The sequence below is a fragment of the Coffea eugenioides genome, chromosome 2 (genome assembly GCF_003713205.1).
Source record: "Coffea eugenioides isolate CCC68of chromosome 2, Ceug_1.0, whole genome shotgun sequence".
Classification (NCBI taxonomy): Eukaryota; Viridiplantae; Streptophyta; class Magnoliopsida; order Gentianales; family Rubiaceae; genus Coffea; species Coffea eugenioides.
In genome coordinates this window covers 7,590,335-7,712,230 of record NC_040036.1, presented here as the reverse complement: position 1 = coordinate 7,712,230, position 121,896 = coordinate 7,590,335, and the positions used below count along the sequence as shown (strand labels likewise).

General features: G+C 35.0%; 9 protein-coding genes and 1 pseudogene across 15 annotated transcripts; 5 read left to right on the top strand and 5 right to left on the bottom strand.

The window, feature by feature from the left end:
* The first annotated feature begins 7,342 nt into the window (after positions 1-7,342).
* On the top strand, positions 7,343-10,783 carry LOC113763743 (scarecrow-like protein 14). 4 transcript variants are annotated; one of them, XM_027307653.1, is made up of 2 exons: positions 7,343-7,402; positions 7,824-10,783. In XM_027307653.1, the coding sequence occupies exon 2, from the start codon at positions 7,994-7,996 to the stop codon at positions 10,169-10,171; it is 2,178 nt and encodes a 725-aa protein (XP_027163454.1). In that variant the 5' UTR covers positions 7,343-7,402; positions 7,824-7,993; the 3' UTR covers positions 10,172-10,783. The 4 variants fall into 4 exon arrangements, with proteins under 4 accessions (XP_027163454.1, XP_027163456.1, XP_027163455.1 ...); XM_027307655.1 differs by lacking the exon at positions 7,343-7,402 and adding an exon at positions 7,451-7,532; XM_027307654.1 differs by lacking the exon at positions 7,343-7,402 and adding an exon at positions 7,545-7,638.
* Positions 10,784-13,810: 3,027 nt separating this feature from the next.
* LOC113763126 (ribosomal RNA large subunit methyltransferase E) lies at positions 13,811-16,229 on the top strand. The gene is made up of 6 exons (XM_027306856.1): positions 13,811-13,923; positions 14,156-14,242; positions 14,376-14,438; positions 14,582-14,683; positions 15,361-15,619; positions 15,713-16,229. Exons 1-6 carry the CDS (start codon positions 13,843-13,845, stop codon positions 15,832-15,834), a joined length of 714 nt encoding a protein of 237 aa, XP_027162657.1. The 5' UTR covers positions 13,811-13,842; the 3' UTR covers positions 15,835-16,229.
* A 4,531-nt stretch (positions 16,230-20,760) lies between these two features.
* On the bottom strand, positions 20,761-24,448 carry LOC113761869 (protein FIZZY-RELATED 3). The gene is made up of 10 exons (XM_027305027.1): positions 23,645-24,448; positions 22,954-23,076; positions 22,694-22,798; positions 22,395-22,574; positions 22,224-22,286; positions 21,946-22,140; positions 21,611-21,712; positions 21,434-21,496; positions 21,265-21,333; positions 20,761-21,141 (listed from the first exon to the last, which is right to left on the bottom strand). The coding sequence occupies exons 1-10, from the start codon at positions 24,170-24,172 to the stop codon at positions 21,088-21,090; spliced, it is 1,482 nt and encodes a 493-aa protein (XP_027160828.1). The 5' UTR covers positions 24,173-24,448; the 3' UTR covers positions 20,761-21,087.
* Positions 24,449-28,203: 3,755 nt separating this feature from the next.
* LOC113755576 lies at positions 28,204-28,856 on the top strand. Its single transcript, XM_027299551.1, has 2 exons — positions 28,204-28,513; positions 28,596-28,856. The coding sequence occupies exons 1-2, from the start codon at positions 28,277-28,279 to the stop codon at positions 28,854-28,856; spliced, it is 498 nt and encodes a 165-aa protein (XP_027155352.1). The 5' UTR covers positions 28,204-28,276.
* Positions 28,857-35,099: 6,243 nt separating this feature from the next.
* LOC113764023 (actin-related protein 5) lies at positions 35,100-41,974 on the bottom strand. Of its 3 annotated transcripts, none has more exons than XM_027308053.1 (12): positions 41,721-41,974; positions 41,536-41,606; positions 40,701-40,825; positions 39,801-39,845; positions 39,037-39,139; positions 38,669-38,778; positions 37,429-37,538; positions 37,246-37,336; positions 36,734-37,165; positions 36,403-36,530; positions 35,943-36,288; positions 35,100-35,849 (listed from the first exon to the last, which is right to left on the bottom strand). In XM_027308053.1, the coding sequence occupies exons 1-12, from the start codon at positions 41,819-41,821 to the stop codon at positions 35,349-35,351; spliced, it is 2,163 nt and encodes a 720-aa protein (XP_027163854.1). In that variant the 5' UTR covers positions 41,822-41,974; the 3' UTR covers positions 35,100-35,348. The 3 variants fall into 3 exon arrangements, with proteins under 3 accessions (XP_027163854.1, XP_027163855.1, XP_027163856.1); XM_027308054.1 differs by having other exon boundaries at positions 41,536-41,598; positions 41,721-41,844; XM_027308055.1 differs by lacking the exons at positions 41,536-41,606; positions 41,721-41,974 and having other exon boundaries at positions 39,037-39,144; positions 40,701-40,746.
* A 3,757-nt stretch (positions 41,975-45,731) lies between these two features.
* Positions 45,732-46,511, top strand: LOC113762983 (cyclin-dependent protein kinase inhibitor SMR4-like). The gene has a single exon (XM_027306652.1). The coding sequence runs from the start codon at positions 45,960-45,962 to the stop codon at positions 46,290-46,292; it is 333 nt and encodes a 110-aa protein (XP_027162453.1). The 5' UTR covers positions 45,732-45,959; the 3' UTR covers positions 46,293-46,511.
* Positions 46,512-83,475: 36,964 nt separating this feature from the next.
* LOC113761534 (peptidyl-prolyl cis-trans isomerase FKBP20-1) lies at positions 83,476-86,134 on the top strand. 2 transcript variants are annotated; one of them, XM_027304560.1, is made up of 6 exons: positions 83,476-83,662; positions 84,430-84,543; positions 84,765-84,898; positions 84,972-85,051; positions 85,634-85,726; positions 85,823-86,134. In XM_027304560.1, exons 2-6 carry the CDS (start codon positions 84,435-84,437, stop codon positions 85,971-85,973), a joined length of 567 nt encoding a protein of 188 aa, XP_027160361.1. In that variant the 5' UTR covers positions 83,476-83,662; positions 84,430-84,434; the 3' UTR covers positions 85,974-86,134. The 2 variants fall into 2 exon arrangements, with proteins under 2 accessions (XP_027160361.1, XP_027160360.1); XM_027304559.1 differs by having other exon boundaries at positions 84,414-84,543.
* A 703-nt stretch (positions 86,135-86,837) lies between these two features.
* On the bottom strand, positions 86,838-91,626 carry LOC113761470 (E3 ubiquitin-protein ligase SDIR1). Its single transcript, XM_027304470.1, has 9 exons — positions 91,366-91,626; positions 89,974-90,099; positions 89,803-89,857; positions 89,657-89,709; positions 89,346-89,574; positions 89,085-89,199; positions 88,486-88,531; positions 87,802-87,927; positions 86,838-87,120 (listed from the first exon to the last, which is right to left on the bottom strand). The coding sequence occupies exons 2-9, from the start codon at positions 90,049-90,051 to the stop codon at positions 86,992-86,994; spliced, it is 831 nt and encodes a 276-aa protein (XP_027160271.1). The 5' UTR covers positions 90,052-90,099; positions 91,366-91,626; the 3' UTR covers positions 86,838-86,991.
* A 9,224-nt stretch (positions 91,627-100,850) lies between these two features.
* LOC113763344 lies at positions 100,851-102,499 on the bottom strand (annotated as a pseudogene).
* Positions 102,500-108,833: 6,334 nt separating this feature from the next.
* On the bottom strand, positions 108,834-110,995 carry LOC113761498 (probable E3 ubiquitin-protein ligase RHC2A). Its single transcript, XM_027304511.1, has one exon. The coding sequence runs from the start codon at positions 110,697-110,699 to the stop codon at positions 109,515-109,517; it is 1,185 nt and encodes a 394-aa protein (XP_027160312.1). The 5' UTR covers positions 110,700-110,995; the 3' UTR covers positions 108,834-109,514.
* Positions 110,996-121,896: the final 10,901 nt, after the last annotated feature.

Genomic DNA, 121,896 nt, shown 5'->3' with positions numbered 1-121,896 from the left:
TAAAAACAATCAAACAAAAGTTATTTGAATACAATCTAACATGATGAAATAAATACAATTAAAGTAATCAAGTTTTCACTTTTGACACAAATACATCACTAATTTATTATTGTACTTGTACTTTTTTTTTTAGAAAAAAATATTATTGTATTAAGTGTAATTAGGGATTTAGTATAAATGTATTAGTAAATTTAGTATAACCAATTAATAATTTGTATTAGTACACATATAATTATTAATATAATTGATAATATCAATTATATTACATATATTAATATACATTATATAATACATATAACTAATAATATTATTATCATAAATTTATAACTAATTAAATTATATATTATATATATACATATATATATTATATATTTATTTTTTTAAAATAAGTGACGGGACACTGGTACACTCCCCCTCCCAATCCCCCGCTCCATTAGCCACCCGTCCACTTTGCCATCCTTACTTACAATCATCTGGTTAACGTCCCTGGTCTTGGGTAGCCTTACTTGACGTTGCAAAGGTCCATCAATCCCTTGACTGTTGACTTCATTGATTGTGATGAATATTCAGGCAAATTTGTTATGCCTACTTTATTTGGACATGATATCCCGATTCTCCACTACATTTTAATTTTATACACAGACAGTATCAATAAAATGTCAAGTAAAGTCAGACCACAACTTTATTTTATTTTTTCTAAAATAACAAAACAACATGATAGTTATTGACTGTTGAACTATTGGACTGACTGTTAGAGATAAAGCAAGACAAGCCATGACTAAAGTTGTTAGATCCGGACTGTACTGGCTAGTTGGATCAGTCCGATCGTGAATCGACTTCTTTTCAAATTAATTTGTAGTATAAAATGCTTGATAAAAAATCAGTCAAAATCATAAAAAATTGACTAAATCAATTACCCGATTCGACTGGTTGATCTGGTTTTCAATTTTTTCTGTCTTTTTTTCCCATACATAATTTGAGTTATCTAAATTGTAATACTTTAATTTATTAATAGGAATAAGAAAATGTAACTCATTAAATGTAAATATCAAAATCATCCGCTTTCTTAAATGATATCTAAATCAAGATGTTCCCATCCCTATGATCTCATTAATTTAACATTAGTGATTTCAACTTGCATTGATTTGTTTTAATTTAGTTTTTCAAGTAATTTGGAGAATAGATATATTTTAATCATGAATTTATATTTTTATATATAATTATTAGTTTTATATTTGATTGCAAGTCTAATATTTTTGAAACATTTTTCATGATTGACCAAATATAACCAAGAATTTAATTTTAATAACATTAAACTGATGTCAGCGAATTTTTTAGAACGATCCGACCAATTGATACCTGACCCAATAATTTAGTCGAGCCGTTATCCGGTCCAAATTTAACAATATTGGTTGATAGCATTTACAAAAGGTATTGGTAATTTCTGAATTGATAACAGTGCGCAATGTCTAGCAATGGAGAGGGTAAAGTTAGAATTGAAACTTTTGTTCTGAAAAGTGATTGCTTAAATAGGGGAGAGGAAGATTTATCTACAAATGGACATCTAGTGGATAAAGCTCGATATTTAAGGGATACTTTCTAGAATAGTCAAATTTTGCATGTATGCAAATATGGTAATTTACTAACTCATCTTTTAGCTGACTTAGCTCTTACTTTGGACAATCGAATTGTATGGTGGAATAAATTTCTATCTTCTATTGTATCTCGCTACTTTGAATGATTCGAATGAATGACACAGTAGTGTTTTTCTCCTTTAAGAAAAAAAAACTTGAATGGAAAATAGGTATAGCTCTAAATTACAGCCCATAACTATACTGCATCACTGTAGACGGTCAAGTCAACAAAAACTCGACACTTTTAAAGAGGAGGATATGAGAAACGTTATCAGTCATTCAAATATTATGAGAAACGATATTATTTTGGCTCACACTTAATAGATTCAATTGTTAAATATTCAACCTAATTTTAAAAAATTTAATTGTCCAAATTTTGTCATATCTTTTCATTAAGTGATGATGCGATACAATTTGAATCATTAAATCATTAAAAATCGCAATTATCCACATTTTGGCCTATCATCTCTGTGACAAACAGTTAACCGGGTTGGACCAAGGCATATGCGCTCGCCACCCGAACATCCGATCCGCAGACGGTGACGAAGATGAAGAATGACCCAAGAAAACGCCGTAAATTTGGTGTGGATGCATTCTTCCGATGAGCTTTTCTACAAGAGACAGAAAATTTTGGTCCCCAATTTTCATCTAGCTGTTCTATTTGTCTTTTATCCGGTGCCAACAACTTGTGAGCCGGAAAAAATTTAACGAAGGCCAAGTGGGCAACAACAACTGGTACCCACTAAAATATGGTAAGCATTCCACTCAACACTGGCATGTGCCTGTCATACTTGATTCTAGAAACGAGGACGTGGATAAATAAATGGGAGAATTTCATAAACCTCTCCTGAGGTTTTATGAAATATCACCTAGCCCCCTCGAGGTTTTCAAAATCTTACTTAGCACCCCTTGAATTAACATTTTGGTAACATTGGAAGCCCTTCTAACCAAAAGTAATATTAAAAAATTCATGTTTGAGGAGAGAGATTATTTTAGTGTCTTTAATACCCTTAGGCTATAAAAAAAATGAACATTTTATAAACCAAGAAAAAAAAATACTAAATTGGAACCATTTTAAAAGTAAGGAGATGAAAATTGATAAGATTTTATGTTACAGCCAATAGTCACTTCTACAGTAGGAAGAGATAGTAAAAGCAAATATTATTTTTTAAACTATTTCTACAAATAGAACCCTTCATAGTGTTGAAGGTAATTAGCATGTAAAATCATACATTTGAGCAAAAAAAACTTAGTAATAGATAAAATTCAACTTCAATATCATACAAAAAATTTACTCAAAATAGACAAACTTTTTTATGGGTGTGAAATATGAAAATTTTATTATAGAAAAAGTCAGAATTTGAAAAACTATTCGGAGTTTCAATTACTTTATTTCTCTTGCACTCTATATGAATAGGAATAAATAAATAAATAAATAAAGTTGTGAAACACCAAAAAAGGGAAAAATTAAAAAGAACCTGCAGCTGTTCTTCTCCAAATGCATTGAATATTTCATTGACGTTTGCAATTCAATTATACATACATATATATATGTATGTTTGTTTGTTTGTATAGACATTATTAAAGAAAAGTAGGAAATTTAAAGAAAGAAAAAAAAGTTTAGAAAATTAAAAATGAGGGTATTATTGACAATTCATTACATTTGATATTAGTATATGGCTCTGCTATCACTTCAAGAGTGCTAAGTGGGATTTTGAAAAGTTTAGAGAAGCTAGGTGATATTTCATGAAACCTCAAGAGAGGTTTCTGAAATTATCCCTAAATAAATATTCGAGTATTAAACTACTTATTCACCCCAAATAAAACAAAAATAATTCTTCCTCTTAAGAAAAAAGATAAGTTGATATTCTTTTTTTTAGTTTTTATGAGATGCAATCCATGTTGATTGGGGTTACTAATTCTACACATCATGTATATTGCCCATCTTCTATAGAATTTTATTTTATTTTATTGCTTTTTAAGTCCTCCATAAAGAATTTCTTCCCTATTCAGGATTGTGTATCCCAATTAGATAATTTGTTTTTGCCCTACAAAATTCATAAGAGATAATGAATCATTTTTCGTTTGTTGTGCAGTTTTACTGTGTCCCAACTCCGAAGACTCCCACTAGAATAATCCAGAATCCAATCCATAGGAGTAAGCATGGCCTGGACACAGTAGAATTAAAATTTCCAAAATACGGAATCTATTGGCTGGCGGGGCAATTGTTAACATGTGCAAAACGCAGCCTTCGGTGTTAACTTTCAAGCCAGTAATTATTGGACCTTTGACAGAATCTCAATTAATGGAGTTTGTCCCCTCCCCTTTATTGTGTTGGTTTTCAAAGGTGGTAGACACTAGTGTTTTTATGCGATACCGATTTTCGTTCTCTTTAAATAAATTTGGCTTCCAAACTACTCCTTCAACTTTAAAGAGTTCGAAAAATTTTACTAACTAGTATAAATGCCCGTGCTACGCACAGTAGATTATATTTTTGAAAAAAATTACAATCTATGGAGGAATTTAAAAAAAGTAAAATATTATAATCACGGACACATGAAAGTATATTTAAAAAAATGAAACTTTGTAACAATAGTTCAATATATTATAAAACATCTCCATTATTTATAAACTATCACTTTGATGAATGTTGGATCCTGAAAAAAAATAGAAGTCTATATCGTAAATTGAGCGACATAAGGGTCCAATTAAATATAATTGAATACTTAATTTGATAAGTAAATGAAATACTTACAAACATTTTGCCTTTGATTTGATAATCTTCTACGAAGGTGTGAATATTATTCATACCAATCACCTCTGAGTGCGAACGCCAGTATTGGGTGTTTAATTAATTATGTTGATTTCTGTGAAGTTCGTACTATAAATGAGAATGCACGATTTTTGCATGAATTAATGTGTTGGTCGAACAATGCACCTTTATTTTCCTGACAATTAAAAGCATACATAATTCAAAATTACATTTTGTTTTAGACAGTTTATAAATAATATTATATAAAAATATATACATATAAATAATGTATACCTTTGTTTTTAAATCTCTAAGATAAGAAACATCACAACGAAACATGAATCGTGCATGCTTGTCTTGAAGAGTGAAGTATAGGTTACCACTGGAATCTCTAACTTCTATGTTAACATTGTATCTGTTAAAAAAAAATTGTGATGTATCATGCAAAAAATTATATTAAAATTCAAAATATATGAAAATAATTACCTGACAATAATGTCGACTACATCATTACAATGTATACACACCATTTTTACAATATGAGATTGACATGATTGTCCACAATTTTTGCATAACTCATGGAACATATTATCTATGTTGATACTTTGAATGTAAGCAAGTATCCGAAAATATTTAACCTAAAACGATCCAACGAATGTATAGATTACAATTATTAATTCGAAACTACATATAGATACTTGTTCATTACTTAATTAATTGAGAGGGATTGTACCGTAGGTAGAACTGTATATTCGAATATCGATATTCTCTTAGCATTTAATATCAACAATGCTTGGGACATTGTAAAATTGCATGACCGCAACCACATCACTAATTTCTGAGCACATTTATCATTCTCAAACCTGCAAATTTTTCAAATACATATTCGTAAGGGTATGAAATATTATTAATAATTTAATATTTTGATATTTGTAAAACTTACCAACTGTGTAGGTATTGACCAAAATCCAAGTAGTAATTGACATACAATTTGCTTGCTCGAATAGTATTAAGTGACGTTCTTGCACAATGTGTTATATTATTGATAAACTATAAAAATTAAATAAAATAAAGTGAAAAAAAATTGAATTACCTTTATAATTTATCACACAAATACCATAGGCTAGCAAAACATTGTGTTTTGTAACAGTTTGAGGCAAGTGTTCACTATCATCAGTTGCAAATTTATCACATAAAGTCAACCGAACTACTGTCAAACTTCATTTAGAGAATTTTGGTAAGTATAAATCAAATTTGCAGAATATAAAATATTTTAAAGATATTGAATTTATTAACTAACCTTTTGTCAAGTAAAAGTATATCACACTTAGTTTTATCATTGATAGATGTTTGATAGTGTGAACCAACAGATACAACTAAACCAATTACATCTGCAAAAGATCAAATAGTATAAGTAATACCAGTTCAAATATACAACTTAAATAGAAGTATGGTTAATTAAGAATGAAATACCTATCAATTGCAAATCATTGTCCATGTGTTGTTCTGTATCTCTTAGTTTGACCAGATTAAACTTGAAACGGGGTATGGTTACACAATCATCTAAAATATTCACTATATTCGTATCGTTTCCAAATGATAATTGGTACTAATGTGGTGCAAGCCGATATTTAAGATCTGCCGGAATTACATATATATTTTGAAACCAGTATACCTTACCTTCATGGAGATGATCTGCGAAAATATTTATTGTAGTAGGAAGGTGGGTGAGGAGTGTTAGTTGGAGTAAGGTATGTAAGGAGTGTTAGTGGGAGTTAACTTCTTGTCTGAGAAAAAAGTGGGAATGTTAGTTGGAGTTAACTTCTTGTTTGAGGGAAACGTGGGGGTGTAACGTACCCATGATTTTTTTTACGAAATAAATTAAATGTAAAATGCTAGAAAAATAGAGTTGAAAGTGGGAAGGTTTGTGAATGCTTGTTGCTAAAAATCCCTTCTCAAATTTATATAGATATAGATTGTTTGCCAAAGCATTTCTGGTTTATGTGGATAGAAGATTATTTGAAAATATTTTTTTTATGATAATGTTACAATTTTTTTGATATTTTGATGTGTGTAAAATAAATTTTTTTTTGATGAAAATGTAATTTAAAAACTTGTTTATGACACTGTCGAAATTTAATTTACAAAGTTGGATCAATTTGTACAACACTCGCCGAGTGTGTTTGAATAACTCAATTTTATTAAATAATATTTCACTTACATTATAAATATATTTTTAATTTATCTTTTTATATTTTTAACCATCTTTTCATTTAAACAAAAATTATATTACAAAAAGTACTATAATAATTATTTCAAATAATACTAGTTTGTACAAACAAATCCACGTTGCGCAAAGGAGGAAGGGATAAAAACGGAAAAGAAGAACAAGAAATTGTGACCAAGATGCCAAAGAGAAGTTAATTTAGAGGGTCCCATCGGGGAAGGAAGGAAGATGACAAGTTGCCAAGTAGAGAAAAAAGATAGTCAAGATTTCATCCAGTTCTCCACTAGAAGCGACAAGAAATTAATATACTTTCTAAAACGAGGATAATTGCGAATTGATGCATGTACCCACTTTCCAAGCAATGAAGACATAATCTGTGGCATCCAAGTCCAGGTATAAGACGAGGTAACTCACAATCTTCTCGTATGGAAAACTGACGACCAAGAGAACGAGACGAAACAGGTTGAAAATAGTAAATAGTAAGTACCATAGAGCTGCAGAAAATTAATGGAAATCTTTTCTATTTTTGGCTGCAGGATAAATACTAAATAGTACTACTTAATGACCATTAAGAAGAAACAACCAGAGCAACTAGTTGACTATCTGCCATCAAAAATATAAAACTCCATTCATCAATCTGCCTAGTCCCCACTCCCAGCCTCCCCACTTGGATATTCAACGGCTCAGATTCCCTCTCTGTCATCCTCAGACCCTTTAGCTTGAATGCTAGCAAAAATGATCCATTCTAAAATTCTTCACTCGGTCCCATGCTGCCGCGCTTTCTCTCAGGTACTTGCTTAACATTTTCCTACTGTTTGATAGTAGTATGTATGCTGGGAAAAATGCTATCCTATTGCGCCGGTACGGATCCCACGGAAAGTTCTATGTTGAAAGTTCCGGTGTTCACATACAACTACTGGTATACAAGCACCCTAACCGTTGTTTATCTGATTTCGCTCCCATCTGGGACTTTTTGAAGCCATCAAAGATTTTGAATCTGATTTTGCTCTGTTGTTAGAGTTGGTGTAAGGAAATGTTATGTGACTTGTAATTTCTGAGGACTTCTTTTGCTTTTTATCCATTTTTTCTCTTTCCTTTAAAGTTATGCTAAAGATATGCTCTTTCTTTGATTTTGTCATTAGTTAGTTAAATCTTTCATTCTTCTTATCATGACTTTTAGTTGTACTTTTGTGTTCTTGACTTGTTTCAGGGCTCTAGTTTCTGGGTTCTGAATTTGATGTTCAAAGCTTGTACCTTGGAAATTCTTGCCGTATGTGCCGGTTCTAAGTAGTTGGGAAAAGAGTGTTTCAAGGAGAATCTGACAATATCGAGGTTGGAAAGCTCTAGGAGTTAAAAAGTATTGCTGCTGACGAAAAATCCATGGTTATGGATGGAAACTCAAGAGTGGGCTATGGGACCACCTCTGGAATTGAGCTTAATGATGAAGGTGTTTCTGTTGTTCCTAATCCCAATCTGATTGGCAGTTTAAGACTCGATGGTAATGTAGTCGAACGAAATTATGCTTCCCGTTTGTCAGTCCAATCTCACCTATATCCAAATGAATTTGTTCCGCTGTCAAGCGGTGATTCGAACGAGGATTATGATTTTAGTGATGCGGTACTTAAGTATATAAATGACATGCTTATGGAAGAGGAGATGGAGGATAAGGGGTGTATGTTTCAAGAGTCGGCCGCTCTTCAAGCGGCGGAAAAATCATTCTATGATGTTCTTGGCGAGAAGTATCCTCCTCCACCTGATCATCAGGTCCCCAGTTCGAATCTGAGGGTTTCAAGTAGGGAGGAAAGCTATCTTGGGGGTTATGGTGGTCTTATTTGGTGCCCAAGTTGGAATAATGGTACTAGTGGATCGGATTCTACTTACGTACAACATTTCTCACCCTACAGTTCATCAAATAGCAGTGGGACTGTCGCTGATGGGCATATCGATTCTCCTGATAGTATCCTTAGGATTTCTGATATATTTAGTGATAGCCAGTCTGCTATGCAATTTAAGAAGGGGGTTGAGGAAGCAAGCAAATTCCTTCCTAATGGCAATGCTTTGCTTGTTGATTCCCAAGAGAACGGGTTGTTGGATAAGGACCAGAAAAAATGGCCTATGACTGTCAAGGTAGAGAGGAGTGAAAATGGATATTCACCTGATGAGTCGAGGGGGAAGAAAAATCCACTTCATGAAGATTTGCAACAACAGGGAGGTAGGAGTAACAAGCAGTCAGCTGTGTTCACTGAATCAACTGTGAGGTCGGATCTGTTTGATAAGGTGCTGTTATGCAGTGAAGGTAGAAATGAGTCTGATCTCCGTAAAGCATTACAGGATATAGCGGTTAAAAATGTTCCACAGAACAATAAATTAAAGGGTTCTAGTGGTGGGAAATCTCGTAGCAAGAAACAAGGGGCTAAAAGGAACATGGTCGATTTGAGAACCCTCTTGACCCTTTGTGCGCAAGCTATTGCTGCTGATGATCGAAGGACTGCAAATGAGTTTTTGAAGCAGATTAGGCAACATTGTTCTCCAACTGGGGATGGGATGCAACGATTGGCCAAATATTTCGCTGATGGTCTTGAAGCACGTATGGCTGGCTCCGGCACTCAGATCTACAAAGCCCTTATTACCATGCCTACATCAGCTGCTGATGTCTTAAAAGCTTACCAGCTTTATCTTGCTGCCTGCCCATTTAGGAAGATCTCTAATTTCTTCTCCAATAAGACAATTTGGCATGCTGCTGAGAAAGGCTCAACGCTACACATAATTGATTTTGGTATTCTATATGGTTTCCAGTGGCCATGCCTCATACAACGCCTCTCATCTAGACCAGGTGGCCCTCCCAAACTTCGTATCACGGGGATTGATCTTCCACATCCTGGATTTCGACCAGCAGAGAGGGTTGAGGAGACAGGTCGCCGTCTGGCTAATTATGCTGAGACTTTCAAAGTGCCATTTGAGTTCATTGCTATAGCACAGAAGTGGGAAACTGTTAGGATTGAAGATCTGAAGATCCGTGAAGATGAGGTGCTTGCCGTGAACTGTCTCTATAGAATGAGGAATCTACTCGATGAGACTGTTGTGGTGAATAGTCCGCGAAACATCGTCTTGAACCTCATTCGGAAGATGAAACCGGACGTTTTCGTGCTAGGGATAGTCAACGGTGCATATAATGCTCCTTTCTTTGTCACTCGATTCCGAGAGGCTCTATTTCATTATTCTTCTTTCTTTGATATGCTAGAGGCTAATATTCCCCGTGAAATTCATGAGAGAATGCTGCTTGAGAAAACAATATTTGGACGAGAGGCAATGAATGTCATTGCATGTGAAGCTGCTGAGCGGATTGAGCGACCAGAGACTTACAAGCAATGGCAGGTTCGAAATTTACGGGCAGGATTCAGACAGCTTCCATTGAACGAGGATATCATGAGGATGGCAAAAGAACGGGCAAAGTCCTATGACAAGGATTTTGTGATTGACGAAGATAGCCAGTGGCTGTTGCAGGGTTGGAAGGGACGAATTCTGTATGCTCTCTCTTCTTGGAGGCCAGCTGATTGAATTTGTTGGTTATTATTCTTGAAATGACAGATATCATCGAATCCTCCAAATCTTAATTTTGCATAAATGCATTAGTTTTTGAAGACGAGGTACTGATCAACTTCTGGACTAGGTCCTTTCTGGTTAGATGTGAAAAACTTCTCAACTTCAGCAAATTATCAGTGTCAGCATAGATAATGCGATATAATCGAGATTGTTTTTTATTCTTCGTTCTTCAAGAAGCTAATTGGAAGCAGATTTCCCAATTCTTGTCTTGGTATATCCTGCTACGGGGACTAGAAATTGGAAATTCCAGCGGTTGTCAAGTCGACATAGAATGACTAGAAGCAGTGTTATGTTGTCATAGGATTCCTATAACAGACATCCATGCTTGTGCTGTGTGACAAGATTCGTAGAAGTCAAATAAAGTAGAACTGGAGAGCTTTTATACATGCATTCTCTGGTATCTGTAATTAGCAGTCAAGTTCAGTGAATGAAAATGGTTAAAGATTGTTTTAGAATTTTTGTTGCCAGACAGCCAAAGTAACATCCTCCTACAACTGTTCATTGGAACTTTGAGGGCCTTTTAACTTTCATAGTTGTTGCCTTATGAAGAAGTTCACATTGATTCAACTGCTCATGTTCTTAAAAATTAGTGCTTGTTTCTTGTCTTTAGGGGCAGATATGCTAGTCTTGGCTCGCTTCAATCAGCTTCTTTGAGGACGAGTGGAAACATCCAGTTCACTTGCACGAGCAATTGACTTGTATGTTTTCTCTTTAGTTGAAGTAAGTGCATACCTGAATCCAACTGTTTCTGTTCCATTCCAAATCTTGGAATAGACTCATGAGAGTAGGTGAGTTTTGTCATGTCTGATGTTGTTGACGATTTAACAAACCAATGCACCGTGTAATCATGCATCAATTGGATTGGCTACTACTAGTATATATGTTTTGAAAAGTTGTAATGTATGCGCCGACAAGATAAGCATTTTCATTACCGTTTGTTTAGACTAAGCCTGCGGATAACGCTCCAATAGATAGACTTGGCAGACCACCCATTAGAATTCTTGCTAAACGCGGAGACGCGTTACTCATCTCACATTCCAGGAAACATAAACAATGCTACTAGTACTAGCCATCTTTGAAAGGCTCCATTTTGACTGTTAAAACGTGTCAATGCTTCATTGCTTTAGGTTTTTTTTTTTTTTAATCGGACACAATAGATTCTATTTTACATTTGCTCGTACTCTATACTAGGGAAAGGGGAATTCAAAGGGGTCAAGCGAGGAACTCGGAGGGGACTGACTACTACAGGCCTAAATGGATACCTACGTATCCGCTGATGAAATATTTTCGGGAAATTCAGGATATTTAGTATGTAAATCAAGGGATGAAATTCAGGATATTTAGTATGTAAATCAAGGGATTTGATCGCTTGATATACACCCAAATAAAATTTTAAAACTCTCTTCTGGAACCATTAATTTAATTGTTTTATTAGCGTCAGTGCGCACCATTCTCATGAGACCCAAAAGACGTTCCCCAACATTCTTGTATCAACGCGTGTGATTTAGCATTTGTGTCTTTTTTTAAGGCCTTCTCAACACAATGATAATGAGTGTTTGGATACCTCAATTATTTCAAATAATATTTTGCTTGCATCACAAACACATTTTCCAACCTACCTTTTTATATTCCCAATCACCTTTTTATCTCACATACATCACATCACAAAAAGTGTTACAGTAATTATTCCAAATAATATTTCAAATAATACACTATCCAAACAAACCCGTCACTAATTAACCACTCTTCTCTGTTCATCCACTAGGCTAAAAACAAAATTAATAATAACAATAATAATAAAGGAATGCTATATCTAAAATATTAGAAGTTTATAGACTTCGTGATCATACATGCGTGTTGACATAGATTACCTAATTAATTAAACAACTTTTACTAACTATTCAGCTATCCAGCACTTGTTTTTTTTTTTCTTGCTTTAAATGATAGTAAGTAGCCATCCAACACTTGATCCGTGGATATAAATTAAAAAAAAAAAAAGAGAAAAAGCTTAAGATATGTCGAAGTAAAGATGTCGTGCAAATTATATAGTATTCAAGCTTCTAAATGATTAATTCAAAATCCGTGATTTCAGTTAAAAAATAAATTAAAAAAAAACCCTCTCAAACGTAACATTGAAGACATCAGCGACATTGTAAATATTATTGGTGATGGAGAACATGCAATGCAGATATCATCCCTACTCAAAAACACCCGAGTTCCCGGGAACCTTCCCCTATCCCTAGTTATGGTTGAGTTAGCCGGTTTTCAAGATTCATCATGGTTTGCCCATTGACTAGCCACGATAGAGGCTACCTGCCATAACATAATGGCAGGACGAAGGATTTTTACCTGCCATAACTAGAGAATTGTTTGAGTCCCTCCCCGCAAGATCTCAGCAAGTCATGCATGCATGCAAATGGTCCGATCCGATCTTTTCAATTTTGGGCACTGCGCGCAGGAAGGAACTTACTTGCCATCTACTCTGTCTTTTTTTTTTTTTTTCTGCAATGGAATAAAACACACACACACACAAACAATGATTTGACACGCAGCAGGCATCAGCAAACCTGCCCGAAAGTAATAAGGGGGACCCACAAGAAACACCCATCCAGCCAATTGGTGACAGGAAGGTGCTCCTATGAACTTTAAACCCAGAGTAAATATCCCACGATCAACCGATGTGGGATGGATCTACTCTGTCAACCTTGCTATGCTTTGTCCTAAATTTTGTATTAACACTGACCTAAGATGGGTCATAATATATGTTAATTGAAGCGTCTATGTTTCTAGCAGCTCTTAACAAACTAGAGCCATTTTCCAAGAAAATCTTGAGATATAAACAATGATGGAGTCTATTGACCTATAGTCAATAGAGACAAAATTGTACGCTTATAATGATGTTGCCATTATGTCAAAAACAAAATTTTTTTTTATTCGATTTGAGATTATGTGTCTTTAATAACAAAATTTTGTTATTAATTGTTATTTAATAGCTTTGAGGCAATTTAGTATATAGAATAGATGAGGTGGTTGCTTCGGGAAGTAATAATGTGACGGTGGGTGAGGGGGGAAGTGTAAAAATTGAGGGGGTGCAATTATGAAAATAACCTAAAAATTTGTAAAGTCTATTTTTTAAAATTTGCAACATTAAGGGAGTGCAATTGCTCGCTCTGAGTAGAAGGTGGCTCCTCCATCCTTGAATACAGAAATAGGAGGGTTTTTCTTTTTTTCTTTCATTTTAAGCACCTAATAGCATAGGTAGCCCATCGAATCTTTTACTTACATCCCATTTAAGGCTAATATAGCATGCAGAATAATACTAAGGAAGATGCATCTTAATACAATTCAAATTTTTAATCTTAGAGCCTGTTTTTTGTACCAAAAAGACAAGTTGGTGAAAATGAGATACTCAATTTATTCCAAGTGGAGTCGAGCAACATAAATTTCTGCGTTTGGGCCTCCAAGTTGAGTTTGAAGTAGCATGTGTTACTTTTTCTTCGGACCCGATCCAACATCGACTAGCCCCACCCCAGACTTTCAAGTTTCAAAACGTAAATAATTTCCATAAGCCCTATTTTAAACCCCCAAGAAGGATGTAGCAGCAAAAGCAGAAAAGGAAAGGAACCATGAGTGGAGCAGCAGGATCGCCCGATTTCTTCTACAGAGAAGCTCAACGCCTTGGCTATGTCGCTCGCTCTGCCTTCAAGGTACAGTTCAATTTTTTCTCCTTCCCCACTTCTGTAAATTTTGTTGAATTTTTTTTCCCACAAAAGAGCTAAAAATGAAGAAATCATAAAACTGGATATGAAATGCTACCAGAACAAATTGAATATGAAATTTATAATCTTAAACACATTACGAGAAAAACCCATTTGGTAGTTGGATTTGGTCATGCTCTGACATTTTGAAAAACTACAAATTCTGTGATGGGAAGGGCAGTTGCTGCAAATGCAGAAACAGTACAAATTGATAACGCCTGGTTCTTCTGTTCTTGACCTGGGCTGTGCTCCTGGTGCTTGGCTTCAGGTTCTACCGTTTTTCTTTTTTTGATAGTTTGATCTTTCTTTTCATCTAAAGTTGGTGTTTTTTCGGATTGATGAAGAAAAAAGTGGGCTTCTTGGATGGCTTTTAGGATTATTTATCTGTAATTGCGATGCAGGTGGCATGCCAGAGCTTGGGACCATTACAGAAAGGCGGGGCTGTTGTGGGGATCGATCTTAAGGTTACTGTCAAGTTCCAATCTTTATTATATCTTGGTGTATTTGTGAAACTTATTTTGTGAATGTATGCTGGTAGTTTCGTTAAGCTTGGTGGGGTAATGAGAGATTGTGACTTAATGAGAGTTATGGCTGTGGTGCAGAGCAGAAGGTGAAGGTTCCGTCAATGCATTGTGATGCAAGGGTTCAGACTGTTTGTGCTGATGTAATGAGCTTACCCAAAGATCAAATTAGGGCTCTCTCCCCCAAGGTATTGTCAAAAATTGAGTTTCATGTTTGCAGTTTGCAGTTCTGACTTCTGATATATTGTGGTTAACTGAAATAGAAAATTTATTTGATTCTTTTCTTGAGTTAGAAAGTGCATTGGTCATCTTGGTCACTGATTAAGAAGAACAGAGTATATACTAAGAATCTATGATGATCCTCCCTCTCTAGAGTTAGCTGAGTTTTGGCCTTCTCTCAACGGATTCCATGATAATAGATGGAGTACCCAATATTTGGACAGAGTTGATAACAACATTGCAGTGAATTGGGGAGTTATTGGGCAAGAAATGCGTCTTCCTAGTTGCAATCTAGACGTCTGTTTTCTTTGCTTTTACCATATGGACTCGAGAGTAAATACTTGTAGTGATTGCTGAAGAAATATGCTACTTATATCATGCCAAGAATTATGTTACTAATTTGATTTGGGGCCCGGAACCTTCTGGCATTGCAATAATAATTATGTTTGTAGAAAAAGGGAAATTTTCTCCTTATTTTGCACATGCACATATTTTCTCTTTCTCGGCATTGTAGGTGTCCTTGTATTCTGCAGCTCTATGTGACATCATGGCATAGTTGCATTTGTGATGATATCTGTGAGTCAGCTCTATGCTTTCTGGAGGCAAACTCCTTAGCTGGTCCTTAATTGGTTCCAATTTTTTGCAGCAAAAAGGGTTCTCAGTCATTCTGTCTGATATGTGTCCGCTGGTTTCTGGGATCAGAGCTAGGGATGCAGCTTTGTCTGCAGAATTGGGCATGCGAACACTTGAATTGGCTGTTGGGGAGGCTGGCTTGGTGCAAGCTGATGATAGTATTGAACAAAAGGAACAATCGGATGTCTCTGGTTCTGATCCAGAGCATCGTGGGATTCTGCTGCCTGGAGGCCACCTTGTTGTAAAGCTTTTGGAGAGTGAAGATGTTAAAGGTTGCTTTCCTGTTACTCAGAGCAGTTTATTCTTATTGGTCTGAAGTAATTTGCGTGTAATATACTTATGAAGTATTATCATTTGCTTTGCAGATTTTAGCCACATCTGCAAACCCCTTTTCAAAAAGGCAGCATGGTTGAGACCTAAAGCTACGAGGTCATGCTCCAGAGAAATATACTTGATTTGCCAAGGATTATTGTCTTTGAAAAAATGAGATGTTTGACGCTGCTTGTTTCTTCTGGATTTAATAGAGCATGAATACAAATGTGAACAGAATGCAGAAATTCATAGATTAGCGTATGCCAAATTGTTGGCAATAGTGTATTCGATCCTACCTGGAAGAGCTCGAGGCAACGTTGTAGATGATATGTGGATTTAGTGCAAACGGGATGGTTTTAGTTTTATTTTCACCCTTCCAGTTGTTCTGAGCTTTAAACCATGTGCCATATTTGACATGTACCCAAAATATAGCCTTGACAAAAGAGTGGAGTCTCTGCTGCTTTTATTCTTTGGTCTGCAAAGGCTGATAACAACAGTTGGAGGCTTTTGAAGCTGGGGATGAAGAGGGCATTTATTCTAGTTTTGCATGCTTTAGTGGATTTTTGCTGCTTGCAGGTTCCTTTCGCTTTGTGTTGTTTTAGTTGGCTCTCTATTTTCTTTGAGAGCTCAGTTAGCTTGAGCTGAAGTGGGAGCAGAGATTGAGGCAGAGGTCACTGTACTGATATCTTGGAAGCAGAATTGTGCAGAAATAATCTATTCATCGGAACATAAAGAGATGTGCCAAGTGGTTTAAATTAGCCGCACCGCAAAATTGGAAGCCTAGCCATGTCATGATACAGCAGGTGTCTGAAAGAGTTGGACCGAACCAAAAGATCATAAAGCCAACTCTATTTCTTTTGGATAATTACTCCATCAGGGGTAAAAGTGACATCCAAGGGTAGCATGAAAAAGGTATCAACGAATTGCAGCCAAAAATATGTGCAACCGTGGCAACCCATTAGCATAAAATCCATGTGAAATGACCAAAGAATCCACACACCAATGGTGTTGATAGGGGACGAAATTCACTGTTCATCCAACCGATTTGCATCTTTATATTGTTAGGATAGGATAAAATACAGATGTAAAGACAATATCACGCGTCAGAATCTACTCATAAAATTAGACGCCATTAAATTTGACATTATCCAAAATTATTCAATTTACATTGCTCAAATCTTTGAATTAACTTCTTGCATCTTGTGTTGAAAGTATAAAATACCTCGTGGTCATCATATCACTGTCAGATGTCTCAAGTTAGGCAAATACTAGTAAAAAGAGAGCTACATCAAATGGAGGCAAGAACGGTAAGCGTAGGTCTGACGATACTACTGACGCTGGCAATGGCAAGCTCAGCAGTGGACGGCGAACCCATCGGCAAGGAGTCGCCAAGCTCCGAGTGCCGTTTCCGATGCGATGTTGCCTGTGATTTTGGTGGGTTTATCAATGAACAATGTGTGGAGAATTGTCTCAAGAAGTGTCCTCCAGAATCCATCGCAACGGCATCTCATGCAAAGCCGTCTGGCTAGTTTTTTCTTTCGGAAAATAAGCTTTACGGATAAGCTTTTGTGCTGTTTGAAATTTCGGTCTCTTGTATTAGTGATCATATGATAAATAAAGCCTTAGTTTCTTCCCTTTAATTTTTGTAAAAAAAAAAAAAAAATTGCAAATCAGCTCAAAACGCAATGTTCCAAGGATTAAGATCGTTGATAACTAAAGTTTAACATTTTTTTTTTCATTTTTCTAGGGGGAAAGCAAGTTTTGTTATCTTTGATTTTACGTACACCAAAAGGATTTAAAATCACTTTTTGAGTTGTAAGTTGGGGTTCAAATCTTGCACCCTAAGTTAAAAGAATTCAAAGAACGATATCAAAACACCCATTTTATTTAGATGGATAGAATAAATGTTGCTAACTTGATTAACAAAAAACTTGTATAGTTTATAGGCCACTAAAGGGTTCGCCAGTGAGATATTTTTGTGTGGCATGATCCACAAGATTGGGTCTAGATAAAGATTTTTCATTTTTTTTCTTTAATCAAACCATGCTTTCTATATTATTCCTATTCCTACAATTAAACTGATCTGTCTAAGTGAGGGCTCAATTGAGTCACGAGGAACAACGAGAATTGAATTATTATCGAATTAGATGGACACTCTATACACTTGTTTGGATTTAGAGAAGTCATATTTTAGTGACAAGTAATGAGAGGTAATGATCAAATCCTTGACCTTCCATCTCACAAAAACACTTAAAAAGGCATTTGTGGTGGTCAATAATTCAAAATGGCTGTTGGTTAATTTTTCAGGTACAAGACATAACGTCATGTCAGAAATTTAATGCGGATATGAAGAGAGAACTATGATCTGAAGTTAAGCTTTTGTTCCAACTTTTACCCTATCCATTGTGGTATAGCTGCCAAAATTTTTTTTTACATTTGTTAAAGAGGTTAATGTTCATGAAAAGAAATTCATTACTAGAGGTAAGGGAAAAAGGGAAGACTACCTGATTAATGTGCTTTTCAACTGCAATGGATCTTAAGGACATGGATTTTCATTTGATTAACTTTAACTATGTCCTTTTTGTGAAATGCCGAAACAAAATACAGAAAGGTCAAAGCATCATTACTAGAAAAGATTAGCATGTCTGGCTTTTAATTTCGTAGAAATGGTTAGCCAGCAGTAGCGTTGTTGAAAGTAGGCTGTTGTCCCCAAACACCCCTCTCCCCCAATTTAATTTTGTTAATTACTCTACAGGAACTAACACCCACAAAATCTTCAAATAGAAACAAAATCAAATTAGCATTAATCCCTGTCGTAAAAGGCATTAACAATCAGGTAAAGAAGGAATGTAAAATAATGTGAAAAAGAAATACATTTACAATCTTTCCTCAGTTTTTTGAGAACCGATTTAGACTCAAATAAGTACCGCTAGTGTCCCCACTGACCAATAGTTTGGTTCCGCCATTGTTGGCCAACTTATTAACAAGATTTACTGCCTGAAATACATACACAAGGTTGCCTTGTACTATATTGTATACAAGGTATTTGTACACTGCTCATAGGAAGTGTAATTGATTTGATGCCATTCAAAGCTACTCAATTAAATGCCCAAATCTTGGAATTAACTTCTTGAACCCTTTTCTTTATTATAGAGTATGAATTAAGTGCTAAGATATGTTATCAAATGTTATTATTATCTTTAGCGAGTCACAAAGAAGAGAACTAGCAGTAGATAAAATGGAGGCAGGGAAGATTGCTGTAGAACTCATGACACTGTTGACAGTGGCAATAATAGCACAGTCAGTGATGGGCAAAGAATCATCAACAGTTGAGACTGTGCCGCTCGATGAATGCTGCCGATACAAATGCGATGTGAACTGTGCTCGTGGGGGATTCATCAACGAAACCTGTGCAAACAATTGTCTCATGCATTGCGTTCCAGATACACCAAATCAGTGCTGCCGCTACAAATGTTATGTTACCTGTACTTCTAGAGGATTTCTCAACCAAACATGTGTAGACGAGTGTGTTCAGACTTGTCCTCCACGCTCCACTGCTCTGCCATCTGGGATGCTTTTCAATTGATGAAGGAGGCAGGGCAATTGCACCTCCCGTTTTTATATGTGCAAAGCCAAGATGTGTTCTTTGGACATTCTCAATTTTTATTCATGTATTAGAAATTTTAATGGTAAACGGACGTGGTGGAAAACTATTTTTGTGTTACACAAGTACTAGGCCTAATCAGTATACCCTTACATTACAAGTTTAATGCATTGTCGCTTGTCTACGAAGGATTGATGGAGATTGAATCACTGTCGGGTCAGACGGATGCATAAAAAGATCACATATTGTGACAATTGTTGAGAGTCAAGAGTTGAATGCTTGACCTTCCATCCCACCAAACCTTGAGGACTTAGTGGTGGCCAGCAACATTTGGGGTGTTGGTTACATCATCACTTGATAATGTGTGGAATTTTGGCACACGGGATTTTCAGTGCCACTTTTATATTTATGCCAAGTGTCCTATTTATTTAATTTTTTCTACCATCACGTGATAAGTGAGATTTCTTTTCTTAAAAAAAAAAAAATTGTAATTGAGGATCGGCAGTGTACCCTCTCAACTTTGACAGAGTTTTTTTTTTTTTTTTTTTCAAAGTTCGGAAACTCTGGAAATTTTTTAAGCTATTCCCTATTTTCACATTCAAAAATTTTTAAAATTCTTTTTCTTGTCGACATTGCTCCTTTAAAATTTTGACAAGTCTTTTTCTTATCTATATTGTCCGTTCAATAATATAAAAAATTCTTAATTCTTACACTTTGAAAGAACGTTGGATCTAATTAAGATTAGAGATATTGATGTAAAATTAGAAGTTCGAGACTGCTATTACGTTTCTAAACTATCGCTATATTATAGCACAATTTAGACTTCAAAATATAATTAATTAACATAAGGGAAAAATGTAAAATGTTGATCGTAACTACATTTGACGTGACGTCGAAAATTAATCCCTGAACCTAGATCCCAGCTGTGCCACTGTTTGAATTGCTAGGGATCCGGTCGTGGGAGCAAGCGATTTACATGCAAAAGACATTCAATTACAAGCAAGTTGTTCAATGTTTTCAAGTATAAAATGTCTCCCGAGTTATGTTAGAAAATGTGTCCTGTTCTTTTTGCAGCTTACGAAGACAGAAATGCAGCCAATGGAAGCGGGAAAGACTAGTTTTCTTGGTCTGATGATAATTGGGATGGTGGTGGCGGCGGGGGCAATAGCAGACCCGCCAATTCCTAGAGAAAAAATCGGTACGGAGGGCGTCTATGAGGACTGCGCCGCCGGGTGTGCTAACAAATGTAACGGGGACGGAAATATTCATCCAACATGCATACTGGATTGTATCAGAAAATGTCCACCCCCAACATCCCGTCTGAATGATTGATGATGATGATGATGATGATGATGATGATAAAACTCAGATATAAATAGGAATTCTAGTAGCTGATGTGGCAAATGCATTGCAACATTTTTCCAGTTGGGAAACTAGTTAGGTGCCTAGGGATTGTTAAAATATTACAGACCATGTGATGATGGCAAAGCATGCTAGTTCGATAGATAATATCTATTATCTGGAGAAATTCTCCCTCATATTTTGTACCGCTCATTATGCGGACTAATCAGTTCATTAATAGTATCTTCTAGGTCTATGCTTTTACATTTTTCTTTTGCAAAATTGCAAGATCAGACGAATTTATAGTATGAATTGGAAAAAAAATTTGTTAATGTGTTGCCTCAAAAAATTTCAGAAGAATTCCATTTTTCTTGCCAAACTTTTCAATCGTAAATCTGTTGGTGAAAAAGCGTAACATGTGGACAGCTTGCTACAATCTCCTTTTGCCCAGCAGCTTGCACCCTGAACAATTATTCTAAATTGTCACCGAATATGAGTTCTTCCCAAAGACCAAAGCCCCGTATCCTGCACCTGTGCCTGAAAGATTACTAGTTAGATGCATGCGCCGTATTTGGAAAGGCATGATAAGAGGAAGTTCTTGCATGATAGCATATCTTGATCATAAAATTCTATTCTACGGCTACATGGTGGTACACTTACAGGTGTTTTCATAGATGGGAACACATTCCAGAACCGTAATGTCTCATCACCAGCTCCAGTCACGATTGTCTGTGGGAAAAAAAAGATTGTGGTATTCATTTGTTTACTTTGATAGGTTGCATAAGAGAAATATATTCTCAACAAGACCTTCTGTTTCATGCTGCAGTACCTGGCCATCAGGTGATAAAGCAAGATAGAGCACCCGCAAACTGTGGCCAGTTAAAGTTGCAACCTGTCGAAGTCAATGCAGAAAACAATTTATGGAGCTTGGAAAACATATTCAGGGTGGTTTCCTTCAAAATCAAAGAATATTGATTGTTCAAAATTGGCCCAGGAAGTCTACTACCTTTGCCATTGATGGATACTTCCATACCATAATTTGATTCTGCGAATACCCATGAGTGCTGACTAGTTCATTCACATTCTTACTCCATGCTAGATTGCATACCTACAGGTATGTATGGAACGGAACGCATCAGAAAAGCATAAACCCTCTTCACAAAATCCCTCTGGAAATTCAAGATATGCTGCATAGTACTTCCAAACGTTGTCTTTCTTTTCTTCTTTTCCCTTTTTTTTTTTTGGGGTGTGGGGTGGTGGTTGGGAGTTAAATGTGGCAGCGTAACCATTCTAAGCAATCAAGAATTCTCTTGGCTATTCAAAAAAAATTTTACCACAAACCTGGCTTCCTGTATCCACACTATTTAATTGATTGCCATTGGTAGTATTCCAGAATCGAATGCACCTATCAGCAGTTCCTCCACCAGAAGCGAGGAGCCCACTCTGGTGAGGAGACCAGGTAATCGCCTTTACAGCAGCAGTGTGCTCTGTGAGTCTCAAAATTGGCTGTTGGGAGTGCTGATTCCAGACCAAAAGCTGCACGTCACTTATAAAAGAAGAGTATTACAGCATTGCTTAGTTAATTCTGTCAATGTGAAGAGAACATTCAGCTTGCCTACCTGATTGTCATTTCCTCCAGATGCGAGTTCCCTATCATCATGAGACCATTTAAGACCACATACCTGAGTCGGGGGACATTAGTAAATGTTAGCTATCTTGACATTCCCTTGAAGTACTCATTGGTTAGATTTGAGTTTCTACAGGCAAATGACAATATGGCTGTCTGTTACCTCAGACTTGTGGCCAGAAAGTTTGCTTATAAAATCATTCGGTACTCGGATATCATGTTGTAGTATGTTCCGATCTCTGCTTCCTGAAGATAATATGCGTGAACTCCACGCTAGGACTCCAGTTCTTGTTTGATGCCCAGTCAGGGTTCTGACCCTTTTGCACTGAGTTCCATCCCAAACCTGAGGATAGCACTATGCTCAGTCGCTTCCAAATTCAAATAATATCCGAGACATCAAAAGGTGCGCACGATGTACTACCCCTCCCCTAATATGTTAAAAAAAAGAAAAAACCATTATACCTGAACTTGACCAAGATTTGTGCCAATTGAAATGTAGGAACCCTCTCGGGTCCATTGGACTGAGCAGACACCATCATTAGGTCCTAAGTCGCACAGCTTTGTTACCTAAAATGGTTTGGAAGGGAATAGAAATATGGAGTTGAGAGGAAAATCAGTAACTGCTGCTTTTGATAAATACTTTCTTGTTTGCAGCAAATTATAATAACATACTTCACCCTGATGAAACAAAGAAGATTAAGATCTTTTAACCATCAACTCACCTTACTGTTTGAGGCACTCCATAAATAGACACAAGTTCCTAAGCCAACTGCAAGGACATTTTGAGATGACCAATCAACTAGGTTCAGATAGAAGTCATCTTGAAGTGCTGGCGCATCAAGAACCTGCAGTCGTAGAGGCCTTAATGATTGAATAATACTCTATCACTCTTTGCTTCAAGTTAAATGAATAAGGGCAAAAGCTTAACTAAACGCCTAACTGCAGCCACCAGAAGGGCAGCCCTCCTCGAGACATCAAGCCAAAATAGCGTAACAAAGCAGAGAAAATTCTCTGGACCATCAAACTATTGCTAAGCTGCAATTCCTTTTTTCCAGACAGTATTATGAACATGGAAAAGCATTGAAAATCTGTACCAAACCAAAGACCGCTATAATCAATTAGTACAATTTTGCCTAATGGTGTTCAGGAGTAGATTAAAGGAGGGTCCCCCAGGTAAATAGGCAGCCTATCACATGGTCGATTAACAATCACTATGCACTTTGCTTCACCCTTTTTGCTCACTTCCCCAATTACTTAATACATACAAAATCTAAAAATTCCACGCTAACGTTTCTCAATCCTTTTTTGACAATTTATCGCTGGATTTTCACGTATTTATGTTAGTATTGTTAGGGGTCGGCAAAATTGACAATTTTTAACAATCAAAATTGAAGGCTAAAGCAAGTCGTATACCTTGTGGGGTGTCTTGGGAACCTTTCGAGGCGGTTTAGGAGGGGTTGAAACCTCAGCGGAAAGCCCACTGTCCTGCCCCAGGACAGAAGGCGAATAAGGAGAATTAGGCCCAGAAACCTCAGTCTTAAACCGCAGCATATTCTTGTTTGGACTCAATGGTGACCCCTTACCTGCAGGAGAAGAAAAACAACCAAAATCAGTCCCAAAAAGCTCAGATTTCAGCAACCTCGAATAAGCCTCATTGCCTCCTCCTCCTCCGTCCTTCACTGGCGACGCTTTCTCTATCAGCCCAAACGTGTGCAGCCTCGATGATGATCTACAAGGAATAAACCTGTCACTGCAACTCGTAGATTTTGATGAAGGGGATGAAAGATTGGATATAGTTCTTGGTGACATTGTCATAGGTGATGGCAAATTCGATACTGATCGGGCCGGGGAGGCGGGTGAGAAGGCCTCCAGCCGAAGAGAGGTCTCAGACATTGTAGCTGGAAGGTTAATCCCACTTTTTCTTCTTTGAGTTGAATCCATTTTTCTGTTTCTGAGTTCAACTTTTTCCCTTTGTTGATCTGTAACTTCTGCTGTTTTCTTTCACCTTCTAAAGAATAATTTGAAAGAGGCCCTCTCTGTTTGAGAAGAGAGTTTAAGAGAGGGCTTTTTCAAGAGTTTTAGTTGGGAGGAGGAGAATGTCAGCAGGGAAGGGTGGGCAGTGTAGGAATGGAAATGGAGTGGACTGAGCTGGTGGGAGGGGAGCTTAACGGTTAGTTTTTTAAGAAGTTTTTTTTTTTTTTTTTCGTATTTTTCTGTGCAAGGAAAGGTAAAGGGCGTTTAGGGATTTGAAGAAGATTGGTCATGTTCTAACGGTCATTTGTGCCGGGGAAGCCTTGTGGAACTTTTTGTCATATGGGCGGAGGAGCCTTAACTCTTTGATTATCTGATTTATTTTTTGGGTTGGTTTGCGAAAAAGTAGCCGTTCGTGGACCGGGCTGATGTTGTTATTCTTTACTGGAGAGTTCAGTGGAGATATCAGCTCTTAGTTTACCCCTTTTTGGAAGGACCAAGGAAGTCATTCATGGAGGGGAAAAAATCTATAAATCTGAACGAGCAAATTCGGGGAGATTAGGTGATCAGCCATGGAGTTCACTATATCTTGTTCATCAAGATGAAATTTGTAGATCACTACATTCATCTGTCAGTAAAATTATTATCCTTATAAAGAGATTGCGGTTTATTTGCCAAAATATATTTACTTACATCATCATTACAATTTTCAACACACCTTTTTATCTTCTCAATTACCTTTTTATCTCATATACATCACATCACAAAAAGTGCTACAGTAAAAATATCTCTAATAATTCACAATCCAAACAAACATCTCGTATTATTATTATTATCAAGGTCTTGTTTCTTTAAAGTGGATTTGAAAGGAAAAATAATTTTGATGAAAATAGACTTTAGAATGTGACATGCATCTAACTAGCAATTCAATGTTTAAATGTGATACACATCCAACCATAATACAATATAGGGTAAACAACAAAAAAGCCCCCTGTGATTAAGCAATCATACATAAAAGCCCCCTGTGATTTCATATCATACTAGTCGATACCCCGTGGTTTGAATTAACCTAAAAAGTGGACGGAAATCGTCAAATATTTGGCGTGTGTCTTAAACGAACTGCAAAGGCGCGTGCATATGCGAAAAACATATTTCCACCACAAACTTTCACCTGATATGCCTACTTTAGCCTTCACTCTTTAATAATAAAAGACCAGCTTCCAAGTCTTCCGAGTCTTCATGTTCGGCCAAAATTGAAGATTGAAGGCAGCATTCGAAGCCTGTGCAAGTAATCAATCAAGCAGAGCTTGCAGGCTAGCAAAGGAATTGCAGGAAACAAAGCCTTAAGGTAAAAATGTGAACTGTATCTGTATATATTCGGTCTGCAAATTCTGAAGGAAAAGTGCAGAAAGTACCCCAAGATGTCTTCCTCAAGCTCTCGACCAACAAGCGGGGGAAATGGAGGCAGAGGTCTTCGATACCAGTACAAGGTATGTAATTGTCGAAGGAAGGCAAAGCTAAAGATTGTTGAGAGTCAGGTAATAATTTAGTAATAATTTAGCGTGCTTCCAAGTTCACCTAGCAATAATTTAGTTAGTCCGGGAAATGCCTTACTTATCAGGAAGTACACGTTTCTTACCAGATGCAGTTTCTTACGGAAATCAAGGAAACAAGGTTTGCTTTCACAAAGATATACATTACCTATGTCCACATCTTTCAGGTTATTTCCACAGTTTAGGATGGGATGTGCTTTACAACCTAAATTGAGGGGCCATATAGTATTGGCAACCAAGACTGATGTAGCAGTAGAAGAGACTGATTTGCCTGGAGCTGATAAAGATACTGGTGAAGTCTCTGAAAGTCCATTCGATGCTATTGAAACAAACGAAGATTCCTCTGCCGAATCAGATGGAAGCTCCACTACTGCTCGATCTAAGCGAACAAGACCCGTTAGGAAGAGTGACATGCCTCCTATCAGGACTGAGGATTTGATTCCTGGTGCAACTTATGTAACTTGTGATTTATTTGTTTGGCAGCTACACGTGAATTTTTTGGAGTAGCATTAGAATCATTAAAGGTTTCTTTATTTCTACTCTAACAATTAGATTGCATGGATCTTGCTTGCAATTAAATAGGGTAAGGTGAACTTGACCTCTTCCATATGATTATTTGCTCTTTCTTGGGTATGTAGTTGCCACTGACATGCACTATATTGGAAATACAATTTTATGTAGTGAAAGGGAAGATATTATACATCTTATGTTTTTCTTTCCCAGTTTGCAAAATGTGCGCACTACTTAAATAATTTCTTTGATTTTGCATGAAGGTTTTAGTACCTTGTCTCTGGTATTCTGCAATCTAAAATTGCATATTTCTGTTTGTTCTAAAACATTTTTGTGGAAATAGAGTTCGTGCTGCTTTCTGTTTCTTTTGTTTGACTCTGCTGTTCAGCCATCTGCATCAATTGAACTTCTTAGTTATTTGGGGTAAGTCCAGACAGGGCCCTTGGGGGTATGGGTTGGGGTGGGTTTTGGGATAAGACAGACTTTATCTAAACTTGATGGGTTTTTGAAGTCTTTGTCTGCAATTTTCGCTTATATCAAAAGGGTATTTTCGTCTATTCACTCAGCTCCGTCTGTTTTGACGATTTCCGTCCACTTTTCAGGTTAATTCAAACCACGGGGTATCGACTGATATGATATGAAACCACGGGGGACTTTTATGTATGATTGCTTAATCACAGGGGATTTTTTTGTTGTTTACCCTACAATATATATTGTTAGTATATATAAAATTAACTCTAAAAAAATGTGACTTCAACGATCTATCAAAATAGCACTGTAAAGTTAATAATAAATTAACTCTAAAAAAAATGGCAGCAACCATCGACCAAAGTAACACTGTGAGGTTAATCAAGGAACTTCAGACAAACGCAACTCTACCGAAAGCTATGTTTTCAGAACCGGACCGGATAGCGATTCGGCCGAGGTCAGGGGTCAGGGGTCAATGGGTTCGACCGGGGGTCGATAGGGGTCGAACCGGATGACGTCATAAATAAAAATTATTTAAAAATTAAAATATTATATATATAATATCTAATAATATATTGATATTAATAAAGGTATATTCATATATATTTGATGTTTCAAATATATTTAACAAGAAAATACAAAGAAATTAGAACAATCAAGTAGCAATTTATATTATTTAATAAATATTAACAAGTTTAGAATTAAAATTATGAATTTAATTGAAAAATAACATCAAATTTTAGGACAATATTTATAAAGTATCAAATATTTGAGGTATATCAATAAGTTTTAACAATTTAGGGGGTCAAAACATAATATTAAAAAGTTTGAATTTTTTTATAAAAAAATTACTGTTGAACCGGAAAATCGGTTTTTTCCCTGTCAAACCCGGTTTTTGACCGGATTTTAAATTTCCGGTTTTTAAATATGACTCGGACCAGCTACCTGGCCGGTTCCCGGTTCGACCGGCCAGTCCGATCCGAGTTTTAAAACAGAGACCGAAAGAAGCCAGAAATCGGCGCGCGGTATCGCTTTAGTTTTCAGCAGTAGGGATTGAACTGTATGTGTGTACAACTGGGCTAATTTCTTAGATTATAGGTAAAAAAAAAAAACAATCCGCCAAATGCACCTCTGACATGGGATATTTCTCATTTTATAGCGGCCGTGCTGAGTCAGCACGTCCGCATGCGAAGAAAAAAAAAAAAGTTAGAACGGACGTGACTTTTTAGGAAAAATCGCCAATTTAGTCCCTAAACTTTTTTTTTCCGTCAATTTAGTCCCTATATATTATTTCTAGCCAATTGGATCCCTAAACCTATATATCGGTTCCAATCAAGGATCTTTGCAGCGGCGCCACCGTATAATTTCCATTAGGTTCATAATCGTGCAATACAAAAGGGACATTTTAGGGAATTCCATTCTGGCGCCTTTTCCAATTAAAAAGTAAACGAAATGTAAAGCCCAAATCTAGGTACTACCTCTCTTGCACCAAAGAGAGCTGTCCAATTTTTGCAGACCCGCGTAGAAAAAGCACTGTAATTCAATGCATTCGAGAAAGAATTGGGACAAAGCATCCTCAAGCTCAGCCAGTGATCAATTTATTAACACCGTCAAAGGATCAAATGGTTCAGAAACAGGAAACTCGATTTATGAAGGAAACGAGAAATACTACAGTGGAGACAACATCGTGCGATGCTATTGCCAAGAACAATGCCGAATTGTGACTGCTTGGACAGAGGCAAATCCATCAAGAAGGTTTCATGGTTGCAGAAATTATGGGGTAATTTTTTTGTATGTGCATAAAGTTTAGAATTTGTTAAAATATTTCTTGTCTTTTAACTATGAAATGGTGGTAAATGCAGAAACGTGGTGCTTGCAGATTTTTTTTGTGGTATGATCCACCCATACCCCAAAAGATGAAAAATATAATGGGTGCACTTTTAAGGGACCTGAGAAGTGTTGAGAGAGAAAACGCAGCATTATTGATTGAAATGAACAAGTTGAAGGCAAAAGTGAAAATATTGTTTATAATTTGTATCTGTTTTGGCGTTTTACTTGTTTTTGTACTTGGAGGCAAGGAAAGGAAGAAACAAGGTTTGCTGGAATTGAAGATGTTGCAGTAGTTTTGAAGAATGTATGGAATTGTATGGTTCATCTGTACTTTAAAATGAAGTAAATACAATTGAGTTTTCATCTATGTTTGACTCTGTTTTGCTTCTGGATTTGTTATTACTCTGTTTTGCATCTGGATTGCTCATGTAAGTTTCTGTGACAAGTTCAATGTTATGCTGACAATGTTGACTGAAGTGGAAGAATTGCAGAAGTGATGGCCATTAAAAAATTGGGTAAACAACAAAAAAGCCCCCTGTGGTTAGGCAATCATACATAAAAACCCCTTGTGGTTTCATATCATACCAGTCGATACCCCGTGGTTTGAATTAACCTGAAAAGTGGACGGAAATCGTCAAATATTCGGCGTGTGTCTTAAACGAACTGCAAAGGCGCGTGCATATGCGAAAAACAGATTTCCACCACAAACTTTCACCTGATATGCCTATTTTAGCCTTCACTCTTTAATAATAAGAGACCAGCTTCCGTTTCTTCTGAGTCTTCATTCAATCTGTTTCCAGATTATTCAGTAACTACTGTAGACACCAAATTTTTAGTGTATTTTTATTTACTGTTATTTTTATTTTTCATGCTAGTTTTTATTTACTTTTAGTCTTTTATTTTTGTTTTAAGTCATTTTAGCATAGAATTTATTTTTAAAAAAAAAAGGGGGGGAAACCCGCAAGCGGGTTTCAGGCTATTTAACAAATTACTTAAAAAAAAAAAATTTTTTACATGCAAGCTGCGTTGAGTTGCACATGCCCATCGGAGGGCCCTAGGATGCCCAGCAAACCTCTCCTCTCATCCTCACCCTTCAGGTGAGGGTTTGAGAGTATGTGTTTGATATAAATAGAACAGAAACGCAGCTTTTAGTCATTTTACATAAGGGGGAAACCCGCAAGCGGGTTTCAGGCAGGCTATTTAACAAATTACTTAAAAAAAAAAATTTACATGCAAGCTGCGTTCTTCAAAAGGGAAACCCGCAAGCGGGTTTCAGGCTATTTAACAAATTACTTAAAAAAACCTAGATCAGGATTTCCAAGACCTACATTAACCATTTCCAAGACATCTTGTTTTCAGTCTCCACAATTGCATAGGCAATAGGATAGATGCAATCATTAGCATCAAGACCTACAGCAGTCAAGAGTACTCCCGGGTGTGGTCCTCTTAGGTGGCAGCCATCAACACCAAGTATAGGGCGGCAACCTTCCTTAAAACCTTTTTTCAAGGCTGCAAAACAAATATACAACCTCTGGAATCTTTCTTTTCCACTATCCTCATCAACCTCTGTCTCGACATGCACTGTGGAACCTGGATTTGAGTTCAATAATTCCTCACAGTAGTCCCAAATCCTTGTGTATTGTTGCTGATACTTCCCTTGAATCAGGATTTTGGCTTTTGCAAAGGTCTTGTAGACTTGATCCTTTGTGATATTCACATTCAACTCCTTATGCACCTTCTCTTTAAATGCACCAACTGTAACTTTTCTATTCATGCGCAAAAACTCCATGTAATATCTAGCCAAAAAACCAGAGTTCGCATGTTTGTGATGGAAAGTTCTACCACACTGATGTTGTGGTCCCATTGTTCTAATTACGAATGCATCAGAATCTGGTTCTTTTGCAGCATAAGTAAACCACATGCATTGTTTATTCTTGCATTTTGCCCTGATTCTTTTATGGTCATTTTTCTCCCAAGTATGCTCCTTACCCCACTGCACAGAATATAATTCAACAGCTCTCTTAAAGAGCATCTTTGTGTCAAACAGTAAACCAACAAACAATTTAGGTTTCTGCATGTCAACTTCTGGCCTAAATCTCACATATTTCGGCTTACTTCTTGAAGTGTTTTCATCTGAGGAATCATGGCAACTGTGTAACTCCTCTGTGTTTATGGAATCTGATTCCTCTTGGACAGGAATTTGGTCCCCGTCATAAACATCAAAATGCAAGTCAGCAGCAAGACTTTCTTTTACTTTTGCTTGTTCTTGCCTATGTGATTGTACTGGTACTTTCTTCTCTTCAGCATTTGGTATACCAGCTTTCCCTCCAACACCAACATTACATATGACATTCTGGCCATCAATTGCATTGTCAACAGTAGTACTACAATGATTAAATATTATGTCATCCTCATCTTTACTAAAATCGTAGTCACTATCATGAAATCCTTCACCATCATCACCTGACTCAGATTCTGCCTCATTTTTAGCCTCAGCACCATCCTCTTCTTCAGTTCCAAGACATTTTTTGTTTTCATTTTGGATTTTTGGGTGTGTATTTATCGCAGACTTGTTTCGTTTACTTTTTAATTGGAAAAGGCGCCAGAATGGAATTCCCTAAAATGCCCCTTTTGTATTGCACGATTATGAACCTAATGGAAATTATACGGTGGCGCCGCTGCAAAGATCCTTGATTGGAACCGATATATAGGTTTAGGGATCCAATTGGCTAGAAATAATATATAGGGACTAAATTGACGGAAAAAAAAAGTTTAGGGACTAAATTGGCGATTTTCCCGACTTTTTATTGCCTGTCGGCAGCCGTGCCCAGTCAGCACGGCTGCAGACATCCAGTCAAAAAAAAAGGCGTCAGGCACCCGCCTGACACTCGCGTGAAAAAGCCCGACAAGAGGCATTGCGAATCTTTCATCCTTATTTGGCTTAAGGGCTTACATTTGGCATCTTGGTTGCAGATGGTGTGCACTATCAAGGTGGCTTAATTGTTCAAAATATAAGAGTTCCGTTTGTATTCCTTGTTTTTACCTCTATTTTTTAAAAATTATTTTTCACATTCCAAATGTTACAGTAAATGTGTATTTCAAAAACAATTCCAAAAACACCCATATCCAAACATTATATCAAAAATAACTCCAAATATACATAATATCTATATTTTGTATATTTCAATTATGTATATTATATATATATATTATATTAATATAAATTGAAATATACAAATTGTAAATTATATATTTATATATTATATATTATATAAATATTTATATACATTAATATTATACATAATATTGTATATTATACATAATATAATATAATATACATAATATGTAATATTGTATACATAAATGTATAAATATTTATACATAATATATTATGTACATTATATTATAATATATACATTATTAATGTACTTTCATTATTATGTACATTATTGTGTATAATAATGTTATGTATAATATATAATATACATAATATGTAATAAGGTATAAATGTATATTATGTATAATATATTATATTATGTATATTGTATTATATACATTATATTATAATATATAAATTATTAATGTACTTTCATTATTATGTACATTATTGTGTATAATAAAGTTATGTATAATATATAATATACATAATATGTAATAAGGTATAAATGTATATTATGTATAATATATTATATTATGTATATTGTATTATATATATACAATATTATGTATATTATACAAATTGAAAATTTTATATTATATATTTATATATTATTTAAATATTTATATAATGAAATATACATTAAATATTACAAATTGAAATATTATATAAACACCATATTTATAATATTATAATATTTATAATTAATATTAATGTATATTATATATATTAAATAATTATATATTATATTTTTTTTATTCATATTACAAATATTTTATTTTATTTAAAATATATTTTTATATATTTAAAATATATTTATATAAATATTATATATTATAGAAATTATATATAATATATAATATATTATATATTATACATTTATATAAATGTACATTTATACATAATATATATATTTATGTATATTTATAATATACATTTATATTATGTATTATATATAATATAATACATTTATACATTTATATTAATATACATAATATTAATTTTACATTTATACATAATATTAATATATATTTATAATATATTAATTTATACATTTATATAATGTTCATTTATAATTTATAATTTATAATAATATACACTTATACATTTCTAAATATATTTATATTATGTTTAACTGCATCAGTGCAAGAGACCAATTTCTAGCTTTGCTCTTCTTAACCACCCTGCATGCCGAGAAAAGTAAATGGTAGACAGCTATATGATTGACAAACCCAATTCCTAGAGCTCCAACGTAGTAAAAACAAGGGCTCCGTTTGGATTAGCTGTTTTTTGGGTTGTTTTTCAAAAACACCACTGTAGCATTTCGAATCTGAAAAACAAGTCCGTTTGGATTAGTTGTTTTTGGGGTTGTTTTTCAAAAACTATATGAAAAACTTTTACTGTAGATTTTTTTGGATTATTTTTAGAGGTATTTTTGAAACATATTTTTGAATATTTTTAGAATATTATAATTTTTATATTTTTATATAAATATACATTTATGCATTTATAATAAATTTATATTTACAAATGTATAAATGTATATTATTATAAATGTATAAATTATAAATTATAATTTTCATATAAATATACATTTATGCATTTATAATACATATATGTATATTTATAAATAAATATATTTACATATTCATATAAAAATATATAAATGTACTATATTCTATATAATACATAATATAAATATATTTATAAATGTATAAGTGTATATTATTATAAATGTATAAATTATAAATGAATATTATAAATATATTATAAATTATAAGTGTATATTATTATAAATGTATAAATTAATATATTATAAATATATATTAATACTATGTAGAAATGTATTTATATAATTAATATAAATGTATATATGTATTAATATTATGTATAAATGTAAAATTAATATTATGTATATTAATATAAATGTATAAATGTATTATATTATATATAATACATTATAAATGTATATTTAAATGTATTAGTGTATATTATTAAAAATGTATAAATTATAAATGAATATTATATAAATGTATAAATTAATATATTATAAATATGTTTTAATATTATGTTGAAATGTAATAATATAATTAATATAAATGTATACATGTATTAATATTATGTATAAATGTAAAATTAATATTATGTATATTAATATAAATGTATAAATGTATTATAAATGTATTATATAATATATAATATATAATATAAATGTATATTATAAATATACATAAATATTTATATATTATGTATAAATGTACATTTATATAAATGTATAATATATTATATATTATATTATATATAATTTATATAACATATAATATTTATGTAAATATATTATAAATATATAAAAATATATTTTAAATAAAATAAAATATTTATGATATGTATGTATAAATATATAATATTAGAAATGTATAATATATATAATATACATTAATATTAATATAATTTATATATAATATACATAATTGAAATATACATATTAATATATATTATAAAACAAAATTGCATAAATATATTTATAAATTTATATATAAATAAATGTATTTATATAAATATATAATATTTATTTCAATTGACATAATATATATAATATTATACATAATTGAAATAAATATATTTATATTAATATAATATATATATATATAATATACATAATTGAATATACATATTAAAATACATAATTGAAATATACATATTAAAATATATAATTAAAATATATTAAAATATAATTGAAATATACATGTTAAAATACATAATTGAAATATACTTATTAAAATATACAAATTAAATATGCATAATTGAAATATATTTGGAGTTGTTTTTGATATATTGTTTGGATATGGTGTTTTTGAAGTTGTTTTTGAAATACACATTTACTGTAGCATTTGGAATGTGAAAAACAGTTTTTCAAAAACAGGCTCAAAAACACCAATCCAAACGGACCCTTTAAACAAGAATTTCAGTGAGCTCTGTAAGTAGTAATGATACATAAATTGGTTGAAGGTCAATAGAGAAATCCATGTGTAAATACTGTACATAAATTCGTTTAAGCTATTTTTTTTTTTTTTTTGAATGTCAGATGGAGCCGTGTTGACTGTGCACGGCTCCAACTGACTGCTACGACTGACACAGGCTGATCACACGAAAATTTTGTAGAGTTCTGACAGTGGTAAAATTTAATTTGCTGCCGTGCTGACTATAGAATGAGAACAAACTCATGTCAGAAGTGTATTTAGCGGATGCTTTTTTTTTATACAAATATTCTAAGAAATTAGCCGTACAACCGCCACATTTTTTGGCTTTTTTTTCCCTTATTTCCTGAATTTACCGGTTTGGCAGCTTGTAAACTTCTGGAACACAAGTGCAAGAGGGAGGCAGAACCTCGCAGATTAATCACGAGGCTACGGAAGTACTTCGTATATTATATCCGGGACAACTACAAAAGTTCCCTACTAGTTCATCAATGAGCAGAGCCGGACAGCTCGGAGAATTCAGATGCATCAGTCTATACCCATAAATATAGATGAATGGTGTAAAATAGCAAATTCCCAAGTTATGAGCACTTCTCAATAGCACCAAGCCAAGGAAGCCCCTAACAATATATAAAGTTCATCTACAACAATCAAAGTGTGTAGTTGAATTGATATCTCCGCAACCAATCTTCGCCCTTTTCATAGTAATCCGTCCTACTAAATGTCTGATTGGGGAATTGCATGGCAGCAGCATAAACAGAAGCTCCACGCCATGCATCAAGACTTGGATCTGATGCTCTGACAACTGTTATAGGTGTTCCACATGGCCTAATCATCCTAATCCCAGCTTCCAAGCGCTCAGCCATTCCCGGGTATTGACAGCTCCCACCAGTCATAAGGATTGATTTTGTTATTCTCTCTTCCAACCCTTGGTTCTTACACGGCAACCTTCTTATTGATACCCCAGCCATCTCATCCAACCCTGACTGATCTATCCCAATTAAGTTGGCCTGGAACAGAACCTCAGGGCACCGGAATCTTTCTACTCCTAGAATGAGCTGGAAGTCTTCCTTAGTTAGAGGACGAAATCGTGGCGGCTCCGCAGTCGAGGATCCTGACTCTGATTTGGGAAAAAATGTCGGATCTATTTCCTGTACAAATATGACAGGCAAAAATGGATGAAATTGCTACAAGAAATATCTGTAAGAACACACAAGGACGTGAGATCTAAAAAAATCACAAACCCGCAGTCTTGAAGAGACGCGAGCAAGGTCTGCTTCATCCTCATTTGACTTCTCATCTTCTTCATCATCATTATCTCTACTCATTAGCTTGTAAAGTTGCCAATCTTCATCTTTGATACCAAAAGTGTCCTCGCCCTTCCCTCGATCAAATGCAGCTGTTGTCAGGAGGCGCATCCTTTCTCTTTGAGCAGCATTCAATCTTTCACCACGGCCCACACCTCCAGAACCATTTTGGTTCCCATTTGTGTTGTTGCCATTTGTCTTCAAGCGTTTTCGCTGCTCCACTTTCTCAGAAAGCTCTCGGTATTTAGCACGTAAATCCTCCAAATAACGTTCTGGGTTCTCTCTACATTCAGAAGCAAAGCATAATGTAATAATAATACAACGTAAAAGAGACTACATATCTACAATATCATCAAGCAATGATTAGACAAGTTAACATTGCGAATCAAAAACATACAAGCGCTTTTCCTCCTCCATTTTCATTTGCTTTTCTCTTTCTAATTCCTCTTCAATCCGCTTCTGTTTAGCTCGTTGCCTGGCCTCAGTTGTGGATTTGAGAAACAACTGCTTCCTTTTTTCTTTAAGCTGCCATGGAAACAAGAGTGCAAAATTTAAATTTCTGAAAGTTACGAACAGAATATGAAAACCATACTGTGGTTCCAATTTAGCAGCCATTCACTGGTCTTGTATCTTATTTAACTAGGAATTGCTGTGCAGTAGAAAATACCAAAATCAACAGAAACTATAAAACAAAGATCTGTTAGAACACATGGAATCGGAACACACACCTGCTCCGGTGTCAGCACATCATCAGGCACATTGACAAGATTATACTTGTCAGCCATGGAAGCGTCCATCTTCTCCTCAGTTTCAACTTGTTCACCCTTTGCTTTGCGTAAAGATTGTATTGCCTTTGCCAGATTAGATTCTATTTCCTGTTTAGAGGCATAGCCAGTCTCTCTGAGAAATGCAGGAACATTATTCTCTTCAACCTGCTTGAGCTGCTTTAAGAGGAATTCCAAACCTCTAATGTCATTTTCAAGCTCATTAATTCGAGAGGACCTCTTTGCTTCAGCCATCTCCCTTAGTCTTTGACCCTGTCTCTCCTTTAGAGCTGCCTTTCTAGCTAACTCTTCTTCTGAAGGTTGTTCTTCCGCTGGTGCAGGAGTCCAAGGAAGCTGCCAGCACCTGGTCTTTTCTTCAGCTTCTTTAGCCCCTTTCTGTTACAAGAATTGCTTAGATGATTGCAGAAGCAAAGCAGAGTAGTTGCAGACAAGTCAAAAAGACCAAACTACACTACCTGAAATATTCGGACTTCTGATGTATAATCTGGTGCAATGTAACAGTGTTCCATCTTAAGGTCTTCAACTTTTTCCCATGTGAGCTTAGAACTGTTTGAAAAAAATAAGCAATCAAGACTAAAAAAACAAATGAAGAAAAGTTTCAATTGCATTTACAGAGGGATCGGCATTCTCAAGCTTACATGTGATGGGGATATTTAAGTGAAAGAAGCTGCTTCAGATAATCGGTAACATGGTATCCACCAACATTAGTTCGGCAACATGCTTCGTAAGCAGGTTCTCCATTTATGAACTGTGATAGGAAAAATGGATAAGAATTCAAACTTACACATATACATTGTAGACCATTGCAAGTTGTTAAGGTGCAGTACTTCATATAACACTAGGATAAGTATCAGAGACTGAATACATTAACTGGTATTACATGCAGGTGTTAATGTTCCACTTTGTTATTCTGGCTTCATAATTCCCCACAGTAAACCATTGCTCAGCTATCAAACATTCCTAGTCCCCAGTGAGAAGCATGCTGCTCAATTTGGTTCATAGCTCAGTGATTCATCTTCTTCTAGCTTGAGCCTTAAAGAAGCATCTTGAGCTGGTTATAAGCAATCCTGGGCTAAAATATTATATTCAAGGCACTACATATGCCAAACACCAAACTCTGCAAACCTTGCACCACAAATAATCTCGAGCAATCCATCCCAGACCTTTGGTTGCAGGGGTGTAGGGGAGGACCACCACCCTACTTATCCAAGATATTACCTTTCCACCCCTTGAAAATTTGGAATTCTTCAAACTACTCCTTTACAAAATTAAAGTATTGCCCCCGTAGAGTTTGAGAATATTTATCACAAGTCAATTATAGGTTGCCCATTAAAAGTAAAATTTCGGCATCCTCCTATGAGCAACATGCGAACTACATGATGCTGTACTTGGCTGAATCCATGATGCCAAGCTCAAGCTTAGGTGTTTGGCTGGTTTGTAGGACAGGCCTACAGGTTGTGCATATCCAACGAATAATTCGGCAAATACAGATAGATAACTAATTCTTTAATAGGTCATAGGCAAAGCATATTTGTGTTGATCTACAAAAAGTTAATGGCAAAATTCATGAAATTATTAAGGATGGGTGTACCCTACATGCACAACATGTTTCTTCCAGAAGAATATAATCTATTCTATCTAGGTCTTTTCATACTTAATACCAATTGTAGTCTCACTGGCACCAGATCAAGATAGTGACTTGGTATGGCACTGCACTTCAGAATAAACTAACCTAACCTTTAATGGAACAGCAAAAGAATTGTGGCGGTGACGCAAAGTTGAGATTTGTGATGGCTATGTTTCTGTACTCAATGCTCCATGTAATTGGAATTATCCACAAAATCACTATGAACTTCAATAAAAACAAGTGAAGCATACCGGAATAGCATGACTAGTCATAAATCCTGAGCAAATTGCAAGACCATCACTATTACATATTCCAAGTTGTTGGTTGTACTTGTAGCTGAATGCGGCATCGACACCAAATGCTGCTAAAGGGAAAGTAAAAAGTAAGTGATACATTAAAATAGCAACAGTCCAAGCACTCATGGCATCAGGCCATATAAAACGAGAAATACAAGTACAATATGCTGTGACCATGGTGTGTCAATCATGCTACATCCATAAAAAGATAAAACATGCAGTTGACAATAATATTAAGGGTTTGCATCCCTGTTTCACAGTCTAACTAAAATATTTGCCCAAACAAGCAGAAGCTTCAGTTAACTAACAATTGGCAAGCATACCTATTGAAGGAACTCCATAAGACTCAAAAAGAAGTTCTGCCATTCTACAACGAGACTGGATAGGATTGCAAGCACACTCAGTGATCAAAACAGGATGGTCAATCTGTTCTGCCATGAAATCAACTACATGAATATTACCAACGCTGATATCTAAAATCAAGAAATTCAGGAATCAAATATGAAGTGATAAATATTGCAAACAACATAAATGAAGTCAGACATCTATAAGCTGCACAAAAATAAACATGAAGAAATGAATCAAATTGACATAAAAAGCTTATTCTAAAACACAGAATTTTTGGGATGTCAAACATTGCCTGCTTGAACTTGCAAAGAAAGCTTGTAAATTCTTTAAAGAGATCAATGAAGACATTCAATGCTTTGAGCCCACAGTATTTACCTCAGTTATATATAAAGTGCAAATCAGAATCTCAACTGCTTATATGAACAGTTGACTTTTGACACACAAAAAATCAACACGAAACATTTGGTCTGCACGAAATGTCACAAAAGTTTATTAAGTAAAACTAGGGGGGATGAATGCAATGACAAACAGATCTCCAAGAATAAAGCTACTATCTATTCACGCTATACAACATAAATAGCTTTGCAAGCAAAACTGAATAATCACATAAAATATGACGACAGTAAGAAAAACCAGCAGCTTCCGAATTGATAAACCTCGCATTGCATTTTACATCAGATCACACCAAAAATAACTTTGATATAGCTGAGTAAAGAATTGAAAGGTGATGTAGCAGTACCTGCGACTGATCAGCACCTAATCGATCAAAACCGAAGTCAAGAATCTATACATGCAAGAAAAAACACACAACTCAGCAACTTGATCTGTGAACATAAAGTAGATGTAAGAAACAAAGATGTTTCAGTTTCCAATCAATGCAAAATAGCATCATACAAACATGTTGAAGGTAACTTGATGGAACATATTAAGATATCCAAAAATTTGGATTAACGAAAAGCTGAAAAAATAAAAGGAAAATTACATTATGTGTCATGTATTCTGCCTTATTCTACATTCATCTACAGCCCCCAATCAGAGTTTCTTTGTTTTGTTAAACTTTACATTTTGTAAGATGTACAATTGCTATAACTGAAGCTAAGCGTTTAGGCGTTAATTAGTCAGTTCAGACTTGTATAAAGAGTAAGGTGGATTTCAGAGGAAACTGCTTGAATATCAAACATACTGCTTATATGACCTCAGGTAATATTATATAAAGCAGTAAGAGGCTAGAATGATTTGGGGCTTTTGTATTCTTAACAAACTCCAAAGATTGGTATATGGCTAGTAAATACTCATAAAATCAAGATGGTAATTCACTGAGAAAATTTCTACAAAATGACAGATATAAGTTTTGTGATGCAGATTGAGAAAGCAAGTTATTAATATGTAACACATAACACATGCTTCTTAGGAGTCTAACAAAGTACCGACTTTTAGTATCTCATTATTGACAGGGTGAAAGTAACTGCTAACTGTGTGACGTATATGGACACAGAGGGTGTGCTTTCTATCCTATTAGAATTATGAAACAAGTTGATCACCATTCTACAGTAAAGAGTATTCATTGGAGAATATAGAGTGAAAAGTTTCAGCAAGGTAACTTGAAACCCAGTTACTACTCAAAATTAATGAAACTTACATATTCCATAATCTCAAACTGATACACGACATTGCCATCAAAAGCCGAACGAGGTCCTGAACGTGTGCAATCAAAATATCTTAGTAGCGCTGGGTTATGATCACCAACAACTGTGACTGTTTCACCTGCATTAGAAAGAATGCAGAAAAAACTTTTAATTGATGTAAAATCAAATTATAAAAGTAGAAGTTCGGAACTACGTGTAGATTCAAACATGTGACACTACCATTTTGAACCCATGAGTCCAAAACCTCTGCAATCTAAAACATGTGAATGCAGAGGTTTTGATCTTTCCATTCAGATCATAAATTATAGGTTGAGTGGAACAGGAAAGACCACAAATGTAAATACATAAATCATTTGACTGTATTAATTACACTCAATCTAGTGTTCCAGCAAAAACAAAGAAACAGATATACTGCCCTCATGCAATCACAGGAATAATAATAATAATAAAACTAAAAGAATTCAATTATAGGAGAGCACCAAAAATTGAGGGTGGAAGACATTTGAAGCTCATTCATCTTCATCAAAAATCAAAACTTTGGTAAAAGAAGTTTGGCATGCACATGACCCATAAATTTTTGCTTATGTTGAACGAGTATATAAAAGAGATATCTAGCCTACCCGTTAAAAACAAGTTTTCCATCATTCATGTCATGCTCAAATAAAAAAAAAACAAGAAGAAGAAGAAGATGGGGGAAAAATCTAGCACAATGGTATATTCAGTTCAAATCCAACTTCAGAGGCAGGGAGATTAAAATTGGCATAATGCCGAAAAATTACACTAGTGAAAATTACAAATATATGTGAATATATGTATATCAAGAGATACCAGTGGTTTTATGGCGAGGCCTCTGAACAATGTTCCGGAATATAACCCGAGGCTCATCCTCCCCTGCCCAGCTATCACAAGACCAAATCATAATTGAAGGATGTAATTTATCGGTAATTTTATCAAAACACAACTTCACAACGCAAATTAATCTAAGCGAACCAAAGAATTAGGGCTTTTTTTACCCAATGCGGAAATATGAACCGCCATTGTCGATGACGATGGGGATAGTTGAATCGAACTGGCTGTAATCCGTCTGCCTCTCTATCTTCGATATGAATGGCATTTTTCTTTCCTTTTCTTTTTTGGTGGTAATTACTGTAGATGTGGCGGGTGAACCCTAGTTACTTTCCCACCTCAACTGCAAATGGTGAGGAGGTTTTATGTGCAGAGAAAGAAGAACCTTTTCATGAAGCGGCTTTCCTAGCGTCTACCTGGTGAGGGCGGACCGGTTCAGCTCTGCGTCCATCCCTCCTCCAAGTTTACCAGTTTAACTGAACCGGTTAAGTTACATTGGAATGCCTCGGGATTGAAGATTTTTTGGAATAATCTTTTTAAAAATATTTTTTGACATAATACATATGATATAAAAAAGTAATTAAAAATATATTTATAATGTAAACAGATAAATTTGTGTAAATGATTTCTTATTAAAATATGGACCGGAGTAAATTTCTAGAACTCTAATCGAAATACACATTTTTTAAATCAGATGGACAGGAGTAGAATTCTAGAACTAGAATGGTGAATTAATAAATTCGAGTTATTTAAAGTTTACGTTTTTGCACTCAGAAATAAACTCTAGTGTTGATTTATTTTTTAATCGAATTTAATATAAATTTTTTATTTCAATAACTTTATAAGCAATCTCATTGACCTGAGAAATAAATAACAAAAAAGGAAGTTCGAGGATACAGATAAATTGTGATATTTAAACTAAAAGGTATTTATAACTTGTATCAGTCTCATTTTATTTGTTTATGCTTGCACAAACCATCACTTTTGTTGCAGTAATTGACTGTACAGATTTTCACTAAACAATCTAGTATATTTTAGTGCAAAATACTAAATGATCGCAATAGAAAATGTTTACTCACGTGTCAGAAAATTTGACCAATATGTGAACTAGTTGGCCTTTCCGATTGAACTCAATTGATTTCCAAACCCCAAGTCAACTTACCCGCCGTTATCACTGGACGGAGCAAAACACATCTTTCAACCATTTTTTTATTTTACATATATTATATTAAAAAAGTGATTTAATAATTTTTTTAAAAAAAATTATTTCAAATAATCTACTATCCAAACACACTTCCTAAATTATTTTGCAAAAATCAAAATAGATCCTAAACTTTATTATGAGTCGATTTAATAAGTGTTGATCCTGTGTCGAAAAGTTTATTTCTCAAGCAATTGCTTTCTTTCTTAAAATAGAATAATTTCATCAAATTGAGATTTCATATTTTTGATAGAGAACATTTGATGTGTGCATAAAGGTTTTAATGTTGTAGTATAATACAAGTATTTAAAATAAGTATTTACTAGTATTAACTACCTTTTACTATTTAAATTAAGTATTTACTCTTGACATGCTTTGTTTTCAATGGTCTTCCATCTTTCCAACAAATCTTTGTTGACTAATGACTTCCTTCAGCAAACCAGGACCGGTCCAATATCACAAAGTTCAATCAGTTGCCAACCAATCCGGTAGACCAAGAAGGAATCGATCCTTGGCCCAGTAGTGCGAATTCGGCCCACTTGTTGAAAGCATTACCAAGCCCGTTTGGTCTGTTTCTTTGGGAGTTCCTGGAGAAAAATTATAGCCTGTGTTTGGATGGAAATTCTATTTCAAATAATATTTTATTTGCACAACAAACATAATTCTTAATTAATTTCTTAAAATTTTATCAATCATCTTTTTATCTCACATATATCGCATTTTAATAAGTACTTTAGAATTTTTTTTTTTTGTGTCAATTGTCACTTTATTTATAGTATTCTATACTATCCTAATCTAAGGAGGAGACCCAACTGGGTATAGGGGGACCGGTGGAGACTGAATCACGACTGAACCAGACGAATACACTATACATCTGTCTGAATTTTTTTTTAAGAAGTCACTTAATGTGATAATTGGTAGAAGGTAAGTTTGAATGGTTTAATGATGGCCAACAGCCAAAAGACTGGTGGTTAGTAATTATTCAAAATACAATTTCATGTATATGACAGTCAGTTCTCATTCCGATGTGCGAAGATCATTTTTGGAAAGAAATTAAGCTAATTTTCCAAAAATTAGAAAAGCTAACCCAAAAGGCTCAACCAATTGTCAAGACTAGAATTCCCAGGATGGAAACCTCAAAAATATACTCTTATGAACATCTATTGTAAAATGTATATCATATAATACGAAAGAAAACGTTTGTTGGAAAAAAAATATAATATGAAAGAAAACAAAGAGAATCCACCCCATCATCATAAAGAAAAGAAAAAGAAGAATCCAGTTCAATCAAAAAGGCCTCTCGAGCAATCACGTCATATCAGGAGCGAAGATAAACTCGAAAGGTAAGGTGGAAAATGGAAATGAACGCACGCCCCTCTTCAGCTTCTTTACCCTTCGAGTCGCCGTGGTGCCAAAAGTCCAAACTTTCGAGTCACTTCGTAACACCACGTGGAGCTGCATCCTCCAAAAGTAGGCCCAGTCCTGAGTCCACACGAAAACGACGTTATCAGCCCTTCTTGTTACACATGTTACCATCTGTAGCCCTTAGCCTGGCCCATTAGCCCAGTACTTGTTTGTTGGTCCGGCCCCATTAAAGAGAATAATATTATCATATCAGCATAAGGCGTCGAATAAAGTCTTATCCTTTTCATCAAATTGATCGAGCTCGCTAAAAGCCTAAAAGCAAACCCCCTCCATAGTCCCCACTCTATAAAGTCTAAAGTCTAAACGAGAGGTTCAGATTCGAACCACCGGTTCCGTGCACCTTCGCGCGCTTCGTCTTGAGGCTTACGCCTTTCCAGTCTTTTGTCGTTTGCCCTCCCCCAACAATACAGCCGCCTGCACGGTTTTTATTCGCCCCTTTATCTCTCTCTTGCTTAAAAACTTGATGATTAGCTAAGTAAGGTTCCTACTTGTTAAATTGGAACCCTCCTAAGGTTGTGTTTGAATTGCAAATTTTTTGAAGTTTTTATAAAAAAAATATACTATATTAATTTGATATATATTAAGTAAAAATATAATTGAAAAATATATTTATGAAAAAATGTAGATATTTTATTAATGAAAGATCCCTTTCCAAACAAGGCGTAACAAATTAACGCAACAAAAATAATTTACAGGAGCACTTATTAGTAGTTGATCATGTTGATTAAAATCTCATTTTTTCTATTTTGGCTCTCAAGGAAAATGAAAATGTGTATCCATTATAGTTAACTTTTTTAGTGCATTAAATAAATCAATCAAAATGGCTCATAATTTATTTACAAGATACAAAGACATTCATCAACAAGAAGTTAGAATATCTCTTGAATGGAGTAAAAAATTTTTTTAAAGAAAAGATATCAAAAAATCTCTTTTTATCAAAAAATCTATACGTTTTCGTAAACATATTTTCCAATTACCTTTTTATCTCACGTATATTAAATCGTTACATACATTTTCTACAAAAACTTTAAAAAATTACAATCCAAACACAACCATTATGCTTTATGGTGTCAATCATCCCTCAACTTCTTTTAAACTTTTCACTAACTTGACCCTTGATCTCGTTCTACCGTGGTGTAATTACACAATGAAATTGATTATTTCTTGCTTTCCGTGCAAATATTGCAAATTTGGGGAAAGGAATCAGTGCGGTTGGGTTCCATGCGATTCGGTCTAATTGTTATACTTTATATATTATTTGGTATATAATCATATTACATTGTTATATTTTTAGTAAAAAATGATGTATAAAAATAAAATACTTAACATGAATTTAGTATAATATTTATACATAAAAAATTTGAACACAATTGATAATTGAGCAGAACTTTACAAAACACAACTACACCGACACCTTATCCGCAAATTTGCAACCATTGCCGTGCAAGCGAAACGGGTCATTGCAACTTGCCACTTGGTGGCGAAAGGAAAGGATGTAGCTTTTTTGTGCCACGTGGAAGCCCAGTGGGACGAAGTCATGAGTTGCTTCCACCAAAAGATTGGATGAGTCAAAATGTGTTATGCAAGAATTACACTTAGCAGTTAAGCTTAACAGCTTCCGCAAGAAGCCATGTGCCGTATATTGCCAACCATTACTGCCACCTAAATTTTGCTCTCTGTATATATAGAGTGAGACCCTGATCCGGTTCATATCTATCCATTTTGTTTCGTTTGCATAGTAGCAGCTGAGTACCTTTGTTGGTTAGCCCGAGAGGATTGAATGACGTTGAAGATGGAGGTCGGTGGCGGATATGATCATTTTGGGATGATGAAGGGGGAAGAGGAGGTGGAGGAAGGCTATAGGACACCGACGCACGAGGGGTCCAGGATTCCGGTGGCGGCGGCGGAGTGTCCGCCAGCCCCAAAAAGGAAACGAGTTTACATGAAGAAGCAGAAGCAGAAGCAGCAGCAGAGGAGCATGCCCCAGAAGCCCAAGGATGGGTACTTCCAGCATCCCGACCTTGATCTTCTATTTAAAATGATGTCGACAAGGGAACCACATGTCCAAATCCAGTCTTGTTTTGAAAGGAGACCTGATAGCGCCTGCTATTAATTGTTTGTTACTCATCTTACTTTTTGTATATTAGCACTAATGTTGCAGAACATTACTGCTGAAGTTGGTTAGGCCTTAGGAGTTAGGATTTAGGATTTAGGATTAGTTTTTTCTTTTCCTGATCCAAGTACTTTTTTGGGTCATCTATGTTTGTAGCTTCTGTAATTTTCTAATTTATTTGTGGATGGTTTTACAAATATGAGGAACTAACATTGTCAACGTTGAATTGTTAAAGCCTTCTATTAAACACAGCCTCCCACCGTTCACCCGGTTCTCTGTTTTGGGCATTTTTTTTTTTCCTTTTAACTATGACATGGTTTGCAGGTTCTCCCTTGCGGTTAACAGGGGAAATGATGCATTCCGGCAATTTTTGCTTCACTACCTGCCAGAGCCGTGGAACAAAAAGTTCAATACTTTTTGTTAGCTAGATCAAAGTCCACCAGAAGATAAAATTAAAAGAAGGGAATTACCCAAAACATTAAAATTAAAATTAAAAGAAAGGATTAATAAAACAAATTATAGAAGCATTGGCTCCATCGATGCGCTTAATGCTAACAGTTTTTGTAGATTCTTTTTGGATGAAAAAGTAAGAACTACTTTCAAAGGCGCCCCTGTAAGATAATCCTTAAAATAACAGAGGCTTCTAGGCTTGTGGTGGATACTCAAGCAGCCTCTGCAGAAGTTTTCAGTCTCTTGTTGCTAAAATTTCTGGTTGTCGTTTTAAGCCTTACCCATGATGTGAAAATGAGATACAATATTAAATCTGAATCTTATATTTTTTTTGGCCAAATCTTGGCCACGGACCCTTAAAAATAATTGCTTTCTTCCCGCAATCGTTTCTGCCCCTCTTCCGGGCTTTCCTTTGGGAGAGGTAAGCTAGATGTTCATTAATAACGAGTTCCCTAGAGGCTAGAGGACTCTTGTTGCCCCATCAGAGTCGAAAAGCAGTCAGATTAAGCACCCTCTTTACCGTTTAACAGTAAGCTTTTCGCAAGCAAAATGCAAAGACTCGGAATTCAGCTGTCAAGCTTGTAACAGTGGTCATGCTTCCCAGTATTTGCTAGAGAACACCAATTTAGTCCCCTTCTCCGTCTAGCAAATTATTCGGTAGGCCTTCTATGCTGGCTGGTCCCTTCTGCACTCAGTCTAACCATGGCTACTTCTGAATTGACATGAGTTTTTCCTTAGCGGTGTTGTTTTCTTAATCTTTTGGAATTTTCTTTATGAGCGACGACTTCTTAGCGTCCCTACCCGCAAGCCGCAAAGGATTTAGTAATCATGCCCTGCCTCTGAGAGGTCAGCCTCGTTTTCTATAAAAAGCATTTTTGTATATGTTTTTTCTGGAGTTCGAGCATCCACCAGTAGTTTCAGGCTGTTGAATATTTCTACAGACTCTGCTTGATTGGTGTGTATCTTCTTCTGAGTATTTATCTAAAATTTTACTTATTTTTTTGAAAAAAATATATTGATTTTTGTTGAAAATAAACCAAGAACACTCTTCTCCCTCCCTCCATCACCTGTCAACCACCATCGCGAATTTTTGCCGCTCACCATTGTACTCGCCTCTGCCACCAATTTCGCATTTAATGTATTTTTTAATGCTTTCGAAACCGTACGGGTCTTTGATATTTACTGTAGACAGTGTTTGAATCAAATTTTTTTTTTTTTTTTTTTTTAAACAAGCAAAAAAGGGCCACCCAGACAGGCCCTAGATTGCAATCATCGACTAAACGAGTTCAAGATACTTGTGTGTTTAGAAAGACGATTATTTAGATTTTTTTTTTGAAATATTATTGTAACATATTTTGTAATATGATGTATGTGAAATAAAAAGATTAATTGAAAAAATAAAATGGAGATTCAGAAAAGCATCTATGATACAAGCAAAATATTTTTTTTATAAAAAAAATGGTGTATCCAAACAAAAGCTAATTATTATAGAGATAGAAAATTATTTGGGAAAACTTTTTAAAATAATTTCATAATATATATATATATTTTTGTAATGTATGCAAATGAGATTGACAGATAAATGGAAGCATGTATATGATGTAGTAAAAAAATTTATTTTCCAAATAAAAAACCATGTTTTCAAGGCGATATCATAATTCATAAATTACAAGTATATAATCTTTTTCTTCTTAGAAAACTATGATCTGTTTTGTAAACGAGAGGTTGTTTGGATTGCAACTTCGGCAAGTTTTTGGAAAAAAATTACAGTAGCATTTTTTATGAGATGTGAGGTGAAAAAAATTAAGAAATATGTAAAATGAATATTCACAAAAAAAATTCTTTTTTGGAGAAAAATTAACAATCCAAAGAAGGCCGTTTTCTGAAATACAATGTAAATGCAATGCAAAAAGTGAATGACGAATCTACATCTACAAATTTGTAATAAAGAACCAGTCCCGAGGATACACTTAACCTGCGGAAGGATATTGGCAATGGGCCGAGAGTCTTTTTCTTTTTCGGTGGGTCTCAAAATCAAATGGGTAAATGAATGACGTGAACCATTACCGAACGGAGACTTTGCTCTGCATATGTGAGCAAGAATTTGCGCAACAAAACAGCCACATTTCATGCAGAGACAAGCCCATTAAAATTGACTGATATGGCCTAAGCTGGGGTAGGTGGACTCGACAGTCCAACTCCAGGCTGGATGATCCGATCTCAAACTCAGGTCCATGGCACAAATTCTAGCAAGGACAAAATTTGATTGCCCCGTGGTGCTAAATGGACAGACCAGAAATCGTTGCTCTTCTTTTCTCGTGCTCATGCAAATGTATTGTCAAAAAAAGTATAGAATCTTCGGAGCTCAGTTTCTCACAATTCCTCCACCCAACTCATTTCTTCTGGCAAAATCTTTAGCCAAACTTTTTGCATGGATCGGCTCAACATAATATGCAACATATGTGGGCTAAACCATGTGGTGCTGTTTTTCATTTTCATTTTTATAATAAAAAATTTGGATGAATTCGACTCGATCACTATCACAAATTAACGCATGACTCTGAAATTATAAGTTGCTTAGAGAAATTTTTACAAATTATTTGTCAATGTAGCTCTCGTGTCGATAACAAAATTTAAACACGAGCTATTTTATAAGAAAATTATTTGATTTTACCAATTGAACGAACTTATCTACGCTTTGGTGTTGTATGTGATCCATAAGAAAGCGTATGACAATTGTCCCACTTGAATGGTGTGTGGGGTCTTCTGCACCTAATCGACATATCGAGAATATGCAGTGGCCCAAAAAAATTAAAGCACATGTGATAATGGGCCATAAAAATTCACAAAAATTATTTACAGATGTTAAGGTTTGATGTCACTATGCCGACTCCAGTGATTGATAGGATATGTAGACAATTTGTTGGTGTCAGTCATTTTGATGGCGTCAGATGGAAGTAGAAATCACAAGAGAGATCCTTAGGAAGGGACGTTTTGTTCGTGAGAGCGAATTCAAGCGTTTAAGGCTTAAAGCGCGCAAAAGCCAAGTAGCTAACCAACGAACCATCCGAAATGGGCCTCTCCAATTCTAATTTTGTCCAATTACGTAACAGATCTAAAATTCGCTGTGTGTGTGTGCGTGTCCAAACTACTCTTGATACACTTATCCACCATTAATATAATTTCTATCAAGTAATATATATTTTTTATTTTAACTTTCAACTTATTTAATAAATCTTAATTTTCATTGGTAACTACCAATTATGGTTTCGAATTACTACCAAATAACTATTTTTTATACTTTTTATTTTGGTAAAATTTCTATATGTGTACTCCACAAATTTGACAAACATTTTTCTTACTAGTTGTACATATATTAGTGTGTGCCTTGGATACTAGTATATATAGTGTAACGGTGCGTGGTGTAAACATACGGTATCACTTTTAAAATTTCTAATTTACCTTTAATTATAAGGGTAAACTGATACCAATATATTGTTAAAAAAAATTTGTCACAATCGCTTCCTCACACTAACTCGTTTACATCCCTATTTTTTTCTCCACTATGATTTTAAATACAATAACTTCCTCTAAAGTAGGAACTTTAGATTTTTTTTTTTTAGATAAATACATATATGTCTGTCATGATATGTAACTTAATATGAAAAAAATAATCATACGTTTTCTTGAATTAAGCACCCACTTAGGGTGTACTAAAAATACTAATAAACACAAATTTTGTGCTCAATGTATGCAAAACTCTGGATTACAACAAAATTGTGTTATTTTATACAACTTGACGGAACTAAACAAAGGTTGAACGGGAGAGATATCAATCCATCAATCCCCTTCTTCGCATCCCACAAATGCCAAACTCCCGCATCTTTATGCATGTGATGGCAGTCACCGATATGGTACGATCACCTCACGGTCTCAAGCCCAGCTGCAATCATCCTTCGTTGCAACTCATATACAAATTTAGAATTTGACTCTTAAAATCTGTTTAAACTAGCGTAACAAAAGAAAAAAAATCTGTTGGAGTTATGCGCTATTTTAAGCTAGAATTATCCAACATCAAGTCTTCAGTACGAGAAAAATCAAAGAAGAAGGGATTCCATTGACATTTCTCTCGTATATTTAGACAGTCCACTTCCAGTCTTCCACTATTCAAGTTAGACAGTCGTCCTTGAGAGTAAATCAGTAAGCGTTGCTTATGCAATAGTAAATGAGAGTGCAAGCCAGTAGACCTTGATCACTATGGAGAAGAAGTTATACTGTGAAAATGGGAATGTTTGAAGTCAGATACTGGCAAAATATAGGCTTCATCATGTACAACACATTACTTCACGTAAAACAAGAGAGAATTGCCTACATTCTCTCAAGGCAAAAAAAAAAAAAAAAAAACCCATGTTGTCTAAGAAAATTACATTGAATTAGACTTCATTCAAAACGTCGACTTGTGTTTCAAAGTACTTTAATTGCGTACTGCAAAAGATCTCAGCAATTCATATAATTTGTTCATGAAACTGATCATGAACGTCATGTCACTCCATGAATGTTAATTGGTAAAGACATTTAAGGCCTTATTACTTATACAGAGACTAATGAATGGATGCACAAAAAATGAATTGTTACACCATGTTTGCTTTCTCAAGTCTGATGAACAATAAGATGTGCGTCAATAAAACCGAAAATAGCAATTCCACAGAGAAGCACATAGTTTACCTTTTGAATATGAACCCCACAGATAGTGTCGAGTATCAACTCTTCCTCAGATTCCCGCACCTAAAGCCAGCCTTTTCTCATCTCTCGATATGTGATCATGATGCGATTCATAAATTTGTGGCATACACGACTACCTAAATATTCTTCATTATCATTATTCAATTTCGCTGCTTACGGCCTCTAAAAAACAAGTTGATCTTTTGAAGTTATTGTTCCCAGAGATTGACTCCCTTCACTTCCATGGGGATAAAAAGGGTTCCTAATTCCGGATGCAATAGCCATCCCATTTTATCAGCATATGCTATATTAGCCAGGTCCCAATTTACTTTAAGACATAATAATATTAAAGTGTGTTCCACCATGTAGGGGGAGGATCAAGATAACGAACGAAAAAAAACCAAAATCATGTTAACATGACATGACTTCATTCACGATGAAGGGGGTCAGGTCGAAAATAGTTCAACCAGACATTAATAACGAGCAACGACACTAGCGTCTCATTTGTACCACGCCATTCGACTGGTATTAAAATCTGAAAGAGAGAAGACAAAGATATGGTTGCACTTGCACGGGATTCAACAAGCAATTAAGTTTGACAAAAAAGGGAAATTGAACAAGGTCAAGAAATAGGAGGCAGAAAAAGTGTACGAGGCAGTTACTCTTTGGTGGCATGTGTTGAAAGAGGGCCATAGACACGTACAGGCTGAGGACTGGCGAGTTTCCAAATGAAGAAAGCAATCTCTAACTTGTGCGGTGCTGCATTGTGATATTGTCCAATATATATTAGGATGTCCTGTCCTCTTCAATCCATCAGCGGAATTTCTGGGCTCGACTTTGATGAATCAGATCAATTACTTAGCTTGCGAAAAACCAAGCAACTCGAGGTACATTAGGGTTTCCGTCTTCCTTCGGTTCCTCCACGAAGGTACGAGCTAAATTTGATTTCATGTTTTTTTTTTGTTATTTTTTTCTTAGTGTTTGAAGGAATTATTTTGATTATGCGACAAGAATAATCAACTGAATAAATTGCCTAAAGATGTATAAAACTAGGAGATCAGAATAAAGTAGTCAAACCGTAATTTGTTTCTTGTTTCTTGTAAATTGTAATTATCTTGTTCACTTTGCAAATCAAACAAGGCCAATTTAATAGTTTTAGGAAATGCTAAGCTAGCGATGATAGTTTTATTGATTCATATTCCTGATTTTGAGAAGGATGCTTCATGCATCGCTAAGTAGTGAATACCTATCCACCATCAATTTTACAAGAACCTAAAACCTTAACAGAGACTAAGGGTGCATTTGATAAAACTGAAATATAAAATATGAAATTTGAAGTTTGAATCCATTAAGTTACTTAAATTGTTAAGTATTAAATGTAATATATTTGAGCGTATATTATATTTAATTATAAGTGAGTAGCTTATCACATATTTTTTGAAGCAAGTTTTGCTTAAGAAATTCAGTGCCACTTAATTAATTCAGATGTTCAATTTTTGGTTATCAAATGCGTCTGAATATGTTAAGATTTGAATCCATTAAATTTAAGTACTGAATTAAGTTATCAAACAAGATCTAAAACAATCTAGCATAGAAATAGTACGTAGCTGGTAAATGAGGTCGAAATTTGGGGATGGCGAAGTGAATATATATATACAGTTGACAAAGCTCCCAAAAAAAAAAAAAAGAAACTGTCAGAGAGCTTGAAATTTGGCGATAGAGAGGAAATGTTGTAGGCCATGGGAAGATCAGCAAGTAGCCCACACTGGCGTGTAAAGAAGAGCTCCGGCAAATTAAGAAGTAAGCATATCTGCATAACAATTTGTTTCCTATTATTTTCACCTAGATTAAGTGACGCTAATGTGAGCACACCTGAAACTGATAGACTCTCAGATGCTATTTGTTGTCTTTCTGATGAGGATCAACTGTCAGCTGTAAACAATCGAGTCTGGGTGGCATGTGATGATAGGGTAGAGGAAGATTTTTAATGGACCTGACCACTAAAAGGCATTTGATTCATTATGAAGATTCAAAAGGTAAGACAAGTGCGATTTGAAATACAAATGTACGGGTTCTTTTGATGTTGAAATTTCTCAGATTTCCACTGAAATATAATCATAAAATCCTGGGACGAGCATTGGTTTTCTTGTTGCAATGTTGTACTCGTAACGCTTGTCTTTCACTGATATATTCCCACTTTCTTGTTTATGGAGGAGCTGTATTACTTGACGATCCCAAACTTCATTACAAAGTGAACATTTTTGCCCTCCACCTTAAACTTACTAATTGTTTTGTTTTAAAAGACTTTAAAAAAAAAAAAAAAAACAGTTTCCCGGGCCGTAAAACCTAACGCGTGATAGAATATTTCTATCAATGTCTTACTAAAATAATATATATATATATTTAGCTTCTGGATGATTAGCAGTCAAAGGTGAAAACTGAATATCGTCTATTTGAATAAATTAAATAGTTGTATATAGTTACATTCACCTTAATGAAATTAAGTGCCAAAACAGATCTTTTTTATATTAGTTGGTGTAGGAAAGTTTCTGTTTCCGGTCACTATTGCTTAAATTACTTTGTTATTGATTTACAAAAAAAAAAGGAATTATTTTGTTATCCTTCACCAAACCAAGGCTCTATACTTTATCTTCATTTTTTTTTTCATTCAATAAAGAAGAAGAAAAGCAGGGCGAGTTGGGTTGGGTGGTTCGGAAAAAGGAAATGTAGTAAGTAGGAGGTTATGAGTTCAAAACCTCCCCTCTACCAAAAAAAAAAAAATGAAGAAGAAGAAGAAAAGCTTTTTGATAATGCGATATTCAAATATTACCATTTATCTCTTCTAGAAGAAGTTTGATACCTATTAAACTATATGATTCTTGGGAAAAAGAAACAAAGAGATTGGAGCTTAAGCTGACGATTTCTTCATTTACTCTTTTAGTTGCATAACATAGTGGAAAGTAAGGTTGCGTTTAAATTGCTATTTTTTTAAAGTTTCAATTGAAAAATATACAATAAATCCTTCAGGAAAAAATATACAATAATAATTTGTTATATGTAAGATAAAAAAGTAATTAAAAAATATATCAAGAGATATTTTCAAAATTTTTGGGCAAAAATTGACAATCCGAACATCACCTTCATATTTGGAACAAATATTTAGAGTACGATAAGTTGATCAGTGAGCCATTGCTTCATTCCGCAAAGAACTAGTGAAGGCGTAAATCCGGAGTGGACGTTGTAGAAGCTCTGAACTAACCAAATACTTCTACGCATTAGCCTAGGCAGAAATACAGGCAAGCTAAAACGGGCGTCCAGGAAATCAAGGAAACCACCGACGCCTGGTGGAAATGCTCATCCAAGAGGAAGAGGGTGGTCAAATCAATTGTAGTATAACTTTTAAAAACTGTGCTCCGTACGAGCATAAAAGAGAGAGAGAGAGAGAGAAAGCGGAGGTAAATCAGTGAATGTCCCAAGAGCCACGACACCGCCTTACTCCCCGGACCCTCTGTTAATTTGAGTCCAATCAATTAATTTGGTTAAATATACCGTGTCTCATAAATATCCTCTTTTTTTTTTTCTTTGGCTGGCCCAATAGGTAGGTTGGTTGGTCGGTCAGTCTTGACATTTTTGCAAACAAACACGCAACCTTTGCTAATCACAGCAATTGTAATAATCACACTCGTAATTCATATCCTGGGATTGTGTTTATGCTAACAAACAAGTGAGGGTTGGAGGCATACATGATTAACGAAATTATTTATTGAGTGCTGGAGATCACTCTAGCAAAACAATCTAAGTTGCCAAACGCTTCGACAAGTTTAATGATGTTCTTGTCGTAAAAGATTAAAAAAAAAATCATTATTTGACATCAGCCATTCATCTTTTGGTGTTTGATTGTGATGGAAACTAGTATGAAAATCCATGGCTTATTAGTTCAACAGTTACGATAAGGTGGATATCAGCTGGAAAAATGGCAACAACCTAAGAACATAACTCTTGATCAGGAGGCCAAACTTGCTCAATGCGTAAGAAGTGGCTAAGCTACACCGATACAACTGAGCCGTTCCTAGGATATGTGACTTGACCTAGTCAATGACGTGCCATAAATGATTCACTCCCTCTACGGATTTAAGAGAAATGGAGTAACAATTGTGGAAGATATGTGTAGTAAGAATAGATCAGGAAATATTAGAATTTTATATTTTATAATATAAATCATAAAAAGGTTCAAGATCTAGAGTTGTTACCCTGGTCATGTTTTGTCCCCTCTCTGAGAGAAGCACACTCTAATCGGCCAATATGATGAAACTTCAAGATGTTTTAGTGTGGAACAAGATATTTGCAATTTTGAATCAACACTTCAATCTTTTTAAGTGATGAAGGTAGACTAGGGTCATAATTTTTCGGGTTATTGTCACTTTACTCCGTTAACGTTTGGTGTCACTATCAATTTTCTCTTTAACGTTATCTTTTAGTCACTTTAAACCCAAAACTAATAGTCAAACTTAATAGAATTGGTTAATTAAAGTGAAAAGACATGTTTAGCACTTAAAGTTATTATCACTTTACCCCCATAAACTATAGTCTCATTATCAATTTACCCCAGAGAGTTATTTTTTAGACAATTTATCCCCCCCATTGTACCAACCTAGCAAGTTAAAAAACTTTAGAAGAAAATACCCTCCTCTTTGTATAATAAAAATAATAAAAAATTTAGAGCGGCTCTTCTCTTTTTTAGTATCAAGAAAAAAAGTCAAAAAAATTAATCTCTTTCTTCTTGACAATCTCATTAATTTTTTAAAAAAAAGATGGGGAGAGTGAGGGAGAAAGAGAGAGAGCTCGATTCTTTTTTTTTAAATAAATACAAATAAGAAAGAATTAAATACTTTTATTATTTTAAAATTATTTGACTTTTTTGTTTACGATTAAATTCCAATCCTAATCCTAACAACCTTAAAATAATATGATAATGTTAGACTCTTTTTTATTTTTTTCTTTGCAAAATCTAATTTTCTGTCTTCTTCTATCTTATCTCTTTTTCTTTTCCTAGTATTAATAAGTGTGAAAAAAGAATTTTGAAAAAAATCCTTTATTTTTATATTTTGGATCTTTTAAAGTGAAAAAAGGAAGAATAACCATTCCAAATTTTTTATTTTTAATTATATATAAAAGGGTTAATATATTTAAAAATTTTTTACCATACTAGTTAGATTAATATTGAAGTAAAATGCCTAGAAAATAATGTTAGAAATTAAAACGATTATATCACTATAATTTAAAGGGATAAATGAATAATAACAATGTAGTAATGCTATAGAATAAAAGGGTATTTTTGTCCAAAATTTCTTAACACTTTGAGTTGAATTACTTAAGGGGGTGAAGTGACTAAAAGATAATATTATGGGGTAAATCGATAGTAGTGATATAGTTTAAGGGAATAAAGTGATAATAACCCTAATTTTTCGTATTTGAAAAAGTACCTTATTATCGCAAGCTGTAGAAGAGCAAAAGAAGATAACTAAATACACTAGGTTTTATTGCTCACGTTTTATACATCCACAAATGTAGCTTGAGTCAAGTCACGGAGTATGAGAATTATGCGCAAAAATATGTGTGAGAGACCAAGTTAGAAGAAAGTTTTCTGCTCAAAATCTGATAGAATGAAAAATTTAGGACACCATGATAGATGTAGAAGCTGATGCACGTTAAACCTGCAAAAGATTGTATTAAAAAAAAAAATACATGCAAAATCATCCTGGTACGGCAAGGTGGAGATATTATAAGAGTTCATACTAGAAATTATTAGCACTTACGGCTATGAAAACCATAAAAAAGAAAAATAAATGTTGCTATCAAGGGGTATTCACTCGTACATGACAATTCAGGTTTGAATTAGGAACAAATATCCATCACCTAGTTCAACGCATCTACAATCCTATGAATTTGGTTACAAATGGTCTGATCATGAATAGGGGCTCAAATCATGAAGGGTTCCTATAGCGACAGCCATGTCATTTGTGCTAATTGCTAAGGAGGAATCATCAACACATAAGACTTGTGCATGTACAATTGCCCGAAAGTGCCAGGATTAATTAGCTGCCAAAGACTTCCATGTATAATTGGCCAGAAGCCACTGGAGTGATTCTTTGTAAGATTAAATGTCAACTAAGCTTTACAGAAGAGTGTTTAGCTGGCCTTTAGATCCAGCATTGAAATGTCTCCTATTGGATGCGTTAGATTGTAGCTTAGTTAAAGAAGCCTAACGTTTGGAGATGCTATGAGCCCTAATTATTTCTATGGGAATCAATATGTATAATTTCTTTTATTGAATCTTAATATATAATAAAAAAATTCTGGAAAGAAAGGAAGCTGTGCTCGTAGAACACAATCGGTGCTCTTAAAATATTTATAGCTTCGAACTGATTATCTGGTTTTTTTTCAGTTTCATCTTTTATTTTTCTTTTGTTTTTCAATTTGTCAGGACAAATATTTTAAGACTCAGGGACTGCGTTAAAAAAAAGAAAGATAAAAAGTCAATTTCTGAAATCTGGCAAGAAAACAAGCAGCTACCCAAGAGACAAGGAACAAGACCCGATAGTCTCACTGGCAATCGCTTTCAAGGATTTGTATTAGTTCGTTAACTATAAAATATAAACCAATTCTAAGGTGCGAAAATTTCAGTAGACCAAGTAGCAAAAACTAAAAGAGTACTGGCAATTACTTGTCTCACAACGTTTGACTTGCCTCATCTCACAAAAATTTAAGCTATAAAAACGTTTGACTTGCCGGCCTGGTACAAAATATCTCTTCGTATTAGTCCAGAGATTTAAACCCAAAAAATAAGATGAGCACTTCTGTGAACAAATTTCTACCAGTCTGATCAATGGGGAAATCGGATTTTTTCTGTCTATTCTTTCGTTGCTCACATTTGAAACTACTCTCGCTTTAGACTTGGTTTAGTGCATGCCAAGCGAAAAATATATGGACAACCAAAAAAGGGCAAAGCAAATTAATAATTGTACTTTGGTCGCAAAATCGATCTTGTAATTTAAGAGGATTGAAGGGCTTCAGATTATCTACAAAAATGAGGAAGACATAACAACTTTAGGTAATACTAGCAGGCAAGAGAAAAGGGGGGAAAAAGGTTAGATTCATCTACCATAATACTCGATCAAGATCCATTTAAGCCCACTTACTTCATAGGGTTCCATCGAAAATGAAAAGTCATAAATGACAGAGGTGGTAAAAAAAAGAGAAACTAAAACACGTAACCTTCCAAAACCTACTGAGATCAGATGACAACCGATATCATGATATCATTTCAATCTCCATCAATTCTCCCAACCTGAAAATGCTTGTAGAGGACGTAACAAATCTCCAAACCTGAATGGCACCATTACTAGCTAATTGGTTCTCTCATTTTCCTTTCATTTTCAGTCAGATGCTTTTACTCTCCCATGACATCTTTGGAAATGTTCAGAGTCAGTAAGTATTAAAGATACAGATATATTTTGGTTCCTAGGATTGCGATGGCTAACTGTTGTGATGTACTCTCTTTATCTCTCTCCCCACAAATCTATTGACACCCAACAAATCCTAATATCTCCTCCTGATCTACTCTATAAATAGTCACCATCTCAACACCCCTGACCCTCAGTCCCATAAGCTTTATTCCTTCTCTTCCTTTCTTCAACTTAATCTTTAATTAATTAGTTCATCAGCTGTAGACCCTCTTTTCCGTATTTTGATTGTAAAAGTTTATAGCTTTACAAGCTAGAGTACCTCCTCCAAATAGCTTTCCTACAAACTAGATCTCTTTGTATTCAAGGAGGTTGAAGCTTTGAATTCACATCCCTTTTTCCGCGTTTTCTTTTTCAACTGGGGAGGTGCTTGAGTCATGATTAGGGTTTTCTGTAGGTTTCGTTTGGTACCCCTTTTCCTGTATTGCATGTATTGATGAAGGTGATGAGGATTCACAAAGATCTGATTATGACCCAGTCAGTTTTTGCGGGTGGAGCATCATCAAGATTCACGAACCTTTACTAGGGTTTCTTTGGAGTGGTGATTGGGGAATGTAATCATGATTATGATTTGGTCCTTCCCTTTGACTCCAAGAACTCGTTGCTTTCGGGAATCTTGATGATGCTGCAGCAGCAATGAATGGCTATATATAAATATATATATATATGCGCTTATGTGCTGCTTTTCATTTGCCTTTCCTTTGTGCAAAGTTTTCAACATCAACAATCGAGTATCAGTGTGCAACCAAGGCCTATTTAAGCAGAAGTGCCGGACATAATATGGACAATTAGGGTTGTTTTGGATCTCACCAAAGCAATCTTAGCCGACCATGTGGGGGTAACGTATATGTAGTTTGGGTTCTAATGCCTTGGTTTAAACTTTTCTTAATCCAGAAATCTTCCGATCTCCTTTTTCCTTGGTTGCCCTCTTCCTAATCTTGTTGATCATACAACTACACGGACGTAGTAGGTATGTTTATACTTTATACTTGTCATCTATGCTTTTGCTTCTTGGGGATTTTGCCCAACAAAGTTTCAGGAACCTCCCCCTCCCAACAAACGATTGATCTTGAATGTCCGCCGGAGTGCTTTCCCCGTTTGCAGCTATATAATTATTTTGATGAAGTATCGCTCATGCTTGAAAAAAAATCCCTCATACTTGAAAGTTCCCATTCTTCTTCTTGTTGTTGTTTTTTGTTTTTTTGGGGCTGTTGCACTTTTCTTTTCTTTTGGTGCTAACTTTCGCTAATTTGTTTTTCCTGTTGAACTTCTCACTATCAGATATATCTGTCTGTCTGTCTGTCTTTTTTTTGGGGCCTTCAAAATTGAGTCCTGCGAAGTATCAATCGGAGAAATAGGTAGCCAGTGAACATTGTTGTCGAATTTCGATATTCGGTTTGCAACCTTTGCATGATTATGTTTGTACCTGTTTAGCATGGAAAGGCAAAAAAAAAAAAAAAGAAAAAGAAAAGATGAACCGGAGTAGGGGCTAATGTTCAGTTACAAAATTCTGAAATCTCAGCATAAACTCGCGCAGTATAAACGGATGTTTGCACGTACCTGCACTTTTTGCGGGTGTTTCTGTCGTACACTTGCACTATTTACCTAGTCGTTGTAATCATCCTGTTAACGGGTTGTGTGCTTTTTTGCACTAGCCCGTGATAGGGTATATTTCCTCCTCTTCCTCTTGACTTTAAACTTGAAGAGAATTTATCGATCTCTTTTTGGCTAAATTCCACATTTTCCAATTTTTTGAGTCAGAGGACATTCTTGCATAGCAGGCAGGGTTTAAGAAATTTTTGTTTCAATTCCAATTTGAAAGCATGTGATTTGTAGGAAAATCCACTGTCACATTTGAGTTAACTAGTCTTATCTTTGAAGTTGCATGGTCCCAGAGAACAAATCTTGCAACAACCCGATTTCCTTCTTCTGGGCTTGATGATATCATATTCTCCCATGTCAATTTTGTGTGTATATATATATATCTTCCATTATGGTGATGATATCACATGGTGCCATGTACTTATGATTATATATATATCTTCCATTATGGTCGACACTCGACAGTGATGTAGCAGCAGGCAAGGGAACGTCGAAAAGATAGCCGTGGCCTGAAGCGGACAAAATCATAAAGTGGCACTTGATTTGAGACGAATTTACTGCATGATAGTTTCTGTATTTTTGGTGGTTTCTATCTTTGGCTTTGATTCTATCCACTACCAGAAGCCAATGCAGCTATCCAAATTTCCTCAGGAAAGCTTGCGTCTGTTTACGTTGTAATACCATCTCCTCTCTGTGTGATACAGAGACTATTTTTTCAAGGTTGGACAATTGGCTGAGAGATTTGTTCACCCCCCCTTTTGTTTTCTTCTTGGTTTGGTTTTATCTGATTATATCACTTTTTGAAAGACTAGCTAAGTGGTTGTGCTTCCGTTTCTTTTCTTTTCTTTTTTTTCCCTCTTCTCTCTACGGTGACATTTTGGGTTGCAAAATTCATCACTTCGTTGCTTGTTGACCCAAGAAATATTCGAGTTAGGACTGAGGATAGAAAAGTAACTCACCTGCAAAATTCATGACAGGAACTCACCTGAAATAAGTGCCTTTTCAAAAGATGGGTAAAGACTCTAATCTGCCTTCACAAGCGGAATGGAACTGTTGAACTGCATCGTTTCCTTTTTTTTTACAAAAAATTAAATATGATATCATTATTACTTTTTTTGGATTGGGTCAAAACGAATCGAATCAAACATTTGTCGCATTAAATATCTAGCAACTGTTGTACTAATTACCTGAAGGACTGAATTTCGAACATTTGAAAAGTAAAATCTGGAAAATTCTTCGAATTTCTTTTGGAAGAGTGGGGTATGTTATGGATTTGACAGGGAATTTTGATCTCTGACTCTTAGTGTGATCCTTAAAAATGATATTGTTATTTAATGGAAAAGTAAGAGCTTTGAATCCTTAGGCGGACTTAAGAAAACAAAAAGAATTCAATGCGTAGGAATCCGATCGAAAAAGGAAATACTCCTGTCTTCACATGCCTTAGTCAGCCTCCTTTTTCTTTTTTTTTTTTATCCTTTTAAACTAACAACACTAAGGCTCCGTTTGATAAAACTGAATCTGAATTCTGAATTCTGAATACTGAAACAATTAATTTGCTGAATATTAAGCACTGAAAAGAGATATATGAATATCTGAATCTTAATGCTGAACATATTTATACTGTTTGATAAACATTTATAACTTAATGCTTAATAAGCTAAATTGTACAATTTTGCCCTTCTATGTTTTAATCCAAAAAGGAAATAGAACCTATGATTTAATTAGCTTAAAATTGTTAGGTATGAAAATGACAATATTTATGTTTAAATCAAAGTAATATAAAAGAAGAAATATATTATGGAAAAGTCCAAATATCGGTGCAAATATATTTTTAAATCAGAGTTTGATAAGAAAAGTCCAAATATAAGCAAAAGGAAGCTGCAATAAACAAGTTTTAAATTCACACCAAATTATATAGAAATTTAATTACTTCAATGGAAAAATGTTGACGCAAAACAACAAATAATCTACCTTGGAAATAATGAATTTGAGATCGGTGAGTATGGTAGCAATAAAAAAATTTGGGAGGAAAAAAATGACAAAATTATGCAGGAGTAGAAAGATGGAAAAAGATAAGGAGTAGACAGATGTGAGAAGTATGGAGAAATTGTAAAAAAATCATTAAATAGAGAGAAAATAGAAGTAGAAAGCCATTAGACAGAGAATGTCAAGTTGTTTAATTAGATAAGGATTTTGAATGTAATTAACAAACAAGGATAGATTTGGTAGATAAAATAAAATAGTTGAAATAAATCTCTTGATTCTTATCAAATTAAGCATTCAGTTACAATTCTTGTGCTGAAAAAAATACATACAAATTCAGCACCACTTAATAAGTTCAGCAGAAAAATTTTTATTTATCAAACACCCAAAACATCTGAATGTCTGAATGAATTCAGTTTCAGCACTTTTTTATATTATCAAACAGACACTAAGCATGATGGAGTATCTCGGACTGGGCCACAGACTGATTGCTTGCAGCGTCCTAGTGGGACGAAGTAGGTGGGCTGTTTCCTGTATTCCTACATTCATCTCTTTGGTAACATTTCCTTCATTGGGCTGAAGACCAGATAGACAAAATCCAAAACATTAATCTGGGCTTTCCTGATTTTTGGTTGGTAACACCGGCATAGTCATCTTCTTTTCGGTCAACTTTTTTCCTGTTGAAACCCTGTGTAAATGCTTGATGTAGCAAGAAAATGTCGACCTGGTGGAATCATAGCTGAAAGTTCCACCATGGAGCCGAAAGTTGGTTGTCCTGCCTACCAATTCGCACCAGAAAAATTTTGATTATCAAAAGCTATTGAGGAAATAGATCATACAGTAGTATCAGCGACATAGTGTGTGTAGAAGAATGTGCCAACACAAAAGGTTTTGGTGTATATAGTCCTCCTCAAATCTGATTCCAAAATAAGACGATCCAATTAATCCCAAGATGTGTATGAGCATGAAATAAAGCATTTTATTGGCCACTTCTTAGGGTTAAAAAAAGTGGCTAAAGAATTAAATTCGACTCAAGAGAACGCAAATGAATTATAACCCATTTCAGGATCTATATTCATTGAAACATAGCACGTAATAAAAAAAAAAAAGACTTGGCTTCCTAAAGTAGTCAAAACTATCCGGGCATAGGTAGTAGTAGAGGTGTCAAAATGGGTGACTTGGGCGGGTTTGGGTTGGGTAAAATGGGTAATGGGTATAAGTGAGTCAACTCATTTATATTCATTTAATTAGATGGGTATAAATGGATAAGTCAAAAAATGAATTGGGTAACCCAATTACCCATTTATAGCCCATTTATTTTAACTTTTTGTAAACTCATTTAAATTCATTTTTGCAAACTAAGTTATCAATTTATACCACTCTTTGTACCCATCATTAGTTTTAAATATTTATTTATAATGTTCAATAAACTTAATTATCAATTTTTTTTCATTTATACTCTATGTCACAAAATTACCTATTATTTAATAATTGAATAATAAGAATATAAAATTTTGAACTAAGTACTATAAAAATTAATATAAAAACTTAATCCAAAAATTTTGAACCCCAAACATTTTTTTCATATATAAATTTAAAATTTCATTTTAGAAAGATAAGAAAATAGGCTAAAATTTATCATAAATTAGTAATGCTGAAAAGTGAGCAAGTTAACAAACTAAGAGAAAATAAAATAATAAGATAAAACCGACAAATAATAATAATAATAATAATAATGAAACAAAAGTAGTTAACATCATGACAAAATGAAAAATTTGAAAAAAAAAATGGGTGGGGGAAAAGAAGAGACTTGGGGGGAAGAGAATTCTAAATGGGTTAATTGGGTTTGATGGGTTACCCAATAATACCCATTTAATAAATGGGTATTATTGGGTAACCCATTTATACCTATATATAAAGATTTAAGATACCCATACCCATATATTCATGGACGGGTATGGGTAAATTTAATTAAGTGGGTTGATTTGACACCTCTAGGTAGTAGTATATTGATTATTCATCATCTTATCTTATCATTGCCTTGAGCCAAAGGCTTTGCCAGTATAATACGGACAAGAATTCTTCAGATGGATATATTAAACATATGAAACAAATTTATCAGGGATTACCGAACCCTGGTGCATGTCTCCCCTTGACCGCGCCCAGCCGTTTAACCAAAGTAGTAGTAGTAATATATAGAGTTGGCAGTCTATGAGGTTGGAGACATAGTTTAACAGAGGTTGTACGAATGTCAAACTCACATGCAGTCATATGGAGTTTGCCGCTAGAAAATCTAAATACGAACGAATGATACTGTTGCTCAAATATGTATGTATATATGTATGTATATATATGTCACAAAGTTGGCGGAATAAAACTAAAAGTGTCCATCGAAATTAATAAACCTGCCTGCCGGAAAAGAGCTAGCGTATGTCTGATGGAGCAAGTTCATTAGGTTCAAACAGATGATGGTCTTTTAGGTTTGCACTTGTTCAATTTGGTGGTGATGAGAAGTTGATCAAAATGGTCTCCCCTCGTTAACTGATATGCATTACTCATGTGTAGTAGCTTGACCAGAGATTGTGTACCTTTACCAACTAAGTTACATTGACCTCAAACTCAAAGCATCGATCAGCTAGCTTTCAGGAAAGTCATTGACGGCACCATGCATGAACTGAGCATCGGATCTAAGGGGTGCCGACAAGCATGCTGTAAACCCTGCTATAAAAAATAAAAAATAAAAAAAGGGAAATGTTCTTTTGCATGTGAGAATTTTTATTTACACTCTCTTTTTTGTTATCTGCATTCCCACTATCATTTTTATTATATAATTTTTATTTATTAGACTATGTTATATAACAAATGGTGGGAGTGTAAATAATATTTTCCTAAAAAAGAAATTGGATGCAGCACCTGCTGATCATGGTTTTAACCTTATTCAAATGGTGCATGGCCATTTTAACTCGGACTGGGCTTACTAGGCACCTTTTCGTTACGATCTTCTTTTCACTGAATCAAACCATCGAATGATATTGAACAGAAAGACCATACCACGACTCCAATACTGTATATATATGTGAGAAATATATATAGGAAACTTTCTGAATCACGAATCCTGATTTATCACAACCCGAACTCCATTGGAGCCTTATTTTTAAAAAAAAAAAAAACTGCTCGTTAAGCCAATTCACATGCATGCTCCTCTCAAAGCTAGCGCGAAAGCCGCAAAAACAATCTTAAATACTTCAACTCTAAGAAGATAAAAGAAAACAAATGTTTTGGCAGAGTAAAACTTCATAAATATGCTTAATTATTTTTTATATAGGTATTCATCTTTCCTGCCCAGTCAAAGTAAAGTCCACCACCCCGCCCCCCCCCCCCCCCCCACAACAAAAAAAAAAAAAAAAGAACGAGTTTTAGTGCGTATACAGATTTGCAAGCAACTAAGCACGTCATCAGAACATTTTAACAGTGGAAAAAGTGTTTCAAGGTTTCTAAACACAGTATGTACGTAGATTACAAGAAGATCGATGACATAGGGTGCCTACTGCAAGCATAACGAAATACTAATTCAATATCGAGTGTTGCATTGTACCAATAGATGATCTCGTAACTTGTATTGTACTGTGATTAACTAGGGAGTAATATAGACTAGACTCAGTGTCGATAGATTTATTCTTTCGTTTTTTTTTTTTTTACATTTTGTTATATATCTTGGTAGACATGAATACCAATAACTTTAAGATTTAGAATAAAGCCGGGGATGAGATTATATCATGCATGTGTCAACCAGTGTTTTGAAAACCGGACCGGACCGGTCGGTTGAACCGCGAACCGGTCATGGCTCCGGTCCGGTTCAATGCTAAGTTTGACTTTGTCAAGAAATCGGTCGGACCGCGAAAACCGCCGAACCGGATTTGAACCGGTTATTTCCGGTTTTTGAGTTTTCCACTTTTTTTTTTAGTTTTGCAAAATGTAGTTATTAAGATTTGAACTCAAGACCTTTGTAATAGAAGACCAATGTAGCAACCATTGCACCATCACATCTTATTAGTTTTTTTTGATAACTTATTTATATAAAACAAATACTCATATTTCTTTTGTTCCATTTTTCTTACAAAATATCATCCTTTCATGGCTCTTTCTTTTTAATCTTCAACTCTTTCTCTCTCTCTCTATCATCTTTTCTTTTGCCACTCATTTTTTAATCAAACCTCTTTATTTTTAATTTATTGATGTTTTCTTCCATATTTTAATTTTGTTTTTGTCCATTAAATTTAAAAAAGTTAAAAAAGAATTATTTTTCTTTAATCCAATTTATTTAATACCACAACCACTCACTTTTATCTCATTTTTTGTTTCTTATCAAATTTGCATTTCTATTTTCAATTCTCTTGATTTTCTTCGAACTCCAAACTTCCTTTTTTAAATTGTAAATTTAAATTCCAAAATGTAAATTAAAATTTAAGTTCACAATGTCTAAATTCTTATAGACGTGGATTTAAGATTTTTTTGATAGATATAATTGAAATTGAGATGAAATTTATTTGTTTTAACTTATAATTTAAAAAATTTATTTTTAAAAATCCAGGTTATTCGAAAATAGTAAACTTTTCATCATATAAAGTATTAAATTATCCATTACATGTCTTATTTTGTGCATATATATATTTATATAAATTATTTTTTAAAAAATTCATTGAACCGGGGTTGAACCGGTCCGACCGGTTGAACCTCGACCCTTTCACTTCATCGGTTCAATTAACGGTCCGGTTTTTAAAACATTGGTGTCAACCTAAGGGTTTTCAGTGTTTCGCTTTAGTATGACTCAAAATTGTCGTATTATTACCAGAATTATATTTTTTTTTATCATTTCTAACTTGTGGATAACGCCGTCAATCTAAAAGTCTAGAGCATGATGGCCACATGGTAGCATGTGGTACGACTTTTGAGTTCCATACAAAATTAATCGTATCTACCAAATTAAAAATGATCAATTGCTCTCTTTGAAATGGTAAACTACGAAGTGGCTCAAGCAAGCACACATCAGAGAATCAAAAAAATGATTAACTCAATGTCAGCCTTTAATTATCACTGCCTGGAATTTTGTAATGAACGAACGAACTATACAATGGGAAGAATGTATGAGAGGTATAGTATTTTTTGAAGTTCATGCACCCGATTCTGTGGACATTGCGTAGTTTGTGGAAGCTGTTCCTTTCTGCACTGTTCGGTTGCACAAAACAGCACCAGAAAGTGTTTTTGCCGCCTGGGCAGAGCTCATGATTATTCAGTATCTAACCACTTACGCTTGACTGAATTGTCTTTAATTTGTCTCAATTTGATGAATTGGAAGCTGACTTAGATTTCCACAATCATCCAAAAGAACTATATTGTTTCCGCCGTTTGGTGGGGTTCATTTTGCAACTTCAAGTTAAATAATTGCTAATAAAATGGAGTAAGTATCCAATCCACGCAGGATGTTCAAGATTCACGTCGAACAAGAAAATTAGTATTAACATGTCGACAAATTACGTTGCTGTCAAATTTTCAAAAAAAAAAAAAAAGAAAAGTGCTCTGAAGATGCAAGCCGTTCCACCCAAATTACTACGTTAATTGTTGGGATATCAAGTGTGAATCAATATCCCACATCGGAAAGAGATGAATAGAATGAGGAACATATAAGTGGGAATGATCCATAGACCCAATGCCTTAAGGTTTTGGGTTGGATTTGGTGTCAAACCCATGATTGTGGTTTCCATTCTAACTCATGGTTAAATTCTCCCCGAGTTTGGCTCTCTCAGAGCCCAACAAGTGGTATCAGAGCCGATGGTTCGGTTGGGCAGTGACTCCAGAATAAAAAGCCAGTGGGAATGGTAAGGCGTGGCTTGGATAAGAGCGGGGAAAAAAAAATCATGCAGACCTGCAGTGAGGCAAGGGCATGTGAGCTCTTGAGCAAGAATCGTACACTCCAAATTGAAGTGGGTTTGATGGAGTGGATGGGCTAGGGAGAGAGGTCCGATGTGAAAGAGATTCACAATTGAGGGGGGATTGTTGGGATATCAAGTGTGAATCAATATCCCACATCGGAAAGAGATGAGTAGAATGAGGAACATATAAGTGGGAATGATCCATAGACCCAATGCCTTAAGGTTTTGGGTTGGATGTGGTGTCAAACCCATGGTTGTGGTTCCCATTCTAATTCATGGTTAAATTCTCCCCGAATTTGGCTCTCTCAGAGCCCAACATTAATTAGTCAAAGATACCTGAAATTAACAACAAAAATTGCTGAATCCAACTGATTATTGGAGTTACATTCCAATTACACCATTCCACATGCACATTTTACGTCTTTGCCAGATGCCTAAACAGTGGAAGATATAGCAAATCCCAGGAGAAGTCGTCTTAAAACCGGCATTAATTGATCAAATCATGTCTAACTCAACAAATTAAAGGAGAATGTCATTCAAAGTTTGATATGTGCAGCCGAGAACGTATGTAGATGAATTTCCGATAAAACTACTGTCTTATTGAGTATTGCGTAGTGGAAAAAGAAAACAGAAAGGCCAAAAAGAGGAAAAAAATTACTTCATGGGACCATTGGTAATGCGCCTTGTAAGTTGTAACCAGGGAAGGCAATGACCATAAGACATACTAGTACTGTAGATCGACACCCCACACGTGCTTGGGAGAAAATCAAGAGGTCAGGAGACTGGAATGAGGAAAATTCATTTAGCCGCGCGAACCTTGGGATTATTGAATAATTGTACTTTACAATTTGTAATGCGACTAGAACGGTTAAAACACCACAAACCGCACCTTATTATCGAATACAATGCAACTCCTATCAAAAGTCAGATTATTGCAAGAAACGTGGCGTTGACCAAGGAAGAAAGAGCCCGCAAGACTTTTGGTCCGACTGACCAGAGACCAAGCTCTTACCCAGTGCTGACGGACACGTGTGCAACCGGCAAAGCACGCTTGGGCGTCAGAGAATGGCATCTATTCTCGACGAGACTATAGCACTGTATTGTTATTGTGTGGTAATTGTACATTGACGGGGCTCCCTGCCACAAATCAAAGAGAACTCTTGGCTCAACCAGGTAGGGTTTATTTTATATCTACCACAACTAATATCCGAAAAAAAATAAAGCCAATGTTTTCTCTATTAGCTGTATGATTTTTAAAAAGAAAACACAAAATTAATGTCGAAGTCAGATTATATCAGCCAGTGTTTTTTCTTTTTTTTACTCCTACTCATTCATTTTTGTCAAGAGCTAATATCAAAATCAGATTCCATATGAAAAATTGAGTGAGAAGTTGAATTTTTGTGATCAAAAGTGGTAATGGCCGACGACAGCACCATCACTACAATGGCCAAAAACAACCATGGCTACTGTCACATTCTTGGTTAGGTAAATAGGATGAAGAAGAAAGAAATGTGAAGGACGTTTTCCTTTCTATTTGCGATATTCCAATTCTATCCCTGAAGTTTATGAGACATGAAGTGCACATAATTTTTTTTCCCGGTAAGAAATGAGACAAGAGACAGAAAATGTACATTTTTTATTTGTGAGTGATGAAAAATCATCATTTCAAATATAATGGACGTAAAAAGTACAAAACCATTATTTTCATCATCATTTCATATCTAAGAGACGTAAAAGGTATAAAACCAATATGAAGGACTATTTGTTTGATTTTTCCTATTTTAAATAATCTCTTATCAAAACACAACTATGTTTATCCTCTTAAATAAAATTTTGTAAGAGTAAATCAATTAGTGTCTGAAGCCAGCACAAGATCCTTTAATAACTTGTTCAACTGTAAAGACTTCACATGAATGATGTGTGAGTTGTACAAATCTGCTAATTAAGGGCGGAATTTGGGATCACAGCTGTGCCATACAAATTTGCCAAAAGAACAAATTCAGTTACTAATCCAATTCCGATAGATGATTTGGTGTAATTTTAAGCTTCATCGAGGAGGATTGATTTCATTGAGGAGAACTGGTTTCATATTTAAGTTAAATAATTTAACCATGAAGTTATCAAACTAGAATTTGTTACGTCTTGTAGGAAAATAGAATCCCCCACTTTTGGGCTTGTTTTATCTTGATTTCTTTTCCCCCCTTCTCCGTGGCAATATACTCATCCGGGTAGCATAGCAGAAATGAAATGATAACTCGACAAGCGTTCTACGGAGTGATTCATTTCTCCATCAAATTTTTTTACCTTGTCCAGATGAAACAAGTATTCCCCAAAGCTAGAAATGAACAGATTAGATAGGACTCCATGAGCTGTCCAATATGATGATGTATCGGCAATCTTGGCGTTCATTCACTTCACCAATTAACCATCCCTGGGTCCATTTGCTGCGTAGCCAAAAAAAATTCCATTAACTGCATCATCAATTTATCCCGTCCCTCTGATCAGTCATCTTGTGGGTCTCCATCTGGTGATTGATCAAAGCAAAGCAAGAATAGCATATTTCGGCAGCTATCGACCTCGGAGAATTATTTTATTTTATTTTTCTGGTGAAGCAAAAATAATTATAACTCATTTACAGAAGTTGTTATAGATCGCCTATCCCTCTCACATCTCGGAGAATTATTATTGTATGGATGATGAAGCTCCACACCCAACCTCACCTCAGCCTTTTGTTTTTTTTTTTTTTGGCCCCAGTTTTTTAGAAAAAAAAAAAAAAAAAAAGGTACGGTGATATGGGCTGCGGAAGACTGGAAGGTAGCACCTTTCATAAGCTTGCAAACAGCGCTGATTGGTGACTAGTTAGTACGCGGTACATTTCCGTTCGAATGTCATGTATCTGCAACTTATTAGAAAAAATTACTGAGATAAAATTGAGGAGTGAGCAGTAAAACGAAGTAAACGACACCGCCCGGACCTGACCCTCTGTTGTTAAAGCTTATCCATGCAAATGCTTTTGCAGAGCCTCTTCCTGCTGATTCCTGACTCATGTGGTTCATACACCGCACTATTCCCAGTCCGCCACAGCAAGAGATAAAGAGGTCATGAAAGCATTGATGATAGGGCGTCTGTCAGCTTCCAACCAGATGATGATGAAAAACTCTACAAGCCCACCACTAAAATTTCCACGGAAATTATAATATAGGTGTCCTGTTTCTTTTTGTCCCCATCAAGAATATTGTACTATGCTCTGTTCTTTCTCTTTTTTTTTTGGGGGGGGTGGGGGTACAATTGCACAGTAAACCTGTAGCTACATTAATTGTTCGTCGGTTAATATCTTTAATACTAGCAGTTTTAATATGACTTATTTTAGTCTACAGCAATGTAATAGTAGCTTTATTAGTACTATGTGAATATACGTAATCCACCTTGAAAAAGGGTGTAAATCCCTCATATTGGTTTTCTTCTGAGACTTCAATTCAAACTTCCAAAAACCCCAATTCTCTGCCCAGTGCCTTCAATCCTATGAGCCTATGATGTTATCTTTTATCCGAAATGGGCATGCCACGTATCCTGGTTGTACACGTAGATCATCTTGGACTCTATCTCAATTCTGCATCAAAATTCATTGGCTCTGCGTTTTTTCCTGTTGCATCATAAAAGTCTGCACTATGAGCAATGCACAGTGACAGGCCCCCCTACCCGCTCTAGAGCTATAAGCTTAGTGAGATTTTCTTGATAGCGAATTAATTTGTACAGTAACGTCTCTCAGTTTCACTGAATTAAGCAAGCTCGCCCCCCTGACGTGTATTTGGAACCATGCATGTTATTTATGTATAATGGTCCATAAATGCACCATACCAGATTAATTAATTTATATACTCGTACGTCACCCTAAAGAATTAAAAAACATTTTAGTAATTATAATTTTTTTAAAAAAATACACAATCTAAATAGTGTGGGGCTCTTGAGGAAAACAAAGCCCAGGTGATACCCATTGCCACACCCATTATCTTATACTGCAAAACCCTGCCTTCTTTCTTCTATGAAAACCCGTTATAAATACCAACCCTAGCTTCTCACTTTTCGACCCATGCCCTTGATGAACCTCTCCAGCTGACTCATCTTTGCATAATTCATTAGAAACCAATCACCCCAAATACCCACTGTTCCACGCATATTTCTTTGCCAAAAGCAGACCCAAAGTTCCAAAGTTGAAAGCTGTCTTCCCAAGACAAACAAAGGTTGCTTTTTTCGTCATCAAAGTTGAAGCTGAAAAATGGCTAGTTCTATTACAGACGCTCCAACCCAAGTAGCAGCACCTCCACCCCAGTTCTACTTCGATGAGAAGTGGAAGCTATCAAAGAAAGAAAGCTCATCAAGAAGCTGCCGTTCCTCCAGTTCCTTGATCAAGAACCCCTCCACCACAAAGAGATGCGCTTTCACAAGAAAATGTGCCCGTTTGGTTAAGGAACAAAGGGCCAGATTTTACATCATGAGGCGCTGTGTAACTATGCTCATTTGCTGGCGTGACTACAGTGATTCTTGAAGGCCAGAAAAGAGAGGGTCAATGCATTTCTCCTTTGATTCTCTTTCTTTCTACGAGATTGTTCGTGGGTTTTTTTTTTCTGGGCTGTCAAGAAATTAAACTCTAGTCATGAGCTTTTCCAGCGTCCGAGGAGGAAGAGAAAGAAGAAGAAAGAACATGAGAGAGTCACATAGATGATGAGAACAACACGTAAATACCGCCAAAGAAATTTTCCCTTGATTTTTTTCTTAGTTACCTTCTTATCCTTTTTAACTAGTAGTTTTTTAGAATTTTTTTTGGACCCAATCTCCAGACCCTAGTGAAGGAGAGATGGATTCTTGATGTTACTACTGTTATTGTTGTCCATGATCATTAACTACTGAGATAGAGAATGTACGGAATTAATTACGAGTACTGGGATTTTTGTGATTTTGTTCTAACCTCTCGCCATGGTATGTATTACTCGTGCTCCTACTGTACTACTGATTGCAGGCATGTGCTTTCAACAGTGATTATCAACGCTACAAAACTATTTGCTTAGTTGTAGTTTCAGTTTCTGTAACAGTTGATGACTGAAACGACGGGGGCCGGGCCGGCCTGTGGTTTGCGACCTCTCTTCTCTTTCTCTGTGAAAAAGAGGGGAGAGGAGAAGAGATTATATTACGACATTGCTGCAGTGCAATGTGTGGATCCGGTGTGCTCGGCTGACGCAGATCTGTATTATTTTAATGCATTTTTCAACAATTGTGTCAGCAATTATTTAATGGCATTATTAGGGTATAATGGGGTTGAATTTAAAAATTCCCTGCAGAGTTGATTGATGAACGTGGGTGAGAGAAGGCTAAATCGAATTGAGAGTTGCCTTTATATATATATATATATATATAATAGATAGTAGAGAGCACAGCTACGATGCATCCTTCTGCATGGCTGAAAATTTTGCACTTGAAGAAATGGTACAAGGCAAAAAATGAATTGGAGAAATAGTACAAGGCAAAAAAAAAAAAATGCTATAGCGGTTATTAGACTTTTTGTAAGGTATTTGTTGTTTTGGATTGTAGTTTTTGGTAAAGAAATTTTTTTATTTTTTTTGTGAATATATTTTTTATTTCATATACATCAAATTGCTATAATACGTTTTCTATATAAACTCTAAAAAATAGCAAGAGCCTGTTTGGAATGCATTTTTTGAGAGATTTTGAAAGAAATTAGTGCAAAGTGATTGGAAAATGTGAGAAAGAATACTCTTGTGAAAACTTTAAAAAAAAAAAATTGCAAAAAATGCATTCCAAACTACGCCCAAGTATTTGGTCAAGCCATCAATGCCTGTAAACCTAGTCCTAATTATATTTACGACAAAAGAGATGAGATTTCAAACCTAACCTTTCTTTTGTCTAAATATTTTTAGGCACACAAACGACTTCTGGCGATTGACATTATTACTAATTTACAGGAATTTTTGCTGAAAAGAATACCAAGTCCTGATAACCATATATATACAATTGGCTGCACATCATACTTTACTAATTGATGATTTAAGATGCACAATGCGTATGGTATTTGACAAATAATTACTATTAAGGGCAATCTGCAAGATACAAGCTAATCTGTACCTCATACTCGTTTCTTTCTTTCAGTGAAAACTAATCCTATATGCTTACAAAACCCTTCAAATTTTGCAGAAGTTTTTTTTTTTGAGCTCAGAAGCTGATTTTGTATTTGTAGTTAAGAACACCAACAAGCTATGAGACCCTTTCGTGTTGAATAAATGTAGCGGCATGGTAATGCCACAAAGTCTCGAGGATATCTTTGTTAGGTATGTTTGACTTCGTACGTCTTATTTGATTAAAAAAATATTTCAAATCCTCATGATTTAATAAAAATTTTAAAAAAGATACATTGTAACAATTTTTTTTGATATAATATATGTTAAATAAAGAAGTGATTGAAAATATATTCATAATATAAGTAAATAAAACAAAATGAGTTTCCGATACACCAACCTATGAATTAGGCAGCTATGACTACAATTAATTTGGTACCACCTATGGACGGAGAAGAAGAAAGTGGGCCTTCAGCTGGATTGCTGTCAGCTTCTACTTTACACAGGGCTGATAGCTGGACATGTAATTGGGCTCGACCTACAATGTTGTACTTGCCCAAATTACCGTTCTGTCCTGATTCCTTAGATCGTTCGGACCGTTTGACTGGCAGTGGACCACTTTTGACTTCTCTTTCTCAGGACTTTGCCCGTGGTGCGGAACTGGAGATTATGCCCTTAGAATCGTCATCTTCACCTGACCAATTTAGTGTTACGTTTTATTTTTCATTTTTGGATTTTAAAGATTATTCCGCCTGTTTCAGCTTACACACACACACTCTCTCTCTCTCTCTCTTTAAAAAAAAAAAAAAAAAAATTAACTGGTTGCTTCGTAGCCTATGCTTACAGTAGTAATTTTTATACGGTTTGATTGTCTGAGGGCATAATGGTCCATCTGGCTCTGTTTCTTTTATTTTTTGCTATTTCTTTATTAGTTTTATTTTTTAGACAAGATTCCATGTGGATCAAAACGCGGGCAATCAGACTAGTGTTCCGTCGTGGATTTGACCAGACTTGGGGGCTTGTAGGACAGTCTGAATCTCCAAAACAAGTCGTAATTGAAAGCCTGAAAACTTGGTTTGGAATTTGGGTTCAAATTAAATAGTACCACAAAGTGAATGGACAAAAATAATAAAGGTGTAACAGTTTCGGGAAAAGAAAGGTAGTACAATTGCTGACAAGGATTCACGAGAGCTACACATGGGAGGGGGGTCACACTTCGCAGCTCGCAATTTCACCTACACACCAAACTCTCGACACGGCAGGAGGAATTGACCAATTGCCATCCCATATATACTCCACAGATAATAACGGATCACTCGAAAAAAAGGTCATGTAATGTTCGCTCCTTATCAATTATTTTGTTTTATATGTCAAAAATAGGATATTTTTTAAGATTAGCGATTTAACTGTGATATTTGTACTTTTATTTTCAGTATTATCTTTATAAATTTAAAATTTGAATTGAAACGATAACATGCATATAATTAAAGGAAAGGACTAAAAAGTGTTTTAACTTTGTCAACATAACAAACATTTTAGAATATTTCAAAATATAAAATATGATATTTTCAATAAGACCGAGGAAGTATATTTAAATTTTGCGAAAATATGAGAAATGCATATGTGAGTAATCTATATTTATAGTTTTGAGGATCTGTCTTGACTCCTAATAATAATAATGGAAGTAGGTGTCAATAAACAAAATTTTTATTGTTTCAAAAAAAAAAATCTGCAACGGTTTCCTTCTACCATGTAATAGTCTCGTCTTATTGTGGAGATCCTTAATAGTGGAAAATTAATCCGTCACCAAACTTCCCTACGGAACAGCCAGAATGGACTGAAATTAGTTGGGGAGATCCATATCGCAAATTTTGCCCATAAAGCTATTTGATCTTATCGTTCAGGTGAACGATCGCCCAAACTATCCACATATGAAGCAGAAAACTGTAATACCCGTTTGGATTTTTTGAAAAAAGTGTGTATAAAAATTCACTGTAGCACTATTTTGATATGTAATCTATAGAAGGTGGAAAAAAAGTAGTTGAAATATATAAAAAGAAAATTATTCCAAAAAGTTTAGAAAATCTAACATAAAAAATGAAATCCAAACAACTTCATCGTTGTACAAAATCATATATTGATGCCTTTTTTTTTTTTCCGGCAGCATCAGAAATTTAAATCCTCAACCTACCTCCAAAGAGGAGTTTTAATGCAATATTTTTTTTTTTGGCAATCATAGCATGCCTTCGGGTTTTTTTACTAGGCTGTATAAGGGGCAGCTCCTTTGAATTTTTTGTATTGTAGGTAGGTTTGAACTCCGGTCTATCGTTCAAAAAGGGACTGAGTAATTGGTTTTAATGCAATATTCGCAACGTAGTGTTTTTTTTTTTACACCCGCCATGCAAAAAGTTGGCCAATTGGCAGTTTTGGATTGTGGATGGCCCCGTGATGTTAAGTAGAACTCCAAAAGGTTGGCCCATAGCGACACACGAGTAAGTAACCCGACCGGGTTGGTGTGTGATTGTGATGTCTAATCTCCTCTGAGAGGGTCCCCAGTTTATCGTATTTAGTTAGTCATGTAGTTTTCGCTGAGGCGCGGACTAACATATTAATCGTATCTATACTATACGTAAGGTTTAGGAACAGATTTGGGATTAACATTTATCGTTACTTAATTTTTTTTAGTTCTTATAAAAATTACTTTCACTTCTAACTATCTATTACTATTCATGACTATTTTTACTTTTAACTATTTAAATATATGTTTTCAACATAACTACCCCTAAACATTATAACTATCAATGTAAGATTATTTTATGAAAAATATTTTAAAATTTAAAATTTGCTTCAGTAATAAAAATTTAATGTAAAATGCATGACCATAAATGTTTTTTTTTTTTCTATTGCACGCACATAGGGTACGCATTGAACATAGGGTATTTTATAAGTCCAGAGTAATTCCAAAAATTAACTCCATTAATTGGATAGTTAAATGAACCAATCTAGAACATAACTTGCACTTATTCAATAGTACCATGAATTTGGATATGCCATAACTCATTGCTGTCCAGTTGTTTTTATGATTATAGTTCTAGACGTTTTCATCGTGAGGAGGGTCATTCCAGCGTATTTAAATAGTTATCATATCCAGTTAAGGATGGGTGGTGCTATCAATACTATGTTGATCTCCATAATAAAAATAAAACGTGGATTAAATTGTAAAAACAAGTAAATGTCACGTAATTTTAACACAACTAAAATGTACAAATTCATATAAACAGTAACCAATCACAACATCTTTTTTTCATAAAATTATACAAATAATTTGCAATAAGTTACAACTGTTCAAGAACTTTCAATCGTTTCTCCTCCTATCCCATAAACGGCAGGACTATTACTTTTATCTTCAAGAATAAAAAATGATGGCATCCCTAGTCCGCCAACCTCCCCCTTCAAATGCATGAAATAGGTTTAAAAAAAAAACATTAAAAGGAAAGCTCTATAAGCATAAATTATAATTTAAATTACAGCTGATACATTCACGACTTTCTTGAGCAATTAATCCAATGAAAACATTTCTGTGCCGTCACGAAGGTCGTCAGGGTTGAATAAATTTTTGAATGCCTTATGAAGAAAGCATATATACTAAAATAGCGGCTATTTAATTCAAGAAGACATTTCATGTTTATATTCTAGTTATTTTCCAAGAGAATTCCGAGATTCGTCCAAGAGAATTCCAAGATTCGTCTTTTTCGCTCGTTATCAACCATGAGTTTAATCGGAAATATGTATAGTCAAAAAGGGTGTTTGGATAGTCATTTTTCGTCGAAAAATTACTTCGTTTTCCGTTATCACATTTCCCTATTACTTTTTTTCCTCACATACATCAAATCGCTATAGTAATTTTTCTACAAAAAATCCAAGAAAATGCAATCCAAACAATCCTGATCGACATATTTGCTTTTAATTGCACTGCAATGCAAGCTAGTTAACGCGACAAACTGCTGCGCAATATACCTACCGGCAAACAGCTTAGTTGAAATTGTAACTATTTAAACAGCAAATAAAATGATTTAAACACCAATTTGTCTATCTGCTCTGCTGGATCCAGTAACATCTGACGACACATGGGTGATGGAGGATGTCAGAGCCAAACGGCCCAAACCCGTAGGGAGCCCCAAGAAAATTCCCATCCTCTCTCAAAAAAGCATTTTCTCTAACTTCATTCTATTATTAAAAAAAAAATTTAAAAAGGGGCCAGAGTATTCATTTGATTTAGTCAAATTCTTATATCTATTAATCACTTATACACAATTTTTTTAGACTCTTCTCCCCTTAAATTAAAATAAAATTATATTATAAAAATATTATCGTTATCGTAAATAAAATAACTTCATTTTACTATCGAATACTCAATTCGGATGGACACAGAGATTAGTCCCAATCTCAATCTCGAGATGTTGACCTCTCTGGCCATTGTATTGGCTGTGTTTTTTGGTGAAAACGATTCACTGTACTAGGATTTACTACATTTGCTTCACAATAATTTACTGTTGAATCATCCTTTGATTTTGTTTTGGTTCATTTAAAGTTTTAAACTCATCACGGTTCACTACAGTTAAAAATCAACTACCAAAATAATATTAATAATATTCGGACGCTGGAACGCATGTGCCAAAGTGCCACAAATCTTTATAACCACCAGAAAAATAAAAAAAGGTGCATGCAGTTAAGCGTTGCAGAACCCAAATAACACGTATCAATTAAAAAAAATGTAACTTTATTTATTTTTATGGATTAATCTAATATTTATCAACAATGTATACAGTATTTGAGCATGAATTTATGTCACATATGTATGATATGTATTTAAAGTTGCTTATATATATATATATATATTATGAGCGTGTATACAAGATTAATTAATCATATTTCTGTTGTCTAAATTTTTAGAAAGAAAGTAGGTCACATTCCTAATTGATTGGTTGATACGATGAGATAGTAGTGTTTCAGTTTGATATCCAATTATTCACGTACCATAATCCTCTTAGGATGGGATAATCCTCCGACATCAAACTTAATGTAGATTGTGATTGATACCTTAAGACTTCAATGTCCCAATGTAGATTCGATGAATTATTACAACCAACCACGAGCCAAAAGTGACACTACTAAAACCAACTGCTTTATCCCCTTCGTAACATAAGAAAAGCACGCTAGAATTGCTGCTGCTTCAACCTATTGTCACGCTTCATACTATCGTTTTTAGGTTCTAATTGATTCACAAATAATTGAATGAACAAAATGGTGAGATTTTTTTTTCTTCCTTTTTTCAAAGTAGGGTAAAATGAGACTTAAAAAGCAGAGAGACAAAAGGGAGTAATTAAATTCTGAATCTCTAATTTCTGCCCTACCAACTTTAGCAATTAAATTAAAATCTCATAGGCAAGGGAATTAAGCTAAAGTATCATATTTTTTCTTCATTTTTTTTTTAACTTTTGGTAATGACATCGACCGGTGATGTCACTAGTCAAACATCCATGAATCTTAGAGAATATACGAACGAACCAAAAAATAACCCATAAAGCTGAAGTCCTACTAGTATAGTTTTCTCTCTTTTTTTTAAATTCTTCAAAAAAAAATTTTTTTTTTTTTTTGGGAATATCAAGTAAGTAAGGATATGACGTAAGATGAATTGGAGCACGTTGGACCACAAACATAATTGCCGTTCATCAGCCCACAGTTTGAGAAAATGCCAAATTTACAATTCAAATCTTTAGGCGTAGAGCCGTAGACTAATGGATTCGCTTTGTGGACCTAACTGCCTAAGTCGAAACTCCCAAATGTTTAAAAATCATAGCAACACAGAAAACGGTCAGGTTGGGTCAACAGTCACATCAAACGTCTTACCTGCGGGAGAAAATTTTGTTAGCATTTCCACGTGGCAACAATCGGCAGGATAGTCGAAGAGATAACATCAATCAAATGGTGGGAGGCTCCTACACCATCCGTCACATGGCCATTGTCTAATGGACCCATCCTCACATGATCGTCTGTTTGGAGGTGCCGCCCTCGGCAGCATCTGATAATACTCTACTATACTTCTTGTTATTTCGAAGCTAATTTGATCCCATTGATACATATGGTCTAATAGACACCAAACTCAATTTCATCAGAACAAACAATTTTAACTATATAGAATAAAGAACAGCACTACCATTCACGAAGGCCGTCCTGGTTGTGCTGTTTAGGTGCAAGGTTTATCTTGTAGAAATAAAAAATGTAGAACTTGTTGTGATGGTACGAAACAATTGCGTTGATAGTATAATAAATTGAATTTGAATATGCTTGTGTAATATAAAAAATTTTAAGAATACTTAGTGAAATTGTCAGAAATCTCGTCGAGTGATGAGGTTTCTGAAATTATCCCTTGAATTATATGATCAGTATTTATTAAGCTAAATGGTCGTTACAACGTATTTTGAATTCTCCGTATTACTCAAGTGGGAGCCTATTAATTTAAATTGCAATCTAAATGAAACGTCTTGTTGAAGTTTAGAAAACACATTTTCATTACTCGATATGTGTTAAGACTGCAAAAGCGGTCTACAATATGGTAACGTCCCAAACGAACAATATTTTATTTTACTCGTCAAGTAATGAATCGTTGATCCGCTGGAATTTTAGTAAAAACTTGCGATTTTGATGGCACATATCTGCAAGGATTTGATCTGTTTACTGAAACCATTTGATCCAGGTCAACAAATACACTGGACATAGACGTATTACTTAGAGATCCATGATAATTTAGTCCCATTTCGAATCCCGTCGATTGTATGAGCAAAGGATACAGAAGATAAGATCGGGGAATAAATCGGGGTTAGGATCCCGGTGTCGTTTGACTGCATCAGCGATTCAAGAGAATCACCAGTCACCCTTCAATGGTCAAGCTGTTCACGTGCGATTTCTGGACGTTGGTCTCCACCCCTCAATTCTCCAAGATTCACGTGCAGTCCATTTTTGTACTTTGAGGAAAAAAAATCTACTTTTCTCATTTCCTTTTTATTTATTTCATCTGGGCCAGATCCGATTCTTTGTGCCCTTTGTGGGAACTGTGATAGATATTTTATGTTGTTGGCTAAATCAGATGGGATGGGAATCCATTAGGATTGAGGCTCTTAAAGGTCATTATTGCTGGATCTTACTGGGTAACTTGGACCTACGCAATCGAAACTATCAGCCCCCAGTCAGTGGACCTTTGGGCCATTGATGTAAGATAAGATTGCTTGGGCGGCTGGATTGGGATGGGGCTCACAAGTGCCCAACTTTAATTGAATGACACTTTGAACGTGACAAGCTTTGATCATCATCCCACTCTCTACTCTCTAAAATGTTAAGAAAAAAAAAAAATGGAGAGGACTAATCATAACGACAGCCATTTTCTCAAGAAAAGTGCATATTCCTTGCTGTCCACCAAGAAAACAAGGAAAAGAAATAAAAAAAAAAGAGAAATAAGGCTAAATGGGCATGCCACATAAATGACAAACCACTAGTAAAACATAAGGTGAGTTTGAAACTATGTCCTAAAGGTAGAGCTTGTGTTGTATTTATCTATCTAAGTGGGCCTCAGCCTTCTTGTGACCCAAGGGAGAGATTGAGTTCATTGAAATTTGACCTTTAATTAGTCATGAAACAAGTGTAATCAGACTTTAAGTAATTTCAATAGGCTTTGACATGATTTCAGCTGGAAACATAAAAGCGAATCAACTATAATCCAAAGCATGCTTTAGAATTGAAGAATGCCTACTTATGATTGAGTGGCATGGCAAACCGGATTGATAGCCTAACTTTCGAGATGTGTTCCAATTGTGAATGGAACCATTTAGATTCAACCCAATCACAAAGATATATAATCCATTGACGGACGCCACTAGAAACAAGAAATTTGTTGGACCTTCTCGATCGTTTTGTGAAAGGTAAATTGATCAGTCGAGGATATCTTGATCTAATGACTAAAGTCGAGACTTTAAAAATTAATAGTTTCGGGCTCTTTGTTTAAAAAAAAAAAAAAGTGAATTGATCAGACGAAGACGTATTAATATAAAATTTAACCTATATAACATTTCTGTATGGTCATATTTATTCATAGTTCATATGTTTGTCGGTACTAGGGGTGCAAACGAGCCGAGTTCGAGTCGAGTTTTGACTAATCGAGCCGAGCTCGAGTTAATTTTCTGAAGCTCGAACTCGAGTTCGAGCTCGACGAGCTCAAAATATCAAGTTCGAGCTCGAGCTCGAGTCAAATTCGAGTCGAGCTCGAGCTTAAAAAATAAAAAATAATTATAATTATTTTATTTTTAAAAATAAAAAATAATTTTTTAAAAAAATAAATAAAATAATAATTTTTTAAAAATAATAAAATATTAGGGATATATATGTAATTTTACTATTAAAATAAAAAATAAAAAATATATATATAATTGAGCTCGCGAACCAACGAACTTAATATTTTTGAGCTCGAGCTCGATATTGACGAGCTCGATTCGCGAAACGCCCTAGTCGGTACAAAGACATCTAACGAGAGGATGGCACCAGAAGCAAAAGACAATTGTCCAAAAACGTTATAGGTTTGCAGTATCTCTACCTATTATTAGATGTCTCTCGTGGGCTTCTGGGCTAGTAATATGTCTGTTTCCTTTAAAGAAAGACTAGACCCTTTGTTGGGCCTGTATCACAACCATACATAACGACTGCCTTGACTGGATGGCGCGCGTGGAGACGCAACAAACCCAATTTCTGCAGCACTTTCCAAATGGTATAAAACGAGTAGCGACTAGCGAGAGAGAAGGGATAAAAAGTTGAAAAACCGACCAACACTCAGCACAGAATACAAAAAGCGCCTGAAGCTTTATGGCCGGCGACTCCCTCCATCACCATCATCAAATCTCCGATCATACCCCTCTGTTTTCCTCCAACTCCTGCCCAACCCTTCCCCTCCGATCACTTCCGCTGCTTCCTTTTCCGTCGTTAAGGTACAATTTTCTTCCCTTCTAAACCCTAGTTCTCTTCCAAGATTCCTACTTTTCGTTTGATTTGTACTTTTTGCAGCATCAACTTTGCTGCCTGCATTTATTGCTTGCCAATTTCTTTATCTTTATGCTTTTTTTTTTGGGTACTGTAAATTCACTAATTAAATATGAATTTGACCACTTTTTTCCCTTTTCTGATTAAAGCTGAATTTGACTGGGTTGATCGGGTCAAAGCTCACCAATACTCTTCTAAATTGTATAGTGAATCCTATAATTTAGATGCTTGCTCACCGATAGTTTAGTAGTTTGGTTTATTGATCCTTTCTTGGTGTTTTGTATTGGGGAAAGAAACTGCGGTTTAAATGTTTCAAGGAAGTTCTCTAATTATTTAGCTTGGAAAGTATTTTTCGGGCATCCTGATCGTGATTTGTTTTACCTCTCAAAAAAGGATTTCTTCCGCAGTAAAATTCTAATTCAAGCTAACCAATGACTTGTTGACTTGTACTGAAAATTCATCCAAATGACGTTTTATGCACAGATTGTTCATTTTTCTATCCTGCTTGCCTTTTTTTCTCATTTATGTTTCATAGACTATGAAATTCAGAAACTTTATCCAAAGATTCTCACCCTTTGTGCGTGGAATTCACTATAAAGTTCAGCAGTTTGAGTATTCAACTTTCAGTGCATGGTCAAAACAATTTCCTCAGATAGCGTTTTATGTGTTTAATGCTGGTGTGTACAACTAACTACCCAGGTTGGTTAAACTTTAGAAACCATGAGTGATACGATTGATTTAACTGGAGATGGAGGTGTCTTGAAGACCATTGTTCGGCATGCCAAACCTGATGCAATTGCTCCATCGGAGAGTCTTCCACTTGTAGATGGTAAGTTCATATGAACAGAATGTCAGTTTAAACATATCCAGCAGTTTTGCTAGTCATACAAACTAAGGGCGTAATGGAATTAATCCACCATGGGAAAAGTTTTAATCTGGTTTCCCATTGTAAGAATTACTTTAATTTAGTAATTGCTATATCGGTTAAGAGGCACATAGGACTAGTGGGCTTGACTGATAATGATTAATTGATTTTTCTTCTGGATGCAGTTCATTACGAAGGTATTCTTGCTGATACTGGTGAAGTTTTTGACACTACCCGGGAAGATAATACTGTTTTCACATTTGAAGTGGGCAAGGGCTCTGTGATTAAGGCTTGGGATGTTGTGTTGAGAACTATGAAGGTCGGTGTCCTGTTCTCATAACATAATTTGTTGTCCAGATAAATTACTTCTTGCATATCATGGGTTTCTCCAGGTTGGGGAGGTTGCAAAGATTACATGCATGCCAGAGTATGCATACGGAAGTGCTGGTTCTCCCCCAGAAGTACCCCCTGAGTAAGAGTTTCCTTCTCTAAAAAATTTCCCCCTCTTTTAAGTCCAGCTTATAATTTCACTTGACAACAGAAGTGAAACGTTCTAGATGTATCAGGCAAAGCATTAGCAGTCCAAGTTCCACTGAGTTTGTCAAAGATAAAGGAAGCCAAATATCTTTTTGGTTTCCATTGGCTTATTGAAATACTCCAATCTTTTTGGGTCATTATGCTCCTCTACTTGCGTGAACTGGTTAAGTGAAGAAGACCACTTACCCAAAATGTGGTCTCCGGCGTCCATGAAATAGTGACTGTCACTGCAAAACGAATTGAATTTTTAAGTGGTGATATCTGGAGAAGTATCATCCTTTGTAACTTCCCAATTAACTTAACTAGAAATGATCCGTTACATCTATTTTTGGGTTGCTAGCCGGATTTAACTTTCCAAACTATCTAATGCTGGGAACTGCCGTTTTTATCTAGATGGCATGCCTAGTGATTGTGTTTACCTCGTGAAGTTTCACTTATTGAGTTTGTTTATTCTTGGATCACCTTTCTCATTCTTGTTTAAAACTAAGTTGCATTGTTGTCAAATGATGTGCTGCAGTGCGATACTCATCTTTGAGGTGGAGTTGGTGACGTGCAGGCCTAGGAGGGGTGCAAGTCTGAGTAGTGTTTCGGATGAAAGGGCTAGACTGGAGTAATTTATTTCTTGTCAATCATTCACATTTCCGTTTAAGTCAGTGCAGTATGAGATTTAGACTTATTCTATCTCTTTGCTCGTTTTGACAACCAGGGAGCTCAAGAAACAAAGGGAGGTTGCCGCTGCAACCAAGGAGGAAGAGAAGAAGAGGAGAGAGGAAGCTAAGGCAGCTGCTGCTGCTCGCATACAAGCCAAGCTTGAAGCCAAAAAGGGTCAAGGCAAGGGAAAGGGTAAAGGAAAATAGAATTGTCTTTTTACAATTAAGTTGCAAGGAATTAATCAGAGATATTTCCCTAGATTGAACTTTAAAATATCTGAAGACGATCTACTGTGGTGATTTATAAAACTGTAACCTGTGATTTATGATGGGTTAGCTTCTGAAATTTCTTGGCTGTTTTGTCGTGAGTTTTGCGTTTACAAGTTCTGATGCACTCGTTAGACGATTTTTTGGTGTTTTTAACTGCAAAGTTTGGACAGACTGTATAAGATGATTGAAGCTTCAACTGAACAGATGAACGAATGCTACCGTATATGATTAGGTACTGCAAAATTGCAGTGAACTGATTCAGTGAAAACAGTCGCGGCCTCAGTTTGATTAAAATTGCAATTGTTGTCTTATACCAGAATGATTAAAATTGCAATTGTTGTCTTATACCAGAATAGGCGATATTTACTGGGCCAAGAGCACCCCCTCGAGTAAAAGCTTCCACAGCCGGTTGACCAAAATGAGGATCCCAAATTGCATGAGCAATAGGTCTTACGTGTAAAGGGTCCTGTACCCATGACTCAAAATTTCCTTGCCAAGCTACATGAAACAGATTTCCGGAAGTCCATAGAAAAATTATTGCTAATTGACCAAAGTGAGAAGCAAAAATATTCTGATAAAGACGTTCTTCAGTAATATCATCATGACTCTCGAAGTCATGTGCGGTAGCAATACCAAACCAAATACGACGAGTAGTGGGGTCGATCGAATGCCATAACCTCCCAACATAGTCCGGTGTAGGAGATTCATGTTACCAACCATCTACAAAGTGTTGATTTTTGGTGCAACTCTGCTGTATACCGAACGAAGCTATCATTAGGTAGGTCACGAATAAAGTTGGGGTTGAGAAATTGTGTTCGGATTTTGGATGTTATCAAAGGTAATTTAAAGCAATTTATTCTCATGCTATGCCAAAATCATTACAATAATGGTAAACGGATTTATAATTTCAAAGCATGAGTAAGCTAAGACATTTAGTATGGTTACTGAGGAAGGACTACACCATGTATGAAGCATCCATTTCTTCCTCTTGGCCATTCGGATGCCAGCCTGATGCAGCTCGAAACTTGCAAACAGGGCATGTTCCTTGCTGACACAGCCATGGATCAATGCAGTTTGCATGGAACTGCAAAAGTTAAAACCAGAATCTTAAGCATAGCATTTACAAGGCCAACCTACCCCGTGACATAATCTGCCTCTGTGAATAAGTATTCTTAATTTGAAATATACTTCAAGGTCATAAAAGACCAAAACATTAGATGGCAAGGTCTTAGATCTTTATCAAAATCATGAGCGTCCATTTCTATTCTAAATTAAGGAGCTAGAAATGCCAAAACGTATTGAGCTTGATTTCAAGGATTTACGGTATTGAGAACTAACAGAATATAAGCATAGCTCCACCCATGTTGCAGTGGAAACTACTGTGTCAAGGATATTGTCTAGCAGGGGAAGTTAATTCCGAATAGAGAGCAGTAAATAACTTACTCTTCCTGGTATCCTAGAAACATCATAGTCATTGGAGCATTGCACTGGCATACTCACTTTCAATAGTTCTTCAATTTTGAAATATGACCAAATTTAAGTCTTCCCGCAGAAAGACCAAATTTAGATCTTCAAGTTGACATTATGACACTTAATGTACCAGAGTTGCAATTGTAACCCATCAGGCTGTGTTCACAGCACAGGTCGTTTTTTGAGTAGTTAAACACCAGAAACACAATAAGAAACTCTAAATGATGTATTCAAAATGACTTCCACTTAGTAAGAAGGAAGAGGAATCCAATGTTGTTGCAAAACAAAGACAAACCTGATGCAAGCATGGCAAAGTGCGGACAAGTTCTCCCACATCAACTTGCTCCAAACAAACACTGCAAGTCAGTTCATCATCGCAGGCCTTTGTGCCCCCAGCTGCATTGGGAGGGTCTTGCTTCTTCTGCTTGTGAGTGAAGTAGAGAAGTTATTACAGTTTCTACAGATCATCAGAGCAATTTCCATATATCATCCAAGCGACCAGAGAAATTGTATGCTTGGATACAGAATCCATCTCTGTGTTTTTGCGAGGAAATCAAAGCCTCTAGGATCGAAAAAAGAGATTACCTAAGCAAATCACCTTAGGGTGAATAATGATTTGACCTTTTTCACATTCTGCTGGAAAGTACACAAGGAATATAGTGGATAAAAAACATCTGATTGATTTTCGAGTACTTACATGCTTATTATTCAAAAACCATGTATCACCAAATGAAACACAAACTTTGGGCAAACAATGTTAGCCTCTCAAAGTGAACGAACCTAATGATAAAAAAGGGAACTCGTTTTCTGACTGATAAAAACAAAAGATAATGTTACATGGTTCAAAATATACAGCTATGACCATGATGCAAATAAATCTGGTAGCATACACAGGGGAGAAGATAAATTTTCATATCTTAAAAATAGGTAGAACTATCTGAATGATATGATATTTGCGCAAAAGGAGAAAGGAAACCACCTCAACTGAGGATGAAGAAGCCGCCTGCTGAACTGATGAGCCAGCACTGTCCAGAAAAGCAGAATCAAGACATGTTAATTCCAAGATAAACACAAAGCAACTATACAAGTCATCCATGTATTTAGGGAAATAAATAAGGAAACAATGTTTAAACTTACAGATACCCCCATCCCCAGTCATCCATATATTTAGGTGAAATAAATAAGGAAACAATGTTTAAACTTATAGATACCCCCATCCCCCGTCCTCCTTAGTGAGAGGCTGAGACTTCATATAAATATGCCAAGCTAACTAGGCCAAAGTTCTGCCAGTCCTGCAAGGCGGATATCTTGCAGAAGCAGCTATCAACTATTTTGTGATTTTTCAAATAAAAGTTGAGCTGCTGATAGACAAGCTCAATACAAACACACAAAAAGAAGGTTGGTTGGCACCCTCCTAATTATAATCATCTAAATGTAGGAGTAGGTTATGCAAGATGCAGCACTGACACAGGTGGACAGGACCAATTAATGCTAGTGCTTCTTATTTGGAGAGGGGGGGAGGAAGGTGCATAAAGCAGGATTAGGAAGGCAGGGAGGGCAGGGACCATACTGACTTACCTTTGAGGGCCAGTAACCTTATATTTGTGAACAGGGAGAGCATTTATCTCTTCCTCAGTCATTGAAGGACCCGTTGGAACATTGTCAGCATCTAGTGCCCTTAGAGTTTCGTAATCTGAATACAGCAACAAAACATTTGGTTCATTTTTCTCCTTATTGTTTTAATCAACAAACCGACAGATATTAAATGCGAAAAAAAAGGATGCCAAAATTTGTTTTTCTTTATTTCACCTGTGTTAGAGCAAAATCAAAGATTCTTACCAAGGTCATCAAATTCCCGGTCTAGAAGTGCAAGCTGGAGTCTAAGACCATGTAGTCGCCCTCTGGTTGCGAGGGCAATGGAAGGTGGCATATGCAAACGCAGCTCTGTATGACCAAGAAGGCCACTAGCTGCCACAGCATGAGCTTGAGCCTGAGCTTGTAGCTGCTGACAAGTTGCATACATTCGTAGGGTTGTTGCCATCAAAAAGACAGCAAGTACCAGCCAGAGCTAAAAGGAAGCAAAGCTTAGGTTTTCATAAGTGCCAAATTAAGATAGAGTCTAACAATTCACCAGTGAAGAGAATACTAACCAGAAAGTTGGGTGACATTTGATGGGAGTTAAGAATCATGAACAGCAAAAGAACTGGTTCATAGAAAGAAAAAGAAATTATATTTTGCAAATTTTCAGTGAGTCACTCAAAACCAAAAATTCCCAAACTGTTAAAAAGGTAAGCACCTGTAACAAGAAATGCAAGAGAATTGGTATTAACTGGTCGGGCTCCATGAACACGCTGAACAAAAGGAGTAAAAGATGTTTGGAAGCATAATCAGTTTTACAAGGCATCTTGAACCGTGTAACTTTACAAATGATGTAAAGTAAATTTTACAAATTGTACAAGGTTAATACCACTGTACGACGCTCCGGAATAAGCCCTGGGAAACCAGTTTCTACATCTGCTCTAGTGCCTCGGAACACAAAACTCATGGTCTTGTTTTCCAAAACGTGGATCTATCTCCACAGAGACTCCAGAGACTTCAACAACCAGAGGATGAAACAGAGAGTGAGAGCAAGAGAGCGGGAGAGAGCAAAAATAGATTTCCAATCAAACCCCATTGACATACTATCACGCCTCACAAGGACACAAGCATGACATGCGACATACAGCTAAAAGTAAGTTTTTTTTTTTGGGGGGGAGCCTGGAAATTCAAGGAAGATCATGAGATTTAAAACAGACCATTCCTATCCTTTCAAAATTCCATCCATTCAAGGAAAACTGGCAAGAATTGCATTGAATGAACAATGCTTTAATTGTCTCTCATCTTCTTAACTATTTTCTTTCCTGTTTCCTTAAAATTCGTCACCATTTTCTTCCTTAGCTATTTCCTTATCTCTATTTAAAAATTCTCATGAAAAGCTTAATAAACAAGTGTCCCATTTCATGATTCTTGGTTTGAAGATAATCACTTCAGGACCTGGTGCTGATATCAAGATAATCGTTGTATCAGTAGCATAACAAACACTAGGTCCTTAGTATTAAAAGGAGCTGTTATCATCCTTATCAGTTTTTGTTCGGTGAAATCCTGCATGCACTCTCCAATGGCATGAGTTGATGCCTTGTGCGGCTAAAATCGGAACTTCCTAAAATGCCATACAAGTCACTAAAAAGAAAAACAGTTCAGTAAACAGATGCACAGGAGCCAACGCATAGACTGCCCATTAACTCTTTTCACAGCAGTCCTTCATCATTGAGTTACTCAGTACTTTCAACAGAAATGACCTAGAATTTAGCCCAAATACAGCAACATTCATACAATAACAGGACAACGAAGATTTAAGGAAATACAATTATTAGTGCCATTATTATTTGCATTTACATAACATAAGAAAGTAGGAATTCGTTCCCAATCCTGTCCATTTACACAGAAACCCAATTTTTTGTCATATATCGGATCACAAACTCCCATCAATACTCAAAAGCACAAAAAAAAAAGCACTGTCACAATTTCGGAAGTAGAATCACTAATTAATTAGATACCCAAACTTAATTTTGATTAAAACAATCTACTTCTTTCTGCGTAGAAGGGAAAAGGTTAGTACACAAATTTGGTAACTAGGGTTCAATAATACACTTTCTCATCAGTCACAATTCTCCAATTATTGAGCAAAAATTCAGCTTCAGTAACAAAATAGATAATAATCTCCTTCTAAATTGATCATTGACGAAACAAAATCATAACATTTCATCAAAATCGTCAAAATTCCAGCTACATAAATATGCGGAAATGATAACGGACTTACAGGAAGTGGTTGAATGGAGAAGAAAGAGATCGAGATGACTTAGAAGAATGGCATTCATAAATTAAAAATGAAATCTTTCGTATCTCCTCCCCTAGTCCCCTTTCCCTCTCTAAAGTCTCTCGTCCTTATTACTCTCTACTCTTTTTCTTTTTTATTATTTTTTGGTTATTTGCGAGGATTTTCTATTTTCGTTCAGGGTCAAGAAGGACAAAGAATGAGTTTGGGACGCGAGAGGGACAAGAGCTGACTCGGTAACTGTTGGCTTTTTCTAAATTTTGTCTCTTTTCTGGTGGTACATTTTTTCACCCCACTAAAGCTATGGATGGTTGGAAACAGTTGCTCTGCTTAAACCACGGAGCTGGAGCCTGTCCAATTCGGTTCGATTACTATAACTAGTGCTTAAACCACGCTCTAATGTATGTGCAGTTAATAAAAAAATATATTTATTAAAATTATCTCTTTAAAAAGTATTTTTAAATGAGTTTTTTGGGTTAAATTTTATTAAAAAGATAATGGAAGTGGAGCAAAATATGTAGGTTAGGAGCAGAGTATCAAAATAGTTGATTCGAACGGATTTGGATAGATCGTAATTAAATAATGATATAATTAGATTAATTCATTTATGTTCATTTAATAAATGGGTATGATTATACCCAATTACTTATTTATGATTCATTTAAAATTCTACTTATTTTTTTATTTGTTCGCATGTTGTTTGATAAGATTAATGGTATTTTATTGTTATTAGATTGGTAAGAAATTTAAATTTATTTGCTTAGCACTTACTAAACGTTAAATTTAAATGTATAATTTTTTTAAATGAATATAAATAAGTAAGTCGGGTCAACTCATTACCTACTAATTAAATGTATTTAATTGGATACCTATTTAGACTCATTCAAAATTAATGTACAAGTTTGGATGGGTCAATATAATTTGATTGTGATTTACATCTCTAATTAAGAGTTGTGTGAGGAAGTTGTAATTAATGGATAATTGAATAAATAACTATCTTTTGATTCAAATAACTATCATGTGATTGGGGAGATTATTTTTGAATAAATTTGTCATTCTAATTAAGTGTATATTAGAAATTTTAAAAAGTGACATTGTATATTTACATCATATAGTGGCGTTTCCCTTTATATATTATATAGATACTTATAATATGTGATGTAAAATTTATACAAATTTGATACAATTATGAATTTTACAGCACTTATTTGTATGGATTGATAAATTTTATAATGAAAAAATCGTTCAAAAGGTTCCTCACATTCACTAAATGATATTTTCGTCCTTTACTTTTAAAACAATAAATTTACATCATTTACAAAATCAAATCGTTAAATTTTGGTTCTAACTTAAGTTTTTGACCACTTTTAGTTTGAAATCACCACTTAACCCCACATAGAGTAATTTTTTATGTATAAAAAGATCAAATCCCACTTTTTTAGTGATAAAAATAAATATGAAATAGATACGGTCCCACCTTTTTAGAGAAAATGAATATAACTTGGATTTGATTCTACTTTTGTGGGGACAAAATGAATATGGATCAAAATTTTTGATTACGAATAGAATATTAGTTCTTTGCCACTAAAAAAAAATATCTTGTATAGGTCACATGGTAAATTTAGGTCTCGTTTGGAGTTGCGGTGCTTTTGATAAAAAAATACTTTTAGAAGCTAACAAGTATATTTTAAAGTATTTGATAAATATCATCCCATAAAATTAGGAGTAGAGTTTTTGATGTTAATAGCACTTTTAACAAAAACTCAAATTTGGTGCATTTAGAATAACTTTTATGATTTTAAAAATAAAAGATCAAATTTAATCATTTTATCTTATATAATGAACGAAATTTTATAGGATAATTAAACATCATTTATGAAGTTAGCACAATTTTTGTAGGTAAATTAAATTTTAGACTTTTAGGGTTAGGGTTTACGTATTAGGGTTTAGTGTGTTAGGGTTAACAGGCAAAATCAGCGTGATTTCATTTTTAAAAAAAATTTTAAAGCTTCGCTGCACCTAAATATATATATATATATATATATATATATCGCTGCATTTATTTCCATGGGAGGAAAAAAAATGAAATTTAAATCAATTTTTTTCTGAAACCTCCTTTATAAATTGCGGTGACCCTTAAACTAGAGCTCAATCCCAAGTAACCCTACTTTTGTGATATTTTCTTCTTTTCACATTATTCTGAGAAATTTGCCAGACTATAATACCTTAAAAAAAAAAGAAGGAAAATCTCATCAACATGGATGAGTGAGCTATATAATAACCAAGTGTCAAGCTAGAAGTTTATGTCATGCCTGCTACCCATTCTACACGTTAACCTCGATTTAACCCCTTCCCATGTTTTTCCATGCTTCTCCAACCCCTGAGGCTTCATTATGCTTCAGCAAGTACCACATAAGTTTTGCTAACAAACCTTTCTTCTCCAATTTCAACCATCTAATGGCAAATCCTTCATTGCCTCTAATCTGAGACATTAGTCTCTGAATTAAAATCATGAATCTTTTTCCTAGCAGTTGAGTCCCTTCGCACCGGCTACATATTTATTAGGGGGGTTAATACCACTTTGTCCCCCCAAATTTTGGACGATTATCCACTTTAATCCCTAAACTTCAAAATGGGACACTTAAGTCCCTAAACTTATAAATACCTCTTACTTAAGGAAAATTGTTAACAAATCCTGAATGCCGTTGGTGGTCGAAGTGTCCCATTTTATAAGGATTTAGGGATTTAAGTGTCTCATTTTATAAGTTTAGGGACTTAAGTGGGAGGTATTTATAAATTTAGGGACTTAAGTGTCCCATTTTGAAGTTTAGGGACTGAAGTAGGTAATCGTCCAAAGTTTGGGGTGACAAAGTGGAATTAACCCTTATTAGGGATGGCAATCGGGTCAGAAACGGATTGGCGGGTAGGATTGAGAATCGGAATAATAGAAAATCCGCTGACCCGAACACAACCCGCAAACCCAAAACGGGTCAGGAGACCTGACCCAAACTCGAAAATTTCGTGTTGGCGGGTTGACCCCGAATGACCTGAAACATAATTTTAATTTATTAATTTACCACTATAATTTATAATAAAACTAATTTCGCACAAGGTTAATTACATAATCAAATAATAAAAATTTTAATAAAATAATCCCAAACCAGATCTAAAATAAATTGAAACACCGTAAAAGTGTTTTATCCCAAACCAAATATAAAATAAATTAAAATAGTATAAAAGTATAAAATAATGTATTACATTATTTGTCTAAACATAATAATTTCAACTTCACACAAGTTAAACAAATTCATTTAGGATTAAGTGGTTAATGCCTTTAGAAAAAAAAATGAATAACTTAGTTTAGTTAGATAAAATATTTTTAATTCGTAAACGGGTTATCGGATCACCCACGAGTTGACCCGAATTCGACTTGTTTTATTTTTGGGTTCACTGGGTTCGACCCGATTCTGACCCAAATCCGCAAAACCTCAACCCAAACCCGTTAATTTCGTGTTAGATTCATGTCGTATTTTCAGGTCATTTTAGAAATTGCCACCCCTAATATTTATTTTTCCTTGGAATGCCTACATTATATGTAAAAGTATCTAGAATTACTACTGGAAAAATGCATTTAAGATCATTAGGTCATACTGGCTCTCCACAACATGGCCTATCATAGAGTTGAATGGCATTTCTTGAAAGCTATAATGATCGAAATGGATTTTTGTGATAAATGGGTGCATTGGATTGTGGAATGTATTCCAACTGGTGATGTCAATCAACCCCTATTTTTTCTTTTTTCTTTAAAAAAAAAATTTCATGCACTTGAATTATCAACCACAAAAAAGATCTGCAGCAAGATTTCCTTCCACCGGGAGCATCGCATGTTTGAGAGGGTTAATTCCACTTTGCACTCTTCACTTATATTTAGATTCTTATTTTGATGTCTAATTTCAAAGCACTGCATTTGTGTATTTAAAGTATAAAATCTGTTCCATTTAAGCTTCTAAAGTACAAAATTCATCCTATTTAAGTATAAATTCTATCTCACACATATCAATGATTTTAGTCCCTAAACTATAAAGTTGGTCCTACTTAAATATAAGGAAAATTTATTCAAAACATCCCACACATTTTACCAAATGAATTTTTTCATTATTCACTTTTAAAATTTTTATTTTACATCCCTTAGAAATTCAAGTTAGTAAAATTTAATCCCAACCTAAATTTTTGACAAATTTTTAATCTAAAATCACTACATAATCCACATACAGTCATTTTTTATGTACAAACAAATTAGATTCTATTTTTTTGGTGGCAAAAATAAATATGAATTTAGTCCAATCCCACTTTTAGTGGCCAAAATAAAATATGTCTTAGTTCTGTTGATTATTTTAATTAAGTGGGACAAGTTTTATATTTTAAGAAATAAAGTATCTCACTTTGAAACTTAGGGACCAAAGTGAAAAGTGGAATATGATTAAAGGGTGCTAAGTGAAATTAATCCTATTTGGGAATAGCATGGGAAAGATTTTTCGGGTCTCAAGAAACGGAAGCAAGGTACAGAGACTAAGAAGTACAGCGCTGTCCATTAAAAAAAAAAAAAAAAAAAGGGTACAGCGTTGTCAATTGAAGATGGAAAAGATTGGTGATGTTCTCTTGCTGTGAAGCCAGGAGAGCTCATTGCCTGTGTTTTTTCTTGGGGCATCTTTGAAAAGAAGCTAGGGAATGGATAGGCGGGATGATCGTCACTTGTTTCTATTAATTTCGTCCTTCAAATTCACCTTCTGTTCATGTCGAAGTACCTTATTCCTTCATTTCCCTTTTTGGAACTAAACAACCACCCCCATTTGGAAAAAGATTTGGCAATAAAATTTAATTTAAAACACCACCAGAAATGAAAAGTGGCCCCGTTTGACAAATGAGTTTTTGAGTATTTGTCTAAAGCTTTACTATATCTTATTATTGAAGTTGTAGGAAAAATTTTTAAGATGAAAAACTTTTCTTTCTTTCTTTTTTTTAGACAAAAAAACTTTGAGAAGTTTTTCTTCTCTTTTAAGATGGAAAACTTTTCTTGTTCTTCTGTTTCCTTTTAAGACGTAGTTTAAAAATTTTGATAAAATTTTTTAGGTTATTGTAAGTAAAATTATTAAAAAACTGATAAGAGACAAACTCGACAAAAAATTTATTTTCCAAACAGGCCTGCAAGATAACACAAAAGTTTTAATCTACCCAAAACATTTTAAGAGTGAAACTGCATTAGTGACGTTTTCGGCCCAAACATGGACGCAACTTCTGCAAACTAAGTGATGGGCTCATGGGTGACGACCCACCCTACGACTCCTTGAAAGGATGAACCCATCTTAAAAATCCATGATCAATCGAAACGGGCTTAAGAGGGTCCTCGAGTCGATCGTTAATATTACCGACTGTTTTGATACGGATTTGGGGGTCTGGTGACCACGATTTTTTTGGGGAGAATTCCGGGTCTGATGACCTCACAATCAAAGGGTCCAATGCCTGGATCCAAACAGCAAGCTGTAGGTGGTAGTCGTCCATTTGCCACAAGCAGCCATGCATTCACCGCGTTGCACGCCAGTTTAATCAGAGCACATCATTGCGGCCTTCGGTTGGGTAGGTCCCTCGATTACGATAAAACGATAGGTTGTAATTTAAATATCTGTATCTCTCTCTCTCTATTTTTTTTTTTTTTGGTTGCCTGTCACGGTATCCAGGACTTTGCCCTGACTAATCCGTTGATCGACCCGGGTCGCACACCTGGCTGTGGTGGATGAGTCTCCCAACAAGGATAGCTGCATACGCCAGGTTCGAACCCGAGACCTGCTTAAGCGGAATCAAGCTGCTTACCACTTGGCCCAACCCCAGTTGGTTCTCTCTCTCTCTATATGTATATATATAACGAGAGCATCACACAATAAATACATAATGTCATTTTTTAAAATTTCTAACATTCCCTTAATAACAAGGGTAAATTTGTCTCAATTTATGAAAAAGAAACTTCTCCGCAATTAACAATGAGCTATTTGAATCAGCAGTAGTTAATTGCTGAATTTATCCATTTTTTCACACTAATTGCCAACTTTCACGTAATTTGCCCAACTTTCATCATATTTATGTACAATTATCTAAAACAATTTGACCAGTAAAAAATATTATAAAGAAATAATTGTTTTAAAAATATATATATAAATATATATTTTAACTGCACAAACATTAGCGTGTGTTTCAGGCACTAGTATTAATAACTATTCAATGAATGAAAACTTGTTGAATTTGTTTGGATCCTTTAGTTTTTCAAATAATATAAAAAATTTTAAAAAGTACTCTAAAAGGTACTTTAAAAAGTAGTCTAAATTTTTTTAATATTTCAAAAATATTCTAAAATATATTTTAAAAACTCTACTACTCTTAAATATTTCAAAATATTTTTTAAAAATATCTCAATATATATTCTAAAAACTCTGCTATAATAAAAATTTTTTAAAATATTTTCAAAAACAGCTAATACAAAAGAAGCCGTTATTTTAGCCGAAAAAGAAACAGAAAAGAACGTCGTTGCAACGGACCAGATCATGCACATTACGTTTTCCACTGTTTTGTCAAACAACAGCTGTCTGATTGAAGGAATCAGCCATCTATCTATAGACCACAGAGCTAAAGAGTAAAGGTGGTCAATTTGCATTAACTGCACAGGGTCTTTTTCAAGGGGGTCTCCAATTCAGTTTGGGAATCAATTGTGTGACCACGAGGCCCACCCTGTGATTTTCCATTGTCTACTGTTAATTTAATACCCCCGGCCCCTTCCTTTCCTGGCACCAACAATCTGGGACGGAAAACGATTGATTATTCGGTGAAAACAGGCCTGAAAAAGGACGATAGAAAACCCAAATCCCAATTTCCCTTGCCATGCCTTTCCGCCTGGGTTAAGGCCACCAGTTATCTTTTTTTTTTTGGTTTTGGGTCAGGCTAGGGGTGGAGGAGGAGGAGGGAGACAAATTAAAAATATAATCTTTTATATACTAACAGTTTATATATTATTATCGTTAAATATATGATAATTAATTTTAATTTTAAATTATATATATGTATTTAATCATAAAAGTGTATACAACGATAGCACTAAACGTTATTGGCAAAAAAAAAAAACAAAATTGAATGTTTGATAATCTTTGGAACCACTAATGCGAAATAGTACGGTGGCTGACAGCTAATGTTCAGAAGTTTCCCGGCACGAGATTGGTGAAGGTGACGGAGGAATAAGCAAATCATTCTTGGGGTGTTACGGCGTCTAGATGTTAGCCAAAATTAAATTTTTTTTTTTTTTATCAATTGTCAATCTTATACTACTAGTATAAATACCTGTGCTACGCACAGTAGATTACATTTTTGAAAAAAATTGCAATCTATAGAGGAATTTAAAAATAGTAAAATGTTATAATCACGGACACATGAAAGTATATTTAAAAAAATGAAACTTTGTAACAAATTCTAATTTAAGGGGGAGATTCAATTGAGTCTAGAGGAATCGGTGGAGACTGAACCACCAACTGAGTCTAGATGTTAGCCAACTGGGATTTTCAAAGTCAAAAACCAGCATTAAGAACTAACAACAGACGTGGACTCGCCAGTTAACATCAAAATAAGAGTGGCACAACAAACTAGGAAGTAGTACGTTAGACGAATGACTTGATAGACGATGTAATAATACCCAAATCTACCAACCTCGACCCAAGGCAGTGTACGGGATTGGAAGTAGGAATAAGTTGAAACTAGAGGCATTAACGAGCCAATTATGGGTGCAAAATTTTATGTCAATGAGCAAAACAATTGATAAACGCCATTCCCGAAAGTCATTAACCCAAGCACGAATTGGTATTACCGCAAAAGAACACCTATACAATGAACTTCTACAGTTGGGGAAACGTTAATGTTACAGACATAAGACTTACAGTTAGGAATTAAAGAACACATGTACTATGAGCTTCAAACGTTAATGTTATTGTCAGACGATTGATGAAGAACTGAGAAAGATGCAACAAATATAACGTCAAGAGTCCACCTAAAAAAACGATTAAAAACAAGGTATATGTCTAAACAATAGCCCAACCTGGGGGAATTAGCCCTCACGTACTACCGTTGTTGGGTATCTTTGGGACAAAACTCTGTTCAACCTAGGGGATTAGCTTCCGGTCATGAAAAAAAAAATAGATACAAATATGGGAAATTGGAGAATTCCTAAACATCAGAAAACTAGATTGCAGTTTTGATATCTAAACTTTAGCCGTTATTTTGGTACTCAAATTTATTCGCGATTTTGGTACTCAAACTGTGGACAAAAATAAATTTAAAACCCAGTATTATAATATTTAAGCACATCTGGTGCACAAATTTTTTAAATTCCTAGTAAAAAAAAGTAACGTGTACGGCGACAAAATTGTAACAAATATCTAAAAACCAAACTGCATTATTTAGTTTGTGTCTGTCATACAAGTCGTATGTCTCTTAGTAGAAAATTTTTTAATAAATCAAATTGCCAATTAACCGGTTTCAACTTAACTTGTAAATTAATGCACAACAAAAGCAGTTGTATGTCCCTTAGTATAAAACTTTTTTAATAAATCAAATTGCCAATGAACTGGTTTCAACTTAACTCGTAAATTAATGCACAACAAACAACAGCAATTGTCACACAATTGCAGATTTCTTCTATCAAAATTCAAACTAAATTAAATTGTTGTTGAACTGGCTCCAACTTAATTTGTAATTAATGCACAAGAAATTGAACCACCTTTCACACGATCGTAAATTCCCATTTGTCAAAAATCCAAACTAGGGCACCATTTGGATTGAATGAAAGAAAGGGAAAGGATATTAATGGAAAAGAAAGGAAAGGAGAGTAGAGAAAAATGATTTCCATAAATTTTGTTTTTATTAAGTATGGAAAGAAAAAAAGAAAATATTGAATTTTTGTTTGAATTGAGAAGAAAAAGATCAAGTGTTAATTTACTGGAAAAGAAAGAGAAAAAAATGATCTTTAAAAAATTAAATTAATTTAGTTTCACTTGCCTTAGTTTTGGCCCGCTTTCGAACAAAAACCATAACGCAGCAAAACATTAAACCTTTTTCACTCTTTATCTATTTCCTCTAACTCTCAAAAATCAATCCAAACAACAAGCACCGAATTCCTCCAATTCCTCTTCTTTCTTTTTCTCTCCAATTTTCTCAACCAAAACTAAAATGTGCCTAAATCAAGTTGCCATTGAACTGGCCTCAACTTAGTTGCAATTAATGCACAAGAAGTTGCATCAATTTTCACGAAACTGCGAATTCCTTTTTTGTCAAAATCCAAACTAAACGAAAATTGATATTTATGATTGAACTGGTTTCAACTTAGTTTGCAATTAATGCTCAAGAAATTGCGTCCATTTATTTTTCACACAATTGCAGATTCCGTTTGTCAAAATGAAAACTCCTTCACATCACAGTCCTATCAATCGGTCATTACAATTGTACTCCCATAATTACATGCCAAGGAGGAGGTAACCTAGGGATTGGCCTATGTTGGATTACACAACCACAAAAAAACAAATGAAAAAAACTAGTAAAAGAGATCTATCTAAATAAATATATCAAACTAGACCAACTACAACCAGTCCCATGCCCAATGGGATAGCTACTCTATCATATTAGCAATAACTAAAAGTAGAACCAAGACATAAAAAGTCAAAACTAATGACCCAGGCCTAGCCTTTGACTTGCCAAATCACACCTAACCTCTGCCCATCCAAGTCTGGACTGTGCAAGGTCAAACTCCACCCATATGTTTTGCTGGTGATGGTGCCCAATCACATACGCCTCTATCCCCAGCAAATCGGAATTCCCAAACGTGAAACAGTAGATTCCATCAGTTCCCCTCGTTGCACCTGGAACTTTGTACAGTAATTTCACCCCTGCCCCTTGCCCCTCAAACATCAGGCGCAGGCACGAAAGTAGACTCAACTCGAAGATTTGGCTTGAAAACCTTGGCTCGTTCACGGACGCCCCTGTGCAGTCAGTAGTGCCCGAGTAAGAATGTTTGACCCGCCCCGGTGTGGTCGGGCACGAATACCGACTTCGGTAACGGCAGCACCGTATCCGAAACCTTAATCCCTTCGAGTTGAACCGTGTAGGCAACCCGGTCGAAGTACGGTAAAGGGGTAGACATTTGTATCAATGGCGTGTACTTCAGCGGCCCAAGCCACGGAAAATTGGCTGCCCCGAAGAGCAACACGCCCGACGAGTCACGACCCGATATGCAGTAAGAGAATTGCCGGAAACCCATTTGGGAAACGAAAGATAAGGACCCCCTGTTCATGCCGATTAACCCGGTTGTTTTGGCATCCTCTTCCGGGGTAGAACTCGAACCGGAGTCCATGCACCCGAATACCAAGCCGGGCATGCTCGAATTATCAACTGCAAAAGTATCCGTAGCAAGATTTCCCTCCACGGAGGAGGCGTCGGCATAGGAGAGAATAGCGTGGCAGAGGTTTTTCGGGTCGCAAGAAACGGGCACAGTGAAGTCCCGTGTGCGGGTCCTGCATGTGGGTGAGGAGCAAGGCACGGGCGAGTAAGAAGTAGAGAGTTGTGGGTTGAAAAGGGAAAGGGTGTTTGGTGTTCTGTTGCAGTGAAGCCAGGAGAGTTCACTGCCTGTGTCGAGGACCATGGTAACTTGCTGTGGGGGTGAGCCAACGGTGAGTGAAACCGTGAGAGAAACATTATGGTGAAAAGCGACCCGGTTGGGCGCCGTAGGGATGGACATTGATGATATGTGCTGGGCTTTGAGAGTTAAAAGTACTGATGATTCCTTCTTGGAGCAATAGCACGAATTTAACTGCACAAGCATGCAAAAGCAAAAGAATAACACTTGCACTACAAACTTACCCAAGTCCATGGCTAAAGCAAAAACAAGAATACGTTTCCACGTTTATTGTTGCCGGAAAGTGAAGAAATTCTAAGGTTGAGGTGTTGGGTGGATAAAATATCCGTAGAGAGTGGTGGCTTTGGTGGTGTCTCGATAGTCGTGTCTTGTCGTACAAGGAGGTGGTATGGTTAAGGTTGATGGTGGTGGTATAATAAGGCTAATTGCGGGCATGGTTCCTTGTGAATATATATATGTAGGATGGTACGGTATTACTGTTGTGTAGTTGGGTTTAGGGCAGTTGTTGGTTCTTTGTTTGGAGTGTCCCACTAAAATAGGCAGATGTAGGATAGGGATTAGGGAAGGCAAAGGAGTTCGTGTGCTTTGTGTTTGGTTTTGGAAATTGCTAACTTGGAAGTCTGTGATGTTTTGGTCTTCGTTAAAGTCTTCCAAAAAGGCGACACCCACTCTGTTGCAAGGAAAGGCAACTCTAAGATTTGGTAATTCTTTTAATCATTTTTTTTCTCGTAAGCGGATGTGGTGATTTACTAATTTTTTTTGTGATTTACTTTCTAATTGTTTGAATTTATTCTCTTTCCTAGTTTGAAATTTTTAAATCTAGAAATCTTGTTCTGAATAAATAACTAAGAGTAATCTTGTATACATTGATAGTGATAGTGTGTGCACTAGCTTTTGGAAGCATTTTATTTAATTTTAATTTGAATTTAAACTTTATTTTTTTGGTACATATAACATACACTCAAAGGTATTAATGTGTATATTGTTAATGTATACACCATTAATCTAAACAGTTATAGCTGAAGTTATCCTCTTGCACCACCATTTTATATACTAACGAATATGAATGCGCATGCAAAATTTAGAATGTAGATTCAAATTGAGATATATTAACATACAACTATTCATGTTAGTGTAACACATTCTTGGTAGTCGTACTCTGACCATGCTTACTAGTATCTCAAGATGGCAAAGGCACGGATAAGGTGCTTATGGTCATATTTTAAAATCTCTGTTTGGATTAGCTGTTTTTGGGAGCTGTTTTTAAAAAAATTTACTGTAGTATAGTTTTTAGAATATATATTGAGATATTTTTAAAAATTATTTTGAAATATTTAAAAGTAGTAAAATGTTTAAAATATATTTTGAGATATTTTTAAAATATTTTAAAAAAATTAGACTACTTTTTAGACTATTTTTAAATTTTTTTTATAATATTTAAAAAATTAATTTTTGAAAAACTGAAGGGTCCAAACAGAGTTTTCTGAGAATACCAGCAAAGTTTTTACAGACGGGGATCGACGTGAACAGAAAAAGAAAGGGAGAATTCATTAAATAAATTCTTCCGTCTTACGCTGATGATGGCGACAGACAGAAAAAAAAAACTATTCCAAGTCTCGGTAAACACGGAGACCGGAGACTTTTTGTCCGCCAGTTTGAGCCAGCCAATCGAGATAATTGAATATTCAGGCCGTTGAGCGTCTTTTGCCTTCATTTTAAGGAATCCTCCGTATTAGATTATACCTGTTTAAGTTTAGAATATATGTATTCTTTGTTGGTGAAGTAATTGTATCTAGAACTCAAGCATTCGAGCCTCATCCACAATTGTTTTTTCTAGATTTGAACTCAAGCATTTTTGCATCCGGACTTTTCCTTCATGCCACGCTCAATTATGTCCCTCCGACTTCTCATATGTCATCCTTTTCAATAATACCACCAATTCTTGGACGTGCGATTTGCCAAGACCTTCTTTCCGCAATGAAAAAATGAGCTTTTTTTCTTTCTTTTCCTTTTCGCCTTTTTTACAAAGCTTGGAATTTACAAATCCTCGATAAATTTGTTTTTAATTAATTATTTTAACTAATTATAAATTTTGATTTTGAATAATCCTCGATAGCTTGGCGGCAATGGGGCCTTGGATGCTATAGTAATAATCATCAACTAGTAGTAAGACGATTTAACATCAACTGCAGACGTGGGTTATAATCATGCAACAGTTGCCTTGATTTTACGTTACTACTAAGAAGATTAGATTCCAACGCATGGAACCTACGAACGTCACCATCCGCATCCATATAAATACTGTTTGTGGTTGACGGCTCAGCATTTTCCACCGCTGAATGGAAGCTTTCTACAATCATTTCGGTGATTTGCATTCCAACAACAACTGTACTATAGACGGAGAGGAACCGGACAACCAGAAATTCGCAGCATCTCATTCTCATGAATCGGGTGATGTTTCTCCATTTCATAACTTTCATTTTCAAGAATCTGTTGTTTTTGCGCTGCTCTTTCATGGCTTTCGAGCTTGCTTTGAATTTTAGGCTACCCACGTGTTGATATATTACAGGCGGCCAGACGCAAAGTTTTATTGGTTTCTTCTCTTCTTTCTTTTCAAAAAAAAAAAAGAAAACATCAAATATGTATGTGTATGTGTGTGTATATATATGTATTAGAAAAGATGAGAGTAAATGAAAGTAGTCGATTTTTTCTTTAAAAATGCACCGCGGGATTTTGCCCCTCATATATTAAGCGAAATTCCACTCATATAGTTTTCCTACAATTTTTTTCGAGTTCTTGTAGGAAAAATTAATCCTATTCAGATTGAACGAAGCCAAACAAGGCGCACATTTTACATTATGCAAAAATGGACAATTCAAACTTTACAGTATAAAACTACAAAAGTTAAAAATTATGCATACGCTGTTGTATGCTATGTTTATTCATTTAGTTTTGTAGCGTCGAGCCAAATTATAAACCTTAATCTGCAGATTAATAAGATATAAACAACCAAGATTGCTTTCGTATATGATTCGATTAACCTGCACTTGTTTTTTCGGGTGGTCTTCAAATTAGGTTTGGATTATGTCCGATTAAATATTCTTTTTTTAAAGATTATTAAAAAAAAAAAAGAAAAAGGGAGCCTTGTTCGTGTCATTGAAAAGCACGCAAGATTTGATTGATGAATTTGTAGGACACCAAACTGATTGAGTCAACGTAAGGGAACAAAGAATTGGTTGTGATCTCACGATCAAAGCCACTGGTTAGGATTAAGATTGATGCGCACAAAGCGTGACGGCAAATTGATTCGTGTTAATCCCCAACGCGTTTTCTTTAAGATAATTAGTGGGTCCGCAAAAACCAAACATGAATCCCAGGAGAATCAATTATTAATGCTTTGATTAAACAACCTGTTGCTCGTGGAGGAGGCAAAATTTTTTTCCCCCAATCTTTGCAAGGCTCTATAATTGATTATAATCATAATTCAATAAGGAAATCAACTTCTTCTTGATGAATTTTGTGCCTCAGCTAGATTCTAGTTGGATTATATATATAAAGCAAATTTCATTGACAGATTGTTGAAAATCATCCAAATAAATTTGAAAAATTATGAATAAATATAAGAAATCATGAACAGATTCTATATTTTTATTTTTTCTTTATAAGTGAGAGGTTTTAAATTTTAAACTCTTTACTTACAAAATATCTCTCCCACCTTACCCAATCCCTCCTAGATTCTAGTTGATAAATAGTTTCTTGAATTCTTTTGCAATTATCTGATGATTGAAGTGGAAGGACGTTGGAAAGACAACCCTCCACCATTTCTAGTACAAATATAAGGTTATGTTTGGATTGCATTTTTCTGAATTTTTTGTAGAAAAATTATTATAGCGATTTGATATATATGAAATAAAAAAGTGATTAAAAAATGTATTCACCAACCAAAAAATGCAGTAATTTTTCTTTGAAAAATTGCTTCCCAAACAAGGCAAAAAATGTGTTTGGAAATGGTATCTAGCCATTAGACATTGGCTACACGGTGAATAAACTGTCTCGGAAAAGAAGGCCAAATCCCTATAGTCAACGTTTTTCGTTCGAAGGCACCATCTAGACAGCTTCAGATGACTGAGAGATGCGTTATATTACCAAAAATAATAGTAAACAGGTACAAACAAATAGTCATGCAGCTTTGTTCTCGTTTGCTCAGTTGTAGAGCCACGAACAATTTAAGAAGCCGGAATTCACAATAATCTCTGGAAAAGAAACTGATGATCCTGATCAAGAATAATCAAGACTTCACACGATGATCAAGCCTGTAATATCTTTAATACTACACATATGCGACTTACCATCATAAATTCTTCGTGTTAAAAGCATCTTATGCAAATCCATTAGCTTACAAAGCATCTCAAGACAGAAAACCAGGGCTTACGTTGGCAAATCTAAACGGACATATTTATGAGCCAATTCCTCCTACAAGAAAACTTCCAAGTGTATCTACTACTAAACCTAAACCGATGCATTTGACGGTCCGCACAATCATCTGAGCGGCTATATTGCTGATTCTCCGGATTATACAGTTTGTGCTACCCTACTAGAGTTTCATACATGTACCATCGTAAATGCACAATACGAGAGAGCACAAGGTTGACGACAATAACAAAGCAAAACCCTCCCTGCCATTATAAAGGAAAATTGAGAAAATGCCAAAACAAAATTTAACCGTATCACATTTACACACAATTAAAAACACGAGCAAACAAATTCACTAGAAAAAAAATGATAATTGTGTGTACTTTGAAACCAATGCCCCCACGTCAAGGAGTTTGTTGATTCAACAATACAATTTTGTTATCAACTCTTTATTTTCTTAAACAGCCAGCTATGCATCAAGTTTGACTTGTGGTTGTCGTTGCCACCAACTATTAAGCTACTATCATCTGACGACCAAATTATAATAGGAATTAGCAAAATCCTTTTTGGTTTGTCCCAGTAACATGTTGTTGCACATAAAACCTTTAACTGGGCTAAAAATCTCTTAGTCTATCCACCAGGGAAAATTAAAAAAAGTACTAATAATAATAAGAAAAAATAAAAGGGCAAAGAGATAGCAACATTCATGAAATTTAGTTTTTTCATACATGTCAATATAACCAGGGAAACATTCATGAAAAGTTTTCATCCTTGGAACTCTCCGAAAAGGCAGAAATAACCAGGGATTTCGTGTTCAAGCAAGACAAAAATTTCTGACAGTCAACTGTGGGAAATCTATGTGAGGGCAAAACCATTGGAGATTAACTCATCATGTCGAAGCTACTTTCCTTCCATTTCCCTCATTGATTCTAAAATGACAGACTACAAGAAAATTACTCCAATCACAACAAACATGTCAAGATAATTCTAAGTGGATATGCAGTGAAATATTCTCAGTTGCAACATCAAAGACCAGTAACCCCACAAACATCCCTATTAATGTAACAGAGTGATGAATAATCCTTCTAGAATATGATTGAGGTGCGCTAAACAAAAAGTTCAATTGCCAATGACAATTTCATTAGATGCATAGCACATGCAATATAAGGCAAAAATGAATAAAAGTATTCAGTTTGAACAGCAAAAGGACAATAAACAAAGTTGGACAAGGGGTTTTCCAACAAGCCTTACAGGGAGCTCAGCTCTAAGAACTCTGAATCATTAATTTCTTTTTAAAATATATAAAAACTACACCAGCCTGCTAGTGACCTGATCCTAAGATCTGCAACTATCTTTCCAGAGTGGGTACCAAATCGGTAGAAACTGCAGTAATGTGCTCCTCAACATGGAACTCAGAGCCCAATATATCAATAACAGATAACTTCCCAAAAAACACTGGTGCCATTTTCCAATCTTGTGTGCATTTGTCATTTTCATAACCCTGAGTTACATTATCTATACCTGCACAACCAAAAAGACTAAGAGATACGAAATAACACCAGTGCCATTTTCCAATCTTGTGTGCACTTCTCAAAGTAGAAAAGTGAAAACTGCTCACCTAAAATTACCCTAAAAAGATGCCCTCCCCCCAAAAAAGTACAGACATGGGTGGGTGGGTGTGTGTGTGTGTAGAGAGAGAGGGTGGAGAGGCGAGAGAGAGAGATTTAATGACATTGCACCAACCAAATTTCAACAACTTAATCATTGACTACTTCTCTAACTCCACTGAACCTGACAAAAACGTCTTAAACTCAAGCCAGTGAGGGAACTCGAAAAATCTATCATGTTCTCACCAGGCCAAGCAAAACAGACAGTACATTGGACAACTTGTTCTTTGAGTTTGATATTGGTATATAATAACTATTACAATATAAAAAATCCAATACTAAGAAGCTAATGACCATTATGCACAATGAATGAGTAAAACATTGTGTCGACACCTAAAGCCTCTGTAATGCAGATAATTGACAACTTAATGCAACAACAAGAACATTAGTGACTGGTGCATTTTATCAAGAACAAAAATGCAGAATGCAGAATTTCCTACGGACTAGACCTGTCAGTTTAAGAAATGAATACAAGTAGCAAACTATGCATAATCCTCGGACATACATACTGCGCAGCCTGTCTCAGAAGATTTCTCAATATCAGAAAACTTCTTCTAATTCACGATAATAGCCAAATGGGACTAGTATAAATTTGTTACCATACTCAAAAGTAACAGAAAAGAAATATTGCAATGCTTGAAATCAGGAAATTAAAAGAATGGTAGCTGTCCCCTTTTTGCAATTTTTATTTTGATATCTGTATTTTTTATCTATTGATGCAAATAGAACAAAGGAAACGATCCTCAGAATGCTACTCCACCAACTAGGGGAGGCAAAATTCCAAGTTTTCAAATACAAGTGAGGTCTCGCTACAATAAGCGCATTTCATTCTTGGAAGAACAATTTAAGACACATGAAACTTGTTTCCATCTACAAATAATCATACTTCCGTCTCATTCAAGGTTCATATGTTGAATATAACTTGGAGTTTCCCAGGGAAAAAGAACTGATATAACAAACACCAATTTAAGAGAAACTACATGGCAAAGGAAAAACAACAGAGGGAAACAATTAAAGGAAATGACTTCCATAACTCTAACGTTCAGAGGCACTGTGGTACATGAAGCCGTGTACCTTCACATTCCAAGGAGCCAATTTAAACAATAGAGTGTTCCTCTGACGATCATCTGCCATTGTTTTGATCTTGTTCCTATCTCCTTCTGCCAGTATATTAACCATCATCAATGCATCACTGGCATAATGAAAAATTAAACCGGCCTCATTGCATATTAGGCTATTTACAACTTGCAGCAAATTAGACCATTCCATAAAAGACCAGAGGACCCCTCACACCCCGATGATCACCACTCAGCTTGCTTTTAAATTACCTTCCAAATTTACCATCTTCGATTCCCACCGTTAATATCAAAGGCCCAGTATCTACGCCCTGTTGTTCCAGAGCTAAAAACAGATGAGAATGACCTATTTCTCCGAGTTACCCTTGAATCTGAACTTGAATTAGAACCTGATGAACTATCACCAACACCACCAAAACAGGCAAACAAATTTCGAAATGCCCTCCTCAGTCCTCCACTTTGCCGGGAAACACCCCCTCTTGAACCCCAAGATATCCTCCTAGGAACCCCATTATTATTAAAACCACCATCCATCTCAGTATAAACTACTGGGAGCTCTCTTTCCCCATTTCTTCTCCCACCCGAGAACCTCCCAACCGCGAAGCCACCACCGGGCAATCTCCAAATAGTTAAACCAACAGTGTCATCATCATTTCCAACTCCAGTCTGCTCATTAGATGATCTGTTCGATTCACCTGAATCACGAGCATCAGTTGGTAACTCATGTCTACAAACTGGGCAAGAATTTCGCAGCGAAAGCCACGGGAGAATACAATCTGAGTGGTATATGTGTTTACAGGGCATTTCGCGGGCCTCGCAACCCAACTCAAAGGGCTCTTTGCAAACAGCACAGTGGGATTCAGTTGTCGTGTGACTCTGATTTATCTCAATAGTAGGCATTGACTCAATAGCAGCTTTCGAGGCGGGCGGATTATCTATTCTCCCAATCCCATTCGCTTCAATCTGAGACAACTGATCCAAAAGCCTGTCAAAACCCGAACCCAGTAAAAATTCCGACATGCTGGCAGGCAAAGGTCTCAACCCCGAACCAGCTCCATCATCATAATACAACTCAAATCCACCACCACCACCGCCACCGCCAGCAGCCCCACCGCCACCGTCAGCCGGCCCACGAAGCACTATAACCGGATTAAAGGGAGACCTGTCACCGCCGTTCCTCCGGCTTCTACGTAAAGCAGGACTAGAGCCCGAACCGGAGCCAGAGCTGGAACCGGGGGGACCTTGACCCGAATCAGAATTTCTCATCATGTACATGGCCGCAGCGGGGAAACGGCGTCGTCTAGACTCGGAAAGTGAGGATCGAGTGGGAGTCTCGATTTCTTCAACGAATCCACCGTTGCAATCAGGGCAAGTAATGGAATCTTGGGTCCAGACCCGAACAAAACGATTGCATCTATAACACCAATAAGATGAAGGCATAGACATCTACACTTTAATTTATTCTATACAAACATATAATAAATCAAAACCCTAATCCTCAAATCAGATCTGGCAATAACCCCGCAAGATCGAAGCTTTTACCTAAACAAATTCGAGAAATAGAGGGAAAAATACCTTGAATTATATCAAAAATTGAATAAAAATTTTTCAGGAAAAAAAATATGCCTGCAAAATTGAATTTGTAGATTGGCCGGGGAGGAATATTCCGGCGAAGAAAGAGAGAAAGGATGGGGCAACCGGGGGCGAGGATGGGGGCCAAGGGGGTGTTTGGTTGGAGAGACTGAGGTGAGAGAGGGTATAAGAGAGGGGGTCGAGGGTAAAAGTGGAAATAGAACGCTTGGGGAGAGTTGAGTTCGGATATTTAGCGTGTAATCAACGCTGTGAAGGGAAGACACGTGGCGTAGACTGTGCTTTGTGGAGCGTTTGACCAACGAAATTTGGTGACTGGGGAAAGTGAAAATGTAAAAAATGGTTTTAAAGGCGTGATCCTTGATTCCAGTTTTAATTCTCAATTATTCTTTGCTGGTTTGTTTGCCTTTTCACTGGGGCCACAATCTCTCCTCATTTTTAGTAAGGGATAATTGCAGAAACCTCCCCTGAGTTTTATGGTAATAGCATTGACCTCCCCTATGAAGTTTAAAATAGCAATCACCTCCCTAAAAAAAGACTGACACAATTTAATACATTCTTCATTGTCAATTTACTAAAATACCCTCACTAAAATTTAATTTTACCAAAGAATGTGATGACTTAAACCTAGTAAAACATTTGTCATTTTGATAATTGTAGTTTACACTAAATTAACTATTTATGCATAGTTTAACTAAATAACTAAATAACTAATAATCTAATTAATTAATTAACTAATTATCTGTTGACATAAATAACTAATTAACTTTAGATGCTTAACTAATTATCTAATTAGTTAATTAACTTCTTAATTAACTAACTAACTAACTAACTCAAGTTGCAGTCTCCGTCCAGCTTTGATTAAGGGTATGCTTTAGTGTGAGACTAGTTTTAGAGGCAAGAACAGGGCGGCAATTGCTGAGGAAGATGGCGCCATGAATTGGCGCCAATTTGTTACAAGTTGCTCTTGAGGTGACAAGCTGCCTACTTGCAACATAAGAGAGTGTGCCTTGCAGATAAAATTCTGTTAAATAGCCTGCCTGAAACCCGCTTGCGGGTTTCCCCTTTATGTAAAATGACTAAAAGCTGCGTTTCTGTTCTATTTATATCAAACACATACTCTCAAACCCTCACCTGAAGGGTGAGGATGAGAGGGGAGGTTTTGCTGGGCATCCTAGGGCCCTCCGATGGGCATGTGCAACTCAACGCAGCTTGCATGTAAAAAATTTTTTTTTTTTTAAAGTAATTTGTTAAATAGCCTGAAACCCGCTTGCGGGTTTCCCTCTATTCCTCATTCTCGTCTTCTGAAAAAGCCGGAATCAATCATCCGCGATGAGTATAAAAAAAGTCTTTTTTAGTGATGCTTGAAAGACGGCTTCGAGAAAGGGCTTTTTTTTTCAGTAAAGTTCAGCCTTTCCGCTATCAGAACAATTCACTTCAGATGGGCGCTGAATACGCTTTCGCGATAGGTATTGGTGGAGCTTGCGTAATGTAGTTGTAATTAAGGCTGCATTTCAGTCTTTCTTTTTCTTCCTGCAAAGTGAAAAATTCTCAGATTCTTACTCTTTCTCCTTTGGATCGGATTCAGCCCCAGACCTTGGTACGTTGAGGTTAAGCTTTTCCTGGGTTTCCCGAGGGTTTCCCGAGGTTAAGTAGCCGTTGGTTTCTCAGCAAATGAAGTTGTTGCAGGTCATCATCTGGAAGCATGTTATTGCATTTATACCCCCTGAACTTCCTTGTGCTTAATGAAAAAGCCCCTCCCTTGTTAATACTACTTGTCAACCAACATCAGGGCAAATTTGGAACAAATTTTTTATCTCACTTGTACAGCTAATTTTTTAATGGGAATTGAAGCTGCCTGGACTGATTTTGCAACTTAATGTTCCTGTTGAGGGGTGCTATCTGCCATTTCAGAACTTAGAGGGGAGCTCAGTGCAACTGTCAGTAGTTTCAGGGGAGGTTTCTGCAATTTTCCCTTTTAGTAAAGGAGTAATTTTCCGGGTAACTTGATTGACGTGCGATTTCCAAAATTTCACCTCCTTTTTATTTGTTTCTATATAGTAGTTTCTAGTGTCTGGTACCTTTTCTTTTTTTTTTTTCTGAGTTGACTTTCCACTACCCCTTCTCCACATATTTTAGTTTTCAATTATTGTGTTATGATGATGATAACAGAAAAATGTTTGCTTTCGTTTAAGAAACTATTTTCAAATTCAATTTCCACAATTATACAATATATCAAAAATTTGTTCACCTTTCTTGAGATTATACCAAATCATTCGGTCACCATAACTTTTTGTACGTTAATTTTTTAGACTAGCCATGATTGTTTTAATGAAAGAATTTATTGTCAATTATTAGGGAATTGTCGAATTCATTCCAAAATTAGCCTCATTTATTATCTCAAAAAAACCATCTTTATCTATATGTATTACAGAGTGGTTTTTAGGAGAGAACCTCTCAATAACTTCCAAACTTCTCATTCTTTTTTCTATATTTTTTTATTTATTTTAATGCATAAAAAGTAGTGGGTTATAACTAACCCTATCACCAGTGAAATTTAAAATTTAAAACTTTCCCACTATATATTTCATAAACCGTTTATAGTTTGTTATATATACTTTAAATCCTTTTTACTCCTTAATTAAATATAAATGCTCATTCGTATGCTATTTTAATACAATTTTACATTTTTATAATAAAAAAATATTTATCACTAAACTAATCCTATAACCACCCCTGTAAATGTGCTTTGCAAATCACAATCACGTTTCAAAAAAAGCACATTCACGTTTCAAAAAAATCACAAATGTGCAACTAAATGTAAAGTTGAGGGGGTAAAGTGCAACTAAATGTAAAGTTGAGGGGGTAAAGTGCAACTAAATATAAAGTTAAGGTGCTTACTATATTTAACCCTCTATGTATTGCAGAGTGGGTTTTTAGGAGAAAGCCTCTCAATGGCTTCCAAACTTCTCATTCTTTTTTCTAATTTTTTTATTTATTTTAATACATAAAAAGTAGTGGGTTATAATCAACCCTATCACTAGTCAAATTTAAAATTTAAAACTTTCCCACTATATGTTTCATAAATCGTTTATAGTTTGTTATTTATACTTTAAATCTTTTTTACTTCTTAATTAAAGACAAATACTCATTTGTATACTATTTTAATACAATTTTACATTTTTATAATTAAGAAATATTTATCACTAAACTAATCCTATAACCATCCCTGCAAATGAGCTTTACAAATTACAATCACGTTTCAAAAAAAATCACAAATGTGCAAATAAATGTAAAGTTGAGGGGGTAAAGTGCAACTAAATATAAAGTTAAGAGGCTTACTATATTTAACCCTAAAAAAATCGCAAGAATGGAACAATTATTTTTTTTTCCTTTTAGGATGGCCGAACATCCATGTGCAGTGACCAAAAAAATTTCTCTTTCTTAATGAACGTAAGATGGTCAATTTATTTATTTTTTAAAAATGAATAAGGCTGTTTCATATAAATAAATAAAAAAAGAAACAAACCCAGGTTCCTCCATTGTTATGATTTTTTTCACCATTATTTTAAGAAATTTGCTAAATTGAGTTCTTTAGGGCAAAAAATGAAATGTGTGACCAGTCTTTTTTTTTTATTTGTGTGACTAGTTTATTGTTGACAAAAGTTTAAATTTTTTTAAAAGTATATAAAAATTAGGGGAGATAATATTAGGAGTTTATAGTAAATTTACCACACTTCTGATGTGGTTTTCGCCTGTCCAATACCATGAAAGAATAGAATAAACCATTATCAATTATTACATGTTAAGTATAATTCGGAAGCATACAATATGATCAAGAAACAGTAGAACCAATTAGGACTAGATTTTGATCCAAAAAAAATTAGAACTAGATGCCACTGACATGTTGTCGTAACTTGCTATGCCAATTAGGACTATTTTGCTTTTTTTACAAGGAATTAGGAACTGTAAAGTTTATTTAGGCAAACTTTACCTCAACGGTGATTGGAGTATACTACAAATCCTATAATCATGCTCACATTTTTCCCACATCTTCCACTCCAATTAAGAGTCCTCCAATTTAAGAAATATTTATCTCTTAACTAATCCTATAACCGCTCCTAAAAATCCTATAATCATGCTCACGTTTTCCCTACTTTCCCCCACTTTTCCACTCCAATTAAGACTCCTCCAATTTAAAAATTTCACTCCAATTAAAAGTTCTAAAAAACATAGCATCCTCATTCAACTTTCTTGCGTGGTCACTCCAATTAAGTGAACTTTCTTGCGTTTTTTCCAAGAATTTATTATCTCCTTCAATTTTTTTATGGTATCTATCTTAACTATTAACCTAATTTCACTATGGAACATGTCTGCCTATAAGTATTTCAACGACAACTAAATTTCAAACTCGCAAGATTACAAAGGAGGAACCATTTGTTTAGAAAACGAAACGTACACCGCAACGATTCCACACAGCAGTTCAAAAACTTTTAGCAATTTTGCGTTGACGAAAGAGAAATCTTACATCAAATTCGAAGGACAAAATTCCAACTATACCAATTAAAACGTCGTTCTCATCAAATTAGAAATTTCGGTACTGTTTATTCTTTAAACATTTGCATTTCCATTATTTTTTAAAATATTATTCCCAATAATATAATATTTTCGATTGATTATTGCTGTTATTGTCTTTCGTCTTTAAATAGAAGTGAAATGTTATGTAATAGATCATCGTTTTAGATTTATTTTTTTCCATGATTCAATAACAACTTATTATGCAACAGTAAGCATAAAAATTTATTTTATGATCAGAGCAATAGATGTTCATCACTGTTTGTATGTCATCTTTTTCCTATGGCACAAGTATTGGTATTTGACTTTTGATGGAATCAAGTTCCATCCAGATACAAAAATGATGGGATTTGATATGAGAAATTTTTTACTCCCTCCGTCCCGTTTTGTTAGTCTTGGTTTTTTTTCACACAGATTAAGAAAGTGTAATTAATTTGGTTGGAAACATAAATTTAGATTAATAATTTCCTAAAATACCCTTATGCTAATCACGAAGAGTGCCAATTAATATCAGTTATAGCTAATGGTGTCAATAAATATTAGTTACCGCCAATAGTGCACCCTGATTGTCTCAATTACCGCCAATAGTGCCAATAAATATCAGTTGCTGCTAATACTCCATTTCATAATCCATTTCAGGCGCCTAATACTCCATTTCATTTTCAATCATCCGCCAATAGTGGATTCAACATTTGAGAAACAACACGCTCACGTTCTTGAGAAGCAGATACATAGCCATCTTCTTTTGGTAGAGTATTTAAATCCAATAATGGTCTCACCGATTTGAACTTGGGCTGAAAATATTCTTGCACTTGAGAAAAAGTAGATTCATGCTCTTCAGTTGTAGGAGCAAAACTATCTTCTTGTGATGGAACATTTACGTCAATTGATGGCTTCACCGATTTCAACTTGGGCAAAAAAATCCTCAGCATTTCAAAGATAACTTGTGCACATTCTTGACTCGTTGAGATGAGATCATATTCTTTTGTTGGTGTTTCATCAGAAAAATTGTGAGAATATGGATGGTTTTTCAAATTTTCACTCATGATTTTGTAAATAATGATGGCATTATTTGTTTCCCTCCTGATATAAATAAATTTCAAAGAATAACAAAGATAGACTTTTCATTTATCTATGTATTGGAAAAGCTCAATGTATTCAATGTAGTGGGTTAGTATTTAATAACAATGTATTAATAACAAGATATTTAATAAGGGTATTTTAGACAATTTGAAAGATTACTACATTACTTAATGGGAAAGTGGACTATAATTTGGAACAAACGAAAAAGGAAAACAAGACTAACAAAACGGGACGGAGGGAGTATGATAGAAAATTTACATTTTCAGATTGTTTGCTACTTAGTTTGGATTCTTGGAATTCGATAACTATGTATAGTATTTGATATTGTCATGATGACAGTTTCTGTACCTTTAGTTGGGATAGTTGGGATTCTTACATCAAATTCGTTAATGTTTCTTATCACCAAAAATATTGTCATTATCTGATTCTTGGTCACTTTGGTTTGCATTGTAATGACTTGGTCGACACTGTTGTTAGATAACTAATTTCATGTACTTTTACTTTCAACATATTTTTTCTGTATTGTATATAACATTTTATTTGTCAAAACAGGTACAATGTTAACATACAAATAAGATATTCCAGTGGTAACATGCATCTTAATCTACAAGACAGACATACACGATTCGTATTTAGTTGTGATGCTACTTATCTCAGAGAATTACAAAGGAAGGTAGAATTTCTTGATATATATTTATTTTTTATAATGCTATTTATAAACTATGTAAAAAAATACACTAATTTTAAATTTTGTACGTACTTAATTTTCAGGAAAATGGTGATAGGTTGTTCAATCAACGAATCAATTCATGCAAAGATCGTGCATTTTCATTTGCGGTACGCACTCTACAAAATTCAACAGAATTAATTAAATCACCAATTTTGACTTTCGTACTAAAAGTTGATTGGTGTGAAGAGTGTTCGCACCTTCATACAAGATTATCAAATCGAATGCATAATATTTGTAAGTATTTCATTTTAACAACATTCAATTATATTCATTTTTATTCATATATCATTCATTTTGTAATATAAATTTCTATTATTTTTTCAGGATCTATCTTCCGAAAAAAGGCAATTCTTGAATGATATACACATTTTATCATATTTCAAACTATTGTTAGACAGGTATTACATTTTAATTGTGTTGGTATAATTTTTTAACTTTTTTTATTCATCATTTTTTTTTTAATTTTTTCAATAATGTCAGCATCGTGCGTAGCACAGGTATTCACACTAGTTTTTTTCTAAAGCAGAAATAGAGTGGACGACGTCAGTTTCTAAATATTGTATTGCTTTGACGATTATTTGAATTCAGGATTTACCTTATGCATATTAAAATGGCACCTTTTTTTTTTTTTGGAAAAGTATGGAAATAAAACTTTTGCCCTTCAAAATTTGATAGAAAATTTTGTTGTTTCCTTGCATGAATCAAATAGCAAAAATCAATTACAAAATTTATTAAAAATATTATTTCAAAAAATTATTATAACACTTTCTTTAATGTGATGTATATGATCATAAAAAATAATTAAAAACACAAAAATCAATTAATAAATATATTTATAATGTAAGTAATATAATATTTAAGATAATTATCTATCCAAACACACCCATTTCACTGTACAAATTGTCTAGGTGTACAAACGCACACGCGAGCACACAACCAAAAAAGGGGCCAGTTTTAATGTTTTTCTTTTTTGTTTTACCACGAGGAGTGCATTAATACAAGAAAAAAAGAAAAGAAAAAGCAAAATAGAGCGAAGTCCATAATTCGAAACGTGGCTATGGGTGGCTTTAGTCAGTCGTCCTTGTCCAACGCCAATTGTCGCTACATGGATTGGATCGCATGCCTCATGCTTATGCGTCCTTAGGGATGGAATTGGATCCATGGGCCCGTTATGCTTAGTTGGTGGTGGTGACTCGTGAGTCGTGAGTCGTGACTCACAGCTTTGATGGTGACTTTTCAGTCGTCCATCACCTACAGCATATTCCGGCATTTCATTGGTTTATACTCCTAAGATATTAATTCTCGCTCTTTCAATTCAATACAACTATTAAACGTCAAATAAACAGATGGATTCAAGTTATCCGAGATTCACAAATCACAAAGAAAGCATATATCAGAAAAAGCAGTTTCGATTTTGTTTTTCAAATAAAAAGTTTGTGATTAGTTAGTTACGGTGAAAGCTATGAATTTTGGACAAATTAATCATATATGCTGTAAAATTGATTTCTGAACTTGTTCAATACGTTTGCTAATGCATCTGGCATCCAAAGAAAAGTGAAAAAAAGAGAGAGAAAGAAATCGCATATAACCAAGGATTTATGTTAACAGGTTTGTTTGGATAGCAAAATTTTTCAAAATAATATTTCGTTTGCATCATAAACATATTTTTCAATTCACATTTTTACATTTTTAATCACCTTTTTATCTCACATACATCATACCGCAAAAAAATAATATAGGAACAGAGAATGAAATAATTAATTTATCGATTTAACCCAAAAAGGAGAAACCAAAATAGGCAACCAAACCGCGTGATTATTCTTATTCCTTGATATTTTTTTTTCTAATTCTCTTTTTTTATGTAAAACTTCATATAGTTTATGATGCTGACCGAAAAGCACTAAGAAGAACGAAGCAATACTATAAAATCAAATGAGAACAAATTCGATTTGGAACAGTACTGGATTTGTTGACATATTTTAAATCAACTCATCCATCTAATCTATAAATTTAGAATTCGACAATTGGTATTGAGAGCCAGACTATGAAGTTAGTCCGAAGCATTTTTGCAGTCAAAAGATTAGAGTACAAAATTGTCGAAAAGTATTATCAAAACCCTAAAATTTGGATTCTATAACCTTAAAAGTTGTCAAAAAGTATTAATTCTGTAACTCTGCACGCACTAATTATTATTAGAATTCTAAATTTGGATTCTACGTCATGAGCTAATTCTTGTATTTTGATGACTCGAGACGTTCTTCATTTGTGACTTGTGAAAGAAAACTCCAAGAGAAAAATAATCCCTCCAAAAAGTTTCGCATAAAGAATCTGCAGAGCGTGGGCTTTACAGGCAGTGCCGTTGCTTACAAGTATAACCTCATTTTCTCTCCATTAGATCACCTAAAATATATCTTTGAACATTGACTCAGCGGTTTGACCGGAAAGTCATCTTCATGATTGTTTACGTTACTTCTAAAACAAACCCAAATGTATTCGTTTGGACTGCTCAATTTTTTAAAAATAAAATTTTCATATACGATGTTATGTTATGGTAATATATAAATAAAAATAATTTTAAAACAATATATTTATATAATATATCAAAAATAATTTTAAATATACAAAAAAATGTATACCTCCACCACTATCAACCATCACAAAAATCACACCATCACCTGACGCCCCTTCCCTTCTCTCCTCCCTCCTTCCCCTCCCCTTTCTCTTCTCTCTCTTTTTCTCCCTTCTTCCTTCTCTCTTTTTCTCCCATCCCTTTCCCTCCTCTTTCCTCCTCACGTCTCTCTCGCTGCCCCCTTCCCCTCTCCCCTTCTCAGATCGCAAGTGGCAACCATTTTCTAGTCACGACCAGAGAGGGGAGGAGGGTGAGGAGGAGGGAGGAGGGGAGGCTGGAGTAGTGGTGTGTGGTTGTAAGATTTTATAAAATTATAAAAACTTATCATTAAAATTTTAAATTTTAAAAATATTTCAAAATACATTTTCAAAAACACCATTAAAAACATCTACAGTAAAAGTTTTTCACCCAGTAAAATATTTCAAAAACACCCATAAAAACATTTAATCCAAACGGAACCGTAAATAATTTTTTGTTATAATTTGAGTAAATAATTTTTTTGTTATATTCAATCAACCCTTTATTTTTCTTAATTACTCTTTTATCTTACGTATATCATATTATATAAAATATTATGATATTGTTTTTTCAAAATAACTTTCTATCCAAACACAAGTAATATTATTTTTTGAGGCCATATGTGTATATACACAAATGTTAAGTGATGAAGGATTCTAATCTAATTAACAATTTATTGATTTTTTAAAAAAAATTTCACTTTTGTTTTGTACGTAAAGAAATCCATTTGGGTGACTGCATAATCCTACTACAGACGGAGGTATATTGGTCCCTAGAATCTAGCAGGCGCAGATTTTGTACAATATGTTATACTATCAAGATAGTTAGCAACGTGAACTGCTGGTTAATTATTCATTCAGGTGCTTAAAATGTTTTGCTGTCGTACTTCCGTTTTCTGTCTTCTCTTCTCCTCCCCTGCTAAGAAAGCTTTTGAGAGGTCTTTAGCAATGGTTGAAAGAAATCTTGATATGGAAACTGTAACGGTACCCATATTTCAGCAACTGGGTTTGTTTGGATAGTGTATTATTTGAAATATTATTTGGAATAATTACTGTAGCACTTTTTGTGATGTGATGTATGCGAGATAAAAAGTAGTTGGGAATATAAAAATATAGGTTGGGAAATGTGTTTGTGATGCAAGCAAAATATTATTTGAGATAATTTTAGTATCCAAACACTCCCCGTCATTTTTTATAACCGATTATAAGAAAGGCGCCAACTGGACTTACGGGGTCTCACTTGACTGAAGCCCATTGCAACATCACCACATGGATTCCAAGAACGGTACGCCATGCAAAGACATACTGAAGTACGTGTCAGGCTATCATGTTGTGGATTGTGCGTTGTCCGCAGGATTCCACCCGCATCACATCATACATGGCAGATATGTAGTCAAACGAATTACGGCCTCAATTTCATAAGTATCTTAGTTATATTTTTAGCAACGGAAAAGGCTCACAAATCACGATCCGGCACAAAATTTTCTTCTTAAAACGTACTTTTTTTGGTTTAACTTTGACGCGATCACCCCGATCATTATCATCAAGTTCACTGAAAAATGAAAAAAGGAAAAAAGACACCAAGACATGCTGCATGATACTTATTTTATGAAGCAGCCATTTCTCATTTTATGTAGCAAGAACTAATGAGGTGACATTTCAAGGTTCAGCTGTCATGCACATCCTACATAAAGAGAAAAAAAAAAAAAAAACAAAGGAGGGGATGGGATCAAGCCCGATGTCACTTTTAATGGAGTAACCTTGTAGAGAGAACAAGTGACTGGTAGAGGGAGGGGAGTTTTATGTGAGAAATTCATCATGTTACCATTCTTGCACCGATATTTTATAGATTTTACTCAGAGGTGGCATTAATTGGCCTTATAATTATTGTATAATGGCGTGAAAATTTTACCTTTAATAGGTGGCTCCTTCTACCATGTAGCAGCTGTATGCTACTAGTAACGACATTTATATATCATAGTTATATTTAGAAAAATAGGAATGTAAATCTTTATATTT

Bases quoted from the DNA above. Each gene is read 5' to 3' on its own strand.
- LOC113763743 (XM_027307653.1), top strand. From the start codon at position 7,994: ATGGTTATGGATGGAAACTCAAGAGTGGGCTATGGGACCACCTCTGGA.
- LOC113763126 (XM_027306856.1), top strand. From the start codon at position 13,843: ATGAGTGGAGCAGCAGGATCGCCCGATTTCTTCTACAGAGAAGCTCAA. The intron at 14,243-14,375 runs GTTCTACCGTTT...ATTGCGATGCAG, and splicing joins CTCCTGGTGCTTGGCTTCAG to GTGGCATGCCAGAGCTTGGG. The intron at 14,684-15,360 runs GTATTGTCAAAA...AATTTTTTGCAG, and splicing joins TTAGGGCTCTCTCCCCCAAG to CAAAAAGGGTTCTCAGTCAT.
- LOC113761869 (XM_027305027.1), bottom strand. From the start codon at position 24,172: ATGGATTCAACTCAAAGAAGAAAAAGTGGGATTAACCTTCCAGCTACA. The intron at 22,799-22,953 runs GTGAGTTGATGG...AAACCATTTTAG, and splicing joins GGAGTGCCTCAAACAGTAAG to GTAACAAAGCTGTGCGACTT. The intron at 22,287-22,394 runs GTAACAGACAGC...CCCCCGACTCAG, and splicing joins TTTCTGGCCACAAGTCTGAG to GTATGTGGTCTTAAATGGTC.
- LOC113755576 (XM_027299551.1), top strand. From the start codon at position 28,277: ATGCATTCGAGAAAGAATTGGGACAAAGCATCCTCAAGCTCAGCCAGT. The intron at 28,514-28,595 runs GTAATTTTTTTG...TGGTAAATGCAG, and splicing joins ATGGTTGCAGAAATTATGGG to AAACGTGGTGCTTGCAGATT.
- LOC113764023 (XM_027308053.1), bottom strand. From the start codon at position 41,821: ATGCCATTCATATCGAAGATAGAGAGGCAGACGGATTACAGCCAGTTC. The intron at 39,140-39,800 runs GTACTGCTACAT...ATGGCAGAACAG, and splicing joins TAGGTGCTGATCAGTCGCAG to ATTGACCATCCTGTTTTGAT. The intron at 36,531-36,733 runs GTGTGTGTTCCG...TTTCCATGGCAG, and splicing joins ATGTGCTGACACCGGAGCAG to CTTAAAGAAAAAAGGAAGCA.
- LOC113762983 (XM_027306652.1), top strand. From the start codon at position 45,960: ATGACGTTGAAGATGGAGGTCGGTGGCGGATATGATCATTTTGGGATG.
- LOC113761534 (XM_027304560.1), top strand. From the start codon at position 84,435: ATGAGTGATACGATTGATTTAACTGGAGATGGAGGTGTCTTGAAGACC. The intron at 85,052-85,633 runs GTAAGAGTTTCC...GATGTGCTGCAG, and splicing joins CCCCCAGAAGTACCCCCTGA to TGCGATACTCATCTTTGAGG. The intron at 85,727-85,822 runs GTAATTTATTTC...TTTGACAACCAG, and splicing joins GATGAAAGGGCTAGACTGGA to GGAGCTCAAGAAACAAAGGG.
- LOC113761470 (XM_027304470.1), bottom strand. From the start codon at position 90,051: ATGAGTTTTGTGTTCCGAGGCACTAGAGCAGATGTAGAAACTGGTTTC. The intron at 89,858-89,973 runs GTATTAACCTTG...CCTTTTGTTCAG, and splicing joins TTCCGGAGCGTCGTACAGTG to CGTGTTCATGGAGCCCGACC. The intron at 88,532-89,084 runs GTAAGTCAGTAT...TTTTCTGGACAG, and splicing joins AAGGTTACTGGCCCTCAAAG to TGCTGGCTCATCAGTTCAGC.
- LOC113761498 (XM_027304511.1), bottom strand. From the start codon at position 110,699: ATGTCTATGCCTTCATCTTATTGGTGTTATAGATGCAATCGTTTTGTT.